The following is a 144,179-nucleotide window of genomic DNA, read 5'->3' on the forward strand; positions in this document are numbered from 1 at the left end:
TTTCAAGGAATAGACAAAGAGGGAACACGTCCTGACCCATTTTATAAGGTCAGCATATCCTTAATGCCAAAACATGGACAGGGCACCACAACAAAAGAAAATTACAGATTAATCTCTTTCATGAGCAAAGATAATCCTCAACAAAATATTAGCAAGTCAAATCCAGCAATACGTAAGAAGGATAACGTATCACAACCAAGTTGAGTTTACTTCAGAAATGCAAAGTTGGTTTAGCGTCAAAAATCAATGTAATTCACCATATTAACAGAATAAAATAGAAGAATCATGTGATCAGCATAATATAGAAAAATATTTGATAAAACTGAGGACTGATCCATGATAAAAACTTAGCACACTAGGAATAGAAGGTAACATTCTTAATCTGATAAAAAGTGTCTCTATAAATCCCACATCAAATATTGTACTTAATGGTGAAAAATTGATAGCTTTTCCCCTGAGATCAAGAACAAGATAAGGATACTCACCATCAGTACTTCTATTTAACACTGTAAAAGAAATCCCAGCTAGTGCAATAAGACAATGGGGAAAAGTATAAGTATTGGAAAACAGGAAATAAAGCCATTATTATTCACAGAAAACCAACTGTCTACATAATAAGCCCCCCAAAATATAAAAACTATTATAATTAACAAATAAATGCAGCAAGGTGATTGAAATAAGGTTGACATATAAGAATCAATTATATTTCTATATTCCAGGAATAAACAATTAGAAAATGAAATTTTAACGTGTCATAAAAAGTAAAATACCACACAATCTCACTTATATGTGGAATCTAAAAAACTCAAACTCATAGAAATAGAAAATAGAATGGTTGTTACCAGATGCTGGGAGGAGGGAGCAGGGGGGAGGAGGAGGGGGAAAGGGGAGACAGTGGTCAACTGGTACAAAGTTACTAAGTTCTAGTATTCTCTCGCACAGTACAGTGACTAGAGTTAACATGTTGTATATATCCAAAAAAATAATAATTTTAAATGTTCTCATCACAAAGAAATGATAAATATTTGAGGTGATAAATATGCTAATCAGCCTGATTTGATCATTCTACTATGGACACACGTATTGAAACATCGCATTGTACCCCATAAATATATACAACTATTATTTGTCAATTAAAAATAAAACTGAAAAAATAATAACAATAATTTTTTAAAAGTTGATACAAACCAAGACTAAAATTTGAGAATGGTGGTGCCCTCAACAGTTATGTGAGGAAGATTATCCTGCTGAAAGAATATAACTAAAATTTAGAAACAAACAAAAATGCTAAGTACCACATACAGTAGCATAAAAAAAAAAAAAATCAATGACCAGTGACATCACTTTTTAGAAGAGGTATAGCTCTTTATATCCCAGTTATCTCTGCCCTTTAAATAAAGTAGTTTATGCTCGGCTTAATCCCATTGTTGCAGACTGATCCAATCTTTTTTAAGGGAGTCAGAAATACCTTATTGAACCTATAATCTCCAAAAGCTTAAATGTTGACTCAGATTTTTTAAAGCATTAAGAGGGGCAAAATTGTAAACTCTGAGTAATGCAAATATATATAAATATAAAAATATCTTGTATTTCCTTGCTTAGTATCTCAAAATGAAATTCAAAGATGAAATAACCTACCTAACACAAAATTAAACAAAATACATAATGTTTCAACTGTAATGTAAAGGAAAAGTGAAATAAATTATTTATACTAAAACAACATGTATTTCAATTTGCAAATGCTCAGTCAGGACTATATTAGAAGACATAATTGTCAGCTACTTGTGCCTGTATGTAGACTGAATGAGACAAGTGTGTTGTATTAGTGCCTCATATACAAGCAGTGTTGCTTTGGCTAAGTGATTTTCTAAACAAAATTAAGTATAATCTTCCTTAGCCTTACACAGCATTTCTAATCCTGTTAAGTTCACTGTATATATAAAACCAATTATGTTCTAGGCTCAGAAAAGTATAGAGGTTTTCACCTACCTCTTCAGCAAAAAATCTGAAAGATGCCCAGGTCATAGGCTAATTCATCATTGAATGGAACAGTCTAGAACATTGCAGGACATCTAGCATTTCTAGTTTCTGCCCACGAATGTTATTAGAGTCCCTCAATCATGTGACAACCAAAAAACACCCTTGCAAATTTCCAATGTGTCCCCTAGGAAGCAATACCACCCCCATCCAGAACCACTGGCACAGACCAGTCTCTCATCCCAGCTTTACCACAGGGTACCATGAGAAATCACCCAGCCATTCACAAATCACCCCCGATAAAGAACCATTTCACCAACTCATCCAGTCACATGCAACAATGACAAAAATCCTTGAAAGAATTTGAGTTTTCTCTGAAAGTATTAAAGTAGTCATGATGTCGAAGAAAATCACATTTTTGTATTTCCTTACATTTATTTTATTTTATTTTTATGTTTTTTGAGACAGAGTCTCACTCTGTTGCCCAGGCTAGAGTGCTGTGGTGTCAGCCTAGCTCACAGCAACCTCAAACTCCGGGCTCAAGCAATCCTCCTGCCTCACCCTCCTGAGTAGCTGGGAATACAGGCATGCACCACCATGCCCGGCTAATTTTTTCTACATATTTTTAGTTGCCCAGCTAATTTCTTTCTATTTTTTAGTAGAGATGGGGTCTCGCTCTTGCTCAGGCTGGTCTCAAACTCCACCTCGAGCGATACTCCCGCCTCAGCCTCCCAGAGTGCTAGGATTACAGGTGTGAGCCACCGCACCCTGCCACCTTACACTTATTTTATTTTGAATTACAGATTGGGGAATGGACATCATACTATTTTTTCATATTTAGGGCCTAAAAGTCTGGATCTGACCCTGTTCCAATTCTCAATCATATTTTGTAGTAAGTTCCAGTGAGAAATTCTTTCAGTAACCACTGGCATAGATGACACTCAAGTCCTAGTTTTACCACATTAAAATGTTATACATAACTTTGCTCACAAAATGCCATGTTTGCCCTTTTGAAATAAACCCTAGAAAAATAAAAACTGGACAGAGAATTATTTTATCTGATCTCTTGTAGACAAAAAAATTTCCACCCAAATTTTCAAATTCTCCATTCCTACTCTTTCATATCTCTGCTTCTAAAACCTTGTTGCATGAAATATTCAAAGAACTTACTAAAATGGAAATTTGGAGTTGAACTTAAAGAGTTAAAATGTCTGTTTTTCCAAATAAACACAATCTAAACAATTAGTCAAAAGCCATCATTTTCTAAGGTTCATAGTTCCCTTTTCATAATAGGTAAATGAATTCTAATAATGAATGATATTGACAATTTTATTAAAAACTATAACTTTACAGAGTACAGAGCTACTTATTTTTAAGCTCTTGCCTAGATGTGAATGCTTCGGAAGGTAAAAAGACTTAGGTTTGAATCCAGGGTCTGCCATTTACTAGCCATAGTTAGTGTCCCAGTATAAAACTCTTAATCTATTTCATTACATGTAAAATACCACCTACCTTGCCGTGTTGTGACAATATGTGAAGCACCTCGCAGAGAGCTTTTCACATAATGGGTGGTCATAAATAGGAGCTATGATTGTTATTATTATAATTAGCTGTCATGTTTGCCAATATCTACTTATTAACCTACTCAACTATTTTTTTCTCGTTGCCTCATACATAATTTTTTTTCTTGGCTTGCAAAACATTTTGAGATACTCTGGGTAAATGTGATTCAATGTCTTTTGTATTTAAAAATCTCACTGAACTGTCTTAAGATGAACTAAAAAGAGGGGAAAGAAAGGAAGGTAGTTATTAAACCACAATTCAACATTTACTGAACCAGTCAGGTGACGGTAGCTTATAAAAATTCACATCCAACTTCCTGATGATTTATTTGCCCTTGTCAACCTCTTTAAATTTTATCAGATTCTCTTTTTACGTCTTTACAAGGAGAGTTGACTTCCAAACAATTCATAACGTTTTAATAATTTTTCTGGGCCGGGCGCGGTGGCTCACGCCTGTAATCCTAGCTCTGGGAGGCTGAGGCGGGTGGATCGCTCGAGGTCAGGAGTTCGAGACCAGCCTGAGCAAGAGTGAGACCCCGTCTCTACTAAAAATAGAAAAGAAATTATCTGGCCAACTAAAAATATATATACAAAAAAAAAAAAATTAGCCGGGCATGGTGGCTCATGCCTGTAGTCCCAGCTACTCGGGAGGCTGAGGCAGTAGGATCGCTTAAGCCCAGGAGTCTGAGGTTGCTGTGAGCTAGGCTGATGCCACGGCACTCACTCTAGCCGGGGCAACAAAGTGAGACTCTGTCTCAAAAAAAAAAATAAATAAAATAATTTTTCTGTGGTCCTTTTTAACACAAACACTCAATTTTCAGTGTTTTTATGTTTCATATTCAGGTCACCAACTTGTACTTTGGTACCCACAAATAGGTCTCATGGTCTGGTTGCCATGGGCACACACACCCCCACCCCCACCGCCTCACATCACCCACTCAGCTGGTCTCTATCAACACATACCTATCTCCCAGCCCTGAAGGGATTCTTTGATTTCAAAGAAATTGGCTCTGCAGAGGCTTGGGGGACCTCAGAAATATAATAATTCATAATCTGTTTGGGGTCTTAGGCCCCTTTGAAAATCTGAGGAAAACTATTCTCTCTATATATATAAATACACATATGTACATATATATTTATGGATGTATATATTTATAGATGTTTACATATGCATATAGATATATACATATAAAACTTCTGGTTTTCATAGACTCCTTGAAAACCAAATTAATAAGCTATGATTTGTTTCAGTGTTCCTCAAACTTGTTTGACTAAAACTCATAGCAAAAAATAGATTTTATGTCAGAATACAGCCTCTACCTACATACATAAACATAAATATCTAAAACAGGAGTTTCAGGAAATAGTTACCTTTGCCATGGGCAATGGTTTCTGACATTTTCTATTCTATTTCATCTATCTAAAATGTTGCTTAAGACTCACTAACTTGTATTCTCACCACCCACAATCTGAAAAACAGTAATCTAGTCTAAAATCTCTCCATTTTAGAGATAAAGAAACTGAGACCCAAAGAAATAAAGGATCTTGTCCTAAGTCATTAGTGAGTTAATAACTGAACAAGCCAGGACCTACCTATCCTGACTCCGAACCCAAGGCTCTTTCCAATATAAAGTGAAACAAAAATTCTAAATACCAAGTCCCCTCAAAAAAAGGCTGAGGATGTGAAGCTTTAAAACATGCTGATACACTGAGAATCCAGGAATGTTTCAATTGCAACCAATGGTGAATATTAACTTCAACCTGAGCCTCCAATTCAGGTAGCTTTACATTTTTCTAAACCATGTCCATGGCCTAGCATGACTTGGCAAATAAGCCAATTTCTTCCTTCTAGAAACCCTTTCCCCAGGCACTGAAAACAACATAGGAAAAGCCAATATTCTTAAGAGTTGATTTTAAATACTTCGATTACACACACACAGATACTATATGTCCATGAGAGTCTGGCTTAGAAACAGGAGTGAATAGGTCCTCTTTCCACCTACCAGATGTATGCATGCATGGCTATTTTCTTCCCCACTAAGGCTGCTTAATTAAAATTTAAACATCAAAACCACACAGATCAATACGTGGATGTGAATGATCCAGAGCCTATGATGTGTTAATGCTACCAAACCAGCTACCCGGCCCTTTTTAAAGACTCAATTACGGAAAGCAAGATTGCTTAAGAGCCTTCATTACAGTTGAATAGATTAAAATACCATTCTCCCCACTGGCATCGGGTTGTGCGCAGGGTCTTTTTTTTTTTACTGTTCCTTTCTTAAACGTGGAATGTGTGTGTGTGTGTGTGTGTGTGTGTGTGTGTGTATCTCGATGTGTATATACCTCGTTGCCCATCACCAGGTAGGAATCCTGTAACCAACCAGACAGAGTGGCAGACTCCTGGGGACTGGAGAAGGCCAGGCCGGGCAGCAGGAAGGCTTGGGGCCTGTGTTGTTGCACTGATCACCCAAACAACTTAATTCCGGCGCCAGGAGGGTCGCTGGGCGCGCAGGCAGGAAGGGGCAGCGTGTAAACCGCCCGCGGCGCTTCGTGCCAGCCTCCACCAGCTCACCCACGCCCCAGCCCAAGGGCAGGGCGCTAGGGCCTCTTTAAGAGAGCGCACCAGGAGGAGAGGGTGGGGTGCAGACTGCTGCTCAGCGGCTCCTGGGCGAGAACGCTGAAAGCCGGCGGAAAGAAAGGGGGGGCCGGCGGACCCTAAAATTAGCGCTCCGGAAGCAGCGACAGGGCATCAAGGAGCGGAGATGGCGTCCTCAGTCCCGGCAGCAGCCCGGGCGCTTTCCCCGAGGCGCGCGGCCCCTCTGCTCCTTCCCCGGCCCGGGAGCGCAACCAACGCAGCAGGGAGGAAGGGCTGCCCCGGAAACAGCATCGGGAACACGTGCAGCCTCCGGAGACCTGGGGGTCTCTCGCTCCTCCCCCAACTGCGGCAGAAAATTTAAGGAGCCTCACAATTTAAAACCCCCAAATCCTCCAGAATCCTTGTTGTTGAACTTGAAATTCGGTTGGCTCATTTTCAGTGAGCCCTTTCCTTTCCTGAGTTTTCATTTAAATCCGTTTCTTTCCTCCCCCATCCCTCCAACAGAATTGGGGGGGGCCCGGAGGGGGGCGCGGGTGAGGTACCCGTAGCGGGTGGAGGCAGACAAAGTGGGGGCAGTTTGCATCCGAATGTCTTTCTGCAAGATAAACAGTTCTGAAGGTCAGGGACGGCTCCCCATAGAGCCCTCCTAAAAAGATTAATGTTCATTAAGGGATTCTCCGCAAACATTTGTCTTGAGAACCCAAACTGGTTTAAGTCCCAAGTATTTCAGATATTTCAGTTCTAATAATAAATTGAAAACCTACACATTCATTATTAACTATTGTGAACATCCCCCCAAAATAAAATTACCAAAATTCTGCTAGATATCATAAGGAAATCTGTGAAATGGAATTACGTGTTACTCAGCCAAGACTAAATGAAGAATGCAAGAATACAGTTATATTTAGCACCACGAAAATGGAAAATTGAATGACACAATATTTGGAAACTAGAAGCTAGTCATTTTAAAAAGTCATCAGATTTATTATATAACTAGAATTTTAAAGTTATATATGCACAGTAATGTTAAATCAGCCATCAATACTAACTAAACATGTCTGTGGAATGACAGCTCATCCCTAAGTCTTTAAGCCCCCCCTCTGCAGTCGACCCCATATCGACCCCATACCTTTATTTTCAGAATCTTTCATTCTCTGCTTCCTCCCTCTGCTGCAAATGAGTAGGAAAGTCCGGGTGATTCTGCAACCCTGACTTTTGATTTGTCATTCACAGTCAGCGGTCTCGGGGGCGAAGTCCCTCAACGGATGAGCACCCGAGCTATGATAATTGCAAGCAAGTTGGCGTGCCGGGTTATAATTTTGCTTATGCTAGAGAGGAAAGGATGGGGATGAAGGCAGACGTAAACACAAATTCCAAAACACGGCATGGAACCGGATCTGGAGCCTAGGCTTGCCTTTCCTTCCCTCAGGATGGGGAACCAAGTGTTTAGTGCCTCCTTGTCCCTGGGGAGATCTGGTTCAAATGGAAAGGGGAATGTCTGTGCCATGTGCCAGGCTTATTTTTAAATGGTAACCTCAACTTTGGAGGGAGATTAAGAGCCCTGTATTTTGTTTCCCCCTATATATTCATTCATTCATTCAACAAACATTTCTTTTACCTCTCTCTGGGCCAGACTCTCTGCTAAGCATTTGGGATACAACAACGTACTGGACCAGCCCTCAGTCCTCAAGCTGCTTACAGGCTGTTAGAATACAGAGGCATATACTGCAATACAATAATCTGTGTCTGCTGCACAGACACAAGGTATGGAACCCATTCCACCTGGCCTAAGTTGATACTCAAGGAGACTTTAGTGATTGCTTGTAAGCCACTGAGTGTCTGAGCCAGGAATAAGTGTAAGGAAGCCAAACCATGAGACCCCTCTGTTTGAGGGCAAAGAAGATTCAAGCAAATCTTTCCACCATTCAATTCAAGCTTACTTTGAATCATTACACAGCTCGGATTCATGCATCCATTCCTTCAATCGCTCATTCAACAAATGGTTATTTGTGCCAGGCAGTGTTCCACCTGTCAGGGTTTCAGGTCCCTGCTCTGGTGGCTGTTACATTCAGGTAGGAGGATTCAGATAGGCCATATATAAACAAATATAAACATACAATAAGTGGCAATAAATGCTGTGAAGAAAAATGACACATATTAGTAATGAGGAATAGGGGTGCCATTTTAGATAGGGTGGCCAAGAGAGGTGACATTTAGCTTATTTTATGGAAAATGGGCAAGAGTCATCACAGTCTCCTTCAAATATCTTCACTCAGGAATTGTTTTTTAAGTTCCAAACCCTCACAATTTCATCTGCTTCATGTGCACTCGCTGTGGGTAGTGTTGATTCCCCATTATACAGATTGGTAAACTGATACCCAGAAAGATTAACTGACCCAATCCAGGACCTAACTAAGTTGGGAGAAAAGCAACAAAAAGAAATACATGTACCTGTTCCTCTCATCCTCAGAAATTACTGGGTTAAAGGCAATGTTGACATTAAAAAAAAATTGCTGGACTAGTAGTTAAGAGGGTAGAAGACCTATATCTGCGATTTATTAACTGAGTAATATAGGGCAGATGACTTAACCTCTCTGGCATTAGTTTCATCATCTGTGAAGTGGTGATAATCATAGCTGCCCTGTATATGTACTAGGCTGTTCAGAAGATCAAAAAGGAGAAGAGATGCAGTGCTTTGTAAACTAAACACTATATAAATGTTAGGTATAATTACCAACTGGTCACATGTAAGAGGACTAATTGCCAATGTTCACCTATTCATTACTGAAGCCCAAGAGTCAAATACAGCTGTACGGCAAAAGCTTCATGGCCATTAGGGGTCCTTGAGTTGGTTTCTGGCTGCCACAATTTGAAGATTCCCTGAAAGCTTGGGGCAATTTCAAGTATTTTTTTCTGGTTCCCATCTTTCCTTGGCAGTGGATGATACCTTTCTGCTCCTCTTTGACAACTTAAGAGCAATAAGGAAAATCTGTCTTCATTACAACTCCTTACTGGCCACCAAATGAACCCCTGGCCCATAAGCTACAGCAAAGAAAGAGGCATCTTTATCTCCAAGGACCAAGTCCAGGGTAGCCTAAGTGTGCCCACTAGGAGCACTTTTGGGGGCTGAGAGAGTGAGCAAGTAGGTGGTGAGAAGCCACCATTCATGCACTCTTTCATTGAATTATATTCATTGTGCCAGGTACTGTTCTGAACACTGGGAATGACAGTACCGAACAAAACATTCTCTGTCCTCAGGAGCTTGTGACCTCCGGTCAAGAGGTTTCCACAGGGTATGCCGATTTACAGAATTAGGCAAAGGAATGCCAAGGCCTGGGTTTGAATACTAGAGCAAGGGTTCTAAAGCAGAAGATGATGGGTTCAAACATGGGTCTGCCATTTACTGTCCCTTAGATTAAGCTAGGACAAGTTCTTGCACCTCTCTAAGTTTCTATTTCCTGATCTGTAAGAGGAAAGTAATAATGGTACCTACCTCCTACAACTGGGTGAGGCTCAAACGAGTTAAAACCAGTAAAGTGCATGGCACAAAGCCTGACACATAAAGTAAAGGCTCCATAAATGCTGTAAGATTAATATTATTATTTTGTGACCGGTCAAGCTTACTCCTCTGAGCCTCAGTGTCTTCATAAAATATGGGAAATAATAACTAGTTTGTAGGTTTATTGTAAGGAGTTACATATGAGGAAGAATATAAAGCCCTTGGCATAAAAGAGTACCTAACCAGCTTCACTCCAGGCCCTTTTTAATCAAGCAGCCTGGCCCTGACAAAGAAGACTCACACTGGGAGTAGGAAGGAAGTGGGAGAAGGGAAGGAAGGCTGCTGTTGATACTTCAAAAGAAGTAATTATTTTTTCAAAAGTATAGTCATTTCTAAGGGTATGTGCATTTTACCTAACATTGTATTTTTAGAAGTTTCAAGCATGCAAAAAAATTGAAAGAATTATACAGTGAGCCCCATATCCATGTACAGTTTGGTATAATATATTTGCTTTATCACATGTGTCCATTTCTCTATCCATCCTTAATTGATCTCCTATAAAAAAAAAATCAAGTTGAAAGAGGTTTGAAGCCCTCATCAAATAAAAAGAGCCTTTACTTTCCCTCCTGACACAATATTTACAGAAGGCTTAGACCTCCTGATTCTGTGGCCATTCCAAGCACAGCTAGGTGAACTCTCAGAAGTCTTGCTTTGCCCCACAGTAAACCTCAAGGCCACACACAGTTAAGGGACAAGGATGGAGCCAAACCTCAGAGCTTTCTGCAAGGCCATGTCTCTGGCAGACCTCGAGCTTCAAATAAACTGGCACGAATGACCATTGTAAACAGCTGTTAATGGACATGCTGCTCTATCTCAATAACTGGGTTTAGGGAAAGATTTGGGCAGGCTCCCCATGCCACTAAGTGCCTTGACAACTCTGCACATCCTTGTCTTCTTAGATGCCACTTCTGAGTCACTAAACCAGTGAGTCATGCTCAGCAAGCAAGGCCATCTTGAGAGCAAAACCAAAGAGAATTTTCAAGAACAGTGAGTGAGAATCTGATTTGAAAGAGAATAAGGCTATTTATTGTCCTAGCCAAACAAAAATGAAAAGAAAAAAAGCACTGCTGTAATATCGTGGGTTAAACTTTCCCAGCTGCAAATTTTACTCTGAAGAAAAACTGAGCAAAGGTGGGGGGGGGAGCTTTTACATTCTCTTGAAACTTTTGAGGCATTTTATTTTCTAATTAGTAGATAGGTAAGCAGAGACTCAAAACATATGTCCCAATCAGGCAGACCTAATGATCTTTCAGTGGCTTGTCTAAAGCCTTTTCCAGCTTAGTCATTCATTCCCAAAACATGCTGGCACGGGGGTGAAGGGAGAGTGGCTGAATTCACCTACACCACCACACTGTTTTCCTCCATCCAGCCAAGCCTCTGTTTGGTTTGCTCAGAGCACACAAATGGCCATAAAAGAGGTGAGATAGAAAAAGAAAAATTGCTAACTGGGAAAGAGAGGGGGATGGTGGTTTACGATTAGGGCCAACCACAGAAGAGGGCAGGATGACTTTATAAGAAAAGCTGAGTAAACTCCCATGAAGCCAAGCTACCAACCAAGGGGGAGGAAATTAATATATGGAGTACCCATTATGTGCCAGGCAATTTTCTTATCATCACCATCATATATTTATTGAGAACTTTTTATTCGCAAAGCACTGTCTTTCATGCAAGGACTCTCACAGCCAACCGCCTGGATTTGAGTCCCTGTGTAACTTTGGAAACCTCTCTTACTTAATCTCTCTCTGCTTCAGGTTTTATCATATAGAAAATGGAGATGGTAAAACAGGGTTATTGTAACAATAAAATAAAATCATGCACTGTTTAGGACAGTGGCTGGCACACAGTATGCACTAAGCAATGCACACATGTTAACTTTTGCCATTCCTGTTTTGTTGGATGTGAAAAATGAAGCAAAGAAAGACAACATGACTTGCCAAAGGACACAGAGTTAAAACGTAGAAAGTCAGGACACTTCATGTCATTTATTTCTCACAACAACCCTGTGAGGGAAATCATATAATCCGATTATCCTCCTTTTATTGGTGAGAGCTTGGATGCCCAAGAGGGGTCTAGCTCACTATGTCATGAGTTGGCAAATATAAGAGTTCATATTTAAACCCACATTTGCTGGCTATAAAGCCCTTGCTTATCCCACTAGAGTCAGTGGTTCTCAACCTCACAACATGCATTAGAATTACTACAGGGCTAGTTAAAACACAGATTTCCAGGCCACACCCCCAGAGTTTCTGATTTGGTAGCTCTGAAGTGGGGGCTGAGAATTTGCATTTCTAACAAGTTCCCCCAGTGATGTTGATGCTGCTGGTCTGGAGAAGTGCTTGCAAAACCATGGCTTGACAATCATGTACCTGTATGCAGAACAGGTGGTAGGAGAAGGGGTAGGGCCTAAAAATAGTAGGTCAATGAGGTTTTCCCACTCTACAAATTGTTGGTTACTTCCCAGAGCCTAGCTTACATACCTTGTAGTTACACAGCCCTTTCATTTTCATGATCTCCTTTGCTCTTTCTAATGTTCTTAGGAATAAGTTAGGTAGAGATCACTACCTCCATTCAATGTGATTTGTTTTTAGGGACTCAGGGCTAGAAAATGTCAGTGAGGGACTAAACCACTGATCACATGACAAATGTCCTGGAAAGTACTATCTGCTGATGGAGACTGACTCTAGTTCCAACCATTGTCTTCCCAGGGAATACCACAGCTCAGGGAAGGGTTCCTCGCCCTACCAGGGTTTGGGGGAGGTAATTTCTGGTAGGAAGAGTTCAGGGCCAGTTATCTACCATAATTTCAAGGGCTAGAGAAGTCTACTGCTTACAAAATGCTTCCATCATTTGCTTGCTACCTTTTCTGTGAACTAAAATCTTTGATATTTGACTAAAATATGGTTCTCTGAAAAGGATGGAAGTATTTGGAGGGTTAATTTCCACTTGGCACAGCTTGTTCATATTCCCATTTAGACCTACTATCTTGATTATGTATATTTTTAAAAGTTGTTTATACATCTAAATCAATAAATAATTAGTATCCAGAATATTTAAAGAACTCCTACAAATGGATAAGAAAAAGACAAACCTCCAAATTTAAAAATGGGAAAAGACATCAATAGGCATTTCACAGAGGTTCACACAAGAATGCCCAATATTCATGGGAAAAGATACTCAGCTTCCTTATTCATCAAGGAAATTCAATATAACACAACCGTGGAGTACCATTTCACACCCATCAAACTAGCAAGGATTAAAAGGTCTGGCTGGGCATGGATCACACCTGTAATCCCAGCCAGTGCACTCCAGCCTGGGTGACAGAACAAGACCTTGTCTCAAAAAAATAAATAAGTCTTACAGTATTCAGTAAAGAATCAGGGATCTCACACTCTCACACTGCTGGTTGGAAGTGAATTAGCACAAATATTTGGAGGTCAACTTGGCAATATCTTTTAAAATTAAAAAAGCATACAGGCTTTGACACAGTACTTGTCCTTTTAGGTATTTATCCTATAGCTACAGTGACAAGTGTTCAGAGAGTAAATTTCAGACTCGTTCTTTTTGGAGATATATGTGAATGGAAGGATTCATTTATTCTAGACATGTTTACTGAATGTCTGCTATGTTCAAGACAGTGTTAAGATGAAAGATGCCAGGAGTCCCTAAAAGCTATGCTTCTTCTTCCCTACAGCTTCCTGGTGAAAAAAAAAAAAAAGTGAGAGAAAGAAGGTGCAGAAAACCTTCTGGTTGGCCCAGAAGGGTTAGCTGTTCCAAAGGAGCCTCCAGCTGTGGCTATTTCTTATAGCTCATTGAACTTTCCAGCCCCATGACTAACCATATTTGAAGTGAGATCATATGGTTGAAAATCTACACTAATATTAATAAAAATAACAACCAGCCTTTGTGAGTCTCTATGTACCAGGACCTCATTTAATCATCACAGTCACATGATGACATAGGAATTATCACCCTCATTTTTCAGATAATATATAACTCAGTTTTAGAAAGATTAAGCACCCTACCCAAGATCACACGGCTTATTAGTGTGCCACTTATTAGTAGCAGCTTCAAATCATAGCCTGACATCAAAGCATATGATTCTAGATGCCCAAAGTGATGTTGACATCATCATGAGAAGTTCAGGCTAACTTTAAAAAGCAAATACAATTGGGATACAGATTTCTTTTATTGTATAATATTTATAAATTTTACTTCTCCCCTCCATGAGTATAGATATTGGGACATGTTTGTGTGTGTGTGTGCAGGCAGATGAAGCAGAAGGCATGTAATGTGGGTAGCCAGGCCTGAGTCTGCCACTCAGCAGTACATGACCTCCTGCAAGTCACTCCGTATCTCTTCCTCATGGATAAAATGGGGGAAATAAATAACATCATAAGATATTATAATGGCTTTATCCCCAGGAGATATGGGGGAAGGGAAAAAGTAGTAATATAGTCAGCAGCCAAGATCCCACCTAAGAAAAGAGAGGTGTGGGATGGCTATGAGCCCAGGGCAGCTGTGGGTGAACACTAGGACAGGAACAGAGAAGCAGGGATGGTTGTGTATGCAGTATAGATCTGGTTTTCAAAATTATAAAACTAGAACACTTATTTTCTAACCCAAGTTACTAAAGTGGCACTATCCATTTCTCTTTTATAAACATTCACACAACACCTGGAATAACACTATGTACATAATCATCACTCAAGGAATACTTGTTGCAATCATCAACTTCTTCAAGCTAATGAAAAGGGGTGGTCAGCCTTCAGCCCTACTAAGTTTCAGCAACAGTTCTTGGTAACAGTAAGGAAGTAATTTTATTGGTGCCTTAACTAAAAAAAGTAGGAACACATACTTTGAAAGCCGGCAAGACAACAGTGACAAGCTGCAGTCTCCCTAACTACGACCAATAGAAAAGCTTGTTTCTGATCCAATACATAAATATTTGAATAGTAATTATTGCTGGTCTTTGTCAAATTTATTTTTAGAATGCTTACTATCTGCCAACACTTTATAACTATGAATTCATTTAATTCACTAATGTACTTAATCCTCACAACAACCGGGGGCAGTGGGGGGAGACAATATCAATGACAGGAAGGACCCTGGTGCAAGCTGGCCCTGCCCTGCATCAGGTCGGCCATTTTGGAAATCAAGGCATGTCAGCCTGTCAGAGAGGAAGGATCCTCAGAAGAGAGAAACAGACAAAAAGGACAAGACAGAGGACACACACACACACACAAAAGCATTATCTACAAAGTACCAAGCCCTGCACTTAGCCTGGCGGGGGATACAAAGATGAAGAACAGAAGGTTGAATCTCTAACACCAGATGAACAGTGACAAATGCCCTACAGGTGATGAAACACTAAAGGAGAGGTTACAGGTGGCAGGAACCTCAGGAAAAGCCTCAGCGAGGAGCCAGCATTTGTGCTAGTCTTGGCAGATGGGTAGGAACGGGCAGGCTGAGAGATAAGGACATGGCCATTGCAGATAGAGAGAAACCATGAGCCAGCAGATCATGTCACTTCCCTGCTTAGAACATTTTAGTGGCTACCCAGCTCACTTAGAATAAAATCTGAACTCTTCCTCATGGCCTGCCCAGACCTTGATCCCGGCCCTGCAACCCTCACTGTCCCCCTTGTTCAGCTCCTGGCCCGCTGGGAACCTTGCCACTTGTTATTCCCTCTGGCAGGAAAGCGCTCCTCCGGCTACATGCTAGAGTAACTCCTAGACCGCTGACTCGCAATGCCTCGGGGAGGCCCCGTCCACCTGCCATACTGTAAGCTGGGGCTCCCTGCCTTTTTCCCTCTCCCAGCAGACATACTGATTCCTTCCAAGTACACACAGCAATTTGCAATGAGGATTATGTTTTGTGTGTGCAATGTCTGTCTTCCTCTCTAGACGTAGTGCCATGAGCAGGGGCCTTGCCTGTCTTGTTCTCTTCAGGCCCTGGCAGACAGGGGGGCTCGATAAAAATTGTGGAATGAATGAATGGAGTGAGTCAGTGATTGAATAGATGTGAGTCAAGGCCCTGGTGAGGACAAGACAGAATGTGTTTGGAAAATAGTTTATTGTGGCCAGAGCTCAGGAGATCAGCGCATACAGGTTAGAAAGCAGATGGGTCCAGATGGGAAGGTCCTTGAAGAGAGCCCTGGATTCGGATTAATTCCCCCAACGGGTACTGCATTGCAGGCGCCGGTCTGGGTGCCGGGGGGCAGGGGGATGCAAACCTGAGTAAGACTGTCGCGTGCCACCCTGGATGCCCTCTGGCTAGAGCCAAGCGGCCACACGGGGACTCGGGTAAAGGGGAACCGGGCGGGGACCGGCCGCTGCGCCCCGCCGAGCGGCCCCGGAGGAGCTCGGAGGCTGGTCTTGCCCCGCGGCCGAGGGTCGGGGTCGGGGGTCCCCCAGGCTGCGCCGGGCATCCGGGCCGCGCCGCCCGCCTGCGGGTCCGGGACCGAGAACACCGCGGGAGAGGCCGCCCACGGCTGCCGGGCCGCCGCGACGCCCCCGCAGCGGGAGGCCGGCGCCGGCCGCGGGGTAACAGGTCCCGGCCGGCCGCGCCCACACTCACCCTGCGCCGCCTTGCGAGCCGCGCGCGTCCTCCACAGCCGCCGGGTCGCCTTCCAGGGCCGCAGCGAAGGGAACAGCCTCCGGCTCTGCTTGCCTCCTTTCTCAGTCCCGCTCATCGGTGCGCCGCGCCCCTCCCCCGTCCGCCGCGGCCCGAGGGTCACCGCTCGCTGCCGCCGCCGCCGCCGCGCGTCTGCCAGGTGCCCGCCGCCGCCGGGGCAGACGCGGCCACCGGGGGAGGAGCTTGCGGCCGGGGGAAACCGCGGCTGGCGCGGAGCCCGGGAGCGGCCGGGCCGGGGGACCCGGGAGGCGCTCAGCGCCCGGCGCCTCGCAGGTGAGCGCGGGACTCACGCCCCTTCCCTCGGAGGAGCCGGCCGAGGGCCCGGGTACAGTGAGGCATCGTTAATTAACACGGCAATCCCACGGGACGTGCACTCATTGTTATCTCCGTGTGACAGATGCTAAAATCCAGGCTCCGAGAGGTTAAACGCCTTCTCAGAGATCACGCAGTGCTAAATGGTAAGGATTCCCGTGCCCTCCTACTGCCTCGGAGTGAATCAACATTATGTTAGAAATTTCTTTTAAAATTCTGTCAGATATTCCTGTTTTCTCCACACAACAGGTTATGACTCACCCATGATTTTTTGAGAACCTATTCTATGTCCAGCCACTTTTACATACGTGTCATTAAAGCTCATGGCACCCCTGCGGTGTGGGAGGCATCTTCCCACTTTCCAGATTAGGAAACTGAAATGGCAGAACTGAGGCTCCCTCCACCCCACCCCCACAGCCACCGCTTGTCTCTGTCGGGATTTTGCTTGTAAGTGGGAGAAACTAAGAGGAAGATCAAAATCAAGACCCATTAACACTGCGGGGCTGCTGTAATAATAGCTAATATTTATAGAGTGCTTTTTTATATGCCAGTTTTACAGACTAGATCTTATTTAACCCTCCCAATAATACTCATGGGAGAGAAACAATTAATATACAAGCTTAACAGACAGGGAAACAACATCAGAGAGGCAGATTACATACCTAAAACTTCAATATAGTTTATATGTTTGGGCAAATTATGAAATTCCCATTTTTGTAGGCCTAAACAATTGACAGACAAGAGCTTCACCAGGTGACCAAAATGAAAATCACCAACTGAGACAGATGAAAACTGAATGCTTCCAGATGTGATATGCTGAGAAAGACACATCACCGATGGAGTATTCTGGCCAAAAATGCACAACCTGAATCCAATCATGAGGAAACATGAGGTAAACCCAAAAATGAAGGATACACTATTAAAAGGGGGAGGGGAGTGCTGTTTTCTTCAAAAGTGTCAATGTCATAAAAGAAAAAGAAAGGCTGTGGAGATGTTCTAGATTAAAGGAGGCTAAAGAAATATTGCAACTAAATGTAATACCTGACCCTAGACTGGACCCAGTTTTGGAGATTTTTTTAAAAAAGACTCTCAAGGTGGGAATCCAAGGCAGGAGGTTCACTTGAGGTCAGGAGTTGGAGACCAGCCTAAGCAAGAGCAAGACCATCTCTACTAAAAATAGAAAGAATTAGCTGGGCTTGGTGGTGCAGGCCTGTAGTCCCAGCTACTCAGGAGGCTCAGGTGGGAGGATCACTCGAGACCAGGAGTTCGAGGTTGCAGTGAGTTACAATGACCCCACTGCACTCTACCTGTGTTGACAAAGGGAGACTCTGTCTCAAAAAAAAGAGAGAGAGAGAGAGAGAGAGAGAGAGAGAGAGAGACTCTCAAGGACATTACTGGATTAATTTTCAAAAAAAATCATATATGGTTGGTAGATAAGAGTATTTATCAATAATAAATTTGATGACATTGGTAACTATACTGTGGTTATTTAAGAAAATATCCCTATTTTTAGAAAATACACACTGAGATATTTAGGAATAAAGGACCATGATGCATTTAACTTACCTTCAAGTGATTGAGAAAAAAAAAGTTGTGTGTATACATACAAAATAAAGTGGGAGGAATCACTCTACCCAATATTAAGGCCTACTATAAAGCTACATGTATCAAAACATTGTAGTATTGGCAGAGGGATAGACATATAGGTCAATGGAACAGAATAAAGAACCCATAAATAGATCCACATAAATATATTCAACTGATTTTTGTCAAAGGTTTAAAGCAATTCAGTGGAGAAAAGACAGCTTTTTCAACAAATGATGCTGGAGCCATTGGACATCCATAGACCAAAAAAAAAAACTTTGACCTAAACCTCATACCTTCTATAAATATCAAGTCAAAATGGATTGCAGACTTAAATGTAAAACTATAAAACTTTTGTGACAATATAGGAAATACAGGAAAATTTTCTAGAATCTAGACTATATAAAGAGTTCTTAGGCTTGTTACCAAAAGCATAATCCATAAGAGAAAAAAATTGATAAATTGGACCTTATCAAAATTATTTTTTCTCTGTGAAAGACCCTCTTAAGAAGACGAAAAGACAAGCAAGCTACAGACTGGGCAAAATACTTACAAACCACATATCCAACAAAGGGGTAGGATTTAGAATATGTAAAGAATTCTCAAAACTCAACATTAAAAAACGAACAATCCAATTTTAAAATGTGTGAAAGACATGAACAGATATTTCACTGAAGAGGATATACAGATGGCAAATAAGCATATGAAAAGAAATTCAGCATCATTAGCCATTAGGAAAATACAAACGAAAACCACAATGAGATATCATTATACCTAACAGAGTGACTAAAATGAAAGATAGTGTTAGTAACATCACCAAACGCTAGTGAGAATGCAGAGGGAGAAACTGGATCACTCATACATTATTGATTGGAATGTAAAATGGTATAGCCACCCTGGAAAAGAGTTTAACAGTTTCTTATAAAACTAAACACACATCTACCGTACTTATCCTAGAAAAACGAAAGCACATTCATACAAAAACCTGTACATGAATGTTCACAGCAGCTTTATTTTGTAATAACCAAAAAATGGAAACAACCCAGATGTCATTTAATGGGTCTATGGTTAAACAAGCTGTGGTACATCCATACTGTGAAATACAACTGAGCAATAAAAAGTAGCAAACTATTGACACATGCAACAAAAAGCCGATCCCAAAAGGTTACATACTGTATGTTTCCATTTATATAACATTCTTGAAATGGCAAAGTTATAGAAATAAAAGGTAGACAGTGGTTGCCAGGGAGGAAAAAACGATGGCCGTAGTCCCTATAAGGGCAACAGGAATTTCCCTGAGGTGATGGAACTGTTCTGTATCTTGACTGTATCGATGTCGACATACTAGTTGTGATAATAAACTGCAGTTTTGCAGTGTTACCATTAGGGGACAATGGGTAAAAGGGTACATGGGATCTCTCTGTACTATTTCTTATATCTGCATATCAACCTACAATTATCTCAAAATGAATGTTTTAATTTTTTTTAAAGTCGCATATTTGCAATTCTGTGTGGTTCCATCCAATATCTAAAATGTGGTTAAGCCATGATTCAACCTAGGCTCATCACTTCATAGCTACATTCGACTTCCGCATGACCCTTGGCTCACTCAAGGAGGCCAAGGATCATCTGCTAGGTCTCAGGGAAGAAGTATGGAGGACTGGGAGAGATCACAGGTGCATGGAGGCCCAGGCTTGTCAGGGAGGTCTGGATTACTCTCCTAGTTTAGAATAAGGCCCTGGGTGATTTAGATAAGTAACACTCTAAAAGAAATTTGGGGCAGCCCTATTTTATTCTTTCCCTAATTCAGAAGAATAGGAAGATATAAATATAAAATGAAGAAGGGAAGTGGGAGAGACTGGGAAGAAGGTGGAAATTGAGAGATGCCCTCACCTCTGTCAGCAATAAACTGAGTTTTCTTCTACACTAGCCTTCTCCATGGCCTCCAGACTGAAGAAATAAGCCCCTAGAAGACATGATCTAATTAGCAAAGCCACTCAGGAATAGTGCCCACATGCGACCAACTAATACCCTAGGCAAGGGTTGCCCTCTGCTCCTGCAACTTCTTACCCTGGTCTTAGGGCTAGAGTACCTGGTATCTAGTCCTGGTTACCCAAACCATCTTTGAAAGATTGGTTATGTCCCTTCCCCTCCTGCCTTACTATTTAACCACCACCACACCACCACACTTCTGTTAATGGAAGGGCTTTAACCAAATGACCTAGAAGTTCCCTTCCAGAGTCTCCCACCATCCCTCCTCTATGTCCTGACTCTCACTAACAGGTTGTGAAATACAGTTAAGTATTAATAGCCCCAGTGGGCCTGGTTTAGAGACTCACCTTTTCTTCCATTGTTCTGGCACATCCAGTGGATTAAAACAGCTCCTTGGAGGGGCCCCTTGCTCACTGCTTAGACTTCACTGGTCAGGGAAAGATGAGAGGGACGTTCTTATGGCCTGCCCTTTTACTCCAAACATCACATGATTTCATGGCACTCGTCCAGCTGGAGCTGGCTGGCCAGAAGCCTCTGGCCCCCACAGTTATGGCTTGCTCCAGGCAGATCTAATGGTGAGGCTTTGCCACAGTCCCTAGAGGCCACGGGAAAAGAATGTGACCTGAGAGCCCTTCCACCAAGTGGCCTTGGGCACATTCATGAGCATTAGCAACATGGAATTTCTTTTCAAATGTCAAAAATGCAAAACAAATAAGCCCACTTATTTGTAAGTCTGGCTCACTGGGCAAGAAGAAAAACAAAAAGGAAAACAAAAACCCTGAATTCCATTCATGTCATTGTGTTTACAAAGCCAAGTCCAGAAATATGAACATGACAGCCCTCAAAGTGGATGGGATACAAGATGTGTGTATGTGCGTGTGTGGCGAGTGGAGGGTAGCTAATAGAAAGAACCTAGACTCCCAGCTAAGCACAGCTGTGAGAATCCTGGCTCTGCAACTTACTAACTGTATGGTCTTGGCCAACTTGCCTTACTTCTCTAAGTCTCAGTTTCCTCATCTGAGAAACTGAAAATAATAAATGTAAATGAAAATTATAAATAGTACCTACCTCATAGTCAAGTTTTACATTATACGTAAAGGATAAAATAGGCTCAACAAATGGTGCTTATTGTAATACTGTGTCGGTTTAGAAAGACAGTTACAGATAAAAAGGAATGGCTTTTTTTTTTTTTTTTTTTGCACTGAATAAATGTGTGTGTGCCTAAAGAGAGAGAAATGAGGCCTGGTATAGTAGTAGCTCACGCCTGTAATCCTAACACTTTGTGGGGCTGAGGTGGGAGGATTGCTTGAGGCCAGGAGTTCAAGACCAGCCTGAGCAACACATGGAGATCCCATCTCTACAAAAAAAAAAAAAAAAAAAAAATTTTAATTAGCCAGTCATGGTGACATGCGCCTGTAGTCCCAGCTACTCCAGAGGCTGAGGCAGGATGATCACTTGAGCCCAGGAGTTCAAGGCTGCAGTGAGCTACAATGACCCCACTGCACTCCAGCCTGGGTAACAGAGCAAGATGCTGTCTCAAAAAGAAAAAAATAGAAATGAGATTTTTTTATTTTTGGTGAAGGTCACATGCTTCAAACTTCGTTGTTTAAATGTGTCTCTCTTCTATTATGCCTGAGGGGCCTGTTACCCGGCCTCCCTTACAGAAAGTTTCAGAATATAAACTAAGCTGTATAACCTAAAGTCATCCTGAATGACTCTGGAGCCATTAGAACCAGTAACTTTGTTTCACGTTTCAGCTGCCCCAGTGGCAATGCCAATAAGACCATTACTAGCACAGGAAACAATGAAGAGTAATCTTCACTTTAAATTTTTCAATCTGAAGTTCTCCAAATTCACAAAATTAAAGTGCAATACCTACATAAACCCCCTGAACCATGACAATTTTCAGCAGTGGCACCTGGTGTGAGAGGAAGGGAAACCACTCATGTAAAATGTTTTAGGACTTCTAAGCAATTTGTTTCAATTATCTATTGCTACATAATAAACCACCCAAAACTTAATGACTGAAAACAATAACAATCACTTATTTGCTAATGATTTTGAAATTTGGGCAGGGCTTGGAAGGGGCACAGGGTGTCAACTGGGGTCGCTCAAGGCTTGCAGATCCACTTCTAGGATGGCTCACTTATAGAGCGAACAAGATGGTGCTGGCTGTCTGCAGGGAGCTCAGCCAAGAGGCTTCTTTCTTCTCCACGTGTTTGCATAGGCTTCCTCACAGCAGAGTGGCTGGCTTCCAAAAGGGAGGAGGCTGGAGCTGCTAGGCTTTCTTAGATCCTGGGCTCAACATCCCCCAAAATTACTTCCTGCACATTCTATTGGTCGAATCAGTCACAGACTCAGCTATTCAAGAAAGGAGTCAAAAGCTCCACAACTTTGTGTTTTATTTTGTTTTGTTTTGTTAAAAGACAGAATCTCACTGGAGTGCAGCAGTACAATCAAGGCAGAGCTCACTGCAGAGTGTCCCTCCTGCCTCAGCCTCCTGAGTACCTAGAACTACTACCGTCTGGGCTAATTTTTTTTTTTTATTTTTTTGTAGAGATGACATCCTGCTATGTTGCCCAGGCTGGTTGGTCTTCAACTCCTGGCCTCAAGTGATCCTCCTGAAGTGCTGGGATTACAGGCATGAACCATCATGCCCGGCCAGGTCTACTTCTTTATGGGACCAGTAGCAAGCACATACAAGTAGGGCAGAATAGTTTGAGATCATCTTCAGAGAACAACTAGCACAGGCTCCCACCAGCCAAAGAATAACCCCAATCAGCAGGTAAATGTCCAGATTCTCATAATTAGAGAGCAGATGCGCTGTGCTGAACCAACACTGCTCACCCTGAGGAAACAGGGATTTTGGAAGAAGTCCACTAAATGGGGGAACAGGCACAGGACGGGGGCCATCATTCAAAGGCAAAGTAGTATCACAAGTGAAAACCATAAGAAACCTAAAAACCCTTTTGAGTACCTACTGTGTACTCTCAGCACTTTGTGTACAGGGTAAAGTGAATATTATTATCCCCAATTTACAGATGTGGAAAATGAGGTGCAGGGGAGTTAAATGATTTGTTAAGGACATTAAAATGGCAAGTAAACTAGACTCTATCAGGTTTTAGGTGCCAACTGGTGCCCTTTTCACTTCATTCAGTGGGGGAGAGAGGTACCTGTATGGCTGAAGCTTGGTAAGCAATGGAGAAAATGCCACAAGGTGAAGGAGAAAAGATATGGATTTAGGAATTCTTTTATGGACGGGGTTGGGGGAAGCCGTGACATGCACTAAAAAGTCAGTAAAATCTCCTAAAATTCCACAAGCCATCTTTTTGTTTTCTCCACATGAACTTGGTGACCCCAGGGAGCCATAAGCAGTGGGTGATGGGGAAGCAGTCCTGCCCATTGGTAACTCGCACAACCTCTCAGCCACAGGTTCTTCCCTAAGGAGCTTAGCGATCCCCTCTGGTTTATCTGCCTCAGGGACCACCCGGGCATCCTCCCAGTTGGTTCAAAGTTCCTGCTGCCCTCAGAAGTGAGTTTTGCTGATGCTGCCTCTGGCCCCTCAGCCAGCCTGACGCACCACCCAGATGAGCCCGGGGTGAGCTGACCACATCTGACTCCATCAGCACAATTCCCTGGTGTGTGCTCTGCTCAAACAGTACACAAGGCTTGCACCCTTCCTGCACTCAAGCACAGAAAGTGCAAGGGGAATCAAGGCTTCTAGAGCTACGTTGTCCAATACGGTATCACTAGCTACATGTGGCTATTTAAATTTATATGTAATAAGTAAAAATAAATCAAATACTTAAAAATTCAGTTCCTCAGTTGAACTAGCCACATTTCAAGTGCTCAACAGCCACATGTGGCTAGTGGCTACCTATTGGACATCACAGTTATGGAACATGTCTATCGTTACAGAACGTTCTATTGGACAAGCACTGCTCTAGAAACATGCTTCACGCACCTTGACCTCATTTCAAGGTCTGTAACCACAGCAGAGCATTTTATTCCAAAGCCCTTCTTAGTTCACTGTGGTTTACTCCCATTCATAGATTACAGGCAGTCCCCGGGGTTACAGATGAGATACGTTCCTGAGAATGTCTTTAGGTTGGATTTGTATGTAACTCAGATCGCTGATGAACAGCACATATACAGTAATAATAATAACAACACTATAATGGCTTGTTTGTGGTAATAATACGGTGTAATGCTGTAATGATAATGCCCATGTACTGTAATAAGTTACAGAACTATTGTGCTCTTTCTTTTAATTCTTAGGCTAATAGGAATGTTGTACTTATTTTGATCTTCTAACCAGCTCAATAATAACCTTTCCATTTCAATAATTAATCCACTACACTGCTTAGTAATAGTTGATGCTTCCTTGGAGCACTGCCTTTCACAGGTTTCATTATTCTCACTTTATCCTTTATAATTGTTCTGAAAGTCCAGCGACTGCAGCTTAATGCTTTCCCAATGAATAATGGCATGTGGCCTTTCTCCAAATGCTTAATTATTTCTATTTTTGTTTCCATTGTCATTACCTTTCTATTCACTGCATGCTCACCTGGACTTGCAGTAGACTTTTGCTTTGGAGGCATGGTCATACAGGTAAACACAGACTCACAAAACTGAATAAATAAGTTAAGATGAAAGTGATGTTGTACTTAAGTGACTGTATAAACAATGAGACTAGTTGCTCACAAAGATACTGTACCAACAAACTGCTTACGCCATGCTTCACGGAAGAAACTAGTTCCCTAATTATTAATTTAATTATTTAATGACAAATTATCCTTATGGGGAGCTTGGAAGCCCATTAGTAAGGACGGAATGCTGTGAGTTGGGTTGTCCATAACCCAGGGACTGCCTGTATTTTCTCCTTCAACTAACATTCACTGAACACCTACTATGTATCAGACCCTATGCTGAATTGTCAAATAGGCTGAACTGTCTTTTTGCTAAAGTGTCTTAGATGACTAGAGCAAAAAGTGTATGAAATATAGACATACTGGGCTATCCTCTCTGCTACGGTCTGAATGTTTGTGTCCCCCAAAATTTGTATGTTGAAACCTGATTCTCAATATGATGGTATTAGGAGGTGGAGCCTTTGAGAGGTGATTAGGCCATGAGGGTGGAACCCTCATGAATGCATTAGTACTCTTATAAAAAAGGCCCCAGAGAGTTGCCTTGCTTCTCCACCATGTGAAAACATGGCAAGAAGGCCACCTATGGGCCAGAATGTGGGCCCTCACCAGAGACCAAATGTGCCTTGATCTTGGCCTTCCCACCCTCTACAACTGTGAGAAAGAAATTTCTGTTGTTTACAAGGCATCTGGTTTGTAGTATTTTGTTACAGCAACCCAAACAGACTACCATTCCCTCTTTTGTGAGTTTGTGGGTGGACAGTCAAACCTTGGGCAAGTTACTTAACTTTTCTGACTCTCATAGCAGTGTTGTGAGGAATAAATGAGATATTGTGGGAAAAACACTTAGTAAACACTAACCATTATTGTTCATATCATCATCATCATCATCCCAGTTGGCAAAGGACGCACAGAGGCAAGAGAATTCAGCCTTAACCATAATGGGATAATTGTAACTGTTATAGGCCTTCCTTTTTTTTTTTTCTTTTAGCTTTCTGTCACTTATAGCATTTTGTCACTGTTCTGCCTATGTTTTGTCTTGGGCTGCTCATTATAACTCCTCAGTAGCTGAAGAATACTAACACTACCCCTCCCCTTTCATACCTTCCTTCTTCTCCTACATTCTTTTCACTCTCCTTTGAATATTTTCTTCTTTCACAATATTTTTCTAAAAAATAGGACCCAGACCCTCCTAAGTACTTCAGATATTGCCCAACTGCTATATTCAACGTTTAACAAAATTATGGCCATGAGGAGTGATTCAAAGCATTTTTTAAATTTATGAAGGTTATACTTCTGCCACTGAATGTTGAAACCTAAATGTAGACACACACGAGCACATATTTTTTACATAAATGGTATCATAATCTATATATTGTCCATATTTTTCATTAACAATAAATATATCTGGAAATATTTCCAATGCTGAACATAATGATATAATCACTTCCATTAATATAAACACAATACTACATTTCTATTATAGGAGCGAAGATTATGTATCCTGTTTTTTGGGATACAGAAGATTTTTTAACATTAGGTTCAGCTAGTGTAGAGTCATCTAAAATCTCAGAATATTTTCATATAAATTGTTATCAAGCCAAATTCCTCCCATTCCATACTTTAGTAACTGAATTTTTTAAACCTAAATATAAGACTTAGCATTTATTTCCATTAAATTGCATTTTTTTGTTTTGACCTAGACTCAAGGTCATTTGAAATCTTGATTCTTTTATCTAGATAGTGATCCCTCCCAGCTGTAAATCTAATCAGTATGATTTTATTTCCATCCAAGTCACTGAAGCGTCCAAGGCTAAGAACAGAGGCTTGTATACAATGAGACAGGTGCGACCTTGCTCCAAATACATGGGTCTCCTTCCCCTTCCACTATTGTTGGCAAGAGTCTTGTTGTCGGACTAGTGCTCTGCTGGATCATGCCCCTTTGCCTTCCCTCTTCCTCCACTTTAGGTCTCCCTGTTTAGACTTGAACTAAAAGACAGCCAAGTGTGGTGAATGAGTGAATGTATCAGTTTGCTTTCTTACTCCCAAACAGCTTTGGTGACAAAAATCAAAATTCAACACAGGAGGAGTTTGAAACAAGATAAAATAGGGTTTTGGGGTCCACTGAAAAGTCCAACTGGGCATTAAGTATAGATCAGAAACTCCTTTCATGGATCCATTACTCTGCTCTTCCTGTGAAGAATCAGCAAGCAAGGAGTAGAAACAGGGCTATCTCGTGTACATGCCATATTTTCTTTTGCTTCTGAACCTCTAGTTTGGAGTGTGGGGTTCACAAATGTCAAGCTCCATCTCCTTCCCAGCACGTGGTAGAATTGCAGTTCCCCACTTTTCACTGCCTTCCTCAGAGGCAGCCAAACATTTAACAAACTGTTAGGTCTAGATCTTTCTAGATCTTTCTAGACCTTTCTTCTACATTTCCATACATGAATAAATGTATGTAAAAGATACGGCAGGAAAACATTTAAAAATATTAATCGAAACCCTCCCTTCCTGCCACTCTCCAAACAGTGGCTCTTCTGTGCCCATTGCCACAGAGAGAGAGGGGAGAGACTCGAGAAGCACAGGATGTTGTGAGGGTCAGATCCAGGGACAGAAGGATCCCCCATCATCGCTTTCCCCACTCTTGACTATTCCCCCGGGAGACAGGGAGACAGGAGCCTGAGAGAAAGTGGTGGGAATACAGATTTTGGAGGGTCCTAGAATGAGGGACTTGGTGGTTTGTCTCTGGGGCAGAATCCCAAAGAGTTGCCTATAGACAACCTCTCAGACATTCCAAGGCCCTGGCAGGGAGCAAGAGCAGCAAAATGAGTCCTGGGCCTCTGTGCCCATTGGCAGGGTGGAGAAGTAGCAGAGAGAAACACTGGACTGACAGGACAGGAACACCTGTGTGAACCGACCACCAAGACTCAGACATACAGGTGGGTAGCTTGGCAGATGCCTATGTTGACAGGTGACCTCAAGCATCAGATGGACTGACTGCTGTCCCAGCTTCTGGTGCTTTGGGACTCAGACACAGTCCTGGACAAAAAGGAATGAGACATTCCAAATTCACTGAGATTGTATCTACAAGGCTGATGCTGTGGGAATTCAAAACAGAAATTAGATTGAATTATAGAAAAATAAAAGAAGTTCTATTTTTTGTATGTCTGAGTTGTGAATTTACTATTCACACACATACATATATATACATACACACAAATATTTTTTACATAAAGGGTATCATAATCTATATATTGTTCATATCTTTCATTAACAATGTATCTGGAAACAATTCCAATGCCGAGTATACCATATATAAATGTACCATGATTTATTATTTATTACTTAGCTACAGACTTACTTTCGGATATTTAGGTTGTTTCCAGTTTTTGCTGTTTGTTTCAACCATAACTTCAAATGGATATCCTTATGTGTACATATGTATTTCTGTAGGATAGATTCCTTGAAATCAAATTATAATATCAAAGGGTATATGAATTTTTAATTTTGATACATACTCGCTATTTGACCTCTGAAATGACTAGCAGTTTATATGTCTGTGAGAGTATGTGAAAGTTTCTCTTTACCTTATAACCTCATAACCCTGAATATTATTAGTATTTTTCATTTTTGAGATTTCATAGTTAAGAATGGTTTTATATCATTCTTTTTGTTTCCCTAATTGGGAGGTTTAACAACTTTTCATGTGTTTATTTTTCATTTGTATTTCTTTTGTGAATTATCTGTCTATCTTCACATCTTTTACTCATTGTCCTATTGAGTTTCTCTCTAATTGATTTGTAGGTGCTCTTTATACATTATGGATATCAATCTTCTCTCTATTACCTTTACTTGAAATTTTCTTCTAAGTCAGTCACTCTTCTTTTTACTCTTCAGAGTATTTCCTTGCACATAAAATTTAAGTCTTTAAGTAGTCAAGGCTGTTGATCTTTTATTTTATGAATGTCTCAATTATGAATGGCTTTTCACTTCAGTATTATAGCAGTAAATGTTGTATATTTTATTTGAATACCACTATAGATTTAAATGTTTAGGTCAATAGAAAGCATTTTTTCAAAATTTTCAATGGCCTGTGTTTACCAAGTTTCTTCCTCCTATCGGGCCCTGTGGCAGGCTGGTCCCGCCCTGCGGGAACGTTCAGACTGTGCAGTGTGATAAGGAGTGAGGTTGAAGCAGTGCGAAGTGCTACAGGTCACACGTAGAGGAGCCTTCGTGGCAAGGGGATGTGAGCTGGACCCTGAAAGATAAAGTGTCTGACTTCTCTTCCTAGAAGAGAAGAAGAAACAATCTAGGAAGATGGAATAGCACACACAAAGACAAAGAGGTCCCAAAGAGCAAGGCATGTTTGAAGAATGATGTGGCCGTATCTTAGTTTGAAACAGCTGGGATATAAGGCTCACAGGGATGTGGCGGGAGATGAACCTGGAAAATTAGTCAGAACCAGATGGCGAAGGGCTATGAGAAATGTACACTACTTCATGAAGTTCCCAGTCATCACTGGACCTGGGGCTCACTTGAAAATAGTCCAAGCATGGGGAAGTGGACGAGGATATCCATGAAAGAAAATTGGCCAAGGATTGATAAGTATTGGAGGTAGATGATGGTTATTTGGATATCATTAGATAGTTTAGAAATTTCCATAATACAAATTGGAAACAAAAAAGTCATCTTATGCAAGGACATTCTTTGATGCTATATAATATTAAAGGATTTTTGTTGTTGTGAATAGTATTGTTGAGTTAAAAAAACACACACACACACAGATTAGGGCCAGGCATGGGGGCTCACGCCTATAATCCTAGCACTTTGGGAGGTCAAGGTGGGAGGATCGCTTGAGGCCAGGAATCTGAGACCAGCCTGGGCAATAGCAAGACCCTGTCTCCACAAAAGAATTTAAAAATTAGCCAGATATGGTGGCAAATGTCTGTAGTCCCAGCTGCTGGGAAGGCTGAGGCAGGAGGATTCCTTGAGCCCAGGAGTTTGAGGTTGCAGTGAGCTGTGATGATGCCACTGCACTCTACTCTGGGCAACAGAGTGAGACACAGTCTTACAAAAAAAAAAAAAGTCAATTATTCCATATTCCATAGTGATACCAATCCCCCACCCTGCTTGGGTGGGGATAGGAAAGCAGTAAGCTCTTTTTTATAGAAAAATATCATCTAATCAATATAGAAGAAATGATATAATTAGAAAATGATCATTTTGCAACTCTCAAGGTAATAATTCATTCAGGAAAGTATTATTAGCTGATACTAAGACCATTAAATGAAGATTATTGGGGGAACTGTTTATGTATAACTTACTAGAGTATCACCCCACAGATCATTTACTGATTACAAAGGGAAAAACATAATTTTAGGGTAGCTGTGTGCATGTACGTGTACAGAGGCAGCCACAGAACATAGTTTGGGACAATTAGGCAAATATAAACATGACATGATTAGATGATAATATATAATTATTTTTATGTTCATTTCCTTAGTTATGAAAATAGCATTGTGATTTTGTAGGAAATTATTAAGAAATACATACCAAAATATTTAGAGGTAGGATGGTCAACAGTCTTTATTTGCCTGGGATTGGGGGATTTCCTTGAAGTCAGAGCTTTCATTGCCCAAACTGGGCAGTATTGAGCAAATCAAGATGGTTTGTCACCCTAGATGAAGTGTCATGTTGTCTATAACCTTCTTTCAATAGTATTGGCAAAAAAAAAAAGGTGGTGGGGTTGCAGTGGAGAAAGAAAATGTAGTAAAAATGTTTAGTTGCTGATTCTGGGTAAAAAGCCCTGGATGTAGTATTCTTTAAACTTTTCTGTAGGTGGGAAAATTTACAAATACTAAGTTGGAAAAAAATTTAAGTTTAAAAAGTATTGGCCGGGCACTATGGTTCATGCTTGCCTGTAATCCTAGCACTTTAGGAGGCCAAGGCAGGCAACTCTTGAGCCCAGGAATTCAAGAACAGCCTGGGCAACATAGCAAGACCCTGTCTCTACAAAAAATAAAATTAAAATTTTTTTTAAAAAATATTGATTTTATTTTGAGTCTATTAATGTCCTAGAAACTTATTTTATAATTTCTGCAACTAGATAAATACAGGGCATAAATTTGTAAAAATAATGTCTACACTTCTGTGCTTATCCACTGGACAGACAGATTTTTGTGTTATTTGGTACATATTCATATCTATTATATCTTTATTGTGGATTGTGTAAATTGTGTGAACTGTGTTTTTTATCTTATTTAGCACTTTTGGGTCTAAATTCTACTTTCTCAGATATCAGAATCACAACCTCTGTTTTCTTACTGTTTGCGTTTTCCTTGTATACTTTGCCTATCTTTCAGAATTACTTTAAATATGCCCATTGTTTACTTTAAAGACTTGAATTTTGTGAGCCAACTAAAAAAGCTTTTTTTAGTGGATGAACTAAGCCAGGGGTGGGGAACCTTCAGCCTTACGGCCACATGTGACCCTCTATGTCCTTGAGTGTGGCCTTTTGACTAAATCCCAATTTTACAGAACAAATACTTTAATTTTCATTAATACATTTTTGTTCATCAGTTATTAGGTTGGTGTGAAAGTAATTGCGGTTCTAGCATTGTGGAAATTTGCCATTTGCTATTGGAATACATTCTTAAATGTGGTTATGTTACACATCATTTTAATGTGGATTTCTTGCTTTATGTTTTTTTGCTAATGACTTATTACTTGCTGTTTATTTTATGTTTATTGAAATGGAAATGATGTTAGACAAAAAGCAAATTCCAATTTTCTTATTTGAGTTCAAAATGGGTTGTAAAGCAGTGGAGACAACTTGCAACATCAACAATGCATTCAGCCCAGGAACTGCTGATGAGCGTACAGTGCAGTGGTGGTTCAAGAAGTTTTGCAAAGGAGACGAGAGCCTTGAAGATGAGGAGCACAGTGGCTGGCCATCGGAAGTTGACAACGACCAATTGAGAGGAATTATCGAAGCTGCTCCTCTTACAACTACGTGAGAAGTTGCCAAAGAACTCAATGTCGACCATTCTATGGTCATTTGGCATATGAAACAAATGGGAAAGATGAAAAAGCTCCATAAATGGGTGCCTCACTAGCTGGCCAGAAGTCAAGAAAATCATCGTTTTGAAGTGTCATCTTCTCTTACTGTATGCGACCATTCTGAGTCAGTTTTCACAGTTTCACAGTATACTCTTTCAACATATAGATTCAGCAGATTCAGGACTTTTAAATTTGTTTTTTGGTAAGTTTTATTTTTATTTTTAAGAGACAGGGTCTTGCTCTGTTACCCAGGCTAGAGTGCCATGGTACAATCGTAGCTCACTATAACCTTGAATTCCTGGGCTCAAGTGATCCTCACCCTCTGTGTAGCTGGTACTACAGGTGCATGCCACCACATACGGCTAATTTTTTTTTGTTGTTTTTGGGGTCTCACTGTGTTGCCCAGCCTTACTTTCTGGTAAGTTTTATTGGTTTTTAGCCTTGAATGTTAGTCTTGAGTCATTGTTTTTTCTTCTTTAGGGAATTCAATTACAGATGTGTTAGATCTTCTTTGTCTTCTATAGCTATTATTTTCTTTCTAAGTGTTTCACTTTTTCTTCATTTTAATTCTCTGGAAACTTTTATTCCACTTTTCTATGTCTCCTTTGTATACTTTTTTGAATTTGTACCCTCTTGTGTACCTTGTAATTTAGTCATAACTTTTAGAATCAGTGTCATCCTTCACTTTTTTCCTGTGCTCAGTCAACTTGTTTCACAAAGTTTTGCTTTGTGCCCACTTCTATTCTGCATTTGTGAATGTCTGATTTGTGCATTTTTTTTTTCGTATCTGCCATTGCTTGTCTAATACTATTTGATTCATCTGGGAGTGTTATGCCATAGTTTCCTCTGGTTTGAAGTTGGGTCTTGATTATTTCCATCAGCTGAAGAATTTTGAGTCTCAATTTATTTTCTTTTAAAAACAATTTTGAATGATGGCTGACTTTTTTGGTTCATTTTCAAGACTTGGATTTTCCTGGGCCATCTATTACTACTACTGATGGGGCTGAAGGATTTAAGAGGCTTACTAGGTTTCCTAGCCCAAGAGTGCCCTCTCCAGTTGGTGCAGTGACATGCAATTTCTTTAATAAACAGCATCTTTTATTTTTTGGCATGGGGTGGGGAGTGTTAGGGAGAGTTTAGTCTGTCTTAGATTTCATGAATCTCTTCTTTCTGTAGAATCTTTAATTTCCAACTTCTTTAGTCTTCCCTATTCTTCATCACCAAATTTCTAAGCGATGCCTTTTCCTTCTGAGTTCCTTTTCTCTCTCCCAGAAGCAGTACCCTCTCAAGATGTAAAGGTTGGGCCCATGCACTTTCAAGCCCCTTCAACTCCCCAGTGGCAAGTACTCTGATTCAGTATGGCTATTCTTAGCATTTCTCCACTTAGTGCGGGACTCTCTGGGACCCCACTGCATTCTCACGCTCTCAAATAATTCCTGCCTACCTCTCTGCTTCTGCCTGGGCTCCATAGCTGGTACTATGAATAAGTCACCGATTTCAGTTATTTATTTCCCCACTCAAATGAAATGGGAGTATGCGGTATTCTATTTCCCGGTTATGTGGTAGATATAATTGTGATTTTATTTGCTGTTCTTGTTAATCTGTGTGGTTTTTGAAGATGTGTAGAAAGATTCAGACTTAGGCATTTGTCATTATCTTCAGAGTCCTCAGTATCTAGCCTCAATTTATAAATGCCAATATTTATAAGTTTTTAGGTAAGACTTTCATATTGCACTAAATAATTGGCCTGTTGTGTTGGCTTCATACTGGGGAAACATACCAAAGGGCTTTTTACACAGATAAAATATAGAAGATGGTCCATCCAGGCCTCTAAGCAGTTTTAGCCTGCCCCGCTTCACTCTGCCCTGTTGTACTGATAGAAGGCTTCTATATTATGGTGGGTGCATGTGATCAACATATGCAGGATGGTCAGTATCTCCTAGTGGTCAACATGTCCAGAGTAGTCTGTCTGCGATGGTCAGTGTGCCCTGGATGGTTGATGTATGTGACAGTCATTGGATATGGAGAGGTCTGTGTATGTAGGCTACTACTGTAAAGACAGTGGCTGGTCTGTCCTGACTGGTGAGGACATGGACTATTCATTTTTGTATTCCTGATTTCTCCTTGTCAGGAAATTGTATTCCTCTTTCAGAGTATATGGCAGAAGACTGGGGGGATGCACACCCTTGTCGACTCCCAGTGGGATGTGAGATTTAATTTCTCCATGGGAGGCCTTCTAGGCTTATTAAAAGGACTGGCCCCAGGATCCTGGCTAGGAGAAAAGCTGGCTGCAGGAGAGACTCAGCGCTGTTCAGCTCCTAGTCACCCCCAAGTGGTGGGGTTCCCCACCTCCACTCCTTGTAGCTAAGGGTGGCTTGATTGTGGTCCCTTTGGGTCTTTGAGTAATGAGAGTCAGAATGAGGAAGAATAGATGACATACAAGTGCACTGGAGTTGAAGTTGTCATTGTTGAAGTTGTCATTGAAGTGTCACTGAAGTTGAGTTGTTACGAGGTGGGTGGTCTTGAGCAACTAATTTCTCCAAGCCTAAGGTTCATAATGCGAGACTGGTGTACAATGCTTGGCCTATTGCCTGGCACCACAGTAAACCTCAATAAACTGTAACTGTTATCTTCTATTACACATGCATGTATGTACATACACAAACACACACACGTGCACATACACAGAAACAGGCAGTTTTTCTCAAGTGTAGATATGGTTTTCACTTTACCATTGGATACTCACATATTAACTGGTTGAAATATGGAAAAACATCACACCCAGTTGAATTCTGGGGAAAAAGCTGAAGTGATTTAAATAGTTGGTGCTCTTTGATAAAACAGAATTCTGGATGACTCTGCATTTTGTTGTTGTTGTCAAAGCTAAAAAATCCTCCCCTCATATTTTCACCCTTATGTATCCTACCCGCTCCCATTTCATAGACATCTATCTAGCCACCAAGACCCTCGCTCCTTCCTGCTTCTCTCTCTAATCCAAAAGTCTCAAATTGGCCTAGAAGATAAGCTGTTTGGCCTGTGCAATGTTTTTTAAAACTTAAATTGCAGACATTTAAAAATCAGATTTCACACAAAAACAGATTTTTGGCTTCCCTTGACAAACTGAATGACTGGGACAGCACTGGGCCATCATTCCTAAGAGGGTGATGACTGGCCAGGACTGAGCGACGGTGCAGTGAGCTCCGGGCCCCCAGACCCGCTGCTCCTTACTGCCTCATGCTCAGTCCCGTTTCACTTGTTTTGATTCCTGACTTCTCTCCTTGAGGCATTTTTCACTCCTGTTATAATACAACCATTCCTTTTTGCTGAAGCTTACTACCATGTCCTAGTTCAGACCTGCGGGAAGGTTACAATTTTATTATGCAAATCCGAGATGTCATTGTCTGGTGTATAGTCTATACTGTCCTCCATCAATAAAGTGAACCAGGCCCTTCCCAATACAATTCAGCCCTTACCTTTGTCTCCCCAGTCCTGTCTCACACTGCTTTGGCCTCATGCCTTCTGCACATACCATTCCCTCTGCTTGCAATCTCTCTTTCCTACAACATGCAGTTCAAATATTAGCTCTTTCTTGGTCTCTACTTGGCCAGCCAAGACAGTCACTACCTCTGTTCTCTCAAATATGGTGCCATGACTAATTCCAATAGATATGTATCCAATTATCTAATCAGATTTCCATCTCCTGCAGGAGACTGTGAGGAAGTCAAGGGCAAAACTGAGTCTTATTCATCTTTGTATCCCCAGAGCCTGGTGGTACTTGTCAAAATAATCAAAGTTATAATTGGATGATGACATACCAGTTTTGGGCCCAGTCGCGTCAGTCAGCTTGGGCTAAATTGTGCTGTGGTACCAAACTCTACCCAACTCTCAGTGGCTTATAAAAACAAAGCTTTATTTTTCATGCACATTACTCTTCCATCATGGATTGGCTACATCTCTGTTTCACGTCTTCACTTTTTAGGACCCGGATTGAAAGAACAGCCCCATGACACTGCCAGCCTTGTTGCAAAGGGAAGGAGAATAGTGACCATGCTCCAGCTCCTGTGGCTTCTGCAAAGGGAATCTGCTCAGAAGGGGCACACTTCATTTCTGCCCACATTTCATCCGCCAGAGCAAATCACATGTCTAGCATGAAGCCGAGGGGGCTGAGGCGTAAAATCCTCCCCAAAGGAGGAGGAATGAATGTCTTACCTTTTAATAGAATCTACCACTTTGCCATCCTATACAGTTCCCCTTTCCTCTGCCTTTCCAGAGGCATGGAAAAGCCTTTAGAATCTGTTTCTCAGGCCCTTGTGTCGGCTGGCTTCTCACCAGGTTCAGCTAAGGGAAGCCTCCACAGGAGATAGGAGAGGGTGAACTTGGGAAAAGCCAGGGTGTTTTCCCCCCTCCCTCCCTATCTCAGGGGACTTGTCCCACAGAGGCTATAGTTCCTCCATGGCTCTAGCTCCCACCAGATAAGCCTCCGGGGTTTCTGCTTCTGTTGAGTAACCGCAGATGCTACATACAACCTTAGTCATAATCTGATCTCGTCTCATCATCTAGTTCCTTCAACAATGAAATGAAAGAATACACATCAAAATGTGTAAATAGGCTGGACACAGTGGCTCACACCTGTAATCCTAGCACTCTGGGAGAGCAAGACAGGAGGATTGCTTGAGGCCAGGAGTTCGAATCCAGCCTGAACAAGAGCGATACCCTATCTCTACTAAAAATAGAAAAATTAGCTGGGCATTGTGGCAAGTGCCCGTAGTCCCAGCTACTCAGGAGGCTGAGGCAGGAGAATCACTTGAGCCCAGGAGTTTGAGGTTGCAGTGAGCTGCGATGACACTGCTGCGCTCTACCGGGGGGATGGAGTGAGACACCATCTCAAAAAAAAGTATAAACAATAAAGTGCTGGACAAAAAGGAATAAGGAAATACAAAATAAGGCAATATGATATAGTAGAAAAGAAAATGAACTGAACACAGTGACTGGTCCCTGTAATCCCAGCTACGAGGGAGGCTGAGGCAGGAGGATCACTTGAGCCCAGGAGTTCAAGACTAGCCTGGGCAAAGAGTAGTGAGACCCCTCATCTCCAAAATAAATTTTTAAAATAGAAAAAATTAGCCAGGCATGGTGGCACATGCCTGTAATCCAAGCTAGTCAGGAGACTGAGGCAGGAGGATCCCTTGAGCCCAGCAGTTCGAGGTGGCAGTGAGCCAAGACTGGGCACTCCAGCGTGGGCACCAGAGTGGAGATCCTATTTCTAAAAAATAATTTAAAAAATGGGACTGGGGATAACAGTTGTGGGTTCAGAGTCTTGCTTTGCCACCAACTGTCATCTTATCTAGGTAACATGTGTTCTTTATTTTTCTCATCTGCAAACTGGAGATAACACTGTCGATGATGCGGTAGTTGCACAGTGGCATAAATGAGAATATCTGTGAAAATTTATATTATCAAGTGTAAAGACCTATAAACATGAAATGAATTCACTAGTTACAAGCAGAAAAATCCTTTTATTTCTATCAAATTGAAAAGTATTAATCTTCAAGCAAGATAACCAAAATCATCAATAATACAATTAACAGGATAGCATATATAGATCAGACTATAGGTTTAGATGCTTTGAATTAAGCACATACACCAAAATTAAGAAGGCCAACAGCTGTCACACTGAGGAAAAGTACTCTGACTCATCGTAAACACACGACTTCTGGGAAACTTGAGCTGACATTTCACAGGACAGTAAACCGAAGAGACAGGTTGTCACTGGGTTAGAGAACTGATCTGAGCTTGAGAGGGATCACAGTGAAATGCCATTGTAACTCAACAATTTCCCCCTAGAGATCTGTTCATCTCAAAAACAAGAATATATAAAATTCAGTAGTACAAATTCTCATAAAACTAGAAAAGCCCTCTAAGCCCTAATATCCTGGGAGCTTACATAAAGACTGAGTTTTCATTTTTCTTCCCTTTACTCTTCTCTAAATACAAAATAGTTTGCTTTTATTGAGTACATTTCTGACTTTATAGCTGAAGCTTTAAAATGGAGAAAAGAATGGTTTATAAAATGAATTAGACACACACCAACCCCAGGGAGAATCTTCTAGGTGGTATGCTCCTGTGAAAAGTTTTAAACAGGAAATCTTTTATTTAAAGAATGACACTGTGCTTCCTGGATAACCTAATTATGACTAGCGGAAGGAATTCGTATCTATGCCATACAAGAGCTTTCACCCTTTCAGAAATGTTTTACCAAATCTCTCACACACAAAATGATCAAATTGGGGATTTCCCTGAAGCATACAGATAATGGCATTTATTCTGGCAAGAACTGTGCAATTTGTTACAAGGAAGATAAGGTATGGCATATATAAACAATGTTAATTATAATGTCTCAACGGATGCAGGAAGCAGTTTTTTTCATAGCTGAAATACAGTTTCATGGTTTCTCAACACCTGGGTCTTGCACACTTCTCATCTGGAAACAAGACTGGGCTAGTTATATATGGAAAGGAATGATAACTTACGACCAGACCACATTCCCATATTAAAAGAAGTCTCCATTACTGGGTTCTTCTTTTGAAACACCAGACAGACCAAGGAGTTAGTAAAACTGGAAGAGGATAACAAGAAAGCAATTCGTACTGTGAACAGGCCTTCACCTTATGAATTGCCTCTCTGGCAAAATGGACTGTAGAAAGAAAAGACACTGTGTGTTAAACCAATAGTAATAAAGGAAATTCGTCAGGCGGACACAAATGCCTCCTGAGATCCTGCAACCCAGCAACCCGAGGGGCACACCTTGGGTAATGATGGGGCTCATGTGAGCTTGGCTGCTGGAGGGTGGCAGGGAAGTGACAGGAATAAATCTCCCTCTGGTTACTGCCACAATTGTTGCATGACAAGCAGATGGTGGCTGAAGGTTTGAATTTGGCATTCAGAGTCTTGTGAATGTGTAATATTAATATAATATAGGGCCAATGGTACAAAACTCAAGAGTTACCCTGTGTTAGATGCTCAATCACCATTTGTTCACCTACTAGCGCTTTGAGAAGGATTCGTTTTATCATCGGGACCTTGTTTGGAGAGGGAGTTAGGGAGTGATTTGTTCTAATCTCAGGGAAGAAAGTGAGCAGTGTCTGGATCTGTTCAAGGAGCCCAGGCCTATGTGTGAGCACCATGTCTGGGGATGGCTCAGGGACACAATGCAGTGGACACAGAAAGGGTAGGTGAGGAACATGAGCTCGCTTCCTCTGCAGATTAGCCTGGACCCAAGCCCAGCCCACGTGGACAGCCTATTATTCTATCTATAAATGAGGACTTAAGGAGGAGGCCTAAGGACTCAGACTCTCCTCTAGCAGCTTCCTTTGCTTATGCAAAGGGAGGAAGAAAAAAAAAAAAAAAAGAACATTCTCATACAGAGACTGCTATTCTTGATGTGAGGCTACAAGCAGAACCAAGCAGGCTTAGGGCCCTGGGTTGCTTGGGACAGGACACAGGTAGTTAACATCCAGGAACAAACTCAAGTCTTCTGAGTCAGGAAAACCTGGGTTTGAGTCCCAGCTACACTGTTCATTGCCAGCAGGAGCCTGGGCAAGATGCTTCACATCCCTGACCCTTGCCTTCTTTGTTCACAAATGGGGAATCATGCCCATCTCATAGGATGCTAGAAACATGAGATGAGATGTTTGTAAATGTCCTAAAGCTGCACATTTCACTAAATAGGCCTTCAATAAATGGTACCTGTCATAAGCTTGCATTAGTGTTGGAGGGTATTAAACACAGCAGCATTTCCAAGTTCTAAATAAGTCGGAAGCCTGTTAAGATAATGGAAGAGCTGAATTAAGAGCTGGGTTAGAATCTTAAATACCATCCAAACTACTCTCTTTGCTTAAATATGAAAGAACTACATGTGTAGCAATAGACGGAAAGCGAAGAAAAGGTGTTCCTTTAATTTTACTTCTGGCAAAATATTTTCAAGATAACTTTAATTTGTACAAAATTACTTAAGGGAAAACTAGAAGGTTGACAAAAACCAGAAATAGATTTTTTTTTTTTTTTTGGTAAGGCCCACTGACCATGAAACAAACATCATCTTTCCAAGACCATGGAAAAGGTGTTTCTCTTATTGGTCTCACCTAACAAAGGATCCTCAACTGCTGGGCAATCTCAGCAAAATCAAACATTGCTGAGACTTACTGAGTGACTCGATGTTGGCTACAATTGTCTATTTAGCTGGAAGGGAAGAGGGAGGGAAGGATGGATGGAAGAGTAGAGTATGGAAACATGGATCAGGCCTTTTCCCATTCCCTTCCCCAAACCCAAAGGTAGTGATCACGTTAGAAGGTCTGCTAAACACAAAGATAAATGAAGAAAGAAGTCTGAAGATTTTTCTGCTTCTAATAAAGCACATGATTTCCTCTTTTGAGTTATCCCACATAATAACTTTAACTGTCTACTTTACCTAGTTTGCAGAAATTGTCTCCATGGCAGTACTACTCTAATTGTGCAATTTTCCTAATATCAGACATGTTTTTCTCTGTACCTGGTTCCCCAGGAAACCTGAGCTTTACCTACATGTCTAATATTCACCCTGTCTTCATCAGCTGGCATTCAATTGCAATTCTAAATTCTAAAGTGCTCAGAGTCAATATAATGCACTGACGTTTCATAGACATGAACTGGGCATTTTCACTGTACAAATCTAAAAGGCAAATAATCTTACTTCGCTGTCATTGAGAGAATGAGGAGACTGGTCTAAATTTCCACTAAGGTAGCCGAAGAACATTCACGTAAAAGGACAAAAGGAAAGGAACTGGCATGAGTAAGGAAGATATGCTCATATCATATATCAGACAGTGAATTGACTCAGATTCACTGGGACATCTTCAGAAAGTAAATAATGTGTTTCAACACCACGGAAGTGCTGAAATAAGCTTGTTTTTTTCTCACCAGTATGAAGGGTTAGACAGAAGTCACTCCCAGGAATAGTAAAGGATGCTCGCTGGGTACAGTCATGATGCATGAAGAAGGGATATGTATTTTTAAGGCAGCAGGAATAAATTTAATTGTCCTTCCCAGAGGACAGAAAGAATTATTCAAGGTGGCCACCAAGTCTGGAAACCAGGCAAAGCTTTTAACAAATGGCTTATTGATATTCCATTATGATGAATGACAAAATATTCATATCTAATTCTAGACTTTATGGCCACCCCATAGAATGCATCTTTGGAACAGAAAAAAAAAATTAAAGATTTTATTTCTCCATAATCCTAAAGCTGTTATACCTAGTCTAGGCACAGCGAGTGCAACACTCTGCTCAACTGCACAGGCTCCATTCTCTGTAACAACTATTTATAATATGCTTGGGCCACTCACAGGAGAAAAAAACACTGTCAGCATCAATAGTTAGCAGCATTTTTAAAATACATTTTGTTGTCTTGAATAAAAAGCTTAACTATTTATTCTATTAGTCCAATAATTCCATATGGTCTTATTACTTCTATATATAAGATATGATCTTTCAACATTTAGGTAGGTAAATATTTCCCATGTTTTTTTTTTTTTTTTTTTGAGGATTCCCAAAAGACTTTAGGGGGTTCCCAAAAGACTTTTAAGAGTTTAATTTTTTCATAATAGAAGAAAGAAGCGGTGTCAATTTATGAGAGTCAGACAAGCAAGTTTAAGTAAGACCCTCTGCATAGCTCAATTCCTGGTGCATAAAGAGATTCAATACAGCCCCTTCACTCTCCGTTCTTAGAAGAACTTGAGAGGGATAACAGCAATAACTATTTGTATTATTTAATAGCCTAGGAAGAGAGAAAACAGATGTAAAACATATATAGTCTTAAAAAAAATAGAAACCAAATCCTCTCATCCCAGGATGTCTGAAAAGGAGATTCTATACGGAGCATGGATGCAGAAAAGCAGGAGTCAATCTTACCAGAAAAAATGAATTGTGGATATAGTCCACTCAAGACCAGAGAAGCAACGACTGAGAGCAATTAACTTCAATTTCATTGTCACCAGGAGGGCACACACCAGAGAAAGCCTGGAATAGAGCCCTTGCCATTCTCAGGCTTACTGGTACTATGGTTCAACAGTCTTTGGGGGGATGGGGAGAACCAGAGACCACCACCATAACGTGTTAAAAAATTACTATAGCAACAACATGGCTGTCAAAAATCAGCTAGAGCTCTGGTTATTTATCATTTCAAATCCAGCCTGTACTTGCTTCCTTGTGAGAGGCTTGAAACATGTGCAGAGACACCTTAAACATAGGCAGGTGACCATTCTTTTGAAAGACAAAGGAGGGCCTCTTCATGAATTCTTTCTACTCATTAGTTTCCCTATCAGTTCATCATTTAAACTAAAAAAGATGCTGCAAGCTATCTTGGCTAGCTTCTAATTTGGACACAGCACCAATACTACACACACGATTGGATGAATGACTACGTCTTCCTGATTCTTCCACTGGGCAGGGTCAGTATGCTTCTTTGGACTGAATAGGTGTGATCCTGTTCGAGAAAAGCGTGTAAACGTAGGGCCAGATTTTGTTAGTCTCCGTCCCAGAAAATTGGTGGAGCACTCCTCGGCTCCTGAAAAACAAAGTCCAACATACAAAGGCATTTTAGGTTTCTGTTTAACATTATTAGGACAGAGGAAGATCTCAGATATAAAACAAACACAATCTCATGGTCTATATCACAGATCACTAAGTGCCAAAACAGCCCCTTTCAAATGTATAAATACTTCCACTGGGTGTCCCTAAATAAGGCCATAGCTTCTGTAATTCTAGTATGCCTGCCATGATGTCACCTTTTTTTCTCCCCTTTAAAACATATCCAAGAATGACATTATAGGGACAATGCAAAATGTGCTTTTCAAAAGCAAACCATTAAAAAGTTTTGGTATGCTAAAACCCTTATTCCTTAGAACAAGCAATCACGGAGCATAGGCTGTTTTATAATATAATCAGAAAACTCAGATCTAAAGGTTTGCTAAATTATCTGGGGATTACAAGGTCAGAAACCAATTATAGCAGAGGCTATAAACTGCTGTTTTGAAGGCGGTGAGCACATGGTTTTGTTTGGCTTGCATATTGTTTAAAAATGTTTAATTTGTTGCCAATATAAAAATTGGCATTTTCCACCCCCACCCAGAAAGCCAGATTTCTGCTTCTCCTGAAAAATGGGAATTGTTAGCCACACTGGGCCTGCATGCCCCTGGGGTGATTACTGCCTGCATCAGCCTAGGAGCTGTCCCGTTCAACTGTCACTCAACTGCCCAGCTTGACACATCCCCCACATTTCCAATACCTGCCTGGCCCCTGTAGCCATTTGAATTTTCAATCTCTAGTTTATGATTTTAGCTTTTATGTGTTAAACTCCCTACAGACACGTCAAGAAGGGACACACCAAAAGTCCCCAATCTTCTATCCAAATCAGGTATTTAAATGTGGGAGTGTCAAAATATAGACCATTATCTCAGCCACTTAAAAAGGAAATGAAAATAAGTCTAGGTGCAATTTTACATCTAGAACAGACAGAGGTGATGAGGTTTTGTCCCTTAGGCCCTGATAGTTTCAGCATAAAGGTATTGGATTTTATCTCACAAGTACAACTCTAATATTTCACCTGACTTCTGAAGAAGTATTGGGTCTTTAGAGTGTATCTGGCTTCAAGAAACTACTCTGCCTCAGCCCAGTGTCCTTCCCAGTAGGCTCCACACCTTCCTAGCTGGCCCTTTGCAATGAAAACATCGAGGCATACTCACTTGTATAATTCAATGACTGGCTTTGCCACATCCTTGTACTGTCTTAGCCTGGCAGCAACTGCTTCGGGTTTATCATCCTCCTGCTGGACTAATGGTTCTCCAGTGATGTCATCAATCCCCTACAAATTCCAGAGAAAACAATGAATGTGAACAGTTGGGCCATTCCATAGGTAAAATCTTTCCTGTGCAAAACTATATATAAATTCACCTTTGACTCCTACCACATGGTGAATTAGGTTTCGGTGACAGTGGTAATGGTGACGGTAGTTGAAAAAGAAATAGCACACTTAACAGTATGTTAACCTTATTTCCTGAGAGCTGACATTAAATCTTTATTAACTGCTCGATCTTTCCAAACATCTTTCCAGTGGTGTTGATAAATGGTACTTTCAATTCCGTCTAAAATTCCATGTAACGGACGGGCGTGGTGGTTCGCCCCTGTAATCCTAGCACTCTGGGAGGCTGAGGTGGGAGGGTCACTTGAGTTCACAAGTTCGAGACCAGCCTGAGCAAGAGGGAGAAGCCGTCTCTACAAAAAATAGAAAAATTAGCCGGGCATGGTGGCTCATGCCTGTAGTCCCAGATACTTGGGAGGCTGAGGCAAGAGGATAGCTTGAAGCCAGGAGTTGGAGGTTGCTGTGAGCTATGATGTTAACACTGCACACTAGCTGAGGTGACAGAGCAAGACCCTAAAAAAAAAAAAAAAAATTATAGAACTATATATATATAGTTAATATATGTATCTTTTTTTCTAATTTTTGGTAGAGATGGGGTCTTGATCTTGCTCAGGCTGGTCTTGATCTCCTGAGCTCAAGCGATCCTCCCACATTGGCTTCCCAGAGTGCTAGGATTGCAGGTATGAGCCACTGAGCCCAGCCTATGTATATTTTTAAAAGATGGCTTCAAAAGGAGACTAGTGCTTAATCCAAATGAACCAGTCTCACTGGGACTTTACTGACACAATGGCACCCAGGAGTTGGGGAATCATCCTTATCCCTTGAAGTAATTTTCTGTAATAATTATTGCCTCCATCTATATTCAAGTCTACTCTTTTCCATAAAGATTAACCCAGTAAGACACAGTGTCACTTCTTCCACATTTAGATAACAAGTAATACTACCACCCAATAACTGGACTTCAGTATTATCAGACTGAATTAATGCATTAGTTCAATCTGTCCTTATCAGAAAAATAGAGAAAGTGGTTATCAGAAAGATAAATCAGTCTTTACAAGAAACAACAATAACTCTTTTAAGTGAATCTGTTCAAGTATCTTTATATACAGACCATTACACACATTTAATTTTAGGTAGTTATATCAACGTTGTATTTTGAACTTTTATTTTATTTTTATGTATTTATTTTTTTTGAGACAGAGTCTCACTCTGTTGCCCAGGCTAGAGTGCTGTGGTGTCAGCCTAGCTCACAGCAACCTCAAACTCCTGGGCTCCAGCAATCCTCCTGCCTTAGCCTCCTGAGTAGCTGGGACTATAGGCATGTGCCACCGTGCTCGGCTAATTTTTTTTTTCTATATATTTTTAGTTGTCCAGTTAATTTCTTTCTATCTTTTAGTAGAGACGGGGTCTTGCTCTTGCTCAGGCTGGTCTCGAACTCCTGACCTTGAGCGATCCTCCCGCCTTGGCCTCCCAGAGTGCTAGGATTATAAGCACGAGCCACTGTGCCCGGCCTATTTTGAACTTTTTAAAGGCAGCCTTTTTATTCCTTTGCCCTGGCCAGTCATCTTAGTCCTCCCCTCTGCCCCCAGGCACAGCAACCCTGATGCCCTTCCCTCATCCAGCCACAGCCTGGGCTGCCTGCCAGCCCTGACAGAGCCTTAATGACTTTCTCCCTGATCATATACAGCTGGAAAGCACATACACACTCACAAACAGATAAACATAAAGAGGTGTGGTCACTGTTTTACAAAAACGGGATCATTCTGCTGCTTGCTTTTCTCATTGAACAATATCTTCAGGAAATTTCTCCATGTCCAAAAAGTATAGTGCTAATTCAGTCTTTTTACTGACTACATTATATTCCAAGATGATGGGGATGTTCTCAAATGTATTTACCAGTCCCTTACAGATGAACATTCATTTGGGTTTTTTTTTGGGGGGGGGGGGTTGTTTGGTTTTTCTAGCCACTACAACAACATTGAAATAAGCACCAGGTGACCTTACCTGCTAGCTAGTGCTCCCATTGCCATAGGGCTATTCTCCTTGAGGTGGGTTGGATGAAATACTTATTTAAAACTCTTAATGTACATTGCCATGTTGCTTTAAAAAGATGCTAGTTAATACTTTACCTAACAAAAATGAGAGTACCACTTTTCTCAGATCCTCATCAGCAACAGACATTACGATCTTTTCAGTTTTCCCTAGCCTAAAGGATCCAGACTGATATCCTATTTCGACTTAAATTTCCTTTCCCTGACTACTACTAAATTTGAACATTTTAAAAATGATTTTTGGCCATGTAGATTTGCTCTTTTTTGAATAGTCTATTTATATCCTTTGCCCACTTCTCAGCTGAAATTCTTTGTCTTTTTCTTGTCAGTTGGCAAAAGCACTTTGTATATTCTTACATGTACATGAGGTGGATTGAAGTCCAGGTTATACACCCTTCCGCTAGGAGGGTGAATCCAACGTCGGCTGAGACGATCTTTAAGTGTTTCAAATGGAATGTTCAAAATGATCACTAGGTCCAGGTCACAGATTTTGTCCAGGGCTTCAGCTTGTCCTAATGTCCTAGGAAAACCTAAACACCAAAAACAAAACATGTCAAATGCAAGACACTGTCCAATTCTAATTTGTCCTTGAAATATTTTCAGTGACAGAGTGAAATCTGCATATACTATTCAAAAAGGAGCTTTAACCAAGAATTTATATCAATCTCTATAAATTTAATATTAAAAGAAAATATGCTATTTTATAACCTAACTTCTACATTTGGAAGACTCAAAGATTAACAGTCACATGATAAACTAAAAATCACTAAATCTGTCCTGGCTCTAGTCCCTTCTCTGCTCTTAACCACCTGTGTGACCTTAGGCAAGTTACATTGCCTCCATTTCCTCTTCTGTTAAAGAAATGAAGGGACAAAATTACATCTGTGTCCTTTTAACTCTAACAGCTTATGAGTAGGTTCTTAGGTTAGCACAATTTTATTCAGAGTATAAATCAATTAGTGTAGGATCCTTCACCACACTTAACCAAGATGGGCAATCTATTTACAGCATGGTGGCTATACTTAATACTGTCCTGTATACTTGAAATGTGCCAAGGGAGTAGATTTTAAGTGTTTTCACCATACACACACAAAAAAATCATACCTATGTAAGGTGATGAATATGTTAATTAAGCTTGACTGTGGTAATCATTCCACAATGTATATGTATATCAAAGTATCACTTTGTACACAATAAATATGGATACTTTTTGTCAAGTATACCTCAAAAAGCTGGAAAAATTTAAAATAAAATAAAATTTTTAAGTCTAATATTAAAAAAATTAGTGTAGTAGTGTACACCTATAGTCCTAGTTACTTGGGAGGCTGAGGTGGGAGAGTCCATTGAGCCCAGGAGTCCAAGTTCCACCTGGGCAACATAGCAAGACCCAACTCCAAAATAAATTTTAAAAATAAATAAATAAAAGGCTGGGTGTGGTAGCTCATGCCTATAATCCTTGCACTCTGGAAGGCCTGCTAAGGTGGAAAGATTGCTTGAGGTCAGAAGTTGGAGACCAACCTGAGAAAGAGTGAGACCCTGTCTCTACTAAAAATAGAAAAAAACTTAGCTGGGTGTCGTGGCGCATGCCTGTAGTCCCAGCTACTCGGGAGGCTGGGGCAGGAAGATCACTTGAGCCCAGGAGTTTGAGGTTGCTGTGAGCTAGGCTGATGCCACAGCACTCTAGCATGGGCAACAGAGCCAGACTCTGTCTCAAAGAAAAAAAAATTTTTTTTCCTTGTCTAATGAGGGTAGAAGGCAATCTGCTCAGCTGAACTCTGGCTCCCTCTGGAGGAGGAAAATGCAAAGTGTACAAAATAAACTGAACTCAGCTGGACTAGATTGCAAAATGTGCTGGGTAGTACCTACCTATTGGACTTTCATATTCAGACCTGCTAGCGACCACAAGGAATAACTAATTCTGGTGGTTTAAAGGTCCTTTGTTAGGACAACAGCTCCTTTTCATGTCCTCGCACCTTCAGAATAGGATTAAGTTTAAAGAACCGTGGAAAATACGGAAGCCTAATGAATAAGTAATAAAAGTTAAAATGGAAGAGTTACGTTTTAAGATGTTAATATTGCTTAGATGCAACCATGTTAACAGTTTAGACTACAGAAATAAATCATCCCACAACTTCGAGGGTTCTCCACTTGATGGGACATAACAAAATCACCAGGGAAGATTTAAAAAAACAAATGACTATGGATACTCAGATTCTGTCCCAGCCTTCCTAGCGTGGAACATCTGAGAGTAAGACTAGGACTTAGGTATTTTTTAAAAGTTATCCAGATGATTCTAATATTTACTGCCGATTGATTAAGCCACTAAACTTCTCAGTGACAGCAACAGTGGAAGTACAATACTAAATACTTAGTTGTTATTGGCCCCATTTTTCTGGTAAGCTTAACTCCACTTCTAAGCAGGCACAAACCACTTTGAAGAACAAGTCTCCTTTACCTCAGTTCATTGGAAGAGAACTGGGAAGGAAAGTCCCAAACAGACAAAAATCTTTCCAGATTTACTAAGCCCCTAACTTAGGAACCTGTTTGGGCCATTCCTGTCCAGAGAAATTCACGTACTTGTCAGTGTCTTACCCCCAAGGAAGGTGGTGTGGCAGAGGAGAAAACAGGTACATTAGTGAAAACAATGCACCAGAAGTCAAAGATCTGGGTGCCAGATGCTGTTTGAAAAGTGAAAGGAAGAACATCTTTTTTTTTCCTTCAGATAAATACCCAGTAGTGGGATTGCTGGATCAACTGGCAGTTCTACTTTTAGTTCTTTGAGGTACATTCTATAAAAAAGACACCTGCACTTGAATGCTTACAGCAGCACAATTCACAAATGCAAAGATGTGGAAACAACCCAAGTGCTCATCAATCCATGAGTGGATTAATAAAATGTGGAATATGTATACCATGGACTCCTATCAACCATAACAAAAAATGGGGAACTGGTACCTCTTGTGTTACCCTGGATGGAACTGGGGACCATTATTCTAAGTGAAGTATCACAAGAATGGAAAGACAAACACCACATGTATTCACCATTAAATTGGAACTAATCAATCAACACTTATGTGCACATATGGAAATAACATTCATAGGGAATCTAGCAGGAGGGAGTGGTGAGGAGGGGATGGGTAAATTCACACCTAAAGGTACAATGCACACTATCTGGGGGATGGGCATACTTATAACTTTGACTCAAACGGTACAAAAGCAATTTATATAACCAAAACATTTGTACCCCCATAATATTCTGAGATAATTTTTTTTAAAAAAGCGAAGAGAAGACACACTCAGGACTCAATATAACATGTTAGTTATGGGCATAAGTTTTGGAATTAAACACACCTGGACTTAATCCCAACCCTAGCTAGCCATAACTGTGAGAATTTTGGCAAGTGTCATATCCTCTCTGATCCTCAGTTTCCTCAGATATAAAACAAGGGTGTTTGTTTGGGCTGCCATAACAAAGTATCACAGACTGGGTGGCTTAAACAACAGAAGTTTATTTCCTCACTATCCTGGAGGCTAGAAGTCTGAGATCAAGGTGTCAGCAGGGTTTGTTTCTTCTGAGGCCTTTGTCATGGGCTTATAGATAACCTCCTTCTCCTCGTGTCTTCACATGGTCTTCTCTGTATGTATCTGTGCCCAAATTTCCCCTTCTTATAAGGACACCAGTCAGGCTGGATTGGGACCACCCCAATGACCTCTTTGTAACTTAATTACTTCTTTACAGAGCTTATCTCCAAATATAGTCACATTCTAAGGCACTAGGGTTAGGGCTTCAACATATGAGTGTTGGGGGGCAGACACAAGTCAGCCTATAACAAAGGGTAATGCCTATTGCAGTTTTGAGGATTAAAAGAGAGAATTAAAATGTTTAGGATGCAAAATGCGAGGCATACAGCAAGTACTCAATAAATGGTGGCTGCTGCTCTTGGTATAGTTCTCCTAGGAGCTCTGCTGGTTTCCCAATTCCATCAAAAAGCAGCAGGAAGGAAAGGCCCCCCTGCCCACCCATATTTAACTTCCCACATTTGGTTCCTTTTCTGAGATTTTTTAATAGTTTTGGGAATTGCTGGTGCTCTGTGCTCTCTGCGGCAATTACAGCTCAGCACTTGCAGTCATTAGTCACACCGACTCCACATTCCGGTCCCCCACCCACCAACAAGGGAGCCCACCCTGGGCACAGAACAGAATAGAACAGCACAGCCGCCACTTCCATAAGCTTCCCGCACCATGATTTTCGGTTTGTCCCTTTCATCACCTACCTCATTTTTTAATAGCAAAGCTCCTTAATCTACTCTCCTGATCCTGCTCAATGCCTTATCATGATGAGCTTTTATTTGGGTTACAGACGGATAAATTCAGCACAAAGACTCAGTCTTAAGCTGCTGGTAGTACAAGAGCACCTTGAGGCAGCAACGTGACACAACTTCAAGGAACGTGCACATGCAGGCTGTGTTAACTATAACAAAGAATCCAAATCAAGAAAGGTGAGAGAGCACTTTGCGGTATTTTCCAGTAGTGAGTGCCCTTTTCTAGAAGCATGCACACAGACAAGACAACCATGCTGGCCACGCACTGTGGCTCGCGCCTGTAATCCTAGCCCTCTGGGAGGCTGAGGAGGGAGGATTGCTGAAGGTCAGGAGTTGGAGATCAGCCTGAGCAAGAGCGAGACCCCGTCTCTACTAAAAATAGAAAGAAATTATCTGGCCAACTAAAAATACATATAGAAAAAATTAGCCGGGCTTGGTGGCGCATGCCTGTAGTCCCAGCTACTTGGGAGGCTGAGGCAGGAGGATCACTTAAGCCCAGGAGTTTGAGGTTGCTGTGAGTTAGGCTGATGCCACGGCACTCACTCTAGCCTGGGCAACAGAGTGAGACTCTGTCTCCAAAAAAAAAAAAAGAAAAAAAGACAACCATGCTTTGGAAGAAGCTGAACTAGGTGGCTTCCAAGTCAGCAATTCAGCAAACACAGCCTTTATGCTTCCTATATATTGTATTAGTTTACTGTTCACAAAGCATTTATATGAATTTGCTTATGGCAAATTTGTTGAGATGGACAGGGCAAGAATTATCACCTTCAGTTTAACAGGTTAGTTTAGATTCAGAGAGGGTGGGCAGCAGAATTCAGATTTAACATCTCTGGATTTCTACTGAAGTGCTCTTCCTACTGTGCTGCTGTTTCAGGGGTATTAAAAAATAATTGTTAAAAGAACCCTAAAATGTGACCCCATCTATCTTTCTTCCACCAAAAGAGCAGAGCATTATGACGGCACCCTCATCATCACAGTTACCATTTGTTGAGCATCCCTGATCTGCTAGATAGATTACATGCAGAGAAAAAGCCAATTTTTTACAGGCCTAGTAAATCCTTCCTATCTGGGCCCCTGCCCCGCCACCTCTCTCACCTCATTTCTCTGTCCACCTCACTGCGCCAGCCACACCAGCATCCTCGCTGTTCTAAAACAGGCAGACGTGCACCCACCTTGAACATTTACAGTTCATGTTCCCTCTGCTCAGAACGCTTTTGCTCCAGGTATCTGTGTGTGTCTTCAGTTCCAGTAAGTCTTGGCTCAAATCATGCAGTCGGTGAGGACTTCCCTAATGGTCCTATTAAACTGCACCTCTGCTGTATGCCAACACGCATACTCACCCCCTGTTCTTTCCTTCATAATATTCATCACCATTTGTCATATGATACATGACTGACAATAAATTTACAAGTGTTTTCTATTCCCACTGGAATGTAAGCTAAATTAGAGCAGAACTTTTAAAGTTCTTGTTTACTTCTATAGCCTTAGTGCCCAGAACACTATTTGGCACATAGTAAGTGCTGAAGAAAAGTATTTGTTGAATGAATAAATACTATCTCAAAAGTCATAATAATTCCACAAGGTAAGGCATTATCCCCATTTTAAAGCTGTAAAAACCAAGGCTGAGTGAGAAAAGTGACTTGCCCAAAAACACACATTTAATAACCGAAGAACCTAGATTTACACTGAGTGCTATCTGTCTCCAGAACCACACACTGTGTACCACACCACACTGTCTTTCTCCTGAAGAGAAAACTACCAACAATGAGAAGGAAATTCTCAGACAAAGAGAAATACCCGATCTTGATGTCTGCAGCATTCACCTTACAAAATAACTTGAGAAATCCAAATCCCATGTAGCTTCAGGAACTGCCTGATCCAGTGCTGCAGACAAAGACATACAAGATTTTTTCCCCCACAACCCCACAACAAACGCTCTGCACCTTGCTTTTTCCTTTTACTATATGGAGATTTCTTTCTACATAGTACAGATTACTGTCTCATTCTCTTTAATGACTGCAGAGGACTCCATGGTTTAGATATGCCATAATTTAATAGATCTTCTAATGATGGACATCTTAGTTGTTTTCAATCATACTGCGATGAATATCATCACACATGACCTGAAAACACGACTAGGACAAAGTAGCTTAGCAGGTAGGAATCTAGACTTCAGAGACAAACTATCTGCAGCTGAGGTCCAGCTAAGCCGTTTTCTCACTTTGTGACCCTGGTTACTTAACCTCTCTGTGCCTACAAAATGAGGATAATAATGCCTAATTCAAAAAGCCGATGTGAGAAATAAGCAAATTACTATGTGTAAATCCCAGAATAGTGGCTGGCTCAGGGTCAAGTGCGTGGGGAGGGGTGATAAGGGGAAGAGCCAGTACTGGGAGCAAATGAAGGCAATGTAGGGCTGGAGGTAAAAAAGCAGGCAGCACGTTTGATAACAAGAAAGACATGAAGGATAAAGATAGATTTGAGCTTTTATAAAAGGATGAAAGAGGCATTAGGGAGACAGAATACCACCATCACTCCACGTGAGGTTTTGACATAGGAGAATAAGTCCTCAGTAACAGAAAAGATAAGAAAGTAGCATCCTAGGGGGAAATCCAGGTCCTCTCATTACAGAAGGTGGAGAGAGTATTCTGCAAAGCATTAGGCAGCATGTGTATGTAGAGAGGAGGGCAGGGGAAATTCTAAGGAAAAAGGATTTCGGAGGTTACAGTGATGAGGGGAATCACTAATAGAGAAATGGAAGAGGATATGACAGAAAAAAGCACAGGAGGGATGGCTCACCTTTCCAGGAATGACCAAGGATCACAGAGCTGAAAGGCACAGCTATCAGTAACTGGTCTCAAATAGTGCCATTTTCAGGGCAAGTGTGGTTGCTGTCCTAGGCTCTAAGTGGTCATGAAGGCCCTGGAGGGCTCCCACCGAAGTCGGGGGTGCTGTGTCACAGGCCTGGGGTGTCCCAAGTCCTAGAGAGGAGCCCTCCATCACTCTAGTTAGGCATAAGGGCAAGGGCTCCACAAAGTGAGTAGCAGTACTTATCTGTCTTCAAGACTCTTACAATATGGATACTCTTCAGCCTACTTATATCCTAACTCTAAGGCTTTAGGGCATAAGTATGAAATAGCGTCCTAAATGATGGATTCTGTATGGCAACATGGTAGCTGTAGATTCTTCCAATTGATTTATATCTGTGTCTCAAGTTGGGCTGTGCAAGGCATCAAAGTAATACAAGTGTACCTCTCACCTCAATCAGCTGCCAAGAACACAATGTCAGATAAGGTACAGTCAGACCAGCATATTTTAAGACATTTTTAGCAGAGTATCATTATCCAACCACACATATTTTAAAAAACAAACAGTGGAACACAGTATGAAGGTTAGTTGATGCCTATCAACCAATACTCAGGACACGAGATGCTCATATTGCCTTTGGACGAGAAGAAATGTGGGCATTTTGTTCTCAGATGCATTTAGTTGATATGTGATATCCACTGATTCGAGTTCTCTTCTAGAGATCTAGGATATTGGTTCTTGAAAGAAATCCCTACCATGAGTGGCAGGTTAAAACGTGATCCATGGAGAAATCTGGTAATAGAAAACCTTTACCTAAATAAGAACAGCCAATCTGTACTTCAGAGTATTTAAATGTTTGTATAAAGTATTTAAGTGCATTCTAGTCCTTTAGTGTGCATCTCGCAAAATAATAAATAAATAAATAAATAAATAAATGCATTCTAAGAGAATATTTCCACTTAGCAAAGAGACCAGGCAGGCTACTGATTACATTGGTGGGCCACAAGAGCATTTGCCAGTCTAGCCGTGGGCGTGTATTCCTCCAAATATGCTTCCTTGTAGCCTCTATTAGAATTGCAACTTCCTTGAGGGCTGGCGCTGTGTTTATTGCTGCAGTGCCCAGGACACAGAAAGATCCCCTGTGAGCAGGATCACTGAAAAAGTGGACTAGACGCACACTGAAATTTTGACAACAGGTGGCAGCATTTATAATTTTTTCATTTAGAGAGAATTACAAGTTGAGGGATGCTTTTTGCATTTATAAAAAGTAACCCTTAGAAACAGGCTTTCTAAATGACTGAATAGAAGTATTCCAGCTTCCCTAATTAGACAGCCTATTCCAAGTGAATATGTGCCATTAACTGTTGAAGAGGTGGAGAAGCTAAAGTAAAACAAAAGTCACGTTTAAGCATGGATAGCTTGCTTTCCTCCCTGTAGCTGCAGAGGGGGCTGTTCTGTTGCACAGGTTCTTACCACACTTCCACACCAGGCTATCCCTATCCCTCCCCTCTCCCCTAACCGGGCCTAGAAAAGCTGCTCTGTTGGTGCGGTGGCTCACACTTGTAATCCTAGCACTCTGGGAGGCCGAGGCGGGTGGATCGCTGGAGATCAGGAGTTTGAGACCAGCCTGAGCAAGAGCGAGACCCCGTCTCTACTAAAAATAGAAAGAAAGTATATGGACAGCTAAAAATATATATAGAAAAAAAATTAGCCGGGCATGGTGGTGCATACCTGTAGTCCCAGCTACTGGGGAGGCTGAGGCAGGAAGATCACTTGAGCCCAGGAGTTTGAGGTTGCTGTGAGCTAGGCTGATGCCACGGCACTCACTCTAGCCCGGGCCATAGAGTGAGACTCCGTCTCAAAAAAAAGAAAAAAAAAAAAAGCCAATCCACTACGTACACGGTACCTACCAGTTGTTTTTTAGATCCCTAAAAAGACTCACCAGGTGCAGGGAGATGCCACTAAATTCCTGACTGGTGTTGTGCTCCCAGCAGTGCTGGCCACTGGACTTTGGCCCCTGCTCCTCCCAGCCATGCCAAGCGGCTGATGGATGGCAGCTGAAGCAGGAGGTGCCACAGCAACAAGCTGAGGCAGTAGAGGGGAAGAGGAAGTAGGACACTTCTGTTTTTCTAATTTGGAGTGCATTCATTCCACAGGAAGGGTGCACAGTCAGAGAGTCCACCACCACACTCCCAGGCAGCAAAGCCTGACAGAAATAAAAGGGCAGCTCTGAAGGGTGACTTCCAACATCCGTCTGCGGTTGGCAGCTTGTGAAAAGGCCATGCAACGGCAGCCCCCTTCCCACCTCCATAAAGATCTGGAGCCAACGCGGTTGATTCTGACTGCCCATCTCTGCCCAGTCGTTGGGAAGGCAAGAACCAAGTTACAAACGCAAGCCGCCGTGCATCACAATTAACCACTGCATGATTAACAAAGTGGAAGGCAGGCGGTTATTCTTCCACAGCCTTCCCTAGACCAGAGGAGTCCGGACCATTCCTACCACCAACCAGAAGCCTTAGTAGCAAGTTAAAATTAATCACCATCAAAACCTACTTCATGAAGACCTTTTCTCTATCCTACCTTATAATTACCTTATCTGTTTACACAATGTGTATTTGCACAAGTATCTAAGACCTCCATGTTCCATTTCATCCAGTTTCTATTAACAGATGGTGAAAAGTAGCAGCAGCTGTGCTCCAGGTGTTGGCCACATCACATCACTTCGTGAGCTCCACATCTCCCACCGTGCTGGGAGCTCTAGGACGCACTTCCCACTTATTGAAAGCTTCCTAGGACACTTGCAATCTACTCTGTTATATATCCTAGAGTTTAAGAGATTTATAATAAGTGGGTCCTGCCCTCAAGGAGCTTACAGGTTAGTAGAAAACAACTTAACCACCTAGATATGCTACAGTCACTACTTAGTGATCCACTGATAAATAGAAGATAAATACTACAGAAAATTTGGCTTTAAATCACGAGTGTGTGTCTTCAAAGGGGCTCAGTGAAATGCAAGGTGAATCCCTTTTAGGCATGAATTCTTGGGGAAATTCCCAAATGGCAATGCGATCCTCTGGCATCATCATCTCAATGATTTTTCCTATATATGGACACAGATAAAACTATTACCTTATAACCCTTAGTGTAACCTAAGTTTTACTAAAGTCACTGGAGCCCTTTTCCCCACAAGGGAAGATTCATACTACATTGAGGAAGGAGCTTTCACCTGCAGACCCCTTCCTTCAAGGCTCTTCTGTTTAAGAATTTGACTTGCTTGTTCTTTGAATATGTGTCTCCATAAACAAATTATGGAAAAACTAGTCCCACTGTCTCTCAATTAAGATAAATGGAATTTGTAAATGATTTCAACAGAGGCCCAAATTTCTACCCCAAAGAAAATAAAAGAGGCCAAGTATATCCTATTTAGGCTCAGCTATAGACTGCAGTTAAGACCTGTTTATAATTGGGCATATATTTTTAAGTCTTTACTATGTGCCAAGCACTGTTATAGGTACTGGCAAAATAGGCATGCACATAACCTCTGCTTTCTGGGGCCTGCACTGTGGGTAGAGGGACAGGAGAGCAGCTAAAAATGAAATTTGCAGTTAAATATGTAATGTCACATGATTATAACATAAGAAGAAACAGTAATGTGGGTAGACAGAATGATCCAAGAAAGACCTTCCAAGGAAGAGATACCTCAGTAGAGCACTGAATTCAGCCATCTACATGGATATCCAGAGCCCGGCACTGCTGGGAGAGGGAAGAGGAAGTGCATGGACTGGGCCCACAGCACCAGACATACAGGTGGAGAAATCATGACTCACATGAATAGAGAAATCATGCAGTAGTTATGGAATGTAAACAAGGTTTTGTTCTCTCTTGCCCTCAAAATAAAAGGCCTAAATATGCATGAAAGCAGAAGGAAACTCAGAAACAAGAAAAATTTAAACTATGATAAAGACAAAGAATATTCAATATAATATCTAATATAATTGGTATTCTTGAAATAGGAACACTAAACAAATGGACCGGGCTCAGTGTCTTACACCTGTAATCCTAGCACTTTGGGAGGCCAAGGTGGGAGGATTGCTTGAAGCCAGGAGTTCGAGGCCAGCCTGAGCAAAAGAACCAGTGCCCAGAATTCGTTTAAATGTTTTAAATGTAAGACAAAAAACTTGGGAACTGCATTTACAGAAGAAAACTACAATAAATGTTATAAAAACAACAAAAGCCAACAAAAACTGGGAGGGAAGAAGGTGGAGAGGAGATAAGAGGAAGTATAAATGTATTAATTCCCTCATGATTCATTGTAAAGAAATGAATTCTGTCTAAATTTGAAATGTGAATTTTTTAAAAAAACAAATGGCAGTCTTCTAATAGCTTTTATACTCTTAAAGAGTTCCCACAGGAATGAATATCTTTGGTGATGAAGAAAGATCTGATGTTCAGTTATAATTCCTTCAGGTTCATTTTATTGGTAAATTTAAGTGAAATTAAATATTTTTTAAAGTATGTAAAGTATGATGTCTTCTTATACATTTCTACCTACGTATATACACGAAGAAGTGTCTAGAATGATGCTTTTCAATTGTTAACCCTGGCTGTTTCTCGCTGGTGGGATTTAGGTGATTTGTTGCTTTTCTTGCATTTCTCCATATGGCTTGAACGTTTTATAGTGATCATCCATCATGGAAAAAGATAAAATTAAATGCTCTGCATTTTTCCACATCTCATTCTCCTTTTAGATCTAATCAACCTGTTCATCTCTCCCAAATCTGGGTTCTCTTATTAGTGATGGGACAATCAGAGCTTTATACTGTTTTGTTTTCTATTACTAGGCAAGGTTTAGCAGAAGATGGGTGATTTGTTTACTTGTGTTTTGCCCAAATACACTTAATGGGGGCGTGAATATGTTGATCCTTATTCATTAGAATGACAACATTTTTGTTAAGTTTCACAGTTTATTATTGAAGGTTAAGTTCTAACATCTAGGCCGGGCGCGGTGGCTCAAGCCTGTAATCCTAGCACTTGGGAGGCCGAGGCGGGCGGATTGTGTGAGCTCAGGAGTTCGAGACCAGCCTGAGCAAGAACGAGACCCCGTCTCTACTAAAAAAAATAGAAAGAAACTATATGGACAGCTAAAAATATATATATAGAAAAAAAAAATTAGCCGGGCATGGTGGCACATGCCTGTAGTCCCAGCAACTCGGGAGGCTGAGGCAGTAGGATCGCTTAAGCCCAGGAGTTTGAGGTTGCTGTGAGCTAGGCTGACGCCACGGCACTCACTCTAGCCCGGGCAACAGAGTGACACTCTGTCTCAAAAAAAAAAAAAAAAAAAAAAAAAAAAAAAAAAGTTCTAACATCTATGTCAGTATCAGGATATACACATTAGAGCTTAACATCAATAATAACAAATAATAATAACATGTATACTCTTTGACCATCTACTATGTTCCAGAACTCCACTAAGAGTTTTACATTTGTTAGCCAATCCTTGCAAACCTAAGCCATAAATGTGCCTATTTCTTTTTTTTTTTTTTTTTTTTTTTTTTTGAGACAGAGTCTCACTCTGTTGCCCAGGCTAGAGTGAGTGCCGTGCCGTCAGCCTAGCTCACAGCAACCTCAGACTCCTGGGCTCAAGCAATCCTACTGCCTCAGCCTCCCAAGTAGCTGGGACTACAGGCATGCGCCACCATGCCCAGCTAATTTTTCTATATATATTTTTAGCTCTCCGTATAATTTCTTTCTATTTTTAGTAGAGACGGGGTCTCGCTCTTACTCAGGCTGGTCTCGAACTCCTGAGCTCAAACGATCCTCCTGGAGGGCTAGGATTACAGGCGTGAGCCACCGCGCCCGGCCAAATGTGCCTATTTCACGGATGAGGAAAAAGAATCTAAGAAAGGTAACTGTGCTTAGTCAAGATGATGGAGGGGATGGGTACGGTGGCTCGTGTCTGTAATCCCAGCACTCTGAAAGGCCAAGGTGGGAAGACTGCTTGAGCCTATGAGTTCAAGGTTATAGTGATCTATGATCCCACCACTGCACCTAAGTCTGGGCATCAGACCTACTGTTTCTAAAAAAAAGAAAAAAACAGAGAAGAAGAAAGAAAAAATAAACAAGACCACAGAACTAGTGAGCTAGTGAGTTACAGACTTTTATTCAGGTCTGGTTCATAAGGCCATTGTTTTTCCACCACATTAATGTCTTCTTAGCATGGTGCTTTATTAAACTAACAAAGTATACCTCAAATGCTTTGGATGAAGCTTTGCAGTGAATTTTCTTAATTCATCCAATTCCCAAGATCCCTGTTTCATAAATTAGAGAAGCTGACTCTTAACATCTAAACTTAGGAGATGAAGTCAGTTTCATCTTGTGCCTTACAGACTTCTAATTAAGTAGCAATAGCAAACAGGCTCGGTGCATCTGAACTTGTATGACAAGACATGCCCATTTACAGAGAAACCGGTTTAATGTCTAAAGTATATCTAAATTTAAAATGTTAAAAATACAGTTAATTTTTAAATGTTAGTTGGAAAGTTAAAAAATAAGTTGTTCATACTTTTAAACTCTAAGTTTTAAATTTTATTTTTATTAGGTCATTAAATATGAAATGTCTGATTTCGAATCCAAAGTTTAATTTATTATATATCTCAAACAAGAAGCAGTACAATTAATCAAATTATGCACCTGAACTATCAACACAGTTTTGCCATCTTAATGGTAGCTTGTTTATGCCAGCAGCAAAGAAGTCTGGAGAGCAAGTGGAGAAGAAATTGCAAAGGTGGTTTCCACAGCTTGTTGAGAACCGAATATTTTCTTTTCCTCAAAAGAAGTGGTCTAAAGCCTAGAAGAACTGGTAGTCAGTTGGTGCAAGGTCTGGTGATTATGGTGGATGACAGAGAGTTTACAAGTTCATCTTCCCTAGTTTGAGCAGCACTGCTTTTTGTGACACATGGTCTTGCAAGAGGGTTGGGCTGTCTCTACTGACCAATCTCAGCTGCTTAATCGCAAGCATCCTCATCATTTCATCCAGTTGGTTGCAGTAGACATCGCTGTAATGGATTGACCAGGTTTCATGAAGGTGTAGTGGATAATACCAGTGCTGGACCACCAAATAGACACCATTAGCTTTTTTTAATAAATATTTGGTTTTGGACTGTGTTTTGGTACTTCATTTTTATCCAATCATTGTGCCGAATACTTACAGTTGTCAAAAAGAACCCATTTTTTGTCACACATAATAATACATTGTAGAAATGGTTCGGCTTTATGTCGTGACAGCAAAGAAGGGCAAGTTTCAAGATGATTTCTCTTCTGACACTCGTTTAATTCATGTGGAACCCATCTATCCCGCTGCTTTACCTTGCCCATTTGTTTCAAATGGTCCAATATTGTTGGAATAATAGTGCCAAACCTTGCTGCTGATTCACAGGTAGGTTGAGATGGATTCACCTCCACTACAGCTTTCAGCTCATCATTATCCACCTTGGTCTCAGCTCACCCATGTGGCTCATTTTCAAGACTAAAATCACCAGAATAGAACATCTCAAACCATGGACATGTATTCATTAGCAACATCCTTCCCAAACATCCTTCCCAAACGTTAGCAACATCCTTCCCAAACTTGATATTTCAAGATGTCTGTGCAACACTGGTTCCATGATGGAACTCATATTTGAAAATAATATGAATTTTCGACTTATCCATGGTTTCACAAAAATTGCTCTAAAAAAATAATCACAAAACAAGTCATGTTTGAAAGAATGAGGATGTACCTTCACAATAAAAATAAAACAAGAAGTGTCAAAGTGAAATGTCAGAGATAAACTGTCAAACTTAGTACTTAACGAAATCAGACATTTCATATTTAATAACCTAATGACTTCCAACTCATTTTTAATATTAATGCTGATATTTATTCAACTCCCTGTTTTTTGAATTTCATGAAGGTTTAATTTTTGTCCCTGTCCACTTGTCCAGCCTCATCTGCTCATATTTTCAGCTCAAAGATTATTAAATTACTTGTGGCTTCCAGAACACACAATGACATTGCATGCCTCTATAGCCTTTCCGTATGATATTCCCACAATCTATAATGTGCTTTATTCCTACCTTCAAATTATGGCTTAGTTGGCCAGATGCAGAGGTTCAAACCTGTAACCCTAGCACTTTGGGAAGCCAAGGTAGAAGGATTGCTTGAGGCCAGGAGTTCAAGATCAGCCTGAGCAATATATCGAGACCCTGTCTCTATAAAAAATAGAGAAATTAACAGAGTGTGGTGGCACATGCCTGTAGTACCAGCTACTTGAGAGGCTGAGGCAGGAGGATTGCGTGAGCCCAGGAGTTTGAGGCTGCAGTGAGCTACAATGGCGACACTGCACTTCAGCCCTGGTGACAGAGCTAGACCCTGTCTCAACCAGCCAACCAATCAATATATGGCTCACTGTCAGCTTCTCCAGAAGCCTTCCTAAGAGCTGCCTCCCTCACCCCCAAAGGAGGGTCAGTCACTTTCTCCTCTGTGCTGCCTCTCACCTTTCACCCCCTTCACTGGTGCTCCCAAGACCCTACCTACACTGCAACTGTTTTTGCAGCACTCCTGGACTGTGAGGTCAGGAAGTGTGCTATTCCCTCCTGGGACCGACCAATGCCTCTTTCAATGGGACCCACAAAAATGTACACTCAATTTGTTTTTTGATATCTGAACCACGATTTTCTACGGTCTGCTCCATATCTATATACATATGTTTTCCATATGGCCCTTAATGCCTTCTAATGTCTAAATCTAGTCAATCTCTGAGGACACAGAATAAACCAAGTCACCACTGTCTGTTACACTAAGATTGTTCCTCACCCCAAGGCAGCAGTCAAATCAATCAGAAGAAAGCCACCAGAAATGGACACAGAGGACAGGATCTCAGAAAAGAATCAATATCCAATGAGGAAGAGAAGAGACCCAAGGCTTTACCATGTTTTTTAGTCGGGTACTCTGAGCTCACATTGACATCAAGGGTACTGAATGTAGCAAAAGTCACTAAGATAAAAAGCAGAGTTCTTATGATTTGGATTTAAATGAAAGAAATTAAAAATGACCCTGTCTAGGGTAGCAAAAAGGCTGAACAGCACTAGATTCTGAACACTAGGAGGGCCAGGTCCTGCCCATTTCTTTGTTGCTCTACTGTGGTAGAGCACTGCCTGGCATAGAGGTGGTATTCAAGAAATACTTAGTTATAGAAAAAATTGAGTGCTTAGCCCCAAAAGAAATTCATACAATTGCATGGGACCATTAACAAAGGAGCTGCAACAACTTTAATGGAATCAGCAGCTAGATATGAAGTCTGAACAAGCTATGCTCTTTGAATAAAGTGTATCATAAGATGGGAATATGCCAAAATTTCAGGTCACATGTCACCCAAATGTCTCTTCATAACCTAACCCCACTGAGTAGTGGTCTTGCCTGTGTAATTCAACCGATATTGCTCTGTTTAGAAAACTGTTACCTAGTCTTATTTAAAAGAGATACATTCTTTCTTCTTATTGCCCACCTTCCCCTGATGAGGTCATATGCTCTCCCTCAGTACACTATTCAACTTGAAATTAATTATATGTCTATAAATTCTTTCATTTGAGAATATCTAAATACTTAACAATCATATTAGAAAGTACGAGTATTCTCCTTAATCTGAAATGCTCCAAAATCTGCAACTTTTTGAGCACTGACGTGACACTCAAAGGAGATATTCATTGAGGCATTTTGGATTTCAGACTCTTAGATTAGGGATGCCCAAATGGTAAATATAAAGCAAATATTCCCAAATCCAAAAAAAAAAAAAAATCCAAAATTCATAACAATTCTAGTCCCAAGCATTTCAGATAAGGGATATTCAACCTCTATAATCAAACACAGGTCCTGGGTTTTACAATTCCTTCTTCCAAGATGTTAAAAATTGTCAAATCTGCTTTAAAACACAAACTTAAAGATGCACCATTCTGGGGAACACTATTATGCCTATCTGGCTACAAAAACAATTTTTTAAATCAATTATCCCAATAAATAGTTACTGATTCTTCCAGAAAACCAAACACACAGTAAAGAGATGTCTTAATCAAACACTATCTTCTAAGTACACTCCCAAAAGAGTATCAACAACAAAGCCACAAAGAAACTGAGCAAAACAACATTCATTTAAGGGCTGCTACCCAAATTCTCTCCTCAAGTCAGAAATTTGGATGCAGGAAAAAAGATTTGTCAGATATATTTACACCATCTTGGGGCATGGATGGTTATCTCTAGAAATGTAGCACTAAGACTAATCTAAACACACACCCATCTTTTTACATGCTGTCGTTTTGACCAAGAAGGCCACTCTTTCTTATAAAGATCATTCCATTTATTTCTCAGAACACCTCACCTGTACCATGGCTGGCTGAATATGTGCCTTCCACACCTCCCCTCCTGTGTCAGGACTCCTTGACAAGCTTAGTCTACCTCTACTCTCTCTTTCCAACATACTTTTCTTCCTTTTCTCCTTTTTTTTCACTGCCACTAGCCCAGGGCAAAATCAGTCATACCTGCACTTTATTCACTTTAGAAACATCCAGGGCCTGACATGGGTGTGTCAAGGACAATCCTAGTGAGGGACTGGAGGTTTTAATGTTCAATCCATGCTTCGCAGGCATGGATTGCCACAGTACCCTAGCAGAGTTCCATAAATTCTATAACCACTCTTCATTCCTTAGGAATCACTCTAATTACTGCAAACCTTCCATTCAAGAGATCAGAGTATACATCACTGCCTTAATAATGATATAAGATAGAAAGGTTATCCAACAATAGTTTTTCAGGACTAAACATTTGAAGATACATGGCTAAGATAATCTATTTTTACCGTCTTCCATACACACAAAGAGAAAGTCCGATTCATTTTTATTCAAAGAGAATTCTTCAGTGACCTCTGAACAAATTATATATTTTATTCTTGAAACATACCCTACATGCACAAAGGTAACAGAAACATGCCCTACATTCACAAGGGTAACAAGAAAAAAACTGCCCTTGGCATTTCCAAAAACATGAGATTCAGAAGATATTGTCAGCTTTTTTCTGTAGACATATGCTGCCCAGTGGGATGTGACACTCCGCAGAGGTCTGATTCGGAAAGAAAAATATGGAGGGGATAAGGTCAGAGCACGTATGTACCAGTCTACTATGGTAAAATGCATTTGCAAAATCAGGGCAAAATACTCTGGGGCTCCAACATCTGTAGTTTAGTTTCTAGACACATACCCTTTAACTGGGGCACCAGGGGTTCTGAGTGATCCTGTACCCAGGAATATCTCAGGTCTGAGATCATTTACACTCAGGAAAAACAAACACACACACACAAACACTGCACACATTCAGGGAGCTCTGACTTCTGCTAAAAACAAACAGACAAAACAGAATTACCTTCAGAAAGCACCAGTCAGTATTCAGTACTACTCAGATGAAATAAATAAAACACAGTCCAAATACAACCACAGACCAAATGATGATGCTTATTCTAAAGGTATCTGTTATTTCCAATGAAAAGGTTTAAATTATATTCCACTTATAATTCCAAAATTTAAAGCCACTTTCCATGAAACCAAACCTTGACACCAAATTTAAAATGTTTTGATAGCTACACCTAAAATCATATGGCAGATGATTCAATTACATCTTGGTATGTGAAGATAAATTAGAATTCAGTTGTAGAACTCCTAGGTTACTATTTAAATGTACAAGTCAGCGGTCCAGTTTAGAAATGAAAAAATCAATTACTAACACACTTCTCTACATCTCTACCTTACTGGCAGCCCTTTTGTAAAAAGTGAAGAATGTATATTTGTTTTTAAATAGCTTATTATTGTTCTCTAGTTATTATTTTACCTCAGGATCACCTAGTGAGCAGTAAACACCCTCTCTATAAAACTTAAAAAAAAAATCCACGGTTTATAATAAAACTAGAAGACTTGTGCATCACAATCCTCTGCTAGAATATTTGTCTTAAAAATTAAAGGAAACTAACTGAAAAAACTGCTGTCACTGACACACTAAACTTCCAAGGAAATAAGAAGAAAGGGAAAAGGGCGGGGGGGGGGGGGGTGGGGAGAGGAGAAACCCCCTCCATATACACCAGACACAAATACATACACACACACATACACAATAACACACATTAAAGAGTATTTTTTACTCAACTCCAAGTACTGTGAAGGCAAAGTCTTACTGAACTTATTCTTAAAGCAAGGACAGAGCTGACGAGACACAGAGCACTCACCATCTCTGAGTCCTCCCCGTGCCCCCAACTAGAGGTTCCCTTGGCTTGGATCAACTCTACCCATTTTCACCCAAGATTTGCAGGATGCCTCACTAGAGCCATATGGGCCAAGATGATGAGTCATCTGTCATCCAGAATTTCTTTCTGGACCTTTCCACATTCAATCACCTTTAGCACACTTAACAGGCACGTCCTCCGCAGAGCGTGTGCCTGTGTGACAGAAGGAGTTTAAAGCTGAACACAGGAACTAGGCATTCCTTACACGCCACACTTTGCCAACTGGATTGATTCCAGAGCTTTAAAGAAAAATTGCAACTGAAAAAGTGACCAGATGGGTTTTCAAGGAGAAAAATACAAACTAAGCCATTTCTGAGAGGCTGACGCACATTACTAAAAACAGGCCTATGATGTCAAAGAACTTCAGTTATTCAACCCTGAAAGGAAAAATCATGGCAAAAAAGCAAACATTGAAAAGATATATAAAACATTCTATAACTGAAACGGACTTTTCAACTCTACATGGCTAAATATTTTTAAAGCTATTTTTGAACTTAACACTTCAAACAGTCACCCCCCTAAAACTTCAGGACCTACACAACAGCCATGGCAAATAACAATGACAAAATCTCATACTTATATGGCACCTACTATATGACAAGCTTTCTTCTAAGCACTTTACATATATGTTTGCTGCACCCTTACAAATTCTTTTCTAACTCACTTTTCCTGAGCAATGAAAGATAGAGTCAGGTAACCTGTCAAGGTCACACACACTGCCAGTAAGTGGCAGGGCTGCGATTCAAACCAGGCAGTCTGGCTGCAGGGCTCATGCTCTCAATTATTACACTAACCCTCTTTCCAAAGGAGTTTAACATAGATGATCATTTTTTTAACACAGATTTTTAAGTTCACTAAACCCATGCAAATTCATTTTATAAGATGAGAAGCCTTACAATTAAAGAATTTAAACTAGAGAAATTACTGTTAGGTGATGGCAAAGACAAAGTTTATTAGTTATGGCAAATACCCACACAAAAAGTACTGGGGGTGTTATGGTTTGAATGTCTTCTCCAAAACTCATGTTGAAATTTAACTGCCAATGTGACAGTATTGGGAGTGGGGCCTTTAAGAGGTCACTAGATCATGAGGGCTCCACCCTTATAAATGGATTAATGCCATTATGTTGGGAGTGGGTTGGTTATTGCAGGAGAGGGCTCCCCATAAAAGAATAAATTTGACCCCCATTCTCCCTGTCTCACATGTGCCTACATATGCTTTCTCACCACATGATGCCTCATACCACGTTATGATGCAACAAGAAGGCCCTCACCAGATGCAGGTGCCATGGTCTTGGACTTCCCAACCTCCAGAACTGTGAGAAGTAAATTTATTTTCTACATAAATTACTCAGTCTGAGGTATTCTGTTACAGTAGCATAAAACAGACTAAAACAGCGGCAGGGCATGGTGGCTCATGCCCATAATCGTCGCACTTTGGGAGGCCAAGGCAAACAGGATCCCTTGAGACCAGGAGTTCAGGACCAGCCTGAGCAACATAGCAAGACCCCATCTCTACAAAAAATAGAAAATTTAGCTGGGCATGATGGTGTGTGCCTGTAGTTTCAGCTACTCAGGAGGCTGACATAGGAGGTCAGCTTAAGCCCAGGTGTTTGAGGTGGCAGCGAGTTATGATGATGCTACTGCACTCTACCCCGGACAATAGAGTCAGGGAAAAAAAAAAAAAAAAAACTAACAACAACCAAAAAACCCAACTAAGACAGAAAATTGGTACTGAGACATGAAGCTGTTGCTATAACTAATACCTGAAACATGGAAGTGGTTTTAGCGCTGGATAATGAGTAGATGCTGGAAGAATTTGGAGGTGGTGGCTATAAAAAGCCTAGACTGTCGTCAGTGGTGCACATTAAGAGCAACTCTGGTAAGACTCAGAAGAGGTGAGCTGGAGGAAAAGTATGAATCTTTTTAGAGATTACTTTAGTGTTCATGACCAGAATGTTGGTAGCAATATGGACAGTAAAGGCCATTCTGATAAGGTCTCAGATGGAAATGAGGAACAAGCTATTGGAAACTAGAATAAAGGCCATCGGTGTTGCACAGTTCCAAAGACCTTGGTGGAATTATGTCCCTGTACTAGGGCTTTATGGAATGTAGAACTTAAGAGAGATGAACTAGGATATCTGGTAGAAGAAATATCTAAGCAGCAAAGCATTCAGGCTGCTGTGTTGGTTACTCTTAACCACATAGAGTGAGACGCAAGAGCACGGATGACTTAAAGACAGAATTTACAATTAAAAGAGATGCAGATCAGAAAAGTTTGGAAAACTTGCAGCGTGTCCATGTAAAAAGTGAAAACACATGTAAGGGAGAGAATACTAAGAGCCAATCAACCCTTTGCTAAAGAGATTACCATGGCTAGAAAGAAGCCAGGTGCTATTAATCAGGACAACAGGAGAAATACTCTAAAGTCATTCACAGATCTTTGAGGCTATCCCTCTCATCACAGACCCAGAGCTCTAGGAGGGCAGAATGATTTCAGGGAGACAGACTTAGGGACACTGTGGGAGTCTGCTCCAGCAATGTGCACTCCTTGGCCACCCTAGCCTTGGCTTAAGTGGCCCCAGTTGCACTTCATCCTACTGCTCCAAAAGATAAAAGCTTAGCCTTGGTGGCATTCACATATTATTAAGTCTGCAGGCTCACAGAATGCAAGAGCTGTGGGGACACAGCTTCTTCTACCCAGATTTCAAAGGATGCCACAGACCACAAGGGGGCCCAGGCAGAGACTTGTTGCAGGGGTGAAGCCACCACCAAGAACCCCCATTAGGGCAATGCACAGCAGAACTGTGGACTCTGGCTGCTACAGAGTCCCCACTAGGTCCATGCTTAGTGGAACCAGGGGTGTAGAGCTGCCACCAAGACCCCAGAACTGTAGGACTACAGCATGCAACTCCAACCCATGAGAGCTGCTGAGCGGACTGAGCCCAGCATAGCCATGGGGTGGGGCTGCCAGAGGATGAATCATGCCTTGAATCTCACCATATCTAATTCAGATGAGACTTTGGACTTTTGAGTTGATGCTGGACTAAGACTTTTGGGGCTATTGAGATAGAATGAATGCATGTATTTTGTATTCATGACTTTTGGGGAACCAGAAATGGAATGCCATGGTTTAAATGCCTCCCCACCCAAAACTCATGTTGAAATTTAATTGCCAATGTAATGGTATTGGGAGTAGTGCCTTTTAAGAGGTCATTAGGTCTTAAGGGCTCTGCCCTCATGAATGAATTAATGCCCTTATCACAGGAGTGGGTAAGTTAGCACCGTAGTGGGCTCTTGATAAAAGGAGCCCACGTTCACCCATTTCCACTCGCACATATGCACTTCTTCCCCATGTGACTCCTCCCCATGTGATGTGGCAAGAAGGCCCTCACCAGACACTGGCACCATGCTCTTGGACCTCCCAGCCTCCAAAACCGTGAGAAATAAATTTCTTTTCTTTATAAATTACCCAGTCTGAGGTACTCCGTTATAGCAGCAGAAAAGAGACTAAGATAGGGGGATAAATTTTGTGAGTTAAATGTAGAGTCTGGAGAAATTAGCATGCCTGGGGAAGTGCAGGGAGGGTGAGGAAAGCCAAGAAACTCAGTAAGTCTGGAAGGCAATGAAAGAAAACACCAGGGCTGTAGTAGTTAACATCAGTCACAGTGCCCATCACTCGTGAATGGTGCCTCTTTTCCACCCCACTGCTTTGGCTCAAATTCAGGCCTTTGACATCCCTTAGTCCAGTTATTCTAATGATCCCTTACTTGGTTTATAGGCACCACCTTCCTCCCTGATCCAGGATCTAATCTCTCCTGTGCTGCTAAAAGAAGAGTTTTTCTGAAAGATAAAACTAACCATGTTATGCCCCTACTTAAGTCTTCAGTGATCCCTCCAGCCTACAATTTCTAGTTCTATCACATTTGTACAGAATCAGAGGCTATCCACCCCAGGATTTGCCCTGCCAACCTCTGCTCACAGGCTCAGAAAAATACTAAGCGAAGTCATTTCACTCTTACGCTGTTCGAGTAGCCCTTCTGCTGAAAAAAGTCCACCTTCTCAACCCCCATGCACCAGCCCCCAACATCTACCTGTTCTTCACTCTCCATAAAGTTGTTCCAATCCCTCCTCCCACCAAGAGAATAGATAATTTTCTCTTTTATGTCCTCAGGGTACCACATATATATGATTCTTGTATAGTGTCAGTAACTAATTTTTTGCACTTCTTTGCACAACTGTCAGTATCTTCCTATTTGCCAATAATGCTGAAATAAACATCCTTACATCTTTAGGTAGAAATCCAGAATGGACTTGCTGGATGGAAAAGGATATATATTGCTACACTGCTTTCCAAAGATTGCCCATTTTATATTCTCAACAATACTTGTTTCGTACATACTCACAGGATTTTCAGATGTTCTATCCCTGTTAATCTCACAGGTGAAATATGATGACTCATAGTTTTACTTTGTGTGGCCTATAGTGAATGAAAGAACCTCTCATTGAAGATGAGTTACACTTAAGATGACTTATTTATGGAAACAAAAGGCACCATCAAAACTGAACAATAAGGGGAATTCAGTGAAGGTTTGCTTCAAGTCAGCAGTTCTCACAATGGTAGTCAGGAGACAGAAGAATTAAGAGGCTTTGCCACAGTGGGTTTCTCTCATGTTGCCACATTAAAATATCAAATAAGTGACAGAAATTTAGAAAGGGGTGCATTTTCCAATTGGCAAGAAATTAAGGGAGGGTGCAAGGTGACCACAGCCGACTATTCCCAAAAATCCAGTGTACCAGAAGTTCCAACTCACCATCTAGTAGCCAGGGCTGGCTGCGCCTATTCTCCAACTCTGACATCATGAGGCGTGTGATCACATGATCTGGAACCAAAAGACCTTTCTCTATGTACTGCTTTGCCATGTCACCAACTTCTGTTAAGAAAACAAGAAAAATAGAAACGCTCAAGAAAGTTTCCAAAAAAAAAAAAAAAAAACTTACAAACTTTTCTGACAGTTTTGCCTTCTATCTCATCCTTCCTAGCATCGGGCAAAATTGTAGGTAGTTGTAGACAGATATTTTTAGTTTTTAATATATTGGCTTCAATAAGGGTAGCACTATTGCTTATTTAACCCATTTGTCTTCCAAGATTTATAAAAGCAGCTCCTGACATACACAGCCAAAGGAAGGAAGGAAGGAAGGAAGAAAAGAAAGAGGGGAAAATATATAAATTGGGCAAGAGAAAATAAGAGTAGCAAATACAGTTGGAACCAAGAGGCAGGACAGTACACAAAAGCTTGAGAAAGAAGTCCTGCATATTTCAAAGAGGTGAGCCACAAATTTGGCATTGGACTTCTCAACAGTTTATGGTAACAAGGAAATGTGATCAACCACATGGCATATAGAGACTAGAAAAAAGTTCCACTGATCTTCAAAAAAGAATGCTGCATAATACAAAATAGCAAGTTTATTCCTTTTCATGAGCCTCAATATGAGCAGATGGCACCTTGCTGACATAGCTGTAAAAGGAACTCAGCATTGTTAGTGCAATCCCAAGTTCGTAAAAGAAAGAATTTAAAAAAAAGTAATTTCAGAGTAAAACCACTTCTATCTTACTTTGAAATAACAATTTCTCATATGTAGAATTTTGGGGGGAGGAGGAGGAGATAGGGTCTGGCTCTGTCGCCCGGGGCTAGAGTGCAATGGCATCATCATAGCTCACTGCAACCTCAAACTCCTGGGCTCAAGCGACCCTCTTGCCTCAGCCTCCTGAATACCTGGGACCACAGTCTTGCACCACAATGCCTGGCTAATTTTTCTATTTTTTGTAGAGATGGGGACTTGCTCTTGCTCAGGCTGATCGAACTCCAGCAATCCTGAACTCAAGCAATCCTCCTGCCTCACCCTCCAGAGTGCTAGGATTGCAGGTGTGATATACTGCACCCAGCCTCGTGTAGAAATTTGAGTTGGGTTCAGCAGAACAAATTATCAGTTTCAGTCTACACATTTTTAGGAACTAAATTAAAAAAAAAAAAAGAAAGAAAAAAAAATGAAGTCCTCTGCTCTCCAGGGAACTGATAATGAACTACTAAGAACCACATTCTTGACAGGCCACTTAAGTTCTCATAAAAACACAAAGCAGGCCTGGCGCGGTGGCTCACGCCTGTAATCCTAGCACTCTGGGAGGCTGAGGCGGGTGGATCGCTTGAGCTCAGGAGTTCAAGACTAACCTGAGCAAGAGCGAGACCCCGTCTCTACTAAAAATAGAAAGAAATTATCTGGCTGACTAAAATATATATATAGAAAAAATTAGCCGGGCATGGTGGCACATGCCTGTAGTCCCAGTTACTCGGGAGGCTGAGGCAGGAGGATTGCTCGAGCCCAGGAGTTTGAGGTTGCTGTGAGCTAGGCTGATGCCACGGCACTCACTCTAGCCCGGGCAACAAAGTGAGACTCTGTCTCAAAAAAAAAAAAAAAAAACCCACAAGGCAGAACTATATTACTGGAAAAAAGCTCAAGCAAGAATCAATCATTTGACCCCACTTTCACCTTGAATTTAGGTAGAGCCTTTGCTTCCTCAGACTGAGTTTTTATCCCTAACCCCAACCTAAGCCCTGAAATATGGGCTGTGAAGAGCTCCACATCACTTGATTACTACCACCGGACAAGCAGCTCAAAACACAGGTCCCAATCGATGTAGCTACAGTAACATACTGCAAGAAGCACAACATAAAAGACAGCCACATTCATTCAACAAGTATTTACTGATTGCACACTATGGAACAGGTAATATTCTAGAGATGCAGCAGTGAATAAAAGTTCCAGCTTACTAATATTTAAGCAGTATTACTTTCATGAAGAGCAACAATAACAACCGTTAAGCTGAGTATCTACTCAATCCCAGGCACTGAGCTTTAAGTGCTTTATATGCATTATTTCATTTAATCTTCATAAGATTCTCACCTTCAGACAGAAGGTAAAACCCATATTTGTTTATGACAGCTTAATTGAGACAATTCACATACCATAACATTTGCCATTTTAAAATGTACAACTCAGTGGCTGTTAGCATATTCTCAATGTTGTGAAATCATCACCACTCCCTAATTTCAGAACACTTTCATCACCCCGGAAAAAAAACCTGCACACATTAGCAGTCACTCCCTCTTCCCCCTTCCTCCAACCTGCAGCAGATACTCATCTACTTTCTGTTTCTATAGATTTGTCTATTCTGGACATTTCTCATAAACGGGATCATACAAAATGTGGTGTTTTGTGTCCGGTTTCTTTCACTTAACATAATGTTTTCAAGGTTCATTCTTGTTGAATGAACCACATATCAATTCTTCATTCCTTTCTATGGCTGAATAATATTCCACTGTCTGGCTATATAACATCGTGTTCATACATACATAAGTTACTGTACATTTGGGTTGTTTCTAACTTTTCCACTATTATGATGCAGTGAATATTCATATACAAGTGTTTGCAACCGCATAGCATCCATGTTCAATGTCAGAAAGGACGAGGGAGTAACAGACAGGCTGGGTGCTGTCCTACTCTGCAATGCTTAGGCCAGGCCCAGAGCCCTGTTCTTAGTCTCACCTACCAAACTTTAAGGTGGATATAAACAACAAATATACATCTTCCAAGGTGAGAAACCAAGATGTGTACTTTGCATTGTTTACTAGAACTCCAGATCTTAATATTATACACTGATATACTTATTCATTCACTTTTTGCCTCCCCACTAGAATATTATTTCAATGAGAGAAAAATGAAACTATTTTATTCAATGCCATATCCTCAGTGCTTAGAATATAGTCTGGCATGTGTTAGATGCCCCAGAAAAATGTATTGCCAGAATAAACACCCTAAAAATAATAAACAATTTTCTTTCTTTCTTTTTTAAGAGATGGGGTCTTGTTTTGTGTCCGGGATGGAGGCAGTAGTGTGATCATGCTCAAACTCCTAACTCAAGTGATCCTCCCACCACAGCTCCCCAAGTAGCTGGGACAACAGGCACATGGCACCACACCCAGCTAATATTTTTCAATTTCTTTTTTTTAGAGATGGAGTCTTAATGTGTTGTTGAGGCTGGTCTCCAACTCCTGGCCTCAAGGAATCCTCCAGCCTCAGCCTCCCAAGTAGCTGGGATTACAGGTGTGAGCCACGACCCTTGTCAAGAATTTTCTTTTACCCTGGCAAAAATCAAGATGATCTTCCTGGAGAGTTATTACAAAACCATTATTGCAAAACTAAATATGGCCCAACCTTGCCAGATAACAACTTTTTCAAAGGAGGTATGAGACAAACAAAGTACGATCAGGACTAGTTGAGATGGCCATGTTAGGTTTCACAGCCCAATCTTATTTCTTCAGCATTTCAAAACATGAACCAGTTTGGGCAGGGGAAATAACAAGGAAATACCAAGAGCAAATGTGGCAGGGCATGGGGCCACTTGAGATACCTTGAAGAACTTCAAGCAGTGACAGTTGAAGAAAAGCACACCATTGAGAGATGGTGTTAGACAGTTGAGACAAGGAGTATGGACTTTGAAGGATTTTTTTTTTTTAATACATAGATTTAGAAATGCTACTCCCAGAGCCAAGACCAGCTACTTAAATTGTGGGGACCAGTGTAAACTGAAAATGTGGAGCTCCTTGTTGGAAAATTAGGAATTGCAATATGACAAGAGCAGAGCACTAAAATAAGTGCAGGGCCTATGTGACTGCACAGGTCACATGCCCACGGCAATGTGACATTTGGATGTGGGTAGCATGGTAGAGGCAAAGGAGGCTGTGACAATACTCCAAGTACAAGATGAAAGCCTGAATGAACTAAAGCAGAAGCAATGGAGGAAGACCTTCATCTGCCCCTTGAGAGAGTGCCCTGAGTTAATCCAACACAGACTGTGCAACCCGAAGTTTAAAATAACTCTGTGGAAGACTTCCAGAGCCATCTTATTCCAATTTACTAATTAAGAGAAACCTCTAAGTGCAGCATACTTTTCCAGCTATTTTTGGCAGCCTTGGCTCCTCTCTGAGGCAGGACAGGCAACATGTCCTCTAACCTGATACAAGATCAAACTTCTACCACATCTCTCAATCTCCACCACAAAAATCCAGAAAGACCGCAGCAAAAGCAAAATGAACTTAATGTATCTGCATCTGAATAAAGACTTCATCACAACAGCAAACTGAAATAAAACATCTTATCAGAAGACAGAGGCCCATTCCAGAAAACTGGACCTTCATCTGCCCTTGTCAGTTAGCTTGGAAGAGAAACCGTATCACCAAATGCTAGTGCTAGCATGTTTGTATAAAATACATACCTACTCTAATTTCTCAGGTAGTATTCCAAAGAAAGGGTGTGGACACACATACATTGTCTTACACAGCTTTTGCACCCTTAGTGTGCCAAAAACAGGCTAACAGCTTTACATTTTTTTTAAGCTTTACAACAAAACCAAGAAATAATTCCACCATGTATTTATGAGATTAAACCAAACATCAATGATTAAGGCTGCATGTAGGAAAACTTTCTTCAGAAAGGGAAAGATTAAGTGTCAAATTACAAAACAGTATATATTTACAAAATTGTATGTATGTATCTGTAGAGAGAGAGACAGACATATGGAATCATCACCATGTTAAATATATTAGAAGACAATCAATGTTCCACTTATTTTACAACATAAATTTTGTGGCAATTTATCTTAACAGCCTATGCTAGTCAATCACTACCAAATATAAATTCAAATGGATATAATCTTGGTAACCTTGAGAAATATACATTTTCAACTTCTAACCAGATCAGATAATATACAAATTTTTAGAATTTAAGACTACCTATTAAATTGTGTATTTAAGATAATCCCAAATTTAAAATTAGAAGATAACACAGAATTTAAGATTATCTATTAAGTTGGTCATCTCTCCAAAAAATTCATGTTTCCAGGATATGGAAAAGACATTTTATTAGCTTCAATTCCTTCACATTAAAGTTGCCCACATTCACATTAACAGACTGAAATAGATCATTGTACTCAGGGCAGCAAATATGCCAAAACACTGTCAACTGCCAAAGGGGTAGGACGTTGGACTCACATTGTGAATTATCTTAAGACTGGTTAAAAAGAAAATATCTCTTTCTAAATAAGTAGGAAAGCCAAAAAGCAAATATTTCTTTAGAAAAACCATGCGAATACACACACACATGTGCACACACACACACACACAGACAGTATGGCATAAAATCCATTCTACAGCCACCCTAGAAACTCTGGACGGGATAGCTAAACATTGCACAGAGTGAATGACTTCCAAACAGAAATAAATCCATAAAGATCCAAAATGTAAAAGACTAGACTGATTACTGTGATGACATTGGGGGTGGGGGAGGTACACTGCTCCCTGACAGGGAACTAGAGAATATAAACTATGGTTAGTTTTTTGGCTTAAATACTCCCTAAATCCACTAAATATTCATTCAGCTAATATTTATTAAGCATCTACTATGTGCCAGGCCCTATACCAATCTGGTATGAGGCTTGTCCCAGAACTTAACAGTCTAAACACTGGAATTGCGTGCTAATCTACCACAAGTTTTCAACAGCAAAATTTTACTCTGTGTCAGGCAGAAAAATTAAAGTCAGTAGTTATCACAATTAAGTTACAGAGGCTCTTACATTGCCAATAAAGTTCCATGCAAATAGGCCAGGCATGGTGGCTCACACCTGTAATCCTAACACTCTAGGAGGTCGAGGCAGGAGGATCGCTTAAGTCCAGGAGTTTGAAACCAGCCTGGGCAACATAGCAAGACCCCATCTCTACAAAAAATAGAACAATTAGCCAGGTATAGTGGCAAGCACCTCTAGTCCCAGCTACTCGGGAGGCTGAGACAGGAGGACCACTTAAGCCCAGGAGTTTAAGGTTGCAATGAGCTATGATGATGCCATTGCACTCCAGCTGGGGCAACAGAGCAAGGATCTCTTTCAAAAAGAAAAAAAAAGTTCCACATAAATATATTATGAAATACAAACAGGTTATAGGTCACAAACAAAATGAAAGTGTTTAGTCAAACACTGAATCTGCCACCTAACTCACTTTTGACTACCAAAGAGTTATCCTTAAAACACTAGTCCAGAGTTATAGAAAGCTAATCAGGCTCTCAATTTCTTGACATTGGAGACAAAAAGATTTGTTTTAGCAGAGGTGGTGATTAAGACCTCAAGATAATCGAGTTTAGTCAGGTAAAATCCATCAACTTGAATGGAAGTCTCTCAGGATCAAACCTCAATATTAATACTTTTTAAGCAAAATCAAGTGAGGTCTTTTTGTTTCATTAGAATATTTGTCTTATTTCTCCCTTTCTCACATACTTTTTCAATAACTAGCCCAGGAAGTGCCAGCATAAGGACAAGTTTTTGTGGCACGGACAAGAAAAACTACATGCCAGCAATCTGCTGTGCGATGACCCTGCCCAGCACTCTGGGAGAGAGCTCCGCGTTACTCCAGATCACCACCTCGACCCCAAAGTCACTCCATTACTCAGAACCACAGGTGAAAATTCTGTTTTCTTTTTATGTTTTTGTAATTTTATTATTACTATTATCTTACTTCAGAATATTATGGGGGTACAAACATTTTGGTTACACAAATTGCTTTTGTACAGTTTGAGTCATGTTACTGTACCTTTTAGGTGTGAATTTACCCATCCTCCCTTCCCCACCTGCTAGATTTCTGATGAATGTTATTTCTATATGTGCCTGTAAGTGTTGATCGATCAGTTCCAATTTAATGGTGAGTGCATGTGGTGTTTGTTTTTCCATTCTTGTGACACTTCACTTGGAAGAATGGTCTCCAGTTCCATCCGGGTTAATATAACAGGTATTAATTCACCATTTTTTATGGCTGAGTAGTACTCCATGGTATACATATACCACACTTTATTAATCCACTCATGTATTGATGGGCACTTGGGTTGTTCTGTTTTCTGCACATCTACTATATGCCAGGCACCATACAAGGCACTAAAGATACAAATATAAGAGTACTCTCAGGAAGCTCCCTAATGAGAGAGGAGTCAAACAGACCCATGAAGAAACAGTTATTTTAAAAAGTGTGTGCTTAGTAATATAAGGCCAGTCACAAAAAAACAAATATTATTACATGATTCCACTTATATGGAGGCTAAAGAGTAGTCAAACTCACAGAAACAGAAAGTAGAATGGTGGTTGCCAGAAGCTGGAGGGAAGGGGCAAGTGGGAGTCGTAGTTTAGTGAGTATCAAGTTTCAGCTGTACAAGATGAAAAAGTTCTGGGGATTGGCTGCACAACAATGTAAATACAATTAACACTGCTGAACTGTATACTTAGATTGGGTGGTAAATGATATGTGTTGTTTTTTTGCCACTAATTGTTTTTTTAAAGAAGTATGGTAAGTGTTGTAAGGCAGGAAAACTGTCACAGAAGCACAGGAGGGAGGATGGATGGATGGGCAGATGGATGGGCAGATGGATGGTTAGAGTGGAAGGAGATGTGGCTAACTGGGAAATTAATTATTACAATTACTTAGAAATAACTGCAGGTAGAATGGATAAGCAGAATAAATAGGAAAGATATTGTAGATGTAAAAGCAGCTTAGGTGTGAACAATTTGCACATGGAGTAAGGGACAGAGGAGGAGAGAAGTCAAGGACAACCTCAAAGTTTCTAACCTGAGCAACCAACAGGACAGAAATGCCATTCATGCAAGGTTGAATCCCTGACACTGAAGTAACGAAGGGGAGATAGTTATTAGCTAGTCTGAAATACAAATTGAGAGCTAGGGGGGAACACAAACTAGAGATAGATGTGGGGGTTCCTCGTGAAACCATGGGAGCACATGGGCTTACATCAGGCAGAGTTCGTGAAAGAAGCCAGAGTTCTTCTGGACAAGTTCAACATACAAAGGGTGAGCAGCCCCACAGAAGAAAAAACTTAGGACCTGCTCCTAAAATGATTCAGATTTGTTCAAACAAAACACCTGCCTTATATCTAGGTCAATCAAATTAAATTCTTTAAATGATAACTTTTAGGATCTGGCACAGATTTTCAGCAAACACTGAAGCAGTGCACACAAACAATCCATGATATGTGTGGAGATGGAAGTGAGTGGTTTTACCCAAGAAGGACTCTCCATTTAATCTTCAGTTTAACCTTGGAAAAGAAACAGCAAACAGAGGGTTCATTACTAGGCTACTGAAATTCTAAATGTCATTTTGCCTCTGGCATAAATCTCAAACTGATTTCTTTCCCCTTTAAGGCTAGGCTTCAAAAGATAGGATTTAATATTCAGTAGCTCCCTCCTAATGCTACCGCCTCCCTTTTCCACAACCTCATGCCACTGTTTTCCACCCTGCAGTCAGAATGGTCCAACTCTCACAGCTGATTGTGCAGCACCCCTGCTTAAGATGCTTCAACAGGGTTCCACTGCCCATTCAGCAGCGTCCAAGTCCCTCCAAGATCTGGCGCTGGCTACATCAGCAGCCTCATAGCTTTTCTCTCTTTATCCATGTGCTATGCCCCCCACCTCTACTCTCCAGCCCCAGGGCCTTTCTTCCCACCCAACTTCCCCAGATGGGGTCAGCGCTGCCCCCCACATGCTCCCATGGCATCCTGTCCTCCCACCTTGCAGCACTCATCACATCTGTACTGCCATTTTCCATGCCAGTCTTCCCTATCATACAACAGAGGATCATGTCTGCCTTATACATCACTGTCTGGAAAGCACGGTGAACAGTGTCTGATACAAAGCAGATGTTCAATACACATGTGAAAACCGACCACTTTCCTTCCAACTCCATTCATTCCCTGGAGGACCAGGGCTAACTGGATCATTTTTTAACACTGGTAGCTACTCATAAAAAAACAACCAGATCTATTTATAAATACTTCAACTATCACTCTGTATGCTAGATTAAGAATCTGCATTGGTAGCCTGAGCAACGTAGTAAGTTACTGTCTTTACAAAAAATAAAAAATTAGCCAGATGTGGTGGCATGTGCCTTTAGTTCCAGCTACTCAGGAGGCTGGGGCAGGAGGATTGCTTGAGCCCAAAAGTTTGAGGTTGCTATGAGCTATGGTGATGCCACTGTCCTCATGCCCAGGCAACAAAACAAGACCCTGTTTCCAAAAAGAAAAAGAAAACAAAAGAGAATTTACATGGGGATTCTTTTCCCAGTTAGGACTTCTACCTAACAACTACATGGATGTTTTCATGATAAGTACAGTTCACTGGCCTTGCTATTATAATTAAGTCATTCATTCAAAAATATTCACTGAGCAAACTACTGTGTACCAGGCTATGGCACATTTCCCTAGGTATCAGGGACAGGTAACTATGAGGGGAGGCTCAGAAGTTATGTGATTGATCTGTTTCTGACAGCTTAGCCAGGCATCAGATACTTGACAGGTTGACCTATTTCAAAACAAAGTCAATGGTTTCCTATCTTTTACTTGGCATAACCTCAAAATAAAAATAATGAATGCTTAATTCTATGGGGGTTTTTGCCTAATGAATCGATCCATTTATATAAAAGTCTAAAACAGACAAAATTAAACAATATAACATTAAGGGCTGCACACATATGATAAAAGTATGGTAAAGCAAGAGAATAATTACCATACAATGCACGATAATGTGGGGATGGCGTTAATGAAAAAAGAATGTATTGAGGCTATGTATTGAGGTAACGTTCTACTTCTTAGGCTGGGTGGCAGATACACAATCGTTATCCTTTAAAACACACACTCCCACATACCCATATCCTTTTCTTGTTCTAATTGCCTATAAAGTGAGGGCAAATTGGATACAGAAGACAAAGCTGTACAAATGTTCACAAAGCAGCAAATTCCCAAGATGCCTAAGTCACCAGAAACAGATAATTGCTCAATGTTCTTTTCATTGTTCAAACCAAAAAATGCTGAGAGTGGAAGACCCCTATAAAAGAGCCTGACTCCCTTATAAGGCTGCCCTACCCTGAATGTGTCAGACTGGGCGTGAAGGGCAGAACTAGGAGAAACCTTGCTCACCCCAGTATCATCCCTTCTCCAAAACATCACTGAGAACACCAACACACACACACACACACCAACACACACACATAAACACACACACACAGGTCTGGTCAAAAATGAACTGTAGCTTTGTGATTCTGCAAACTACAAGTTCTTTATCTCCCCACTTGTAAAAATATTTTGCCATCGAAGTAGTTACCTGGAAAAAAAAAACAAAGTTAAAAAAACTTCCATAAACTGTACATCTTTGATATCACTTCAATGAATCTCTTCTAGTAAGAAAATAAGCTTTAAAAAAATCTTTGTTAAAAAAGATAGATGTCAAAGTCCTTTAGAAGCAGAAATTATCAAAGAAATTCCTAAATGTAAGGCACTTGGCACATAAATGACTAATTTCAGATGTCCAGCATCGACCCTTCTAATGTCGTTTGCTCAAAATCAGGCTTTCTTTTCCTTCACACCAAGAATACAGTTTTAAGCTGGGCGCAGTGGCTCACACCTGTAATACTAGCACTCTGGGAGGCGAGAGGATTGCTTGAGCTCAGGAGTTCGAGACCAGCCTGAGCAAGACCAAGACAGTGTCTCTACTAAAAATAGAGAAATTAGCCAGACATAGTGGTGCAGGCCCATAGTCCCAGCTACTCGGGAGGCTGAGGCAGGAGGATCGCTTGAGCCCAGGAGTTTGAGGTTGCTGTGAGCTAGGCTGACGCCACGGCACTCTAGCCCAGGTGACAGAGCAAGAGTCTGTCTCAAAAAAAAAAAAAAAATACACAGTTTGAAATCACACCTTGACACTTGCTATGGGTAGCTATAAAGAAAATTCTGAATCCAGCGTAATGGTCAAGAACATACACTTTAGAGCCAGACTTGGGTTCAAGTCCTGGCACTGCCACTTAAAGGCTATAAGACTTGGTCACTGTGTACGTTTTTGCCTCAGTCAAGTTTGTGCCCCAGTTTCCTCATCTATAAAATGGGAATAATACCACCTAGGGTTGTTTTGAAAGCTGTATGTGATTAATATTTGTAAAGGAGTCGAATGATGCCTCTTTGCAAAGTTCATTCAAGGACATGGAGACAATAAGTGCTTGCTCCTGTGTGTGCCAAGGGTTGTTCTAGGTAATTTATATACATGAACTCCTTTAATCCTCACAAATACCTAGAAGTCGGTGCTACTATTTTCCCCATTTCTTAGATAAGGAAACTGAAACACAGAGAGGGTAAGTATCTTGCCCAAAGTAACTCAGTTAATGAGTGGCACAGCCTGGACTCAAACTAAAGCACGCTGGCACCAGAGTCTTTTTTTTTTTTTTTTTTAAGACACAAGGTCTTGCTATGTTGCCCACGCTGGAGTGCAGTGGCTATTCACAGTTGTGATCATGGTGCACTTCAGCCTTGAACTCCTGGCCTCGAGTGATCCTCTCCCTTCAGCCTTCGGAGTAGCTGGGACTACAGGTGAGTAGGTGGGACTACAGGCGTGTGCTACCACACCCAGCAGAGTCCCTTTTCTTAAACCCTATACTACACTGTCTGTCAATGTTTGTGAGCATTTCCTTGAACAGAACCCTTCGGACGTTAGTGTACATGCTTCTGGAATGGTGAGCACCTGTATAAAAGGGACAAGAACATAGCAAGAACTGAGCTTCTTTGTGAATGCAGAGAGTATTACTGGTGATAACATGCTCTGTAAGGAAATAGCTGGTCCTGCTCTGAGTAACCACCTTGCTTCCATTAGGCACTTGTATCTATGACTAAATAAACTAAAAACATACAGCAAGTGTATCAGTGTAGCTACTTCCTACCAAACCATAAGCACCCTGCAATCCTGTACCTCCTAGTCAGCCTCCTCTCTTCTCTCCAAGGCCCTCTGCCTCCTCTGATCCATCCTTCGTACAACTCCCAGAGGGACCTTCCAAAAACCCAAGTTGGCACAAATCACTTCTAACACCAACAATGTGCTCCCTGGCCTACAGGATGGCGTGGATGGATACTCCCTAGGACAGCATTCGAAGTCTGCCTGGCCAGGCACGATGGCTCATTCCTGTAATCCCAGCACTTTGGGAGGCTGAGGTGGGAGGATCACTTGAGGGCAGGAGTTTGAGACCAGCCTGGGCAAAAAATCGAGATCCCATCTCTAAAAAGAACTTTAAAAATTAGCCATAGTGGCACACACCTATAGTCCCAGCTATTCAGGAGGCTGAGGCAGGAGGATTGCTTGTGCCCAGGAGTTTGAGGTTGCAGTGAGCTATGATGACACCACTGCACTCTAGCACCGGCAACAAAGGAGAATCTGTCTGAAGAAAAAAAAAAAGGTCTCTCTGATCTGGCCTGGATCAGACCTCACCTCCCACCATAGTTCCTTTACCGCCTAACTTCTGACCCCTTGTCTGTGCCAGGCACAGAGTTAAGTGAGACCGTGGTCCCTTCCCTCAAGCAGTCTACAGATTCACGGAGGAAAGAGGACAGAACACAGGGGTGGACACCCCAATCTGACCTCAGGTCCAAGGAAAGCTTCTTGGCCTTGAGGTGGGCTTTTGAAGGGCTGGCAAAAGTTGGCTGGAAGAACCACCCTTCAAGTGCTACGCGTACCGACCACCTCACAGCTGTGCATTTTCCCACCTCCCATACATTGATTCAGTCTCCCATTCCCCACTTACTAAAATCACTTTTATTCTCCAAGGCCTCCAAGCTTCACCTAAGAAGCTTTCCCTGATCATTTCCTCTTCTCTTACCTTCAGAGTAATAATCTCTTCTGTAATCCACCAGTCCCTGGGCTGAAGACAGGCCACAGACCAGAAAGACACATTTCTGTGGGCAGAGACAGCCCTGTGGACACCGAGCTAAGTAACCATGTTGTGCCTATGCACACATTTCTAGAAGATGCTGTTTCTCCAGGTACACTCAGCTGTGTGTCAAGGAATACAGCATGGTGGACAGAACCAGGGCTGGACTGCAGGCCCCCCATGCCCCTCAGCCAGGATCCCCCCGCCCTCCCTATGCAGGTCACAGTTTGTGCAATCATATGCTGTGGCCTTGTACCTTTACCAGACATTTTACTCTTCTTGTTGAATAGGGACTGTTTACAAATCCTCCATGCCAGATTATAATCCCCTTGAGGCCAGGAACTATCTTATTTTAATAATCAACAAGAGCTACTCTACTTGAGATGAAGAAATATCATACCTTTAAACTCTCCATCTTTATCCACAGGGCCCTATAAATTATTGAATTAACTTTCTTCTCAATAAATCCCATACCATATCTTTTATCTATTGTATTGTTCAACCATCCTGATAGCCATAGTTATGACTTTAAGGCAATTAACACTGAGAAAAGCCTTCCCATTCACACAGTAAGAATCAAAGTTACGTGCAGCAATGTTTTCTTTAAATGCTATCTTATAGTCTAATCCTTTGGCAAACCTTGAATAACTGAGTAAAATAGACTACCAAATTAAGCAAAGCATTCTGTTATCCAATTAGACTACCTAAATGGACGTTTAGTGCATGTTGTCAGTGGTTTTCACAACTACTGCTTCAGTCTACACAAGCTGGTGCAGAAAGGTCATTATCACAGGTTGCATCTGGATCCCAAGCCTGATCTCTTAAACAAGGAAGGATCTGTTCCTGCAAGTGGATGCTTGCCTCTCCTGAAGCTATCTGACATTCTTAAACACCCACAAAATGCATGAGTCAACTCTTAAAGATTTCTGAGATTAAGACTCCAAAGTGTTCTCTAACAGAAGAAGCAGAAAGTTCAGCATTAAGGAAACAACTTATCATTTTCCAACTAACATGTAGATACCTAGAAGTCACCCCAACTGAGAGATTGCACTAGGCTAGACCACCAAGTACCAGCTGCTTCTCTTTGAGCTGTCTCTTCCTCTAAGTGTGTGTGTGACACAGATAAGCTTTACCCTAAAAGTTTCCTAATAAATCACAAGCCAGCAGGGATTTGTAAGCTATTTCTAAAGAAGATAACAAAGATAGGTTTATAACTTGTTTACTATAAAACAAAATTGTAAAACTTTTAGAATCATAAAGTAAGATTTTAAAACCATAAACTAAGATTTTAATCCTATTCATTTGTGTTCCTTTGGACATCATCAGACTACGATCCCCGTGGGATCAACCCACTGACCACATGCTTCTCCTGAGGGAAAGAGAGACCTCTCTCCAATACCTTTTTTCTTTGCCATTCAGTCTTAGGCTACAATATTTAGCTCATGGTGGGAAAAATTACTATTGGTGTTTAACCAAAGGAAACTGTAGCTAACATTATTCAAATCTGTGTAATCAATTTTCACCTAGGTCAAAAGTAGGTTAATAGTAAAAAACAAAATTTATCATTGAACCTAGATTTGAGCCCAAAAGTACAAATGTGCACCTCTTTATCACAAATTGTGAGATTAAAAATAAAAGAATTTATAATGTATTTTACTTCCTGACATCTATATTTTAACAAGGGACAACACCCTTTGAAAAACATTAGAATGGCTTCATTAAGAGGCAAAGAGCAAATATGATACAAGGAATTACCTCCCGGCGGGGAATCAGGAATTTTGACTTAGTTCTGCTTCCAACTCACTGCCCACAGGACTCCGGGCACATCAACGTATTTCACTTATCATGGCCTCAAGTTTCCTCATCTGCAGGAAGTGAGTTGGGCCATTCTACCTGTTACCTCAGTGGGAGGATTTCAACCCCCTGCAACTGGCTTTGGGCCTGCGTGAAGGGTAGAGGATCCACCTCCCCAGTATGCCTCAAACCACACCAGCTTCCTTTAAGCCACAGAAGTTCCATCTCTAAGGTGAGGAGAAGGACTTTAAAGAGAGGCCAGGCACAGTTAGTCACACCTGCAATCCCAGTGTTGTGGGAGGCCAAGGTAGGAGGAATGCCTGAGGCCAGGAGTTTGAGATCAGCCTGGCCAACACGGTAAGACCCCATCTCTACAAAAAAAATTTTAAAAATTAGCTGGGCATGGTAGCCAGCACATATACTCCTAGCTACTCGGGAAGCTGAGGCGGGAGGATCATTTGAGTCCAGGAGCTTGAGGTTACAGTGAACTATGATCATGCCCACTGCACTCCAGCCTAGGCAACAGAACGAGACACTGTCTCCAAAAGAAAAAAAAAAAAACAAAAAAAACAAAAAAACCCCACACACAAAACACAAAAACACCAAGGAGAGTCTCTTTGCTTTCATGGGCAGCCAAGGAACTAAACACTGTACCCATCCTAGACATGAGGTGTGGAGTCAGGACCAGAACTCAGGTCTGAATCATCAGTTAGTGTTCTTTCTACCATACTTTCCCTAGAACACTTCCTGGGAATAAGGGTCAATGCTTTGTTAGGCCTCTTTGCTCTTTCTCTCTAGACAGACTGGATATTTATATTCACTTAGTCTAATTTTGTACTCTGGGTCCAGAAACGTGTTGGCAGTGGGTATGTTTCTATAACAGCCAAGATAAAAAGATGCATGGTCAACAGCCATGACTTTGGGTAGGGGTAGGGCTGGCATTATTGAAAAGGAAGGTGATCTAGTCTCTAAAGGACACCCAGCAGATTCTCCACCCTTAAGCTTTCTCACTCCACCAGCAGATCAATTATTATTTGACCCTTCAAACTGATTCAAAGAACAAAATAGTGTAGTAGCCTCATTTTGAAAATAAATAAATCATGAAAGTAAAAGACACTGGAGTTTCATAAGCCAAAAAATTTTGGATGTCCTGAGAGTATTTTCTTGGCCCAGGATAGGAACACAGGCATTTATAAACACACCATGAACATCTGGTGTAGTACCACATGCTGCTTTATATAAGCAGCAGAGGAGAAAAGCAGATTGGAATGGTTGCAACAGAAGTTGGGCAAAGGAGCAAATAGGAAAAAGGCAAGTAATCTAAAAGGTTTGCCAAAATCATAGAAGAGTTTTAGACCCAGAGTGTTTAAACTCAAACTCTTCTCAAACTCACATTCTGCAAATCCGCCCTGGTATCCACCATGCGAAACACTTTCAGCCCCAGGGAGTAGGATTACACTTGAAATCTCATGGGCTCTCCAGATTTTCTCACTCGGCATAAACCACAGAACAGCCTCCCCGTAACCTGAGCACAGCCCAAATACTAGCCCCATTCAGAGGACAGGGAAACATTTCACTTTTAAAGCAACACAAACAGTAATTCCTTGCCATCGCAGAAGGCCCAGAGCGTGAATCTTGCTGTGCCATGCACCTTGCTGGCTGCCTCCTGAGCAGGATCTTGGCTGCAGACCAGCGTGAGCATAGCTGCTGTTCTCCAGTGCCATCTGCTCAGACAGGATGGATTGCTACTGCTGCCATGAGAGAGCACCAAAAATGTGTTCTGCTCACGAGCCTCCCAAGGGAAGGGGGGAAAGGGAGAGAGCAGATGCTGACACTCTCTTCCGACAGGGCCTGCTCAGCTTGCAGCGAGGGCAAGGGGTCCTCTGAGTGGGCCCACATGCAGTGCCCCATCAACACCCAGTAAGAACAACAATAATGACACCAGACGCAACAGTAATTAAACACTTATTAAGTACTGGACCAGTCGCTGTCAAATTACCATCAAGACCACTATTTTGGTTTCTTGAAACTAAAAGGTGTTTTGTACACAAAAAGGGAAAATATTGTAAATCTGAAAATGTGTCTCCCTTACTTGCAAGGTTCATCTAATTCCTAATGTGAGTCACATTAAAAAGATATAAAAATATTGGGCCAAATTTTTTTACTTCCTTATATGCATTCTCTCACTTAATTCTTACAGCAACCCTATGAGGTAGGACCATTAATTATCATTCTTAGTGTGTGGCTGAAGAAATGGAGATAGAAAGTGTTTGAGTAACTTGCCTGGCTTGGCTGGCTTCCCAGGCAAAGTGATCCCAGAGCCTGTACTCTGCCTCCCTAGCCTTCCCTCACTTCCTCAAGCAATTAGTCTCTTCCTCCCCCACTATCATACTTTGTTCAATCATCAGCCCCTGTCCCCTAGTGAACTGAGAACTCCTCCTGGGCAGGTCTTGTTTAGCAGAGTGACTTCAACAAAGGTTCAGGGGCCAAGGGATACCATCAATATTTTTTAAATTGAGTAAGTGAATAAATGAAGAAAGGAAAAAGAAAAAAGGAAGAAAGAGAAGCCAAATCAAATGTAGTGAGAAAAAATAATAAAAAACCCTGACACTTGAGGGTCTGTCTTTGCCAAAGGGAAATTCAATCTCTATAATGTTCCTCTCTGTCTCAGGCACTTGGGGGAAAATAAGAAACTCTATCTAAAAATTTAATCAAGTTTAAAACAAAGCCCACTAAAGTGTCAAAAACTTCTGCCTATGCTTTGTTCTGTTCAGGGAAGCAATTTAATGAGTTTTTGGTGGATCAGCAAAGGCTAGGGTTTATTTTGGGGTTTGAGGGTGAAGAAGGAAACTGTTCTGGATTAGAAAGCAGCAGGTATTAGAGGGTTGAAAGCTGAGAGACAGAAAAAGAGCAAAGTTTCCAGAAGGGAAAAGAGCAAGAAGTCAACAAGTTGAACTCTAAGCTAGGGGAGGGGCAGGCACTGGCAGGAGGGCTGTATGGGGAACAGCTGATAGGTTTTTAGGATACTGGTGTCTAATATGCCGTATCAAGTGCTTGTGCCAGACTCTGGTCCCCGTCACCCCAACCCTTCAATACAACCACCTTACATTAGCAGTGCTTTGGGAAAAGGAAAAAATAAGGGTAGTGTCTAACATGGGGTGAAGTCATGCAGAAAAGGGCAGCCCTTACAAGATTGTAAAGCAGAAGTGAAAAATTCCAGAAGCATGAAATCTGAGGATGAGGTGACTAGAGAGAATACCCTGCCCTACAGACAGTAGTGTAGTTACTGTGTACCCACCAAGTAAACGATGAAGGCCAAGTCTTTCTAATTTAATAGATAACGCTGGAGGACAGGGATACCTGATAACTCTGGTTAAGTAAGAAAGATGTGTGTAATAGGACCAGCCGAGTGCCACAGACCAGGGGCCACTAATCACCCCCACTGTGAGAACATGTCCTCCACACAGCACAGTCACTACCACGCCGCACATTGTAATGACTCAACACTAACGACCAGAATCTGTGTTTCGAAAATCTTTTGAAAACTCAGTGCAAGCTGGCCCAGAAGCAGAAGTAGTGAGAAGAAAGAGAAGAAAGCACTGGGTTTCATCTTGCGACTCTGGAAGTCTTACTTCACTAATTAATCTAAAAATGAGCCGCTAAATTACCCAATCGGAAACATCAAACTCTGCCAGCTTGCTTTCTGGGTAGGACAACCTATTCCCACGGTTGTCTCCATTCCAGTGAGTTCCTAGATATCTGCGGGTGTTTCCCTCATAAATCAAACTGCCTGTAGTATTATGAGCTCCTCAATCTCAATCCCTAAGCTTATTCTATACCCAGGTCTCTACCATCTTCTTCTATGCCATACTGCTATTCCAAACAGCACATATGTGAGAATGAATGCTCCACCAGATATACTAATTTTAGAGTCACTGTAAAATCTTCACACTTTCTCCACCTGCCAAATGAAAGGAAGAAAACAAAGCAGGCTTATATAGTTCAGCAGCTGCCACAGCTGCTCTCTAAAAATTGGTACAAAGAAGGTGACACATTCTCTTGAGACAAGAATTTCCCCTCCACCCCCTTTTTTTCAAAAAATGCTAAACCAGAAGATACCTGCAGTCTCTAAAGATGATCAGCTTGGTACAGTAGAGCCACCTCACCAAGGCAGCAATGTCTGGCCACAGCCAACAAAATAAAGTTACATTTTAAACTCATTCCACTTCTCAAGAATACAATTAGATTCCACTTCTTTGCAATGTAAAAGCATGACAAAATCTTCAAGTAAAGTTAAAACTGATACTGCTAATAATCATCCATCTATTCAGCCCTGCATATTTTATGAGAAGCATCAACAACATCCAGTTTACAGGACCTTACAGGCTCTTTTAGGAGCAGCTATTTCTGCTACTTTGTACAGAAAGAAACATCAAATGAATCTGTACCAAAAAAAAAAAAAGAAGGATCAGGCTCAGTGGCTCACACCTATAATCCTAGCACTCTGGAATGATCACTTGAGCTCAAGAGTTCGAGACCAGCCTGAGCAAGAATGAGATTCCCGTCTCTACTAAAAATAGAAAAATTAGCCGGGCGTCGTGGTGCACACCTGTAGTCCCAGCTACTTGGGAGGCTGAGGCAGGAGGATCTCTTGAATCCAGGAGTTTGAGGTTGCTGTGAGCTAGGTTGATGCCTCGGCACTCTACCAAGGGCAACACAGTGAGACTTTGTCTCAAAAAAAAAAAAAAAAAAAAAATTAGAAGAAGAAGAAGAAAACACAAGACAGACAAACTGCTACAATAGGAATGATACCCCACCAGGGAGCTGCCTTACCTGAAACCCCAAACAGAGCTGCTTTGCCTGGAGCAACACTTGGTACCATCAAGAACAAAACTTTAAATAGTTGATTCTGCCGTTTTTATTTTTATTTTTGCCTTTCATTAGCCACTAACCATGTAACAGATTTCCAAGATATAACTAAGGCAAATAGGAACAGAACTAGCATTACAGAGAGATTCTATCATCATAATGTAACTTCTAGAAACATCACTTGCCACCCCCCAGGGAGTTCCTGGCTGCTGTCTCTTAGAACATCTCCTGCCGACTAACAGTAGTTCCAGCCAGCTCAGCCACCATCTGTGGCTGTCTTTCACAATCCCAGTCATCAAGGAGAGGCAGTGTTTCAGGGCTGTTTGGTTTGGCTAGGCTCCTCTGCGCATAAGTGCATGCATTTTTTATTTTCTGGGGTTTGAGCTCCACAGTGTTTAAAACGTGACATTCAAATCACCTGTAATAGAAGACAAGAAAGCACGACATCTCTAATATCCTAAAATGCATCGTGGCCATGAGATTTGGATGGGCACTGAGACAACCTAACAGAAACATTTATCCTGCGGGGGAAAAAAATCTTTCTAAGAGGCTCTGAAAATTCATTCCCTCTACCAAATTAACCCCGTAGTAATCAACTACTAACAACAAACACCAACACACACCTCACACTACTGGGGGTAAGGTAGTGAAAGACTTGCCTTGGGCCAAAAATTGAAGAAGTCACCAAAAAAAAAAAAAAAAAATCACAACCAATGATCAAGATAATTAATATTTAATGCAATGTTTTAACACATTAACTGCCATGAGAGTTGTATTTAACTCACTCTAGTTTTGACCCCAGGGCCACATGAAGCAAATATAAAATCTTACTTGTTGATGTTTTATTGTTACAATTAATGTTGACAATTCTCAAAATATGGATTAAATGAATAGAAGTCAATATATTTCATTTTTCTACTTATGTTTACCTTCAAATTATACTTGAAGTTTTTATTCTATTTTCATAATAAAACACTGTGGCCTCATGGAAAATTTCTGGGTTTTGTGTGGCAGTCAATGTGTTAAAATATCTAAATTAATGCCAAAAAAAACTATGATGAAAAACTACCAAAATTTTAAATAAAAACAGGATCCAACCTTGTACTTGCCCAACTCACTCTCATTTATCTCATCCTAATCCAAATCCTGTTGGACCTGGAATTTATTTAAAATCTTGGTATTCTGTCCATTTTATTGCATTCAACTATTACTTGATTGCTGAAAGTTTTGGGTGCCCCCTTAAATTTTTCACTGGAGGACAGTGCCTTACTCACTTCACTCTAGCCCTGGCCCTGACAACACGTATTAACCTGTTTAATATTCACAAGAAAACCCTATAAGGTAGCTCCCCCATTACTCTCATTTACAAATGAGTAAATACAAAAATATTGGCTACTTTGCCCAAGGTCATAGAGTTAGGATGGCCAATTCAGATTCCAAATCAAGCTATCTGGCTCCAGAATCTATACTCTTTTTGGAGACAGGGTCTCTCGCTCTGTCACCCAGGCAAGAGTACAGTGGTATCATCACAGTTCACTGCAGCCTTGAACTCCTGGGCTCAAGTGATCCTCCTGCCTCAGCCTCCCAAGTAGCTGGGACTACAGGCATGCACCACCATGCCCGGCTAATTTTTTCTATATATATTTTAGTTGGCCAGATAATTTCTATTTTTTTTTAGTAGAGACAGGGTCTCGCTCTTGCTGAGGCTGGTCTTGAACTCCTGACCTCGAGTGATCCACCCGCCTTGGCCTCCTAGAGTGCTAGGATTACAGGCGTGAGCCACTGAGCCTGGCCCCTACAAAAAAAATTTAAAAAATGAACTCGGCATGGTAGCACATGTCTGTAGTCCTAACTACTGGGGAGGCCAAGATGAGAGGATCACTTGAGAGCCCAGGAGTTATGATGGTGCCACTGCACTCCAGCCTGGGCTACAAGACCCATCTCCTGAAAAAAAAAAAAATTTTGCAAATCAAACATCTGATAAGGGACTCGTATCCAGAATATGTAAAGAATTCAATAATAAGAAGATAAAAGAGCCAATTTTAAAATGGGAAAAGGATTTCAACAGACATTTTCTAAGGAATTCATCCAAATCATCAGTAAGCATATGAAAGGAAGTTCAACATCATTAGTCCCTAGGGAAATACAAATCCAAACCACAATGAGATACCACTTTATACTCACTAGGGCAGCTAGAATCAAAGACAGACAGACACTAACAAGTGTTGAAAATGAAAGAGAAGTCATTGCTTAAGTCATGGCTGGTGGGAATGTAAAATGTGCAGCTGCTTTGGAAAACCATTTAGCAATTCCCCAATATATTAAACATAGTTACCAAATGACTCAGTAATTCTAGTCCTAGGTATATACTCAACAGAGATAAAAACATACATCTACACACTTACATACAAATGTCCATCAACTAATAAACAAAACGTGGTACACCCACACGATAGATTATCTGGCAATATAAAGAAATGAAGTACTGATACATACTACAACATAGATAAACCTTGAAAACATGCTAAGTAAAAAGCCAGACATAAAGTCACATTTATTTCTTGCTGAACACTGCCGACATGGTGTTCAGGCGCTTTGTGGAGGTTGGCTGAGTGGCCTATGTCGCCTTTGGGCCTCATGCCAGAAAGCGGGTCGGGACTATAGATATTATCGATCAGAACAGGGCTTTGGTTGATGGACCTTGCACTCAGGGAGGAAGATAAGCCATGCGTTTCAAATGCATGCAGCTCACTGACTTCATCCTCAAGTTCCCACACAGTGCCCACCAGAAATACTTGTCCGACAAGCCTGGCAGAAGGGAGATATAAATGCAAAATGGGCAGCCACAAGATGGGCCAAGAAGATGGAAGCCAGAGAAAGGAAAGCTAAGATGACAGATTTTGATCGTTTTAAAGTCATGAAGGTAAAGAAAATGAGGAACAGAGTACTCAAGAATGAAGTTAGTCTTCAAAAGACTGAAAAGCTTCTCCCAAAAAAGCACTTGCTAAGGGTGCTGTTGCTAAAGTTCCAGCAAAAAAGGATGACTACTGCAGGCAAGGAGGCTCCAGCCCAGAAGGTTCCTGCCCGGAAAGCCACAGGCCAGAAGGCAGCGCCTTCTCCAAAAGCTCAGAAGGGTCAAAAAGCTCTCGCCCAGAAAGCACATGTTCCAAAGGCATCTGGCAAGAAAGCATAAGAGGCTATTATAAAAGTAATAAAGGTTCTTTTTGACAAAAAAATAATAAAAATAAAAATAAAGTCACACTGATATGAAATATCCAGAATAGGCAAATCCATATAAACAGCACTAGAGTAGTAACTGCCGGAGGCCGGAGGGAAGGGGAGATGGGAAGTGACTGCTAACAGATACAGGGGTTCGTTACAGAGTAATGAAAATGTTCTGAAATTAGACAGTAGTGACGGTTTTACATCTCTATAAAATATACTAAAACCACTGATTTGTACACTTTTAAAGGATAAATGATGTTGTATGCAAATTATATCTTAGTAAAGCTGTTATTTATATAAAAAAACAAACATACCAACCAAAATACCAAAGGATTCCCATCCAGTGACGATGAAACCCAAACTCTTGGCCATGCCTCAAGGTCCCATCTTTCCAGCTTCCTCTTCTACCATCCCCTCCTCACTTACATGCTCCAGAGACACAGGCCTCCTCTCTTCTCCACTTACTGAAAGTTCACACCTACATTAGGGTCTTTCCACATGCTGTTCCCTCTGCCCTCAAATCTTCACAAATCCCTAGTTCCTACCCTCATTCAGAGCTCACCTTAAATATCACCTCCTCAGAGAGGCCTCCAACGTTACAATCTCAAGAAGTCTTCCCAGTCACTCTCCATCACTGTGCTATCTTATTTTCTTCACAAGTACTTACAGAAGATACCAGGTACAAGGCCTAAGGTATACAAGGTGTTTTATTTTTCCCTTGTTTATAGTACATCTCCCCTCCTCCCATAATAGGCTATCAAAACATTGTTCAACTGAATTGTCACTAATAAATTTACTATTCACATGGCAAGAGACTATAACTGAAGTTATGAAATAAAATATCTTACAGGGAGAGGATAACAAATGGATAACAAATTAGAGGTACAGATGGGTGTGAGAGAATTTCAGAGAAGAAAATGACCTGTAGCAGCAACAGCTGTGGAAAAGGTGTGTGGAAGCAATGAGAGTGGAAACAGACTTTGAGAAATTAACATAAGTGTGAAAGGAATTACAGGCAAAATGCACATCTGAACAGTGCACTTTGTCTATGACCTCTACGTTCACCCACACACATGCACACCACCACCCCTCCTGGGAACATAATGTGGACCTTAGAACTTGAACCCTAGACTGTAAGGGCCTCAAAGACAGAGAACAAGTTTTCCCTTTTTCATGCCACCCCATACTAATGCAGGCACATTTGTCAAATGAATAATAAAATAATATAATAAAATAATAATGCCAAGTTCAGGAATTATTCCAGAACTTTTGCCATTATGATGAAAAGCAATCTAGACCTCCTCACAACAGAGATGGTTTCTATCTTAGATTTTTGGTCCTTTTGGAGAGGGGGAGAATCAGTGCTCCTTTTAGATATTTTTGTAATGTTTTAGGGACAGAACAACAAAAAGCACATACCTCCATACCACCCTTAAAGAGCCTTCTGAACCTCAACGTACTTGTGGAGAGATTCTCTGACATCCACCATGCTACAGTCTGAATGTGTCCCCCAAAATTCATATGTTCACACTAAATCACTACTGTGACAGTAGTAGGAGGCAGGCTCCTGCAGAGCTGATTAGATCATGAAGCCTCCTCCTTTGTGAATGGGATTAAGTCCCTTATAAAAGAGGCTTCATGTAGAGCTTGGCCCATCCTTTCTGCCATGTAAGGATGCAGAGTTCAAGGCTCCATCTTGGAAGCAGAGACCAGCCCTCACCAGACACCAAACCTGCCAGAACCTTGCTCTTGGCCTTCCCAGCTTCCAGAACTGTAAGAAATAAATTTCTGTTATTTATAAATTACCCAGTCTCAGGTATTTTATTATAGCGGCACAAATAGACTAAGACATGCTGACTCCATATGGCATTCACAAGACGTGTATTTCACTAGTTTCCGGGGCGCCAGGATGGTAGTATGGAGTCCCACGTTTGAATGTTAGTTTCCCTTTAACTAGCTTTTTGACCTAGGGCAGGTTACTCGACCTTTCTGAGGCTACTTATTTGTAAATGATAACAACTGCTCTGTAGATCTGTGTGCAGATCAGAAAAAGTATGCATACATTAGCCAGTCCAGGACCCGACAGATGCTTCACCCACTGCAAATGTTGGTTAGGACCAAGTCACAAGAGTCACAAAGGGTCAGGGTCTGGGTCTGCTGCCCAGAAAGAAGGTGCTGACGGAAGATCATAAAATAGTTGATTTTTAGCTTCTTGGAAATTTGATGAGCAGGAATGACTTTGCATTATTTCACAATTATCTGGCTAAGTAAGGGATGCTTGCTGCTAGACCTGTTGTTTAACTCGAACAAGAGTTCTTAGCACTTGGAGGTGAAACTGTTAAAATATAACATCCGCCATCTAAACTGAACTTCATGAAGCTATACAAATGAGACCTTTTGTACCATGTCTTAAAGGCCAACCTGAGAACTAAACATCAAGTGAAGAGGGGAAAATATACAGAGTAACCCAAAAGCCTCTACTACCCACTCATGCTTAAAAACAAATTTTATTAAAGTTTGCTAAAGGAAAATACACAGTTGAGATATCTGATCTACTGTCTATTGTCAAAGTACATTGCTTAAAACCTTACAAGGAAAACCAAATTTCTAAGTCCTTAAATCTTTTCACGACATAGACCAATATACAGATTGCTGAAGAGCAGACTAGCATAATATGATACCATTTAGCAATTTACTTGGTAGATGTTAAAGCGTACAAGTAGGCCAGGTGCAATGGCTCACACCTGTAATCCTAGCACTCTGGGAGGCTGAGGTAAAAGGACTGATTGAGCTCAGGAGTTCAAGACCTGCCTAAGCAAGAGAGAGACCCCTGCCTCTACTAAAAATAGAAAAATTAGCAGGGTGTTGTGGTGCGTGCCTGTAGTACCAGCTACTGGGGAAGCTGAGGCAAGAAGGTCACTTAAGCCCAGGAGTTGGAGGCTGCAGTGAATTAAGAGGATGCCACTGCACTCTACCCAGGGTGACAGAGTGAGACTCTGTCTCAATAAAATAAAATAAAAATAAATAAAGGACACAGGTAATTCAATATGTTGTCCATAATGGGTGAATTTATACCTAATAGTTTGAAACCCAATTTACTAGTTTCATGATTGCTTGCTCTCACTTGAGCTCAGGAAGTTTGAAGCAGAAGTTTAAGCTTCATGAACTATGATGCCACTATATTTATGTGTATCATAAAGGAAAGCACAGGTAATGGGAGCCAAAACAGGTGACATGGAGCAGGCATGATAACCCTTTCCTGTGAGAGTATAATTAGAGATGAAAGCAGATTAAAATGATGATATACAAGGTACGACCAAGCCATAAAAAAGCAAGGACCTCTTGTGGACCACAAACAAACTCTAGAAGAGGCATTCCAGGTATGCCATGACAATGACCACCTCATCTCTTCCCCTGGTAGCTGCACTCACTTGTCAAAACTCAGCTCAGGAATCACCTCCTCTAAAAAAGCCTTCCCAAATCCCACCTCCTCCTAAATGCTGGGTAATCTGCCTCCTCCCTGTGCCTGCACATCTTCCAGCCTCAATTACTTTATTTTATACTTATTTGCCTGCCTCCTTCTCCCCCAAAAAAACTTAGCAGCTCCTTCAGGGAACAGACCTTGTTTCACCTCTTTGCATCCCACAAGCCAACACTGCCTGGCACTCAAACATTTGTTGAAAGACGTATTTACCAGGACATTCAGTGCAGCATGTTTTGTACACCAAAGGACTGTAAATAACCTAAATTCCCATCAACAGGGTACTGCTTAAATTGTAGGTTTTCAAAGTACGGTCAGAGGGCCCCTGAGGGTCCATGAGACCTTTTTAGGGGTCCATGAATTCCCCCTTTCACTACTACGTATCTGTATTCTCCAAATACTTTAACCGAAACAACACAGCACCAAAGACTGAATGAAGAGCCAGATGTGAGAATGAAGCTTTCTTCGATTAAGCCAGAGATTTGAAAATATGCAAAACAACACTACTTTTCTCATTAGATTTTGTTTTAGAAAACTGCTGTTTTTCATAAAAACATGGTAACATAAAATGGATGGATTTATTAGTTATTTTTATTAATATTTTTAAATTTCTCAGTTTTAATTTCTATTAATATCTAAAATTCATATAAACAAAGGCTCTTTGGGGTTCTCAATATTTTTTAAATGTGTTAAAAGGTCCTGAGACCAAAATATTAGAGAAAGGCTAGCTAAAGAAACTGTGGTACATGTGTACAAGAAAAGAGAATGTGGCCAAATTTGTAAAAGAATGAAGTAGATTGATACATGCTGATAGAAACCAATGTCTAAGCTATAATGCCAAGTTAAGAAAAAGAAGTGCAAAAGAATAAATTTGTTCTTTAAGAGGCATTACCGTATGCTGTAGATGTACATATAAATTCTTTGGATGAACATCCAAAAAATGTTAAAAGCAAGCGCCTCTGCGGAGATGAACTGGGGAGCCAGGGGTCAGGGAAGGGAGGGAAACTTTCTACTCTATTCCTGGTGTACTATTTGAAAATATCTGCATATATTACCTTCAAAAAATAAAAAATGGAATAAATTATATCGGAAAAGAGAAATAGGACATGGGCATTAAACTCACATGAAATGTGAGCATTTAATGGCCTTGGAAAATGTTAAATGGCACATTAAGTAAATCAAGCAATTTTCAAAATAGTAATGCTATAATACTATAATACAATACAGTAATAATATAATTATTATATTATTACTGTGTGTGTATTCCTATATTAAGACTGTGTGTGTATTCCTGAAAAACAATCTGGAAGGATTATACTGTATATAAAAGTATTAGCAGTGATTTTTTTCCTTCCAGTTAGTGGATTACAAGTGATTGTCTTCATCTTTCTCAGCTTTCTACACTTTTGATAACCTACACATATTATTTCTATAATCAGAAAAACAAAGAGAGAATTCATATATGTATGAATGTATATCTATATTTACACAAAATATTTATTGAGCCAAAAAGTACAGAATAAAGTAGCACCTGAAAGCTACCAAGAACTTAACTGTCTGTAAGTTAAGTTTAAAACTCTCTTCTTCCTCTATGGTTTTTTTTTTTTTTTTTTAGACAGGGTCTCCCTCTGTCACCATGGGTAGAGTACAGTGGCATCATCAAAGCTCACTGCAACCTCAAACTCCTGGGTTCAAGCAATGCTCTTACCTCAGCCTCCCAGAGTGCTACGTCTTTAGCTGTGACTACAGGCGTGGGCCATCACACCCAGCTAATTTTTTCTATTTTTGGTAGAGACAGGGTTTCCGCTCTTGCTCAAGCTGGTCTTTAACTCCTGAGCTTAAGCAATCCTCCCACCTTGGCCTCCCAGAGTGCTAGGATTACAGGCATGAGCCACTCCACCAAGCCTAAAAACTATTTTGGCTCAAGAGTTTTATTCCTAGAAACCTATCCAAGGTAAGTATATTTGTCCAATGTTATGCATATAGTGACGTTCACAAGAGCTTTCTAAGCAGCAAATAATGCAAATAAACCAAATGTTCCCCATAAGATTGGTGAGACACACTCTAGTTCAACTCTATGGCACATTTACCCAGGCAGGCACTCAAGGCCAAAATCCTAGGACTGGTTGTATACATCTTTCTCTCCATCACCTGTCACAACCAACTCATTACGTCCAGTTGGCTCTGCCTTTACACATATCTCAAAAGCCTTTCATTTCTCTCCTTCTTAGCACCACCACCCAGTCCAAGCCAAAGTCCACTCTATTCATCCATGTTGCTCTTCCTCTTGCTCATCTGGAGTCACTCCTTCACAAAGCACGCAAAAGGTCACCTTTCAGAAGGCTAATCCATGCATGTCACTGTCCTACTTAAAACCCTTCCATGACTTGCCAGTGCCCTTACAATAAAATCCAATCCTTACCAGGATCCTCAAGACTCTACCTGATCTGGCACCTGCTCATTTCTCTGACCTAACTTACTTCTGCATCCCTTCTGCTCACTAGGCTCCGAACATACTGCCTTTTCTCTCTGTTCCTCAAGCAGGCTATTTGTTCTCACCTTAGGATCTTTGCACTTACTGTTTCTTCTGCCTAAAACACTCTGCTCTTAGATCATAGCATGTTCATTTATTATGATATGAGCAGAGGATACATTCACCTCCCAGAGAGGCCTTCCTTAATCACACAACCTAGGACAGCCACTTTGTCCCAGGTCACTAACTCATCACCATTTCATTTCCTTCATAATATGCACTTCTCATACTATCCTTTTTATCTCACACATGCTTACCTTCTGTCTCCTGAATCCCCTCAACCTCTCACCTCCCTGTGGACTCTCACCTCTATGGACAAAGAAATATTTGAGTAGGTACTCAAAAATATCTGCTGAATGAATGGAATATTTATATAGACATTTAAAATATTTTTGAAGAAACTTTAAGAACACAGGGAAACTCTCACAATACATATCTTAGTGGGAAGAAGAAAAGTTATCAAATACGATAACACCAGGTTTGTTGGGGATGGTGGCAAATACACAGAAAGGAAAAAAATAACTTCTGTCAGCATTTTAAAGTGTCAGGGTGGTATTAAGGGTAATTTTTACTTGCTTCTTCAGTTACTTCTACCATTTCACATTTTCTAAATTTTCTACAAAGCATGACTTTGATTAGAAAAAGCTACTTTTAAAAAATGATCACACTGGAAGAATGTGCAAAGATTCACATACGCGTGTGGCTAAGACAGACTTACTGTCATGGGATGCCTTATTCAGGGCACAAATAGTGTTCTTCAAATATGTGTAAAAACCCTCAAAGAAACAAACAAACACAAGCAAGCAGATGTGGAGTGGACCTTTGGACTGGAGAGAGGCCTCAAAACCAGTCAGACCCTTGCTTGACCTGTGCTACATGCTGAATCTCACAAAGCTAGGGGAAAAAATGGAGTACAGTATACTCTAGAAATCCTGTAATAAGCCCAAGACCCTGTATGATGTACAAAAAAGGTTAACTCTTACAGTGAGCTATTAATCATGCAACTGTGCTCTAGCCAAGGCAGAAGGAGGTGCTGTCTCAAAAAAAAAAAAAAGGAAAAAAAAAGAAAAAGTTAACTCCTGAAAGTTGTTTTAGATACATTGTTGAGCCCTGACTCTCAAGTCTCTCTGATACAATTTCTCTATCCCCCCCTTACATAAGATACACATTTATACTTAATGAGCAACAACAACAACAAGAAAACCCTAGCCCTCTGAACTAGGCCATCTTTTCAGAGAGAAGAGGCTCAGCCCATAAACAACTTTGAAATGCTAGTCCCATCTGCAAACCCCAGCAAGAACTGCAGTTAATATTAAGAGCAGAAACAGGTTTGTTCTTGAACATATTTTCTCTCAAGCAAGTCCAAGATGCTTCCAGTTGGAGATTTGCCAATTTTCCTGCACTTGAAGGCGATAGATCCGGTATAAAATAATGTGCTTTTTAAAAACTATCACTATTTGTCCAATCCTTAAAACAGGATTTTCATAACCTTCAGATATAACCCAACAAAACAATCTACTGCTAAATATTAGTATTTTTAACAGGACTCACTCTCACTCCTTTGAGTGCCAGCCCTGTGTGTGTATGTACTCATACATGCGTGTGCATGCACATACACAAGGAAAAAAGCTAATATTCCTTATGACAGAGTATAGGACCAGATCCTGGCAATCTAACATAACTCTCTGTTCTATTTACTCATGCAGTGTGCTAAAGAAAATCTCAGTGAAAGATCTGTGGGTGTGTCTTCAAATAAGGTAATTGATAAGCCTCAGCCCTACTGCTCCAGGCAGTCTAGGAAGGGCCAACGGGTGACAGCTATCATGAAGCTAATCTCAGATCTACACTAAGTACAAACTTTTACCATAAAGCTGACTAAAAAATAAGGACTCTATGCCCGTAGGCTGTTTGATTTCTGTGGGAAAATGTAGACCAAATTTGTGACCCATGCCCTTCAACAGAAACTTGATGAACTCCTTTTATGCATTAGATACTTTGCCAGATCCCTGTCCTTTAAGCCTAAGAGTGGGAATCAGAACACGATATAGGTAGAAGGACAACAAGGGGCACAAGATAATCTTAAACAATGCTACTGCTCCCAGTACCTAGAACACTGACACACGGCAGGTACTCAGCAGATATCTACTGTATGAATTAGACAGGCATTATACCTGCATCTTACCCTGTGTTATAATTGTATGTGACAGTAGCAACATAATGCGCAGAGGAGAGAGATGAATTCTGCCAGAGCAGGTGAGAGAAGACTTCCCAGAAGCAATGCCATCAGAGTGCCCCTTTCCTGAGGAGTAGCTTTTCACCAGGCAGTGGCTGCAGGAAGAGGAAGGCCATGTAGGTAAAGAGTATGCCCAAATCCAGGCTGGAGCAGATGGCCTGAACCACTTTCCAATCCAAATTCCTACACGGTTCTATTTCCTGGGCTTTGTTGTGCTGCATCATCTCCTTCAAATTTTCAACTATAAAAGGGTACATACAGAGAGGGTGGTTGTGCTCCTCTAGCAGGAAATTAGCTAAAAGCAAACAGCAGGTAACAGAAAAATGAATACTGTGGAATGTTTTATTTACCAGGCAGTGAGCCTGTAAGACTCTTCGTGACCTGTAAGATTCTTAGATTTTCTGAGAGAGAAAAATAACCTGATAACAACCCCTAAGTCCACTAAAAACACATCACTTTAAAAAAAAAAAAATTGATGCCCTTTATTTTTCTTCTTCTTTCCCCATGAACAGTTTTAAAATTGGTTCATGCAAAAACTACTTGATTCACAACAGAAAAAGAAAATATAAATACTTCTGTCACTTCTTACTCCAGGGTGAAACACTAGAGAGGAAATAAATGAAGGCATTTGAAAGAGGGCAGAAACTAAAATTCAGAACAAAGTTTTTTGTTTGTTTGGTTTAGTTTTTTTGAAACAGGGTTTCACTCTGCCTCCGCCTCCAGAGTGGCTGTGACTACAGGCACGCCCAGCTAACTTTTCTATTTTTTGTAGAAACCAGCTCTCACTGTGTTGCTCAGGCTGGTCTCGAACTCCTGGCCTGGAGTGATCCTCCCGTCTCAGCCTCCCAAAGTGCTGGGATTACAGGTGTAAGCCATCACACCCAACCAGAGAAAAAAATGAGAACAAGGGAAAATGGCAAGTGGAAAGTTTTCAGAACTCTTAAGAAAGTGCAGAAAGAAGCTATTTCCCATCACATCCTCTTTAAAAATGGAAAGGACCACTAGTCCAGTCCCAGAATGGACAGTATGAAGCCCTTCATGCTACAAGGAAACAGATCACCAACTCAGGTATAGGGAATTATGGGATGGGCTCCAACCCACCCTAGCCACATCCTCCCTCAGTGTCTCCACCTCCCTACCACGAAGCCGCCCAACCTAAACACAAAACCCTTAGGTTAAGAGCCAGCCTTCCCTCTTGGGCTGCTCCCCCCTCAAACTGCATTCCAAACACAGCATTCCAAGAATAAAATGCATTTGAATGTAGTATTCAAATCAAAATAGACCCACTTGAAGTAACAATACCCACAAGTGAAAATGCAAGAGCAATCCGGTACACAGAACTCTCCCTTCCGAGACATGGGGTGGGGGAAGTGTTTGTGTAAATGCCTGCCTTTACAACCTGCTTAAGTGGTAATGAATAAAACTCTGCCTTGGAGATACTTTAACTCCTTGCTCTCAAGCTTTCCTTTTGTTTTAAAGTACAGTTCTCCACCCACCGCTTCAAACTAACCTGTGCTTCAGAAATGTAGATCCTTGGATAATTACCCCATGATGGGCAATAACCACCCTGGACACAGCGAAGACCAGTCTGCAATACAAGTTCTTGTAAAGGAGTTGCTAATTAGGAGCACCTGCATCCCAGAAGGATTACGCACCACGCAGCAGAATCTCCGCTACCTCTTGCCTTTTAACGCCAATTCGTTTGACCGGTGCGAAGGTGGAGCGGGAGGAGAGGGGGAAACGGACGAACTGAACACTGTCAGACTAAGATCAGACGCTCTATATTCCCAAGTTCACCAGGCCAGGAAAGGGAGGCTTTTCTAGCCAAGGGAGGCAGCTAAAGAAGCCATTTCCAGGAAGGCTGGATTCAAATGTAATTTATCAGAACGAGTCTCCGATTAATCTCCTAAACGCCAGGCCCCGGCTTGGGGAGGAGGGGGAGTTGGTGGGGAGAGTTTACCTTAGAAGGCGACAGCGAACAGACAGGCCTCTCAAAGCCACCCAGGGCTCACCCTGCCCAGAGGCCCGAGGCTGCGCGGAGGGGCCGGAGGGCGCGCGGCTGCGAGCCCCACCGCGCCACAGGTTCCCCGGCGCGCAGCCCGGCCGGACTCCCACAGGTGGGCGGCGCTCCGCCTCGGGGGCTCGAGGCTCACTAGGGACTCGGGGGAGTGGGCCGGGGACCGAGGGGCTGGGGGACGGCTTTGCCTGAAGGAGGCAGCGTGAGAGGGAGGCTCGGGGTTTTTCGCTGCACGGTTCTCGCTCCGTCAGCCGGGTGGTTGCGGGCTTTTCCCCAAGGCAGGAGGAGCCGGGTGGAAAGAGGAGCCGCAGGCGCCTCCCACCCTCCTCCCCGCGAGCGTCAGCCTCCTCCCCGGGCGCGGTTAAGCCGCGCGGCCGCGGGCCGCCGACTGCATGCGCCCCGGCACGTACGAGCCTGCACGACCACACGCGGGCGGGGGAAGGGCGCCGGGGACTGAGGAACCCGGCCCCTCTTGGGCCCTTTCGCGCCCCGGCCTAACGCGACCCCGCTGCGGCTCACCCCCGCCCCTCGCCCCCGCAGCCCCTCACCGGTGTTGGCCTTGATGTTCTCCCGCAAGAAGTGGCCGCTGGAGAGATGCTGGAGGCCAAAGTTCTGGGCGATCCTCTGGCACACGGTGCCCTTGCCCGAGCCGGGCGGCCCGAGGATGACCGCGCGCAGGAGTTTGGAAGCCATTGCCTTCGCGAGCAGGGGGGCGGCCAAACTGGCAGCCCAGACAGCGGCCCCGGAGGGAGCCCCGGGAACTTTGTTTCTTGGCCCCTACCTCTGGCACCCTCAGCTCGCGCTGGGACTCGCCGGCCGCCCCTACAGGGGGAAGGAGAGACTTTTGAGACAACCCCTCCCCTCAGCCCTGCACTGGGACCGACTCAAAGGCGGAGTAAGGCGCCACGCTACACCTCCCCGCCCTCCTCCGCCCCCTCGCCCCCATGCAGAGACTCTGGAGAGCGCCCGGGGCCCCCGCCCCGCGTGGTCAGCCTCCGGGGAGGTCAGAGGTCGGCCCGGCCAGTCCCACCTCGGTCTTGTCCTCTGTCTCGCTCCTCACGCCGCGTTCCAAGAAGGGGGCCGGGCGGCCGGGCATCCCCAAGCCAGTCTCTGCCGAGCCAGGGAAGCTGGGATAAAGGGGTGACTCGAAGCGCGCCCCCGCCGTCCCACGCACTAGGCAGCCTAGGGGCTGAGCCCCGCTCTGGTCCCGGCACGTGGGCAACGTGTAGTCCGCGTCTCGGCCCCTCCCCGGCTGCTGTCACATCCCCCGGGGTCTCAGGGGCCGCCGCCTCCCGCTTGCACTCGGAGGGGCCCACCTCCGCCTGGGGTTGCGGATGCGCTCCCCAGCTGCGGGGCGCACGAGGAGCGCGAGCCCGGCGCCTCTCCACCGAAGCAATCAAATAAACACACACCTCAGCTGGAGGCAGCGCTCCGAGAGGCTCCCAGCCCGGATCCCGCAGGGCGGCGCCGCCTCCGCCCGCCCAGCCTCCGAGCCCCGGCCGGACGCGCGGGACTCGCTCCTTACGTAAGCCGGGGGGGCAGACTCCGCGCGAGCCGCCGGCCGGCGCCCCCTCCCCTTCCCACCCGCCTTCCGGGCCCACGTGCTCCCCGCGACCCAGTGGGGTGCGGGGGCGACGGCAGGTGGAGACGACGCGAGGGAGAGAAACCCCTTTTTTGCGGTCGCCTAGGGACTCAGCCCACTGTGAAGGAGAAGGAAAAATACAACTTGTTGAGCGCCTACTATGCGTCAAGTTCACAGCTAGGTGATTTCATTATGCAACAGCCTTTCCAGGTATGGCATTTACAGATGAGGAAAGGAGGCTTGGAGTGTGGCCATTCATTCATTCATTCATTCAACAAATGTTTATGGCGCGCCTAACACGTGCCAGACACACTGTTCTAGGGCCTTGGGATATGGCCATGAACAAGAAATCGAATCCTGCTCTCAGGAAGTTGCGCTCCAGCGGGAGTTTTGAACCCACGACTGACTCCAATGTCCATATGCCCTGAGGAACAAGGAAGGAGGGGATGTCATTCACCTGTGCTCAGGACCTTATAGGTAAGTGATTCCAGGACTTACACGTCCGTTATGTTGGTGCTATTCCTACAACTCACCAAGTCCAAATGGAAGCAGGCTCTCTCCCCCTCCTCAGCCTCCCCTGCATATCCCAATCCATATGCTGTTAAATCTGGGCCCACCTTACACACAGCCTTCAATTTCCCACCCCAAGTAGTGCCATAACCACCCATAAGACTCCAACTTCTGTGCCATTCCATTTTCCATACAGTTGCCAAAATATTGCCAAAGTAAAAATCAATTTCTATTATTATTTCCCCACTTCCAGTATTATCTTCCCTTCAGGATAAAGTGAAAAAAATTTTCAGAGGGGGCACACAGGTGAGGTGCCTTCCACACACCTTCACATTCTGCGCACCCCTCCTCTGCCTCAATTCCACCGCCCACCTGCCTGTGGAAATCCATTCATTGCAGAGTTCTGAACGCCACCAACAGGGCTCAGAGAGGCTGAGGAACGCAAATGGTGGGGATGGTGTGGAAAAGAACCTCCTCTCAATTCCTGGCTGCTCTGTTGTGGGGCGGGGGTCAGAGCCTGACATAACATCCTGCCACCCAGCCCCTCTCCCCCAAATCCTCCAGGCACAAAATCACTCAGGCCACAAACGCCACACCAGCATTTGTTCCATAGACTCATCTCCCTCTGAGATATCTCAGTGCTGTATACCTGATAGTGAGTCCCTTCCACCCTTCACTGGGAACAAAGAGAAGAGCGTCTGTGGGGGGAGGGGTGACTTAAATGCCCCTCTTCTTCTTGCCATATGCTGTATAATATTAATATATAGCAGATACTTCTTTGGAGCGGTTCTCAGATGCGAGCATGTATCAGAATCACCCAGAAGACTTGTTAAAACCTATTGCTGGAATTGGGCCAGGAAGTGGGGACAGAAACAAAAAAAAAAACATTGCTGATTCAGTTGCTTGGAGCTGGGCATTTCTAACAAGTTCCTAGGTGATGCTAAGGAAGCTGATCTGGATACTACACGTTGAAAACCACTGGTGTCGTGAACAGAGCATTGACACACTGGAGATGTGTGGTATCTTGACTCCTCTGCCCGCTCTTTGACCTATGGCCCTTAACCTCTTTGTAGAAATTTTGTAAAATGAGGAGGTTGGATTTAATAAATCCTGAAGATCCCTTTGAATCCATTAAGAATTGATTCTCTAAATTCCCACAAGACATACGGCTTTTAGCCTACACTAGTTTGATAAACCGGGTGCTAGGGTAAACCCTCCTTACCCTAGCACCCAGTTCTTTTGCCTACTTTTGAAATGTCTTTACCAATATCACCTTATAATATCATGGAACAGTGCTGCCACTCACATGATCCTGGGACTTTATGCTTTGGGCAGCTTCAATTATGAAACAGAGTTGTGACATAGGCAAACACATTAAAGAAACTCAGCCAACATTGGAATCTAGCATTTCACAAAAGAGCCCTCAGTAGATCCTCCCTGCACGCAGCCACCTCAAGGTCCCTCAGCTCAGCTGCTGACTTGCAAGTGCAGTGGAAAGGGAAGAATGGGCTTTGGAGCCAAACAGACATAGGACAACAGCAAACATTGACTAAGATTGCAACAGCATCATTCACTAAGTCTGCAAGTCTCATGATCTCTGTGAGCCTTAGTTTGCTTAAATGGAGATAATACCCACCCCAAAGGCTTGTGGTGAGGCTTAAATAAGATGTATATAAAGGAGTTAGCACAGTGCTGGGCATGTAAGTATTCAGTCATAAATATCATCCCCATTATTAACCATGGGTCAATTATTTAGCCTCTTTGAGCTCAGTTTCTGAGCTATGAGGAAAAAATGAGGTAATAGGTACTCAGTAAATGATAGCTATTCTTATCATGTATATGCATGTAATTAACTTCTTCCTATTTGTCAAGGGTTTTTAACCCATTTATAGCATTTATCACAGTCTGTGAGTTATTACACAACTATTTATTAATATGTTTCTGTCTCCTCTGCAACACTGTAAACTCCAAGCTTTCTGTACTCAAAAATATATGGCACTTTGCCTATAATAAATAACCTTTTAATGTTGACAAGTCTCCCTCCCCCCTCATAACACACTCAACATCAAGCTGCATCACCTCTCTGGGATAGTAGTACAAAGTCTACATTTGATGACACTTTTACACATTCCTTCCTCAGATTCTGACAAGCTTGCAAACAAGGTAGGATAGAGATTATCATTCCTTTTCACAAACAAGAAAACTAAGGTTCTGAGAGGTTAGGTGAACTGACCAAGGTACCAGAGCCAGCCAGTGGTGCAGCAGGGACTAAAACTCAGATTTTCTCATTCAGAGCACAGTGCTCTGTTTTCAGTCATTTCCATACTACTTGCACAATTTTGCCATAACCTTGTACCACCTTGGCTCTTTTTTTTTTTTTTTTTTTTTGAGACAGAGTGTCACTCTGTTGCCTGGGCTAGAGTGAGTGCCGTGGCGTCAGCCTTGCTCACAGCAACCTCAGACTCCTGGGCTCAAGCGATCCTACTGCCTCAGCCTCCCAAGTAGCTGGGACTACAGGCATGCGCCACCATGCCCGGCTAATTTTTCTATATATATTTTAGCTGTCCGTATAATTTCTTTGTATTTTTAGTAGAGACAGGGTCTCGCTCTTGCTCAGGCTGGTCTCGAACTCCTGAGCTCAAACGATCCGCCCGCCTCGGCCTCCCAGAGTGCTAGGATTACAGGCGTGAGCCACCGCGCCCGGCCTCACCTTGGCTCTTATCTGCTCATCATGTTTCTTTATATTGATTCAATTTGTTTAAATAATTTATTTGAAAAAGAAACTGTATATAACTCGCTAACTATAAGTAAAAGGACACACTAAAATAAACGAGAAAAATCAAGTAAGGGTCAGCTGGAATCTACCGCCTGTTGATATTCTGAGCTTAATCTTTGTTTTAAAAAAATGAGACAAGGGGTAAGGGGTTTGTTTACCAAGTGTTAGATGTTTAAGACATACAGCATGTAAATGAGACTTTCTGCTTATCTGTAATCATATGGCTCAAAATAAAATTAGAAAGGGAATTTTTTTTTTTTTTTTTTGAGACAGGTCTCACTGTTTTGCCTGGGCTAAAGTGCAGTAGCACCATCATAGCTTACTGCAACCCACCAGCACCTGCACCCAAGCAAGCCTCCTGCCTTAGCCTCCTGAGCAGCTGGTACTACAGACATATGCCACCATGCCCAGATAATTTTTTTAATTTTTATTTTTGTAGAGATGGGGTCCCACCATGTTGCTCAGGCTGGTCTTGAACTCCTGGCCTCAAGAGATCCTCTTGCCTCAACCTCCCAAAGTGCTAGGATTACAGGCATGAGCCACTGTGCCAGGCTACCTTTGAAATTTAATTTAATATGACTCACCAGATTTTTTGAAATTGTGTAATTACTCAAACCACAGTTCATGGATATGACACCGACCCCACCTCTAAAAGCAAACCCCCATTGTTCCAGCTATCACACCTCTCTGTCATTGTCTTTCTGTCATAATTTCATGTTTATTTCTGTTGTATTTAATGGAGACTGTAGGCTCCTTGAACACAGTGGCCTCATCGTGTTCTTCATGGCCTCTGCACAGCTTGGTAGAAAGTGCAGCAGGTGGAGAACACTGAGCAAATATTGTAGAAAGACTGACTTACTGCTGAATGAATGAGTGGATAGAGATATTTCTCTCCTTGCCTTCTGTGAAGCTTCTCTGGACGGATAAGAGAAAGGATAGTGACTTAGGCCCAGATTCAGAAAAGAAAATTATGGGAAGAAGGGATGAGATATCTGTCCCAGTGAGCGCTGTGCCTTTCTCCCTGCAGGCTCTCAATAAATACTCAAGAAGCCAAAAGGTTGTATTGAGAGAAGAATAAATGGTGGATAAAAGACAAACATGGTATTATTTGTGACCTTAGTATAGTCTTACAAGTGAAAGAACCATCTTAGCCTCCAGTTTTATCAGCTCACATGGTTATTAACCTATAACATCTTAATAGTGATTAAAAAGAGGCAGTGGCATTTAGTTTACAAACCTGCTCTCACATCACAGCTGGCTCAGACCATAAATAAATAAATAAATAAATAAAGTTCCCAAGCAGTTAAAAAAAAATAAGGAACTAGGAGGGAAAAAAATCAGCATACCTGGTATGACCCACTATTCTCCCTGAGCAACAGACTGTAAACCATTCCTAGGATAACAGTACATGACAGAGGCAGTCTCTTAGGAGATGAAGATGTTCAGCTCCCATCCTTGGTCTTTTCACTTTGAAGCACTAGAAAGCAATTTAACAATCTGTTATGCTCTTCCCTCCAAACATAATCATAAAATGATAATGCCATGATGATGTCTTGCCCAGAGTTTTGCTCTGATTTGTACATCTGATGGTGGGGATGGACAGGACTGTGTCATTCACATTCTTCACCCTATCTTCCCAACCACAATCAATAGCAGATTCCTTCTAGAAGTTGCCTTGCAATTAGTAGGCAGGCCTGGAGATCAGATGTGTTTGGGCGTGTCTTTCCTTTGTGCAAAGTTAACTGCTAGAGGAAGTGCAGCTTTCTTCCTGCTGCAGCTGGATGAAGGGACTGGAACTGAATACTGAGCTTATTCTGCCCAAGTCTAGCTCATCAAGGCTGGGTAGGTAAAGGGGATCTCCCTTGTGGGAGCTAAGTTTGGGCTTCTGATAAGGGCAGTAAAGATTATAGTTAGCATTTATTAAGTACTTGCTATGTGCCAGAGAAATTCTAAGATATATTAATAGATAGATATTAATAGAGATATAATTATAAAAGTACATAAAATTATTTTTAATGTTACAATTAACTATTCATTTATTTTTTGAGACAGAGTTTTACTCTGTCGCCCCAGCTAGGGTGCAGTGGTTTGATCAGAGCTCACTGCAACCTCAACTCCTGGGCTCAAGTGATCCTCTTGCCTCAGCCTCCCTAGTAGCTGGGACTACAGGCATGCGCCACAATGCCCGGCTAGTTTTTCTATTTTTAGTCAAGACAGGATCTCACTCTTGCTCAGGATGGTCTCAAACTCCTAAGCTCAAGCAATCTTCCCACCTAGGCCTCCCAAAGTGCTAGGATTACAGGCATGAGCCACTGTCCCTGGCCTATTTATTTATTTTTTAACCTTAGATGAAGGCAGCATAACCATTAACATTTATTGAGTGCTTGCTATGTGTCAACCCAGTTCTAAGTGCCATCTATTTTATATATGATGTTATGAAATAGATCATAATATGCACTATAATGTTTGTAATAATATTTAATTCTTACAACAGTCCTATGACATAGGTAGTCTGTTATCATATGTACACCCTACAGACCTTAAAACTGAAACAAGATATCTGGTAACTTGTTAGAGGTCTCACAGCCATAAGTGGCAGATTAAGGACATAAATCAAAGCATTCTGCTTCTGAAGTCCATGCTCTTTCACCACTGCGCTATGCTGATTCACAAACCAATGAAGTAACACTCTTATGTGTTTGATAGAAGAGAAAGCCAAGACACCAAGAAGAGGTTAGGTAATTAATCCCCCCGTGACACTGAGCCAGTAGGGAACAGCTGGGATTTGAACCCAGGCATCTTAGATGGGGCCAAAGCACTTAACCACCACACCCTACTGCTTCTCAGTAGTTTAGTGAAGAGGTTCCTAAGACTCTGGGAGGAAGGTTCCGCACCAGACCACTGGTCTATAGAGAAATATTGCCAGGAAAGAGGAAGCTGCTTGTGTTGGATTGGCTCCCTCAACAATCAGGTGAGACCACCAGCATCCAATGAAAGGTGCCGCCCTCTCAGGAACCTTGCCAGGTTTTAACTTACATCTGCCCTCCCAGACTTGTCAGTTCATCTGTCAGCCTCTTCTTGCCAAATCATTGCGTGTTCCAGGTATTGGTCTTGCTGCCAGATCCTTTTGATCTGACACTTGACTCGCTGTTGACCTGGCTCCCAAACAGCATTCCCGCTTTGTTCTTCACCCCCTGACAACAGGCCAGCCTACCAACTGTGGGGTTGAGTTCCAGCTGCCCCCTGCCACCCCCCACCTCACTAGCACACCAGTCCCAAATTTGGCTCCCAGATCCCAAGCCCATGTCTCAGTCCTTATTTGCCTGAGGTCACTATGGACAAGTCATTCCTAGGCAAACTGAAAAAGTAGAAAAGGGAAAATAAGTTTAAAAGTGTGCCTTCTTGGAGGGTTATACAGAGGACCCAGAAGATCAGAAATGTGATGACCAGAGGTAAGAGAACATACACCAGTTAAATCAGGGTTTCCAAATGAATTCCGAGAGTAGAAAGTAGAAATAGCGTAGAAATTAAGAGAATGGACTCTAGAGACAGATCAAGAGGTTTAACACTTGGCTCTGCCACTTACTAAATATGTGACTTTATCAGTTCCTTAATTTGTGCTGCATTTTTTCTGTGTTAAAAATTGGCCTAATTATTAACAGTTCTATGTCATAGGGTTTTTGTGAGCTTGAATGAGTTAATACATGATGGCTGTCGGGAAAGTATCCAGCCATGGATACAATGGCTACGTGGATACAATGTAAAGAGGCTTGGAACATTGCTTGGCATGTAGTAAGCACTTTATGTGTTAGTTGTATTATTGGTCCTTAAACCACCACAAAGCTCAATGTGCTTCATGACACTACAGGCAGGTTCTTAGAAGAATTAAGCTATGGCAGACAAATTTATTCTACCACTAAGGCTATTTTCTAAGAACCCTCAATACATGAAATTTGTGTTCACATAAAGACTCCATATATTTCACCCAGGCACAGTGGCTCACACCTGTAATCCTAGCACTCTGGGAGGCCAAAGCAGAGGATCGCTTGAGCTCAAGAGTTCAAAACCAGCCTAAGCACAAGTGAGACCCGTCTCTACTAAAAATAGAAAAAAACTAGCTGGGCATGCACATCTGTAGTCCCAGCTACTCGGGAGGCTGAGGCAGGAGGATCACTTGAGCCCCGGAGTTTGAGGCTACAGGTAACTATGATTATGCCACTGCACTCCAGCCTGGGTGAAAGAATGAGACCATGTCTCAATGAAATAAATAAATATAAAAATGAAAAAAAAAGACTTTATATGTTGGAAAACAGCCATCTTGTCCCACCCGAAGCTTCTCTTTTTTGTGCTAAATATTCTACATTACTCAGCCATTCCTTATGTAATATGGTAGCTTCCTGGAGACAAGCACACCAGTGTGTCTTTTGTTGCTTGTTGAATCAAAACCAATTTAGAATAAGAAAGAGGAAAAAAGCACTGGAAACTTCTCCTGTTCATCTTCAAAAACATAGATAGGCAAGATAGAAAGAATTCTCCTTCTTAATGGCATATTAACAATAATGACAAAAATAACTAATATGCATTAAATATTACTATGCCATGTACTAGACTTCATTTTTGCTCTCCCCCAGACTTTATTTTGAACTATGCAAGTCCCTGGGAGTTTTTAGATGATCATGGAGTATCCCTGAAAAAGGATGATACAGGATTTCTACATGGTAGATAATATTTCTGTCCATGAAATATTCTGATTTCCCTTTGTGAGATAGCCTTCCCTATCCTGTTATCTCAGGGGTAGGCATGTGGCTGACTTTGGCAAATGAAATGTGTCAATTCTGGGCAGACACTTTAAGAGCCCAGGTTCCCCTTGTCCCTTTCTTCTTTGCCACAGTGATCAGCAATAAGCTTAGGTCCCAGAGTAAGGATGATTCCACCTTCTTAGAAAAGACTGAACCACAATGGGCATGTGACATGAGGGAGAAATAAACCATTATTGTTGTAAGACATCAAGATTTTTGAGGTCATTTGTTATCATGGCTTATAACCTAGCCTATGCTGACTGTTATATTCTCAGCCTTGGATGCTGAATGTTGTGCAGCACTCTTATTGATTTTGCTAATGTAATTCCAAATCCATTCACCTTTTAGATCTCTTTTGGATGAATATAAACCTAAGGTGAAACACATGGCAACATGTAAGACATTACATGTGTTGGGGCTCAGGAACCAATACCCCAAAATATGGTGCTCTGACATGTCAAACACAAGAAACCTCAAGGTTTCTCTGACCTTCCCCCAGCCTTCAGCACCCCCTCATGATGCCCCAGGTCTCCCCAAAGCACAGGATGAAGCTGAAGTTCCTTTATCACCTAAGATTCAGACTCACCAAGGAGAACAATTGTTTCTTCTTCTCCTCCCTGTCAGACCAGGAATGTAACCACACCTGAACTGACCCTTCCACAAGATAATGTTTGTTGAAGCATTCATTCTCCCTGCTAATCCTTTATTTCCCCTCAACAGAATTCCTCTTCTCCCCCTTCCCACGACCTGTTTTGCCAGGATGGTATATAAGCTCCTCAACCCTGTTGGGAGGTGGGTAATCACTCACTGGTTCTCCCCATGTATAAGTCAAATAAATTTGTATACTTTTTCTCCAATTAATCTGCCCTTTGTGAACTGATTTTTCAGTGGAACTTCAGAGGGTGAAGGGGAAGCTTTCCCTTCGCCCCTTCACAGGTATAGTCTGATAAACCATCCTGTGTTCTGGACATTATATTTCTTCTATTGCAGGATAATATTTTCCCAGATTTCACCTCATGATCCTTCTCCCTCTTAATGCAACAACCAAGGAATTTTATGTCCATTGCCTTAAGGAAGAGATTAATACAGCAGAAAGAGAAAAAACCAAGAGTCTTTCCTTGGCTTTGAAATTTGGATTAGGCTCCCTGGAGAAGTACTTGTGCTTAGACAATACAAATGATTCAGGAGCCCGCAAGTGGTTTAAGGCTTTCTGCTTCCCACATCCAAGACTAGGAGAAATCCTAGGAGAGTCGGGGGAAGAATGTAAATAGAAATGATGTCCTTTTACAAAAGGGGGACTTGTATACCTGTTTACTTCCCAGAACTGAGCCCTAATAGGGAAGAAGAAAAAGACAGCTGATAGGATGGAAAGGTCCAAATGCTGAGAAGGCTTGTATCCCTTTTCCCAGGTAGGACCTAGAGACGTAGCAAGACCCCAGAGTGAAGTATGTAACAGACTCACTCTGGTCCACAAACAGGTCCTGTTTGGCAAGCACAGGATTTTTTTTTTTTTTTTTGAAACAGAGTCTCCCTCTGTCACCCCAGGTAGAGTGCAGTGGGGTCATCATAGCTCACTGCAACCTCAAACTCCTGGCCTCAATGGGCTCAAACAATCCTGCTGCCTCAGCCTCCTGAATAGCTGAGACTACAGGCGTGCATCACGAGGCCCAGGTTATTTTTCTATTTTTAGTAGAGATGGGATCTCGCTCTTGCTCAGGCTGGTCTCAAACTCCTGAGCTCAAATGATCCTCCTGCCTCAGCCTCCCAGAATGATAGCATTACAGGCAGAACCACCACGCCCTGGCCCAAGCACAGGATTTTTAAACAATTTGATTTTGAATAACTTTGGGAAGAGTGTGCCCTCTCTAGGTTTTCCAATCTTCATTTCCTATTATCTTAAATCTAGTCTACTACACTGACTTGCCCTTAAAGGCATTTGAGTTCAAAGTCTCTGACTATGTAGAAAGACATGAAAAAGCTGCAAGTGGTTCCCCATGGGCCTCAGCAGAGTAACACCATTTACTCAAGAGAGTGGTGAGGGAGTGGGGCAGGGGAGAGAGAGAGAGAAAAACAGACCAAGAGGAGCCTGACAGTCAGGCACAGAGACAAGTCACTTATGATTGAAAATCAGTTGTTAACAGCTCTTCTCAATGAACACTGATGTATGTGGTGGGTGAAAACAAAATGGGGGGGGCAGTGGGGGGGTTCTCAATGCTGGGCACTTCCCATGCCCCACTCTCCACCACAACTGGGGTAAGGCAGAGGAAGACTGAATTGACTAAGATTAAGTTTTTACTACTTGGCAGAAGAGATGTTTTGTGTTGAACATCACGATTGACTCCCCAGCTTCGATTCCATCTCACTCTTTCCGAGTATCAGCCATGAAGCTTAGGGAATTGATCTTGATTCAGGTGATATACCTGATTGGTCCTAACAAAAGAAAAATAGCTCACAACAGTCTGAGCTATATGAGGTATGCAAAATTTATCAAACCCAGGGAGACATGAGTATGGAACTTCAGTCATGGTTCTCCTCACCATGGCTGGGGCGCAGTTGTGTGATCTTAGATCACTGCAGCCTCAAACTCCTGGGCTCAAGTGATCCTTCTGCCTCAGCCTTTTGAGTAGCTGGGACTTGTCTTTGTAGCCCAATTGTTGTTGGCTGCTACCTTACAGTCATGAGGGGGTCCAACGTTAGTTTGAAGCCAACTGTGTGGATGGCAGAGCAGAAAGGTGGAAAGGACTTTGTCCTTGATGACATAAATTCACCCTCTAAACCAACCCTGAGTTCTTCCCTACTTTTGGACTTCCTCTTACTTTAGCCAATAAATTCTTTATTGCTTAAGTCAATTTCAGTTGAATATTCTATTGTTTGCAGTTGAAGCATCCTAACGTAGGCATATAACAAAAATTAGTTATAGAAAAATCTAAAAGTTACATGAGAGTTGAAGGACTAAGATTCTTTTTGCTAAGATTTTATATAACCTAAAATTCAGGTTGCTTTTTTGGCAAATCTAGTAAGTAATAATTCATCCTAACATATGGTTTCCTAAAACCCTGAAGACATTTTTTAGAATGGTTCATGGGTAATCACTGGAAACTAGACAAATCCCACTCTTAGGTCTGCCTCATTCATTCAACAATATTTATCAAGCACTTACTATGTGCCAGGCACTGAATCAGCCCTGAGGACATAATGGTAGTCAAAAGAGTCCCTGCTTTCATTGACTTATAGATTATAAGATATGAGGAATTTAGGTCCATAAGTGGTTTAAACACCTCTGCCAGGAACCTTTTAAATGAAAGAAAGAGAGGCAAGTTAAGTTCTGGAATGAAGGAGAATTCAACAAGGCAGGCAGCTCCAAACACTAGCCAAATGGAGTCCAGGTTTCTTTGCTTATGGAGTCAAAAATCTCAGGGGAGTTTTAAATGGAAGTACTTTGAGGATGCCTTGTCTTAAAAGAGATTATGTCCTGGGCTATATTCAAGGCTTTTCTCCAAATGATGAAATGGCTCCAGAAAACCTTATCTGCCATTCCTCCCCAACATAAGTATGTATAAACCACTTTTCACTTTATTTATTTAACAAATATTACTGAGTTCTGACTATGTTCCAGGATCTAGGCTAGGTGTTGGGGATACAGAGATGAAGAGGGTCCCTGCCTTTGATAAACTTGAAGTTTAATGGAGGAGACAGACATATAACAACAAAAAATAAAACAAAAACACAAAAATTTGAGAGTATGGGCTCTAGGGTTAGAGGGACCTTAATTAGAAACCTGTATCCACCATTTACAACCTGGGTGATTTATATCCATTGGTTAACCTTAATTCTCTCATATCTAAAGGTGAACAATTATTACTACCACTCCTACTAATATCTATTTCATACGGTTTTTGAGGATTAAATTACCTCTGAAAAATCACATCAAGCACATAATAAGCACTCAATAAATATTAGCTATTGTTACTCTTCATTCAGTACCATATATCTAGATATTTGTGACACATCAATGATTAAAACGCAAAAATCTCTCTCCTTGTGCAGCTTACATTACTATTTTCATGCAATAAGGTAAAATATGAAAGTTCACCATTTTATCCCCAGAGTCTAGCTTTCTTGGCTTGGGACTCCTCCAGATCCTAAGAAAAGGAATTGGGTCAAGTCATTTCTTTGAGAAGTGATTCTAGGAAGCACAGTGAGGGAGAGAAAAAGTCAAACAGGAGAGGGAGGAAGGCCAGTGCAGCATACTGAACCCGTGGGCCACCTCTATGGGCAGCAGGAGCTCAAGCTCACAGGGACCCTCTGGATGACTGTGTAGAACACACCTCAGAATTGTCCTGGGATATTTGTCCATCAACTTGTTTTTCGTTGGTAAAAGGTGGTTCTTGAGGCATCACTCAAACAAAAAGACCCAGGAAGCCATCCACATGCACAGGAATTTTCTGAAGGTGATCTTGTGACAGGGTCAAGGGGATGTGGGTTTGGAACCAACACCTTGGCTATACTCGCCCAGTGCCAGGCCTGTGACAGGCTCTGGGTAAATACAGAAAAGAAAGAATAAAAGAAAAAGAAAGGGGGAAAGCACTCATGTCTGTGTGAGGGAAAGACAAGGAAGCCTCCCCAGAGAAACAAATAATTCTTGACTTTAGTCTTGGAGGATCAGTGGGCTAAAGGGACCAAAGCACACTGTATTCCAGGCAACAGGAAGAACATCAAGAATGAGAGAATGAGGCCAGTGCGGTGGCTCACGGCTGTAATCCTAGCACTCTGGGAGGATCACTTGCAATCTGCAGTTCAGACAATGGCCTGAGCAAGAGCAAGACCCCCTCGCTACTTAAAAAAAAAAAGGGTAGGGGGTTCAGGCGTGGGGACTCATGCCTATAATCCTAGCACTCTGGGAAGCTGAGGCAGGGAGGATCGCTTGAGCTCAGGAGTTCGAGACCAGCCTGAGCAAGAGTGAGACCCCCATCTCTACTAAAAATAGAAAGAAATTAGCTGGGCAACTGAAAATAGAAAAAAAATAGGCATGGTGGCATGCAACTGTAGTCCCAGCTACTCGGGAAGCTGAGGCAGGAGCATCACTTAAGCTTAGGAGTTTGAGGTTGCTGTGAGCTAGGCTGATGCCATGGCACTCTAGCCCAGGCAACAGAGCGAGACTCTGTCTCAAAAAAAAAAGGGGGGGGGGGAATGAGAATGTTGGATACGAAGGGAGTTAAGGACCCAGAATTACAGGAGGATGGAGAGCAAATGAATAGGGATAGAAATGGCTGGAGACCTGGCAGGAGCTGGTCACAGAAGGATTTGTGTATAGATTTTATTTTAAGGCAGTATAGAATCTTTTTTGTTTTTTGTTTTTTGTTTTCCTTTTGAAACAGAGTCTCACTCTATTGTCCTGGGTAGAGTGTAGTGGCATCATCATAGCTCACTGCAACTCAAACTCCTTGGCTCAAGTGATCCTCCTGCCTCAGCCTCCTGAGTAACTGGACTACAGGCATGTGCTACCACACTCGGCTAGTTTTTCTATTCTTTGTAGACAGGGACTCGCTCTTGCTCAGGCTTGTCTTGAACTCTTGAGCTTAAGCGATGCTCCTGCCTCGGCCTCCCAGAGTGCTAGGATTACAAACATGAGCCACCATGCCCAGCCAATATAGAATCATTGAGTTATACAAGAGTGATGTGACTTGACTTGGGATTTTAGAAAAATAAATCTGGAGCTGGCTGCAGTGGCGAATGCCTGTAGTCCCAGCTACTGGGGAGGTTGAGGCAGGAGGATCAATTGAACCCAGGAGTTCAAGACCAGGCATCTCAAAACACATTAAAAGAAAAGAAAACAATAAATCTGTTCTCCTTGCAGACAGCTCAGTAGAAGGGGTTGAGTCTGATGTCAGGCAAACTAATTAAGAAGATGTTAACAATATTCTAGGAGAAGGATGGCAAGGTCTTAAAATAAGACAGCGGCAGTGGAGATGAAAGAGAAGAGATGAATAGAAGCTTTATCTAGAAATAGGGTAAATTGGCTCTTCTTTTTTAATAACTTAATTCTGAAGAATAAAGAATTAAGTTATCATTATAATTATTAGTAGTGCACTGATGAACAAAATGATCAATGCATTACTAATTTCAATCAAAATCATTAAATAAAAATTAATATGTTATAATAAATGCCTCTTACTAAGATAAATTATAATTTAAAAAAATAGTTCATATGAATATTACATATGAATATTATTGCTTGACTGAGATAGTATTCAACATTAATTCCACTCTGTTTTCCATTTTCACAGATATAAGTGTTAAAAAACCTCATTGATTTAAATCAGGGGATGACAATAGAAGTTTTGTTACAGCAATGCCATTCAATTCTTTGAACTTTTTCCAAGTTATATTCCAACAACCGAAGAGTGATCTATCATTAAAGTGCATTTTTTAGTGACCTGCTAAAACTTATTTCTTCCCAAAATTTTGTTGCAAGCAAAGAATCAGAAAGCACCTGACTTAGACAAGGGTCTGCTGTTTAGTCATGCAGGTCATTCACTTTCTCGATTTCTGGGAAACTTATCAAAAACACTTTCTTAAAAATTGTCAAATGATTATTAAATTATACCTGTTATTTTTCCACCTAGAGACATTTTGACTAACCTGATATGTTCAGAAAGGGTGAGACAATTAAAATGTTATTAATTTCAAAATACTTTGGGTAATAGAAATTTTGACAGAGCATTTCTCTCTCATCATGTGGTTTAGATATATTTTATTCAAAATCTTGGTGCTGTATTTTTAGCCCATTTGATTTATGGAAAATGTCCACGTATTACCTAACTGGCAAAGTCAGCCTTCACTGTCAAACCAGCAGACCAAATAAAACTTTTTTCTGTCAGAAAAGATCTGACTACATTTTTCTATTCAAATATACATATTAAGACACATCCCCATGACAACCATTCACTTCTGAATTCAAATACAGAGGGAGGGAGAGAGAGAGAGAGAGAGAGAGAGAGGGAACCTGGCTGAGAATTTATTCCTAAATGAAATTGTGTCATTCTCTTCAATATTTTTTACCACTCCCACCATCCTCACCCCAACACACTTTTTTTTTGACCATCAAAAGGCTCTATCAGGGCTAGGCGTGGTGGCTCACGTCTATAACCCTAGCACTTTGGGAGGCTGAGGCAGGAAGGATTGCTTCAGGTCAGGAGTTTAGACCAGCCTAGGCAACGTTGTGAGACCCTGTCTGTACAAAAAATAAAAAAAAATAGCTGGGTGTAGTGGCACATGCCTGTAGTCCCAGCTACTTGGGAGGCTGAGGCAGGAGGATCACTTTAGCGCAGGAGTTTGAGGTTGCTGTGAGCTACGATGACACCACTGCACTATAGTCGGGTGACCAAAAAAAAATTCTCATCTCCAATTGGTTCAGGTTATTCGTTTAGTCCAGTGGTACCAGATAAATCAGAATCACCTGGGGAGCTTTTACAATATACCAATGCCCAAGCCCTATCCCAGACCAACTGAACCAGAATCTCTAGCAGAAGATGTAGGATTTTTCCATTCAATTAGCCAAAAAATAATAAGTATTCATCAGGCACCATTTTAGGCATTGGAGTGAATAAGCAGTCCTTGTCTACATGGAGCTGTATGCTCTCGCCTCACCACAGAATTCCTTCCTACCTGTGCAGCCCGGTCCCTTCTGTCTAGTTCTCTTTCCTTCTCAGATTTCTGAGTCTTTGTTCAGGCCCTGAATCCTCTTCTTCCCTTTCTCGGCCTGCTCATCCCTCAAGGTCCAGCTTACAGGTCACCCCTCTGGGGTCCCACCTGGCCCTGCAGCTGAGTTAACTGCTTCCTTCTCAGGACTCCTGCTGCTGGTTTTTCATATTGTCACCACCATAGGATTGCCCTAGGATGTCTTGTTTCATGTGTGGGACTCAGGACCGCTAACTGTGAAGAGGCGGAGACTGTTGTATTTGACCTCATAGCCTCGTCACTTAGGAAAGTGCCTGGAACATGGCACAGCCTCAAAATTGTAAACAAACAACAAAGACCAGTTTATACTGAATCTAAAGGCAGTCACTACCTCTATGCATTGCCTGTTTCTTGGGACTAATTATGAATTCTTTCCAGATAGTTTGAGGGATGTTCTGTTCTACCCAAAGGGACAGACATTAGACTTTGCAGATGTGAGATAATGAAGGGCTCTGGAGTCTTATAAATTGTGTTTTTAAATTTTTCTAAGTCCTCCATTGAAAACATTTAAAAAAAAAAAACTTCTTCCTTCAATAGAATGTTCTAATTGGAAATGTCCTTGAGAAGTAATGTCATGAAATAGCCTGCCCAGCTTTGCGGAAGTGGCGTGGGCCTTGAAGTCAGATGGCACAGAGTACGAAGTCTCACCTCCACCCCCACTATTTGTTTGACTTTGGCAGTTTACTTAACCTCTCTGAACCTGTTTTCTCTCCCTGTAAGATGCAGACAAATATTCTCACCCTCCTCACCCCACATTAGACAGTAAGCTTCACCCCACATGAATGCTAGAAGAATAACATTAATTACCAGCATGTACTGAGTGCTTACCATGTGCCAGGCACAGTGCTAACTCCTTTACAATTCAGCACACAAACTCTTCAAGGTGCTATTATTATCCCTGTTTTATAGGTCACAGAACTGAGACACATTAAGTGAGTTGTCAATGATTACACAGCAAGGAAAGAGAGGATTCAAGCCAGGCAACCTGGCTCCAGCTGCCCTGTCCTAGGGACCTTGTTTGCCTTATTTACCCTGGGTCCCCAAGTCCTAGAATAGCAAGTGTCACACTGGTGCTAAAAATAACTGTTAGGTGGATATATGTATTGAGTATCTACCATATTTCAGGCTCTTTTTTTTTTTTTTTGTGTGTGTGTGTGTGTGTGTGTGTTTTGAGACAGGGTCTCACTCTGTCACCCAGGCTGGAGTGCAGTGGCATTACCACAGCTCACTGCAACCTCAAACTCCTGGCCTCAAGTGGTTCTCTTGCCTTAGCCTCCCGAGTAGCTGGGACTACAGGTGCATGCCACCAAATCTGGCTAATTTTTCTATATTTTGTAGAGATAAGGTCCCGCTCTTGCTCAGGCTGGTCTCGAACTCCTGGCCTCAAGAAATCCTCCTGCCTTGGTCCCAGAGTGCTAGGATTACAGGCATGAGCCACCTCACCTGGCCTCTTTAATGTGTATTATCCAGCTTAATCCTCCCTAGAAAGTGTGTGCTATTATTAAATCCCTTATATTTATTATAAATCCAAACTGAACTAGGAGGTAAAGTAACTTACCAAAGGATACACGGCTGGGAAACAGCCTCTAAGCCTCCTCACTCCAAAGCTCCTATTCTTTCCTCTATACCTGTGGTCTTCATAGGTTTTTGCTCACATACCTCTAAAAAAATTTTGTATAATATATACCTTTTGTACTTTTTATGTTGATATCTAGAATTCTTATCATTATTTTAAGTAATTGAAAAGGCTGCAATTTCCAGGGTATTATAAATATTGACATTTTAAAACCATTGCATCATTTTTTAAAAATAGTTTAAAATTCCTTAATTTTTTATTTTTGGTAACACAACCACAATTTACAGGGCAATATGCCTGATGCAATAAAAAGAAAAAGACCTCAGGAATGTACACCTAATTGACACTAGACTGCATTAATCATTAGTTGCACCTTTTGCAAACTGTGGCTATGACAGTGTTGAACAAGAAGGGTTTCCTGTTTAAGCCTCAGCAGTAACTTTTCTGGCTATGGATGATCATTGTTTATTTTGTGGGAGGTTTTTATAGTTCCTCTAATGCATTGGGATGATGATCTGAAAGTAATTTGCAGCTTTTCTGAAACTCCTCATTTTCTCTCCTGCTAAGAACCTTCTACTGTCACACCCACTGCTTATACCACCAGATCCATAACTACCACCACAGAGATGGCCAGAGCTTCTTCCACCAAAACGACCCTCTGCTTTATGGTTCTATAATTTGATTGCTGTTGTCCACTATAATTTCCAAAATTATTATAATTCCCAGCACCACTATAGTTAACACGCCCAATGTTGTCTTCTTCATTGTAAACCATCATAGCCTCCAACACTGCCACCATACCCTCCACCTCGGTTTCCACGTCCTGGTTCACCACCTCTTCTACGTCTATAACCAGGACCATGTCTGCCACAGTTTCCGCCATGACCTTCACGTCCATTATATCCACCATGATGTCCTTGATAAGTACCTATGCTGCAACCCCCTCCACCACCATAGCCTCTTCTTTCATTGAATTTCTACCACAAGCACAGCTCCCTCCACCACCTCTAAAGTTTCCTACATGACCCATAAAATTGCCAGATCCACCTCCAAGATCTCTTTGTGATACAGCAGACTGTACCTCTTGTTTACAAATAGCCTTTTTAACTTCACAATTATGTCTGTTAATAGCATAGGATGATCATAGCTCACTGCAGCCTGGAACTCCTGGGTTCAAGTGATCCTCCCACCTCTGCCTCCTGAGTAGCTGAGATTACAGGTGTGGGCCACTGTCTCCTTTAGTTTTGTTGAAAACAAAGTATTAGTAACTATCTGACTTGCAAAAGGCACTGATAGTCATTACCATCCTTCAATTCTCAACACCTTCATCAATATTTTGAATTGCTTCTTTTTTGGATAGTTTTACACCTCAGAACAAGGCACCGAAGTAAGATTGAGATGAATGAATGCACATCTTTCTTTCCTTCAAGTAGGTAAGTAGGTAGCTAGGAAGGTAGAAAAAGAGGACCTGTACCTCCTTATGCCACTTTCTTAGGCAGATCAATTTAGGACTAGCACGTATGGAAGTTCAGGATCTGAAAACTAATCTCTTTAAAACTATTTGTCTCAGTCCTTTGGGGCTACTATAACAAAATACCATAGACTGGGTAGCTTATAAACAACAGAAATTTATTTCTATAGTTCTTAAGGCTGAGAAGTCCTCGATCATGGCCCTGGCAGATTTGGCATTTGCGAGGGCCCGTTTCCTGGTTCATAGATGGCACCTTCTATCTGTGTCTTCATATGGTGAAAGGGGTGAATGAGCTCCCCCAGACATCTTTTATAAGGCACTAATCTCACTCAAAAGCTCTGCCCCCATGAACTAATCACCTGTGAAAGGCTCCCACCTCTTAATACCATTACCTTGGAGGTTAGGATTTCAACATATTAATTTGGCAGGGTTGGGGGCGGGGAGGGACACAAACATTCAGACCACAGCACTATCCATACCTGTGTTCCCCATGGAAGTCTTCCTGACTCAGAGGAGTGTATATAAATACCTCAGTTTGAAGACCAGTGTCTCTCTATACCCTATCTAGAGTTGTCAGGATTAGAAATAATAGATGTTTAGTACATAAAGTAGACACACTATAACATCTAGTTATTATTACTTTTATTTTTTACTAATCTACTTAGAGTACTGATAAATTGGGAGCTGGGACTAGATCCATCCAGTGAGGATGACCAAGCCCTGGAGGAATGGGCACAAAAGCAAATTCAGATGGAAGAAACTAGGTCTGGCCATCAAAACAGGACTAACAAGAGTTGGGACACAATAAGGACTGGATAAAAGATCTCAGGACTAAGAGACAGATGTCCTACCCACCAAAAGGTACTAATGAATGGGACACTAGAGTGGTGGTGGCCAACTATGGAGAGATCTGCCAAAGGGCACAGAAATAGTGAAAGTGAAATAGTCTGAATCAGAAGACTGTGATTTGAGTCATACCTCTACAACTTACTGACTGCATGAACTAATTCCTCAGCCCCAGTTTTCTTTCTTTTTTTTTTTTTTTTTTTTTTGAGACAGAGTCTCACTCTGTTGCCTGGGTTAGAGTGCCATGGCATCAGCCTAGCTCACAGCAACCTCAAACTCCTGGGCTCAAGCAATCCTTCTGCCTCAGCCTCCCATGTAGCTGGGACTACAGGCATGCACCACCATGCCCGGCTAATTTTTTCTATATATTTTTAGTTGTGTGGCTAATTTCTTTCTATTTTTAGTAGAGACGGGGTCTTGCTCTTGCTCAGGCTGGTCTCAAACTCCTGACCTCAAGCTATCCTTCTGCCTCAGCCTCCCAGAGTGCTAGGAGCCCCAGTTTTCTTGAAGGTAAAATAGTAATTTTGCATAGTTGTAGTTTAGATTAAATAAAATGGCAACACAATGCCTGGCATATAATAACTGCTCACCGAATGGTAGCCACTTTAATGGGAAAGTTCTGAACTACCCACATCTCCCAAACTTACCTACATTACACTCACCCTATGACATTCTTCCTCTTCTTGCTGGAAGAGGAGTCCCTCTACCCATACAAAGTGAATTGGCCCACCACTGCTTTGAATCTCAGCCTCGCAATCTCTTTTGTATCTTCCACTTCTCCCTCTTTCCTGTTTCCCTATGCTGATTATATATGCCAGCTCAAGTCTCTCACATCTTGAGCCCTCTTATTTTCCCTAGTTCTTTTTCCTTCCCTTCTAGAAGGCAGTGTGTTCACTTGATGTCTCCATCATCTGTCCTTCAAGCCTTGTCTATTGCTATCTGACTTCTGTCCTAACCACCCCACTGAAATTCTTCTTACCAAGGTGACCATTCAGTCACTTACTCTTTCAATTGTATTTATTGAAGGCCTACTCTGTGCCAAGCACTGGGAATACAGCCATAAACAAAACAAATCCCTGCTGTTACAGGTCTTCCATTCTGGTATGGATGGTAGAAAATTAACTAAGAAATAAATATTGTAATGTCAAGTAGAGATAAGTACCATGAAGAGAAATTCATCTGGATAAGGGGCTAGCCAGAGACTAGAGTGCTATTTTATGCAAAACAGTCAAGGAAGATTCCTTGCAAAGGTAATATTTGCATAGAGACCTCACCAAAGATAGGGTATAACACAAGCAAATACCTAGGGTAGCGGAGGAGAGAGGAGTTTACTAAGGGAGAACAGCAAGCAGAGAGATCTTGAGGCAGAGAGTCAAATGAGAAGGGAGAATGGCCTCCTATTTCTTCAATCCAATCAGAGGATACTTCTGAATATTAACCTTGTTTGACTCTCTACAACATATACCAACTGGGGACTTCTCCCTCCACCTTGAAAGTCCTTTCTCTGTTGGCTTCTACCATACCATTGTCCTCTAGTTATCCTGCTTTTTCTCTGTCCATTCCATCTGACTTTTTTCCTTGAGCTCCTTATGCTCTACTCAATTCTTAAACAAGATTAGTGTTTCCCGATGGCTTTGCTTCTGGCCTGCCTTTCTGTCACTGTGTATTCTCTCACGGATTGATCTTAGCCATGGATTTGGCTTCAACTACCACTCACATGTTGATGAAGCCAAGGTTTATATTTCTAACCCACACTTCGTTTCTGAACCCTGAATTCACATATCTAATCATTTTGTACACTTCTACTTGGATATATCCCAGAAACTTCAAACTAAGTATGTTCTAAATTTGAGTTCATCATCTTTCCTCCTAAATCAGCTTCTTGTATAGTAATCCATATCTACACTGGTGGAACCACCCAGTTGCCCACGCCAGAAACCTGAATGTCTCCAAGATTCTTCCCACTTCCTTTCCCTCCATGTTCAAAGAATCCCAGGACTGGTTAATGTCATCTACTGTCTAGCTCTCCATGCCCAATGCCACGCCTAATGCAGGTCCCCCCACACCGTGTCTTGCCATTTCCTATCACCTTGCCAGCTCCCCAAGTGGTCTCCCTGCTTCTAATCTCTTACCCTTGATCTCACCTTCTGCACTGGCCCTAGAATGACCTTTATGAAATGTATATTTGATCTTGTCACTTCTATACTTAAAATTATCTCATTTTCATTAGGAAAAAAACCTAAACTTCTTAGCAAGGAATATATGGTCCTTTAAGATCTGGCCCCTGCTGACCTCTCCAACCTCATATTCCATTACTCCACACAGCTACCCAATATTTATTTTGGCTACTTTAAATCAATTTCGATCACAACTGTTTTTTTTGTTTGTTTGTTTTGTTTGTTTGTTTTTGTTTGTTTGTTTTTTTGAGACAAGGTCTCACTCTGTCACCTATGCTGGAACACAGAGGCACAATCATAGCTCACTATAAACTCCAACTCCTGGGCTCAAGTGATCCTCCTGCCTCAGCCTCCCAAGTAGCTGGGACTACAGACATGCACCACCATGCCCAGCTATATTTGTATTTTATTTTTTGTAGGAATGGAGTCTTGCTATGTTGCCCAGGCTGGTCTTGAATCCTGGCCTCAGTGATCCTTCCACTTCAGCCTCCCAAAATGCTGGGATTACAGGCGTGCACTACCATTCTGGGCCCAGAATTCTATTCAATCTTAAAGTCACAGCTTAATCTGTTTAGCCTCTTCTCACTGCCCATACACCCAGGCTGTTGCTATGTTAGGTGCATCTCCTCTGTGGTCTGTGTTGCCTTAGGACCTGCACACATTTCTGCCATTCCTGTATAAATGTAAGTCTACTAATTTTTCTTACCTGTTATTTGTAAGCTCTTTGAGGCCAGGGTCTGTGTCTTTCCTCTTTGTCCCCAGGGCCTAGCTTAGTGTAGAGCACACAGAAAGCACTCTATAAATGTTCTTTTGAAAGAAAGAAAGAAAGAACTCAACACAACTGTGTTAAGGAGGAACATAGACAGTAGGAACAAGATGAGACCAGACACAATGGGGAAGACAGATCAGAGGACATAAGGCCCCTTCCAACCTTAAGCTTTGATGAGTCTCTAGGGCAAGAAAACTAAAATTAATAATGAAGAGGACTTTTATTGTGATCTCATCTCTCTCATTCATCTGGCTCCCTTTCTCCTCCAATCTGCAGAGAAGAAAGATATATTCAGACCCTAAATGAGAGATAAGCCAAGGATTTTGCAGGTGCTATCATTTAATTATTTGCCTATTAAAACCAGCAATGTGCAACTCTTATTTTTTTCCTTCTCTTCCTTATTATCTGCCTTTTCATGAAGGAAAAAATAATGCACCAAAAGACTTGCTGGAGGAATATGTGGTTGTTCAATTGGGACTTCTCTTGTATCCTCTAATAACCCAGCCAACTGGTAATTCTTATTCCTTGCTGAATTACAAAGGATATATTATCCCTGCCCATTCTATTGCAAGAGAATAATGGTGTGCGGAAGGAAGAGAAAGGGACATTATAGAAAGGGACGTTATTTTTCCTGGCCTCTCTCTCAACAAAGAGGAAAAAGCTGTTGCCAAAGGGCTATGTGTTTTGCTAAGGCACTGAATCTTTCCCTCTGGCAATAATATCGAAAATCCTCAGGTGAACCCAGAAATTATAGTTTTGGAACTCTCTTCTACTAAACTAAAAGCATGAATAAATACAAACATAGGGACACTAATCTTTTATGTAATATTATTTGAAGTGGCAAAAGACAAAATACCGGAAACCACTTGGATATTTATTATAGTGGAACATAGAAATAAAATATGGGCTATCAAACTATGGATATTATACAATTATCAGAAAATAATAAGTTAAATCTATATGTATTCACCTGGAGGAATTCGAATGAAACATAGGTGAAAAAAGCAAGTTATTTTTTTTTGAGTTTATATAGTCCCATTTTAAAAGATTATGACAATCATCTTTAAATATGTGAGTATATATGTGTATACATGTGTACATATGTACATGTATACATATAATGTGAAATGATATGAAATGCGAAATGATGATGTGAAATGATATATACCAAAAGTTCACATGAGGGGGGTGGAAATTAGGCAGAAGGGGATATTGTTGACTGTTCTATACAATGGTATTGTTTGGTTTGTTGCCTCAAGCCATCATTGCTTTTGTACTTCAAAAGGAAAACCTAAATTTAAAAACCATACTGCACACACACACACATACACTTTGAAGATAAAAGCCCTCAACTAGTCCTTTAAGTCTAAAAATCATTCTAAGAAGCAGGATCCCTTTGACTCCTCTTAGAGGCTCCCCTGGTTAGCTTGTTATAATAGTTCACCTGGAGAAAAAAGGGGGGAAAAAGGAAGCTAAAACTCTCTAGCTGGGCTGTGTAAGTCTTTTCTTCAACTGACCAGCCTGCTGAGTGACAGCAGTGAGGGCCGTGGAAGCTCACTCTCTGAGATGGCCCGTTGGACCTCTCTGTGTTCTAGGGAAGGCGATAAGTAGGAAAAGGCAGGCCGATTGCCTCTTGGCTCTTAGCCAAAGGAGTTGCTAGCAGTGGGAGTGGAATTTTCCCATGGCAGAGGAAGAGGAAAAATCAGATCACATTTCCCACTGGCAGAGCCTATTTATTCAGCAAGATCTTGGGGCCCTTGCTGTTCATAACAGGAGTGTGTTCGTTGTGCCATGCCTTAATTGTCACCATTAGAAATCTTTTCTTTCTTTTTCCTTTTTTTCATTATTGCCTTCAAGTTTGAAGGTGTTTCTCCCTAAACTGCAAACACCCTAGAGAAGTGTCATGCATGGTCATTATTAAAGTGCAAAAGGAAGTCAGGGCAAAACAAATGTGAAGAACTATTGGGTCAGCAAGGAAAATGACATCCTCTGGAAAAATCAGACATTTCTCCCTCTTACCTTACAAAGCCAACCACATCAGCAGCTTTTAGGGGTCTTGAGGGCCCACAGAGAAGGCTTCTCTTCTTCACCTTCTTCCACACTCCCCCAACCAGGGTACTTGGATAGGACTCACGGACATTCAGAAACCATTTTTGTAAAATTGCACTGGATAGCAAAGAGGTTAAATGCAGAACCATGGGGTCATGTACTTGGAAGAGACTTAACGGCCATCTATTCCCTCCTCTACCAATATACTAATAATATATGATGCCAGTTTCTGGGGGCCGACTACCAGCTATGTGCTCTGTCATTCTGGGCAGTCCTCATAACATCCCTGGGAGGAAGGGGCTTTGTTTACCCAGCTTACAGATGAAGAAACAGGCTAAGTACCTTGCCCAAAGGCACACAAGCAGTAAGTTACCATGACCAGGCAATCAACCTCCAGATTCCATACTTTTTGCCCCAGGAGCACTGCCTTTCTCTGCAATGTTGCTGATCACAGTCTCTGCTTGGACACTTCCAGTAATAGGGAGCTTGCTCTTTTTAGAGGCAGTCCATTGGTAATTAAGAGGAAATTCTTTTTTTATGTTTGCTGTCCAGAAAACAGCCAGTATTACCATTGGTCCTGTTTGTACCTTTGAATGCCAAATGTATTTAATCCCTAGGCCTTCTCTGTTACCTCTTCTTATTTCTTTAAATGGTTCCATCCTGTGTTTTCACCATCCTGGTCCTACTTCTCAACTCACTGTCCAGTTTGTCACCATCCCAATGTAATTGTCATGGCCAGAACTGAAAACAATAACTATCCAAATGTAAACTCCATAATGGCAGAGACTGTATGTTATCTTGTTCACCAAAATGAATAACTCTTTTAGATGTGGAAGGTTCAGTACAGAATAGAGCAGGACTCTCCCCTCCTCGTTCTGGTTGTCTCTAAGTTGGCTAATGCAGTCTAGCTCACTGCTCACTTTATTGGCAGCCTTACCCCCACCTCACCCAGTACAGACAGCTCAGCTAAAGGTCGCTGTCACTCAGATTGCCAAGATTTTGTATAATCTACCAGCCCAGCCAAAGCCTGGCGGGTCTTTCCCAACACTTTTTTGTAAAATGGGCTTTTTTTTTTTTTTTTAACTTTTTGCCTCTAGAGACAGTGTGCTATAGTGAAAAGAGCATACTCTTCGGCCACATACATACCTGGGTAAGAATCTTGGCTCTACCACTCACTGGCTGCATAATCTTGGATCAATCTCTTAGCCTCTCTGAGCTTTGATTTTTGGCACCTATAAAATGGGGTAACAACACCTCTCTCATAGGGATGTTTTGAGGATTAAAAGAGATAATGGATATAAGGTACCTAACATATAAGAAATGCTTAATAAATTGTTAATTTACTCAAATAAAAGGATTACTACTAATATTATCTTAAGTTCTTATGCTATACATGCAGCTTCAGCGTGGAAGGACATTGTATATAGTCTGACAAGCGGAGACAAAGAAGAATATATTAATATGAAACCTCTGTTGCTTATATTAAAAAAACAACATCTTTAGGAACTAAAACAACTGGAAAAATAGAAGATCAAGGCTGCTCTGCAGAAGACCACTCAGTCAGACATCTCCCTGGCATAGTGCCAAGCCCAGAACAAGCAACACACAGCCTGTAGTCATGAAACACCGATGGCCCAGAGAGCCATCGGGTAACGCAGGTGCCATCCCAATGCCTCCAGGCAGGTCTCCTGGGTGTCAGAAAGATAAATGCAAGGCAACTTGGCACCAGACATCAGGAAAGAATCAGAGATTTAATCCATTCAATTATTCATTAAGCATTATGGAGCACCTAGTATAAGCCAAGTATTGCACTGAGCTGTTGTTCATATGGAAAGGACAAGGACACATAGTTGCTGCCCACAAGCAGGTCTAAGTCCAGTAGGGAAGACAAGGACACAAATATTCACAATGGGGTAAGTGCACAAATGGTATGTGCAAAGTATAGTGGAGGTAAAAAGGACTGACGAATATGTCAGAGAAATGACCTTCTTATTTCTATTAATACAATCTTATCTTTGAGCAACGGGCAAGATGTTTGCTTGAAAAGCAATGAGCTGCGACTCAGGAGACAGGAGTTCTCATCCCTTCCTGCTTTTCTTTGTCTTTACATAAATATTTTCTCCTGCTTGGGCTCTATGTTTCTTAAGGTTCAGGCAGGGACTTAAGCTCTCTGTGTCTAAGTTTTCTCCTCTGTAAAATGGAGATAGTAAAAATGCCTGCTTCATAGGATGAAGTGACTTAATGTTTGTAAAAGTCCTCAGAATAATGCAAGATTTACAATAAAGCACCGTACACCTGCTAAAGAAAACAAATATAACTATCCTAATTATTTCTGTCACCAAGCCCCTATTTTAAACCTCTTAGTTAAAGAAATCAAACAACTTTTCAAGGACCCTACAAGGCCCATCAGTGAATCTCATATCATCAAACCACACTGGCCCCAGGCCTCCTCGCTGCAGTTGTCTCCCAGGACCTGAGTTGCACTTTAGCTCCTGGATCACTATAGCTCTCCCCAACACTATTCCCATGACAATTCTTTTTTTTTTTTTTTTTTTTTGAGACAGAGTTTCGCTTAGTTGCCCAGGCTAGAGTGAGTGCCGTGGCGTCAGCCTAGCTCACAGCAACCTCAAACTCCTGGGCTTAAGCGATCCTCCTCCCTCAGCCTCCCAAGTAGGGGACTACAGTCATGTGCCACCATGCCTGGCTAATTTATATATATATATATATATATATATATATATATTAGTTGGCCAGATAATTTCTTTCTATTTTTTAGTAGAGATGGGGTCTTGCTCTTGCTTAGGCTGGTCTCGAACTCCTGACCTTGAGCGATCCGCCCGCCTTGGCCTCCCAGAGTGCTAGGATTACAGGCATGAGCCACCGCGCCCGGCCAACACTGTCATTTTGACTTTTAACAGAATATAATTTATGTTTATATTTACTTAAGGAGCTCCCACCTATTCCTAGTTTGTACAGAGCTATTTATATCATACAGATTTTTGAACATATATTCAGTTTTGCTGATGAAGGAACTAAGTGAGTCATAAAGTAGTGGGTTGGAATAACATGGCTCATTATTACACAAATTAAGCTAACCAATCCCATTACTAAAACAAACATATTTTATTTTAGATGTTTCTTAGTTAAAGTTGCAGTCCTTGGAGATTAAACACATAGTCTCTAACATTAAATAGGTGGGAGTGAGGAAAGCCTTTGCATTGAGTTGCTCAAAAAAGAATCTATGTATGTGTCAAGAAGGTTGTGATTCTATTATAGAAAAGAAGAAAATCTGCTAAAATGTAAATAAGGCCCTTTCTTCGCTTCCAGATTCTCTCATCCTTGTGTTTAGCAGGTTAATAAAATATTCCTCTGGCCTCTCTTCCTGTCTTCACCAGCCTTTCCATTTTCCATCACAGAATTCTTCTCCTGTGGGTTTCACCTCTAGCCCTCTAGACATGGAGCTTCAGCCCTAGCGCTGCTGGAGCTTGGGACTGGGCTGCTCCCTGGATGTGTCAGCAGCCCTCGGCCCCTGCATAGCCACCTTCACATTCCAGCCTTTCAAAATCCTGATCTACTGACCCAGATTGTGCAACTGCATGAGGGCTCCTGATTTCTTGTATACATTTGAGTTGCCCACTGGGCTGAGAGCTCTCCTCTGAACCTTCATCTACTTATTTGGGTCCTGACACCCTACTTATTCCTCACTGGAATTCCAACTCTGTCCCTAGTTGTGAGACTTGAGGCAAGTAACCTAAGCTTTGTGAATTTCCATTTTCTACACCTTGGGGCTGTTGCAAGGACAAACTGAAGTACAACAGACAGACAGACATCTAGATACACATAAGGATACAGATAGAGATATATAGATGTTCAAGAAGCGTTAGTTTTCTACACTGCCTTTATCAATCTCAGCTTCTGGTGCCATGGCCATTGCTTCAGACCTTCTTGACTCTCTGTGGAAGCCTGAGTAGCCCCCACTCTCACAGACACTATCCTGTGTGCCTGCCATTCCCATGCCATCCCCTCTCCCTTGGTCTTCCTTTCCAGCCTGCACCACTGAGGTCCCTGCAGGCACTGTGGCTGAGCCAGCACAGCTCACAACAGAGCCATCCGTTTGGATCATCTTTCCTTCTTCTTCCCTATCCCCACACCCATACTCCCCAAATTCCAAGTTTGTTCTGAGGGCCAGCACCAGCAGTATCACCTGGGAGCTCACTAGAAATGCAGAATGTGGTGGTGACCCACTCCACACATGGAAATCCTGCATTTTGACAATATCCCCAGGTGATTTGTAAGTACACCACCATTTGAAAAGCATTGCATTAGATTATTCCTTAAGGCTTAAATCAAAGTCATCACCTCTATGAAAGTTACACTAATCCTAGCCAACTTGTCCACTTACCTCCTTTTGAGCACTGTTATTTACTGTCTCCTCTGTGCTCTCATCCACCCAACTGTTCACCCATCCCTCCACCCATTCGCTCATCTACTCACCCACCCATCCACCCATCTGCTGCCCATCTACCCATCCATCCATCCATCCTTGAATCTGCAAACACTGCCTACCATGGCAAAACACTCTCCTCACTTGTGGAGATGAAAAGCTGAACGCTACTCACTCCTTTCCCTCAGAGAGCTCACAGTTTTGTGGAGGAGGTGACTAGTTTTTAGACACTAGTTTTTAGACTATTTATTCAGTAGTCACAAGTATTTATTTTTGCTAGGATAAGGGTTTGGATAGGGGGCTTGGGAGCACAAAGGAGGCACATCCCACTCAGTCAATGAAGTCAAGAAGACTAACCAGAGACAGTGACATCCAAGCTGAATGCTAATGCTTCAAGTTTCAGTTTACACATTCCTGCTCCAGGAAGGCTTCTCTGAAGTCCCTGTACTAGGTTACGGGCTCCAACACTATGCTGTATCCCACAGGAATCAGCCTGCCATAGAGCCAAGGAAACACATTCCTGGCTTTGGGAACTGCATGTGTACAAGTCTATGGGCTAAAAATATCATGGAGCATGTGGTATATGTATTAATCTATCCTCTGTATGGATATGATTTATGTACTTGCCTGTTTCCCCCTATTCATCTGCGAGTTCCTTAAGGGCAGGAACTGGGTCTTGTTGATCTCTGTATTGCTAATACCCAGCACAATTCCTGGCACAAAGTAGGTGTTCAATAAGATGGGACAGTAACAAGAAGACAGATTTGGAGAGGGATTTCTTCTGAGTTTCATTCGTTGTCCATCAAACTGGTATTTTGAGTTCCCTTCTAGAGCAGTAGGATAAGACCACTAAGACAAAACAGGTCTTTTTAATTAAGGGAAGAAATTGCAGGTGGTGGTAGGTTCTATAAGCTAAAATTATCCTTTAAAAAAACTATCTTATTCATTGGTAACAATCAAAAAATGTGAGGAGGGAAAAGTTCAAAAGTAGCTGGATAGTGAAGAATGAGCATATGCTTTTGGTTTTACTGCCTCTCCACTTTCAACTCCAAAGGCATGCAAGTCTTTTGCGGGAGACTCATGTAACTTAGTTATAGCCCCTGTGCTACATTTCTTCTGCATATAGCACAGGGGCAGGTGCCTCTTCTGTTCATCCCTGAGAAGGGAGGCCAAGATCAGCTGGTTTGATCTGGTTACACGAGCTGAAGTAGAGAGAGCCTCAACAACCACCCCCTCTCAAAAAAAATTCTATTGAGAACTTTAGGGTCAATCAGATATTAAAAATCCTCTAACCCACCAGTGTCCAACTTGCACACCTTAGGTTCATGACAGCTGTGGCAGAAGATCCACAAATCTATGTTGGCATCTAGCGTTGGGTGCAGACTGAATAAAGGTTATGCCTCTACCAATACTAACTCTGGAGCCACATTGCCTCCGTTTGAATTTCAGCTCCATCAATACTAGTTGTGTGCCTTTAGGCAAGGCACTTTCTGTGCCTAAAATGGGGATAACTATACTTATTTCATAGGATTAGATGAGCTAAGATTTGTATAGCTTTTAGCGCAGCATCTGGAACATATTGAGCACTAAATAAATGTTGGTTAAACAAAACAAATAAAAAATAAGCTGGGTGCGGTAGTACATGCCTGTAGTTCTAGCTATTCTGGAGGCTGAGATAGGAGGACCACTTGAGCCTAGGAGTTCAAGGCCAATCTGGGCAATCTAGTGAGACCCTGTCTATAAAATAAACAAATAAATAGATAGATAGATAGAACTGGTTATTGTATTTATTACAACTCTAATAAATAATTATTTGTCCATATATTTAGCATTGCCTGTTTCTCCCTAGCCTGTAAGGGCATAGGAGAGCCACATCTGCCTTGTTGTTAGTGGTATGTACAGTGCTGGCAGAGTAGCTGGCGCCTAGTGTTTGGTGGCTACTATTGTGTGGGATAGGCTCTTGACTTCTTTCCTCACCACATCCTCCTGCTCAAGAACCTACTATGGCTCCCTGTTGCTTACTCCACTAAATCCAATTTCTCATCTGAATGTTAAGGCCTCAGAAACCTGGCCACATTTAGTCTCTCTAGTTCAGGGGTCCCCAACCTATGGTGAGTTGTATAATTATTTCATTACATATCACAATGGAATAATAATAGAAATAAAGTGCACAATAAATGTAATGCACTTGAATCATCCCGAAACCATCCCTCCCCCTCACGGGTCTGTGGAAAAATTGTCTTCCATGAAAATGGTCCCTGGTACCAAAAAGGTTGAGGACCACTGCTCTAGTTCATGCATTCTCAACAGGGCGATGTCGCCCCCAATGGGGCAACTATTGGTTCTTGGGGGCTGGGGAAAAATCTTACTCTTTATGGATATAGACACACAAACAAATCTATAGTACACAACAGAGATACAACATTTCTGTTGTATTAAGATTTCATTGGAGGGGTTGATTAAGAAAAATGTTCCCAGATGAGGGAAAATAATGAAAAAAAGTTTAAGAAAGACTGATGTAGCCTTATTTCCCTCAAGAGAAAGAGCTCTCACAGCACAAGGGGTTGAAGAAATCATTCTGTCTTTTCTTTGGTCCTCAGTTTTCTCAGAAGTAAAATGAAGGAAACTTGCTTGTGGCCTCAGAGACCCTTTTCAAGTCTGACGGTTGACACCTCCAGGACTCAGGGGCTCACCAAGACCACCCATATGCCCTCACACAGAGCCTGTGCCCTGTTCACTTATGAGTATCACTGCCCCCACTACCGTTACCTACTCTTTTTTTTTCTTTTTTATTTCAGCATATTATGGGGGTACAAATATTTAGTTTACATATATTGCCCTTGCCCCACCCAAGTCAGAGCTTCAAGCGTGTCCATCCCCCAGATGGTGCACATCTCACTCATTAGGTATGTATATGTCCATCCCCTCCTCCCCACTCCCATCTGCCAGACACCTGATGAATGCTATTGCTATATGTGCACTTAGATGTTGGTCAGTTAAAACCAATTTGATGGTGAGTACATGTGGTGCTTATTTTTTCATTCTTGGGATACTTCACTTAGTAGAATTGGTTCCAGCTCTATCCAGGATAATGCAAGAGGTGCTAGATCACCATTGTTTTTTGTGGCTGAGTAGTACTCCATGGTATATATATATATATATATATATATATATATATATATATACCACATTTTTTTAATCCACTCATGTATTGATGGATACTTGGGTTGTTTCCACATCTTTGCAATCGTGAATTGTGCTGCTATAAACATTCGAGTGCAGATGTCTTTTTTATAGAATGTTTTTTTTTTCTTTTGGGTAGATGCCCAGTAATGGGATTGCTGGTCAAATGGTAGATCTACTTGTATCTCTTTGAGGTGTCTCCATATTGCTTTCCACAGACGTACTAGTTTGCAGTCCCACCAGCAGTGTATGAGTGTTCCTATCTCTCCACATCCACGCTAACATTTATCATTTTGGGACTTTTTGATAAAGGCCATTCTCACTGGAGATAAGTGATATCTCAATGTGGTTTTGATTTGCATTTCCCTGATGATTAGAGATGTTGAGCATTTTTTCATATGTGTGTTAGCCATTAGTCTATCTACTTTTGAAAAGTTTCTGTTCATGTCCATTGCCCACTTTCTGACAGGGTTGTTTGATTTTTTCTTGCTGGTTCTCCCGAGTTCTATATAGATTCCAGTTATCAGCCCTTTATCGGATGTGTAACATGCAAATATTTTCTCTCATTCTATAGGTTGTCTGTTTGCTCTCGTGATAGTTTCTTTGGCTGTGCAGAAGCTTTTTAATTTGATCTGGTCCCATTTATTTATTTATTTTGTTTCTGTGATTGCTTTTGGGGTCTTCTTCGTAAATTCTTTGCCTAGGCCAATGTCTATAAGAGTTTTTCCAACATTTTCTTCTAGAATTCTTATAGGCTCACGCCTTAGGCTTAAGTCTGTTAACCACTGTGAGTTGATTTTTGTGAGAGGTGAAAGGGGTGGATCCTGTTTCAGTCTTCTACATGTGGCTATCCAGTTTTCCCAGCACCATTTATTGAATAAGGATTCTTTTCCCCAATGTATGTTTTTGTCTGTTTTGTCAAAGATTAGATGGCTGTATGAAGATGGTTTTATATCTGGGTTCTCAGTTTTGTTCCATTGGTCTATGTCCCTGTTGTTGTGCCAGTACCATGCTGTTTTAGTTACTATAGCCTTGTAGTATAGTCTGAAGTCTGGTAAATTGATGCCTCCCAATTTATTCTTTTTGCTTAAGATATCTTTTGCTATACAGGGTCTTCTCTGGTTCCATACAAAACATAAAATTATTTTTTCTATATCTGCAAAAAATGATGTTGGTATTTTAATAGTGATTGCATTGAATCCATAGATCACTTTGGGTAGTATAGACATTTTAACAATGTTGATTTTGCTGACCCATGAGCATGATATGATTTTCCACCTGTTTACATCCTCTGCTATTTCCTTCCTCAGTGTTTCATAGTTCTCCCTGTAAAGGTCTTTTACCTCCTTAGTTAAATGTATTCCTAGGTACTTTATTTTCTTTGTTGCTATTGTGAAGGGTATTGAGTCTTTGATTTGGTTCTCAGTTTGACTGTTCTTAGCATATAGGAATGCTATTGATTTCTGTACATTGATTTTGTAACCTGAGACTTTGCTGAATTTTTTTTTGAGACAGAGTGTCACTTTGTTGCCCAGGCTAGAGTGAGTGCCATGGCATCAGCCTAGCTCACAGCAACCTCAAAATTCTGGGCTCAAGCAATCCTCCTGCCTCAGCCTCCCGAGTAGCTGGGACTACAGGCATGCGCCACCATGCCCAGCTAATTTTTCTATATATATTTTAGCTGTCCATATAATTTCTTTCTATTTTTAGTAGAGACAGGATCTTGCTCTTGCTCAGGCTGGTCTCAAACTCCTAAGCTTAAATGATCCACCCTCCTCGGCCTCCCAGAGTGCTAGGATTACAGGCGTGAGCCACTGTGCCCGGCCTGTTGAATTTGTTTATCATTTCCAGTAGTCTCATATGAGAATCTTTGGGGTTTTCTAGGTATAAGATCATATCATCAGCAAAGAAAGATAGTTTGACCTCTTCTGCCCCCATTTGGATGCCCTTGATTTGCTTCTCCTGTCTGATTGCTCTGGCTAGGACTTCCAGCACTATGTTGAATAGAAGTGGTGATAGACGGGAACCTTATCTGGTTCCAGTTCTAAGTGGGAATGCTTTCAATTTTTCCCCATTCAGTATGATGTTGGCTGTGGGTTTGCCAGATATGGCTTGTATCATTTTTAGATAAGCCCCGTCTATGCCTATTTTGTTAAGTGTTCTTATCATAAAAGGGTGTTGAATTTTGTCAAATGCTTTTTCTGCATCTATTGAGTGGATCATACGGTCTTTGTTTTGTTTCTATTTATGTGGTGAATTACATTTATAGATTTGCGTATGTTGAACCATCCCTGCATCTCTGGGATGAAGCCCCGTTGGTCATGATGGATTATTTTTTTTGATAAGCACCTGACATGCCTTTGGCTAGCTTAACAAAAAGCAGAAAAGAATCAGGAATGAAAAAGGAGAAATTAAAACTGATGCCACAGAGATACAAAATATCATCTATGAATACTATAAAAAACCCTTATGCATATAAACTGGAAAATGTGGAGGAAATGGACAAATTCTTAGAAACACACAGCCTCCCTATGTTCAACCAGGAAGAAATAGAATTCCTGAGCAGACCAATATCAAGTACTGAAATTGAAACAGCAATAAAAAACCTTCCTAAAAAGAAAAGTTCCGGACCAGATGGTTTCACACCCAAATTTTACCAGACCTACAAAGAAGAACTGGTGCCTACCTCCAGAAATTATCCCACAACATTGAGAAGGAAGGATTCCTCCCCAACACATTTTATGAAGCCAACATAACCCTGATACCAAAACCACCTAAACCAGGAAAGGATGCACCAAGAAAAGAAAACTACAGACCAATATTCCTTATGAATATAGATGCAAAAATTCTCAAAAAAAATCCTAGCAAACAGTTACCTACCCTTGTCATTCCCCCTCCACACACCTCAAGAACTTCCCTCTTCTCCTCCCCTTTTGGAGGCCCCACCTCCTACTTACAAAGCCTCCTCTGATCACACTCCCACCTGCAATCCGCACAGTGCCAGGAGGGTGTGTGAGCTAGGATTTGAGTGATGGGTGGTTCCTCAGATTCTCCGGAGATGGGATTTCTAGCCAGTGCCTAGCACAGTGCTTGGCATGAAACAGATGCTTCATAAGTACTTGCTGGGTGAAGAATGTATAAATAAATACATGAAATGTATTTCTGACTCTCTCCCTTTTCCTCTCCAGCCGCTTCCACGATGTCGAAAGCAGCAAATAACTCCTGGGACAGGGAGGGACTGTCCTAGTTTGGGTTTCCCCAGAAGCAAACCACAAGAACAGGAATAGAGTGTAGTTGTCTATTTGGAAGTAACCCCCAAAATTCTGGTAGAGGAGTGGAAAAGTAAAGTAGGGAAGGAACAGCTACCAGTAAAAATTGTGTTACCAAGGAAGTCACCACTGCGGGCAACCGGAGCTTAATTTCACTGGAGAACTCCAGGAGCCAGTGTAGTTACCCCACAAAGGAGGAGGAAGCTGGGGTACTTAGTCACCAAATCCCATCTGACAATGACTGAGCGCCACTCCCAGATGGCGTTGACCCCTGGTACTTCCAACCTGCAGCAGGTGAGGGCACAGTGGTCACCAGCATTCAGAGAATGCCCTTAGGCAAAGGGACCCAGGTGCTGACAGTCACTGTTCAGACCACAGGAGCAGTTAAGGCCAAGGGACGTGTGGGGAGCGCCTACAGCATCTGCTATAGGGATCAAGATCAGGAGTGAGGTAAAAAGACCTGTCTGAAATCTTTCCCTTCTCCCCAGACCATCCCAAACAGGTAAAAGTACTGTCTAGCATTTGTGAAACACCTTGCATTTTTTAAATCTTTCTTTCTCCTTTACATCACATCAACCCTGAGGTGACACCCCTGCAGTGAGCACCAATGGCCATGGCTGGATGGGGCTCCCGGGAGTTACGAAATGTCAGGGAGGGCAGGAAGGTGGGTGGCAGTGGTGCTATTGCTATTGTCTCCATTTGGCAGATGAAGACACAGGGGTACAGAGACTTTAAACATTCTTTAATCAGAAACGGAATGGATTAGAAGATAAGCAATTCTGCAGAGGCCAGAACTCTTTTCCCAGCTGCAGGACATGTTACGTGCAGGATATTGCGGCCTTGTTACGGTCTCTACTCCTCCAGCTCCTTCCTGTCTGGGAGGGCGACCACCCTGAGCCACTTCCGTCCCCCAGTGGGGTTAGAGGCGAGAAAACACGGGCTTGTCTTGGCAAACGCCCTCTGACACTCCATCCCACCCTGAATTGGGAAGGAAAGCCGTGAGCTTTAGACTCCACTCTGCCATTCACTTCCTGTAAGCCTGTGGCCAAGCCATTTAGCCTCTCGACCCTCTGTGTCTTATCTATAAAATGGTTAATCCGTGAGATAAGGCAGAGAATGTTTTGTCAGACTGCAATGTGCTATGAAAATGCAAGATATTAACATTACTGTGGTTGATAATGTCTCCTTTCTCTGAACTCCTACTGTGCTTGTGTAGGAGCCGCACAATGGCACTTACAGTGTCTCCCCTCATTCCATTCCAGACGCCTTGCCCTTCCCTGCAGCTGCCACGTTCTTCCTTGTCTCCATGCCTAGGCAGGGGCTTGTCCGTCTGCTCAAGTTTTCTCCCAGGTACCTCCTGCTCATCTTTCAGGACTCTGCCCCAGTGACACTTCTTCCAGAAATTCTTTCCCTGAGTACCACCCTGTGCAGTTTACATAGGATGACCCATCTCTGGGAACCCATAAGTCCCCCGGCCTCCTCTGTTGCTTGTTGCCTTCTTCATCTCCCCCATCAAAGCTGTAAACTCCTGCAGAGCAAGGGCCCTTGCTTTTGTGTCCCTATCTCCAACTTTGAACAGGCAGTGCTCAGTAAGTCCTTGTTGAGTGAATGAATGAATGAACAGATATGAGTTATATGTTTCCTCAACCTGTGTGTGAGCTACTCAAGGACAATGAAAGAACACTGGACTTGGAATTGGGGGACCTGGATGATTCTTTTCTGCTTCATGTTAGTATTGGAGGAGAGACTTTTAGCAGCATTATCAGAAGATGTCCCCTAAACTGGGTCTAACATGATTTGGAGCATTTATTTTCACAATGCCTAGAGCACTTGCCCCAAAAGTTGAGTCAAATTCTAGACCTTAGTCACCTGCAATTTCAACCTGAGAAAATGCCATTGGCTGCTCAAAAAATGCAGATTTATTGTTGGCCTTCCTTTGCCTGTTACATTCTCTTCCAGGGAGAAACTGTGTTTCCCTGCTGGGTGAGTGGTTCTTCCGTAGCCACTTAGTAATCACTGGAAAGTCTATTGTTTTTCCTATTGTGGCTTGATTAGACATTAGTGTTTATTCAGCCTAAATGTTCCAGGTACTCCACATGAATTACAGCACTTTGGAATTGCAAGGAGCCTTAGAATTCATGGGCTTTGGAGCTTGAGACCTGAGTTTAAATCTTGGGTCCTTGAAAAAAAATAGGGGGGCAGGAGGGAGAAGAGGCAAAAAAAAATCTTGGATCCTTGGACAAACCTTAGTTTTCTCATCTGTCAGATGGGGATAGTAATATTTCACAGGGTTTTTCTGAGTATTCAATAGGATAAACATTCTTTAATTAGAAACGTTATCACTATATAGTATGTTGGACATAAGAAGACTGAATAACTGTTTTATTCTTCTCTTCATTTTACAGATCAGCAACTTCAGGCCCAGAAAAGTAAAAAGCTGTAACCAGTAGCAAATCACTAGTCTGGGCCAGGCGCAGTGGCTCATGCCTGTAATCCTTGCACTCTGGTAGGCCGAGGCAGGAGGATTGCTTGAGCACAGGAGTTTGAGGTTGCAGTGAGCTAAGATGACGCCACTGCACTCTAACCCAGGTGACAGAGCAAGGCCCTGTCTCAAAAAAATTCTAAAAATTTAAAAAATCTCTAGTCTGTAGAACACTGAGAGTTTGAACCCTGGTTTCTTGATTTCAAGTCCCAAACTATTGTTTTGTACATATGGTAGATTTATAAAATCTCTTAACTACCCACTAAGGAAGTAATTTTTCCTAGGCCACAAGCAGCTATCTCAGTTAGCAAAACACGAAGTAAAGAACAGCAAATACGTTAAAAAGAAACACACGACTCTCTACGAGACTGGTGTTCAACATCCAGGATCTCTTGACAAGCAAAGTCAGCTTCCCTGAAGCACTCTGTCACCAAGGCTAGTCTAGCCCATTATTGAAGTTTAAAATTCAGGCCAATTGGAAAAACTGTGTAAAATACATTTATTTCCCTACTGTAAACTCACTTCTGCACCGGTACCCTCAGCACTACCCTCTAGATGTTTCCGGGCCTTTCATCAAGAGATTAGTGCCTCCACTTGAGGGCAGCAACCTCTTCATTAGATTTCTTACTCTTAGTCTTACCACCTTTCCAACTCATTCTCCTGGTTGACATCAGAATTCTCTTTCTAGAACACAAATCTTGTCCTGCCACTCCTGTGCTCAAAAACTCTCAATGGCCCCTGATTTCTACAGGATGAAGTACAGACTTTTTAACACAGGGAAAACATCAGTGCATTTAAAAATGCATGTATAGCCCAAGCGTGGTGGCTCACATCTGTAATCCCAGCACTCTGGGAGGCTGAGGTGGGAGGATCACTTGAGGATAGGAGTTTGAGACCAGCCTGAGCGAGAGTGAGACCCCGTATCTACTAAAAATAGAAAAATTGGCCAGGCATTGTGTCACATGCCTGTAGTCCCAGCTACTCGGGAGGCTGAGGCAGGAGGATCACTTGAGCCCAGGAGTTTGAGGTTGCTGTGAGCTAGGCTGAATCCTCAGCACTCTAGCCCAGGCGACAGAGCGAGACTCTTTCTCAAAATAAATA

General features: G+C 41.7%; 1 protein-coding gene and 1 pseudogene across 5 annotated transcripts; one reads left to right on the forward strand and one right to left on the reverse strand.

The window, feature by feature from the left end:
- Nucleotides 1–37,416: 37,416 nt before the first annotated feature.
- AK4 (adenylate kinase 4) lies at nucleotides 37,417–104,934 on the reverse strand. 5 transcript variants are annotated; one of them, XM_045547825.1, is made up of 6 exons: nucleotides 104,818–104,934; nucleotides 103,954–104,227; nucleotides 70,228–70,347; nucleotides 46,283–46,455; nucleotides 43,699–43,817; nucleotides 37,417–42,521 (listed from the first exon to the last, which is right to left on the reverse strand). In XM_045547825.1, exons 2-6 carry the CDS (start codon nucleotides 104,096–104,098, stop codon nucleotides 42,407–42,409), a joined length of 672 nt encoding a protein of 223 aa, XP_045403781.1. In that variant the 5' UTR covers nucleotides 104,099–104,227; nucleotides 104,818–104,934; the 3' UTR covers nucleotides 37,417–42,406. The 5 variants fall into 5 exon arrangements, with proteins under 5 accessions (XP_045403781.1, XP_045403783.1, XP_045403782.1 ...); XM_045547827.1 differs by lacking the exon at nucleotides 104,818–104,934 and adding an exon at nucleotides 104,436–104,809; XM_045547826.1 differs by lacking the exon at nucleotides 104,818–104,934 and having other exon boundaries at nucleotides 103,954–104,343.
- LOC123635559 lies at nucleotides 92,496–93,109 on the forward strand (annotated as a pseudogene).
- Nucleotides 104,935–144,179: the final 39,245 nt, after the last annotated feature.

The sequence above is a fragment of the Lemur catta genome, chromosome 3, assembly GCF_020740605.2.
Source record: "Lemur catta isolate mLemCat1 chromosome 3, mLemCat1.pri, whole genome shotgun sequence".
In the NCBI taxonomy this organism is placed as follows: Eukaryota; Metazoa; Chordata; class Mammalia; order Primates; family Lemuridae; genus Lemur; species Lemur catta.

What these genes read in the sequence shown, in the direction of transcription:
- AK4 (XM_045547825.1), bottom strand. Translation starts at nt 104,098, where the DNA reads ATGGCTTCCAAACTCCTGCGCGCGGTCATCCTCGGGCCGCCCGGCTCG. An exon ending in CCAGCCCTGGCTACTAGATG is followed by an intron (nt 46,456 to 70,227) that starts GTGAGTTGGAAC and finishes TTTGGTGTTTAG; the next exon opens with GTTTTCCTAGGACATTAGGA. An exon ending in CCAGTCATTGAATTATACAA is followed by an intron (nt 42,522 to 43,698) that starts GTGAGTATGCCT and finishes TTTGTTTTTCAG; the next exon opens with GAGCCGAGGAGTGCTCCACC.